General features: G+C 40.3%; 2 protein-coding genes and 1 long non-coding RNA gene across 24 annotated transcripts; 1 reads left to right on the top strand and 2 right to left on the bottom strand.

Moving 5' to 3' along the window:
- Positions 1-34,205: 34,205 nt before the first annotated feature.
- Positions 34,206-51,940, bottom strand: LOC105064367 (uncharacterized). Of its 6 annotated transcripts, none has more exons than XR_012504891.1 (5): positions 51,829-51,940; positions 51,299-51,386; positions 39,331-40,143; positions 38,193-38,508; positions 34,206-38,087 (listed from the first exon to the last, which is right to left on the bottom strand). It is a non-coding gene; the product is annotated as an uncharacterized LOC105064367 (long non-coding RNA). The 6 variants fall into 6 exon arrangements; XR_012504888.1 differs by having other exon boundaries at positions 34,206-38,508; positions 39,331-39,475; positions 40,050-40,143; XR_012504886.1 differs by having other exon boundaries at positions 34,206-38,508.
- Positions 51,941-52,097: 157 nt separating this feature from the next.
- On the top strand, positions 52,098-84,326 carry POC5 (POC5 centriolar protein). 6 transcript variants are annotated; one of them, XM_074359991.1, is made up of 13 exons: positions 52,098-52,230; positions 55,587-55,679; positions 62,281-62,422; positions 64,327-64,413; positions 67,005-67,210; positions 68,861-69,037; positions 70,695-70,799; positions 72,330-72,509; positions 73,713-73,866; positions 77,528-77,802; positions 81,206-81,382; positions 82,712-82,769; positions 83,947-84,061. In XM_074359991.1, exons 2-12 carry the CDS (start codon positions 55,599-55,601, stop codon positions 82,724-82,726), a joined length of 1,599 nt encoding a protein of 532 aa, XP_074216092.1. In that variant the 5' UTR covers positions 52,098-52,230; positions 55,587-55,598; the 3' UTR covers positions 82,727-82,769; positions 83,947-84,061. The 6 variants fall into 6 exon arrangements, with proteins under 6 accessions (XP_074216092.1, XP_010947582.1, XP_045368304.1 ...); XM_010949280.3 differs by lacking the exon at positions 82,712-82,769 and having other exon boundaries at positions 64,330-64,413; positions 83,947-84,326; XM_045512348.2 differs by lacking the exon at positions 82,712-82,769 and having other exon boundaries at positions 83,947-84,326.
- ANKDD1B (ankyrin repeat and death domain containing 1B) lies at positions 77,754-142,767 on the bottom strand. 12 transcript variants are annotated; one of them, XR_012504866.1, is made up of 17 exons: positions 142,448-142,767; positions 132,615-132,718; positions 129,918-130,016; positions 124,868-124,966; positions 124,671-124,775; positions 113,392-113,490; positions 112,530-112,628; positions 108,060-108,158; positions 102,379-102,477; positions 99,673-99,771; positions 97,066-97,164; positions 94,197-94,292; positions 90,578-90,779; positions 88,228-88,359; positions 84,748-84,869; positions 78,165-78,338; positions 77,754-77,891 (listed from the first exon to the last, which is right to left on the bottom strand). XR_012504866.1 is itself a non-coding variant. In XM_074359923.1 (16 exons), exons 1-16 carry the CDS (start codon positions 142,617-142,619, stop codon positions 77,877-77,879), a joined length of 1,740 nt encoding a protein of 579 aa, XP_074216024.1. In that variant the 5' UTR covers positions 142,620-142,767; the 3' UTR covers positions 77,755-77,876. The 12 variants fall into 12 exon arrangements, 4 of the variants coding, with proteins under 4 accessions (XP_074216024.1, XP_074216029.1, XP_074216052.1 ...); XR_012504868.1 differs by lacking the exon at positions 88,228-88,359; XR_012504867.1 differs by lacking the exon at positions 94,197-94,292.
- Between the last annotated feature and the right edge of the window lie 1,412 nt (positions 142,768-144,179).

The following is a 144,179-nucleotide window of genomic DNA, read 5'->3' as shown; positions in this document are numbered from 1 at the left end:
CAAAGAGAGAAGGGTGTTATAATTATGGCCCTTTACCTGAGCCCTGGGTTCAAAATTTGCCTTTGTTATATACTAGCCAGGTGCCACTAGGCAAGTTTCTTAATTTCACTGGATCCTGATTTCCCAACTGCAAAATGGGAAAAGTAATACTCTCCTTATATGGTAGTTGTAATATAGCAGTATATAATGACTATCAATGCCCAGTCCCCTTTCTCAATTCAAGACAATTCAAGACAACCCTGAAGGGTCATCCCAGCTCCAGAGCTCTAAATAGAATCAGCAGGATCTTCTGTTGCAATTGCATCTTATTCCAACTTTTCCCTCTGCCCAATCCTGCCACCCTCAATCCCTTACAAGTGTTATTTCCAAGAGCTCTTCCTAATGAACTTATGCACACAAATCTCCATCTAGGGAAATCTGACCTAAGCAGCTGGCATCACCATCATGACCACTATTACTGTTGCTGTTGTTTATTCCAAGCCCCATGTCCCTGGCTGTATGTGCGCTGCAGCAATACAGCCCTCAGGCCTTCATCTGAAGGACGACTTCTTCCCTGTGGACAGAGTGGTCCTCACCCTCCCCAGAGTGATGACCCACCTGAATTGTTCAACCTATTCTTAAGTGTTGGTCACCTCCTGAGCCTAGCTAGTAATGGTGGAGGATGAGGGGCAAGGATGAGCAAAAAGAGCAGAAAAAAACTTTCAGCTGATGAAAGTTCCCCAGTACAACCTAGACAAAATCAACAGAATAAAATAAAATGTGAGATTTCAAGAAAGTTTTAATGCAGAAGGCAATTTATCAGAAATAAGTCCCTCACCATGAAAGCTGAGATGACTGGAAGTTAGTTATACAAAGAGAGATTTAATAATAGGCTCCAGAATGATGGAATTTTCAAAGCTGTGTTGATTTGTACACAGCCAAAGGCCTACAAAAGAATCCCAGAGTATAGAACCCATGCCTTGGAATGGCAGCAACCTTGAGCAGGGAAATAAAATGATACCTAATGGCACTGGGGTCCAAATGGGCCATACAGAGAAGAAATTGTGTTATTAAATATCAAAGTTCAGTGGTTCCCTTTGCTTCCATTTAGCAATTAGAATATACACAGAATATACACATATTTGTATATATAAATATGCAGAACAGGTATGTATTTTTTGAAAACATTCAGAGATATTTATAGTAAACATACCCATGGCTATCCTGTTTTGCATGTTTCCCCAAAAACTATGTGTTCACTCTTCCTGCCAACTTAAAACTTGGCTCTTTAAACGCAATAATAAAAGGGGCCTCAACACTAATAGTCAACCTGTCAAGAAATTCTTCTTATTAAAACTGGGATGTCAGTGTCTCCTTTCCTGCAGACAGCTTTAATTATCTGATGTCTGCAGTTTTCAGAATTATTCTAAACAGCTTTCTGGAATAGTGGCTATGAGGGCACTAACAGTGGGCACCAGGAAAAGTTGTCCAACAAAATGAACATATTTGGTGACCTCTAGGAATATACCACTTGCAGTGAATCAATTCCAAATGTATAAAACATGCACTCATTTCAAATTTCCATCTCATAGCTCATTACAAAATACACTTAATGTTTAAACTACTTATGAACAAAGGAATTACAAGAAAGTGTAGAGACAGATAAGAGATTCAATTAAGCCAGCTCTGCTGCTGTTGAATTCACCAAGACACGAAAATTATCCCTTCTCAGTTAGCCCATGTGCTAAAAGCCCAGCTCATAAACTGGGCCATCTCTACTAATGAACTAAACCTACTCTGGCCAAGTTCAAATCTCTCTGTAGAGACCATGGGGAGGGTCATGGCTAAGAGCAACCAGATACATAAAGGTTTTGTTCACTGGCTCCTAGGGACCTAGCAGAGGTGGTGAATGTTCCATTACCTTGAATGCCAATGGGGATTGTGAGACAAATGGATAAGGAGATGTGATCCTGAGCTTGAGACCATCCAGAGATTCAGGCAGAATACTGGGTACCTTAAGTGGAAACCAAATTAAGTTTGATGTGACTTAAATTTGAGAGGGAAGGTGCTAAAGACAGAGTGACACACGATAATATTTGGTATCCACCACACAAAAGCCAACTGAGAGAGAATAAATATTAAAGAATTTGTTTGTGACTTTAAAAGAAAATTAGCTAGAAATCTTTAATTCTATGACACCTCTTCCACTGATGAGGTCAGAGCAATTAACACGCACATCTAATGCGTTCTCACAGTTTGAGTTTCCTAATAATTGAGATTTTTCCAGGGATACGACTCATGATTCATGTAAGAGATTTTGAAGGAGTATTTTTAAAAAGGAAAGAAACACTGATAAATCTAATCAGGTCATTTCTGTCCACTGTCTAGTGGGAGAAATACAGCCAGTCTGGAGTCATTGTGACTGCTCTCTGGCCCAACACACCATTAGGACTGGAGTTGAAAAACCTCTTGCTAGAGCCATGTCCCTCATTTGGCAGTAGCCACTGGGAGGTCTGTATCGAGAAGCATTCAGAGATCCAGTGCCAGGTGAGTGTGGAAGGATGCTATGATAGATTTATGTCTCACATAAATAAAGGAACGTAACAAATATCTGACAACAAACTTTCCCTAAGAGGTATTCCTAGAGAAGGCTGTCAGCCCAGAGCTGGGCTGACAGCCTCTCCATGTTGCCAAGCTGCCGACTAGAGCAGATTAGATGGTTATATCACATTAGCCTTACCTGGCTCTCAGAGACTGGGCTAGGACCAACATTAATGTATAGAAAAGAGACATGGGATGATTGGTGCTCAGCTCACCTTGATGCAGGGTGGAGTCTTCAGGCCCCTTCACCTGTCTCATTCCTTCCCAGGGAGCTGGAAGTCTTAGTAAAACTGTTAAGCTGTGAAGATTAATCCTTGTTAACAAAAGAAAAGTTTGCTTGCATTTGGGTACTCCTATTGCAATGAAGGACTTGAGGAAGCTGCTGACACCAAGAGCCCACTACTGCCCGTTCAGGATATGACCAGTGGATTCACTTCCTGTGGCTGTAACAATCACCACAAATTGGTGGCTCAAAGCAACACACATTTATTCTCTTAGAGCTTACAGTTCCAGAGGTCGGAAGTCCAAAATCAGTTTCACTGGGCTGATATTAAGGTGTCACAGGGTTGCTCTCCCTTCATTGGCTCTAAGGAAGAACCCATTTCCCTGCCTTTTCTGGCCTCTAGAGCTGCATTCCCTGCCTCATGGCCCTTTCCTTCATCTTCAAAGCCAGCAGAGTAGTGTCTTGCTTTAGTCTTCACACTGCCTTCTTCTGTACTCAAATCTCTCCCTGCCTCCCTCTTAGAAGAACACTAGTGATTACATATACACCAGATAATCCAGGATAATCACCCCAACTCAACACCCTTAATTTAATCAAATCTGCAAAATCCTTTCTGCCCTATAAAGGCAAAAAAGGGGAAGAAAAGGAATAGAATATGAGTATGATTTTATATGGTTAGAACATCTCTGGACTACACACACAAGTGCAACATAAGTTAACCCTAGAGAAGGTACCTGGGGGCTGAGGGTCAAGGGTATGAGAATCAATTTCCTCTGGATACTCTTCAAATATTTTGAATTTTCTACCATATGACTATTTTACTTCTTTAAAAAATAATGAAAATCACAAACTGGATGACTTGGAAAGGCCAGTCTAGCTCCATAGTTCTTTGTGAAGTCAGCAGACACAGCTCAGCTTCTCTTTCTGCTCAATCTTGCTTTCTTTCATTTTCATCCAGAAGTACTGACCTCAAGGGTGCTCGCTAATAAACACGCTGCCTGCTAAACTTCTTCTCAGGGTGTGCTTCCCAGGGAAGGAATCTTACAGCTAGTCTTGCAGCAAATTTATAAAATTTGCAAAAGTAAGATATTTTAGCTGTAATTGGTTAAGATTACTGACTCCACCTCAACTCCTGCTCCTTCCTGCTTCCCATCCCATTGTGTAGTGCTGGAGTGGCAACGGCATTTGGGGTGTGGTTAAGTTTAGTTGGGAGTATAAGCAATGAGGTTTAAGTCCATTGTTCTTGTCTAAATTACATACATTAACTTGCCCTAATTATAACATCAATACCTATTCATAGCAGAATTTTGCAGAAAATAAAAATCATCTCTGAAACCTCCACTGTTAATAGTTCGGTATATTCCCATACCATCTGACTCCGTTGTCCTTGAACTAAGTCCTTGGGACATTCCCAGTTCAGTCCTGTCAAGAAATCTTTACTCAGAAAGTCAGAGACAATCTTTAAATACCTGTTTTTTGGATGAAAAGACCAAGATAACAAAAAATCAAAGTGCTGCATCTGCAATCATTCATTAGAGTCAATGATAAACAGTGAGACTTTGGCCTCTTCCTTCTCATCACTGTCTTCCAGTTATCATCGAAGACTTCTTGGTAGTCCACACCCAATTAGACACACACAAATTCCTGGTCGGGATCTCAATGATTCATTTGTTACATATGTTGATGGCATATCAATATCTGACCATTTTTCCAAGTCATAAATCAACATCTTCCTTTCCCTAGTCAAAAGCTCCAATGCTATTATACATCATAAATTGGAATACAAATTGATCAATTATTTAGTCTGCCAAATCCCTAAGAGAAAGAGCAAGAATAAGCCTAATGCAATTATTTTTTTATTACCAAGCATGCTTTTGATGGTGAGAAAACTAACAGGTGTTTTTCCTCACTGTTGGTCAATTTGAATCTCACCCACAAAGTAAAATCAACTTTAGTTATTACACAACGAATCAATAACCACAGTGCTGTTACACTTCAGGGTGGGTTTTTTTTCTTTATTGACCTAACGGAGACTCATGACCAAGTGCAAGAGTGTTTAATGAGCTTGAAAATGAAGCCATTCATTTGAACTGAAGAGAACAACACATTCTCCCGTCACCTCGTATTAACCCACTGTTCCTGTTATGGAGAAAACTAGAGGTACTAATAATGTCGAGGGCCCAGGCACAAACACTCCAAGTGCAGTACCTTTCAGGTCTTCAGCACTTTTGATAAACACTGAGCAAATTTTTCCTCACTGACTCCTCAGTTTCTAGCCTCTTCACAGATTTCAGTACTGCTGGACCTCCTGAATTACAGTCTTACTCCATCCTATTTCACTGAGCATAATTCTGATCCAGCTGTTAGGATTCGGATATTCCCAGAACTGGATTCAGACATGAGACAGCAAGCAGTAGCCAGCTATATTAAGCATTAAGACAGTTCTGGAGTAAACCAGAAATATAATGCCACAAACTCGGGTTTCCAGAATCGATCCTTTATATAACTGGCAAAATGTAATTTTGCTAATGTAGAAAAAAGTCTTGAGTGATGGAAAAAATACTCCTTGCCAGAGTCAACCCATACCCTTTGAGTGTTTTTTTGTGACACACAAGTTACATGGCCCAACAGTCTATCTCAGCAACACTGAGACCAGTCATCTCACAGAAGCACAGCAGTTGATGAAATTACTGAGCTAAAGAATGCACAGCATAGTGCATTTATTGAGAAGAAAGAAAATCTGAGTTATGTGATGTACCTGCCGAGAATTTGTCTGAGTTCTTGTTTATCCAAGAAAACAAGAGAACAAAACGCACAGACAAGTGGGAAAAAATAGCTTTTAAACAGAACAAGACTTTCTCACCAAATTTCTATTACATCTATCATTAGGGAATTGGTTATAAGGCTCAATAGGAAAAAAATGGTAGATGAAAGATAACTTCAAGCTAGTAAGAATTTTTCTGAACAGTCAATATTTGTTTAGAACATTAAAAATATTGTAAGATTATTATTAATAGAAAAATCAGTTCCTTTCTAACCTCAAAAAAAGCTTAAATATTTAAATACTATTGACTTGAAGAGGGCCCAGAAGTATCAGGTTGCCTGGGATACCGATACGTCTCACTCCAGGGTAGCTATATATCTCTGGATCTTTCCTCTGCCCCATATTTAAACATCCTCTCTCAGTTTTCATCTATAAATGACTAATTCTACAAGCACAATTTCTACAGCCGCATCATTGGGCTCAGATCCTGACTCTGCCACTTTTTTACATGATCTTGGTTAAATCTCCTAACCTCTGTATGCTTCAGTCTCTTCAGCTGTAAAATCTGATAATCACAGTACTACCTCACATGGTTAGTGTGGTGACTAAATGTTCAAAAACATGTAAAGTGCTTAGAATTCCTGGGGGGTAGTAACCACTCAATGAATTACAATGTTGATCATTATCATAACTTTGGTGATGATACATGGATTTAATTCAGTATTATTTTACTTGATTTAGGTGTTGCTATTTTAAAATAGCTTTACTGGGGTATAATTGACATAAAACACACTATACACATTTTAAGCATACAATTTGAGCTCTGACATATATACACATCTCAGAATCATGACCACAATCAAGATAGTGAACATATTTATCATCTCAAATTTTCCATGTGTTCTTTGGAATCTCCCTCCTGCATCCAAACTGCCCCACCCTAGGCCCCTCCACCACAAGGCAATCACTATTCTGCTCTCTGTCACTATAGATTAGTTTGCATTTTCCTCAAATTTTATGTAAATGTAATCATATCATATGTGCTCTTTTTTGTCTGGTTTATTTCAGTCAGCATTATTAATTTGCAATTAATCCATGTCACCACATGATTCAATAGTTTATTCCTTTCTAATTGCCCGGTAGTATTTCACTGCATGGATGTATCACAATTTGTTTATCCATCCACATATTGATGAACATTTAGGATGTTTGTAGTTTTCAACTATTACAAATAAAACTGCTATGAACATTTGTATTCAAGTCTTTGTACAGAAATAAACTTTTATTTTACCTGAATAAATATCTAGGGATAGAATGGCTAGATCACATGCTGGGTAAATATTTAACTTTTTCAGAAACTGCCAAATGGTTTTCAAAGTGGTTGTTCTATTTTACATTCCCACCAGTACTGTATGAGAGTTCTAATTCCTTCATATCTTTGCCAACACTTGGTATGTTCAGTCTTTTTTATTTTAGCCATTCTACAAGGTATCTAGTTTTATCTCATTGTAATTTAATTTCCATTTCCTAATGATGGCGACCATTTTTTCAGGTACTTACTTGCTATCTGTATGCAGTCACTGGTAAAGTGTCTATTCAACTCTTTTGTCCACTTTTTTAATTGGAAAGTTTTTTCTCTGATTGATTTAGTGTTCTTTATGTATTCTATATACAAGTCCTTTATCAGAAACATAATTTGTTAAATTTTTCTTACTATGTGTGGTTTATTTTTTCATTCTCTCAACAGTGTTCCTCAAAAAAGCAATTTGATGAATTTCAACTCATCAATATTTCATTTTGTGAATCATGCTTTTAGTGTCATATCTAAGAATATGACCAAAACCTCCAAAGATCTTCCTTTTTATCCAGCAGTTTTACAGTATACATTTTACATTTAGGTCTATGATCCCCGATTTTGAGTTAATTTTTGGACATGGTGTGAGGTATGGATTAAAGTTCTTTTTTTACATATGAACATATAATTACTCCAGCACTATTTTTTTCTTAAAGATTATACTTTCTCCACTGAATTGCCTGCATACCTTTTTCAAAATTCAGTTGTCATTATATGTGTATCCATTTCTGAACTCACTCTTTGGTTCCACTGATCTATTTACTTATCTGTATGCCAATACCATACTGTCTTGATTAGTGTATATTTATAAAATTTTGAAATCAAGTAGGGTTAGTCCTCCACATTTGTTCTTCTTTATCAAAGATTTTTGGGCTATTCTAAGTATTTTACATTTTCATATAAATTTTAATAGCTTTACTGAACTGTATGTAACTTGAATACTGCAAAGTTTATCCATTTTAAGTGTATAGTTCTATGGTGATTACCATGTTTACAGAGTGGTAACACCACAACCTAATTTTAGAACATTTTTCTCACCTGAAAACCAAACCTTATGCCTATTAGTAGTCACTCCATCCTCCCACACCAACCACTGGTCAGTTTGCTTTTGCTTTCTCTATATATTTTCCTACTCCAGACATTTCATATGAATGGAATCATATAACATGTGGCCTTTTAAGTCGGGATTATTTAATTTAGCATAATATTTTTGAAGTATTTGTTAAAAACGATTAACTTGTATTAATAGCTCATTCCTTTTAATAGTCAAATAATACTCCATCATATGGAAATATCACATTTTGTTTATCCATTCATCAGTTGGTGGATATTTGGGTTGAGCTATTTCCACCTTATGGCTAACGTCAATAATGGGAATGTAAAACGGTATACTCACTTTGGAAAAACAGCTTGGCAGTTTCTTATAATGTTAAACATACACTTAACTTACAACCCAGCAATCATATTCCTAGAATTTATCTAGGGAAAATTAAAAATTAAGTTCACACAAAAATCTGTACATGAATGTTTAAAGTAGCTTTATTTGTAATATTCAAAACCTGGAAACAATTCAAATGTTCTACATGGAGTGAGTTGATAAACAAACTGCGGCATATCCATACAATGGAATATTACTCAGCATAGGAATGAACTTTTGATACATTCAAAATTTGGATGGATCTCAAGGACATTATGCCAAGTGAAAAAAAGGCAATCTCAAAGAGCTACATAATCTGTTATTTCCTTTATATGTAACATTCTCAAAGTGAAAAAAATTTTAGTGATAAGAGAAGAAAGAAGTAGTTCTTAAGGAGTTGAGGAACAGTGTGACTATTCAGGGATAACATGAGGGAGTTTGTGGTGATGGAACATTCCTATCCCTATTGTGGTAATGGTTACTTAAATCTAAACATGCAACAAAATATCACAGAATTATACACCAAAAGGCAAGGAAGACTACACACAAAACTGGTGAAATTCAAATATGGTCTGTACCTGAGTTAATGGAATTGTACCAACATCAATTTCCTGGTTATGACAATATGCTACTCTTATGTAACATATTATCATTGGGGGAAGCTGAATAAAGGGTATGCAGGACCTGTGTCTCCATTTTTGCAACTCCTTGTGAATTTTAAACTATTTCAAAATAAGAGAGTTATTTTTTAAAAGTTAAGCCTAATCTCTACTATACTTTGGGGAATTTAGGAGAAGGAACTGTCCTATTAATGGGATGAAGTAAACAAGAAGTTAAGAATTCAGTACAGGTTGGCTAAACCAACTACTGCTTTACTGAGGCTATTAAAAATACATACATATAGTGTAAGCACATTTGACTGCCCTTTATGATTGGATTACTGCAGTCTGTTGATTATTTTCAAAATTTTGTAAAAAAAGAAAACCCACCTAATTACTATTCTCCTCACTGGAACCATGTCTAGATCACCTGATTCTTACAATCCTTCATTATTCTTCTTTGAGCATTCCCCCTTTCTGCCAAGGTGTGGTCAGTAGGAAGTTAAGTGTACTGACCATCCCTGGCCAATTAAACCAGTAAAGCCTCAAAAAAAAAAAAAAAGATACACACTTAAAATATATATATATATATTATATATATTATATATTATATATATATATAATATATATACATTTAAAATTTCTCAGGTGTTACAGCAACTAAATATGGCCATTTGACAGAGTTCTGGCCAAAAATATGTAAGTAGAAGTCTGCTCGTGCCTGCACTTTTTGCCTTGTTCCTGCCTGGTCTGTGGATATGATATGGAGGTACAAGCAACCAATTTGCAACCATTAGGATAAAAACCATGGACTAAGCATGGTGGCACAAAAGGAGTCTGGACTATACACCTCCAAACTTGTTTTATGACAAAAATAGGTCTGTATCCATTTAAGTCACTACAGTTTAGTCAAAGCTGAATGCCATCTCTACGAGGAGGAAAATATACCCATTCTCCTAGAGCAGTGGGGCTCACCAGCACCAGCAGAGGGACAACTGTGCCATGCAAAGCATTAGGGGACTCAGCCAGAGAGGCACCGCTGTGCAGATGTGACAGGGAGGGTGGAGGACAAGAGGGTGGGGACGTGGGGTTTACCATATGAGGCAGCACTGCAGGACCTCTCCAACATTTCTGAGCACACCTTTGGGACGGTAAATAAAGCCAGTAGGTCTTGGGTCATGATAATTTGGGTTACATATGGGCAACCTAGTTTCTGTGCTGGCCCCCAGGATCACCACTGTGGGAAGGGCAGGATGAGACCAACTAGAAACCACTCACTACACACCAAGCTAAGTTTATCTTAGTAGTCATCCCCTCCCTAGGTACCTAAGGAAGTAAGGTCCTTTCTCCTGGGGGTTCTGACATTGAGACGAGTCTGCAATCCAAGCTTCAGGAAACATACCTAGTCCCCACTCACCCTCTGAATTCTTTTCCCTCTTGCCTTGAGGGGGCAGAGGCTGCTCTGTTATAATCTAACTTGGTCTCTTTTCACCTCTTTCTACCAGCTTTGAAAACTTTTATGACATTATTTCAGATTCTCTCTATCTACATTGGGTTTCTTGGGGTTTGTTTTTGTTTTTGTTTTTGTTTTTTGCCATTTTTAAGGTGTGGTTTCCATGCTTTTGTAACATGCTTTTTATAAATCTTCATATATCTCCTTGCAGTTATGCCTTGGACTCTGAGGTTCTGGTGCAACACTTCCTATGGCTGTCCTATGTATCATATAGGCCATGGGTCAGCAAATTGGTAAACAGTTTTATTGGTTCACTGCCAAACCCACTGTTTACTCATTGCCTATGGCTGCTTTTGCACTAAAATGGCAGAGTTGAATAGTTGCAACAGAGACCCAGTGGTCCCACAAAAACCAAAATATGTCCTATTGGTCCTTTCCAGAAAAAGTCTTGTCAATCCCTGACATAGGCACTCAAATATTCTGAATCAATATAAAACATCTGCATATCCAAACTCCAATTTGTATTGTTCACATACTGGCCAGTGAAAGAAAACTCTTAATCTACCTGTTTGGTGATTGGTTTTTGCCATATTTTCTCTAAAAAGAACACTTATTCTCTTAATGACTCCCCTCAACTGCTATATGATATAGTGAATTAAGAACCTGATATTAAAATATAGTTTATTATTTGCAATATATGGTATGGCTTTCACACATAAAGCATAAGATACATGTGAAGTATCATTTGTGGATTTGTTATACTAGTTTTTCTGAATTGTTACTGTTAATACTGGCTTCTTTTTAGAGCCACTTTTTGTTTTGAAAGGAGAAATTCTCCTAAATTATTTATATAAAATGTATTATCACCCTTTTGTTAGATCAGTGAACTAGATGACAGCTTAATTTAAGGCATTACAAAAGGGGAATCATTTGTGGGTTTGGGGGAAAAAATGCCTTTCAGTATAGAGATCATGTGATACTGAATAAGAAAACTGTAAGCAAATAAATAATTGTGTGACAGTAACATGTCTACTCACCGAAATGAGATTAAAAAAAAAAAAAAAAAACAAGCAGTCAACAGAAGAAATAAAAAGGGAATGCAAACACATTTTCAATCGATTCAAAATAAAGTTGCAGAATTCAGGAAGCCAGAAAACAACGCTCCCCAAAGTTAATTGTTTCCTCGTCAGGATGCAGAAAGACCACACTAATGGTATGAGTAGAAACTGGAACAATTGCTAGAAAGCAATTTTGCAATGTATATATTTACAGTCTTGAAAATATTCATACCTTTAAACCCAATCCGTTTCCTGAGGAAATAGCCTGAAATATGGATGGAGATATGTGCACAACGATGTTAATTGTAACATTACTCATCAGCAAAAATAGAAATAATATAAATTAATTAAATGTCTATTATAGCTCAGGCATTGGGCTGAATGCTGGTGATTGAATAAAAGAGGCTTTGGCGAGGGAGTAAAATTTCATCTGAGACCCAAAATAACTGAAAATTAACCACCCAAGAGAGCTAGAGAGAAAAATGTGTGTCTCTGTGCAGCATGGGAGGGGAAGGAGAGAGAGAAGGGAGAGGCTGGGGGCCAGTGATAGTTCTGATGATGCGGGCAGGGGAGTGTCTTGTAAGAACATTCCAGACACAGGGACCAGGAATATTTGGAATATAAATACCAAACTAACAAGTTAAAGTGCAGGCATCCAATATAGCAGACAACTGTTTATGGGTCTAATCTTTTTTTAAAAAAAATACTTGATTTTTATCACACTTACAACTGGTAAAAATGTAGTATATGGGGATCTGTCCACCCTAGATATATCCCTGGGAAGAGGGATGGGCTGTTGTATTTTCTAAAACTATTTAACTGGAGCCCCAAAGTATTTTCTGAACTAAATCTATTCCTAGAGTTATTTTATGAGCTAAAATTCAGAAGCAAAGTGTTTCACTTTCAGAATGAGCAGCAATGCAAGAATCAGGAAAAAATATGCCTCATATTCAAGTCTATAGTTGCTCACATAAAAACCAACCATCAGTAATGTTAATCCTGGCTCTATTTTTTTTAAACAGATTTGATGGAATGGGAACATCTGGGGATATAAGACATCTTTCTCTAGATGCTTTACTTAATTATTCCCTCCCTACTCCCCAAGGCTTGCTGTTTCTCTTCAGTACTGATAGGTCTGGTTAGTGTATTCAGGATTGACAGATGTTAACATAAGGGGAAGCTGAGTGAAAGGTATATGGGAACTCTCTGTACTATTTCTGAAACTCTTCTGTAAGTCTGAGATTAACTCAAAATAAGTATTTTTAAAAACAACAATGAAGAACCTATGTATATACTATGCTGCCATTTGTATAAAAGGGAGAGAAATGAAATAAAGAAACAGACATATGAACATGATTTTACGTGGTTAGAATATCCCTGGAAGTACAGAACTGGTAATGTAGGTTAACTCGGGAGAAGGCACCTGGGGGCTGAGGGTCTAGGGTAAGAGAATCAATTTCCTCTGGATACTCTTTTCGAATATTTTGAATTTTCTACCATTTGATTATTTTACTTCTTTAAAAAATAATGAAAATCAAAAACCAGACAACGTGGAAAGGCCAGTCTAGCTCCAGAGTTCTTCGCCAAGTCAACTGCTCTTTCTGCCCAATCCTGCTTTCTCCCATTTTCATCCAAAGGTATTGACCCCAAGGGCACTCACTAATAAACACGCTGCCTGCTCAAATTCTCAGCGTGCTTCCCAGGGAAGGAGTCTTACAGCTATTCTTTCAGCAAATTTGTGAAATTTGCGAAAGTAAGATATTTTAGCTGTAACTGGTTAAGATTACTGTCTCTATCTCAACTTTTGCTCCCTCTTGCTCCCCATCACATTGTGTGGTGCTGGAGTGGCTATGACATTTGGGAATAAATTTCATCTGAGTTGATGGGATACACTTATGTAGTTTACAGACACTTCCTGTATAGTCAACAGTTATGGATCGCTGTCCTATTGTGGGAATGGTTTCCAGGAATACTACTCGCACCCACTGTGCCAATTCATCAGGACACAATGGTGCAAGGCGAGGTGTCGTACTGAGAAGTGAATGTGTCCTATAGCACCAGATACTGGGATTTTGTGGGGAGTGGTGAGAAAACAGTATGAAAATGTAAGGAGTCAGATGCTAATCTCTGGAAAATCCTTTCACCATCAGACGTATAAAATGATAGGTAAAAGGTATGGTTCTCAACAATGCCTAGTCAAAATGGAATTTCTCCTGTCAGATAACATAAAACTCATAATATGCCATGATAATGAGGATAACCCATGAGGCCTGGTAAATGACTGTCATCAGTTCAAAAAGTACTTAAGACTAGTTACTGCACAAGAAAACTTGAAATGCCCAGAGATCTTATAGCTCACATATAAAAGAAATTTAACAGGAATTTTCCAAAATTTGACAAGAACCCTAACTATTACATGGCATTACCAATAATGAGTAGTCAAACTGAAAGACAGTTATTATAAAATAAATTCTGATACACTCTGATAGAAGAAAGAGCAAGTTATCTTTCTATTTACTCTATAGAAAAGATGACAAAATCATTGTCATATGAAGAACATGATCAAGTATGAAGCCAAAAAAAAAAAAACAAAAGCAAGGGATAAAAAGTACTACAGAGGTAAATAAAGCAATTAGTATTTTAATTGTTATGTTTTCTGGATTTCTGTGATGCTTGTGTTGTTACCAGCTTTTTAAATGTTATCATTTGTTTTGATTCTCTTCTCTCATTCTAAATACATTTTCACATTTGTATCTATTTTGTATTCTCTTCTTAAAGAAGGCCTAAACATTTGATTAAGTTTCAGGCCCTACAAAACCTAGATCTATCCATGAGAGACATACTTTGAAAATACCTCCTCTAAAATGCATAAAATGACATTATTACTACATTAGAATTCCATAATGGCTCTCTGCTAGAGTGTCTTTCAAAACAGAAATCCTGGTAGTGAGAAAATATGCTCCCAGGGGAAGGCTCTGGAGGAAAATACAGCACTTCCCTGAGTATTAGTGCACATCACTGCAGTCAGTACTGGCAACACAATGCTCACTAGAGAAATTGTTAACATCTCTATTTTAACATAATTTATAAATTTGTTTTTTTTTCAACCATATCCCATGGTCAAAGCACTGGGCAGAAAAATGCCAACCAGTGCTATTTAACAACTCAATGCTGGTGTGCACCCTTGCTAAACCTGCCTTACTGTTCCCATTTCCTTTGCCCCATTCTCATTTCTATCAAATTGACAATCTCTAACTCATGTACATTAAATAGAATGACAGACATACGGCACAAATACCCCCTTGGTAAAATGTGAAAAGTTCAGTGTTCCCCAGTGACTCTTCACACCAAAAGTCAATAGACACTATTCTTCTTATTGGGAGGGGTCATGTGTTTCAGCTCACGTGTTTGCATATGATTTGGTCCCTACCAAAATGGATGGTGATGTGAATTGAAGAGTGTGAACATACATTGATATTACACTGAACAAGAAGAAAACAAGACGTTTCTGGTCCTATCATTGCAAAAACATCGCAGAGCAGGGTGGCAGGTGCTGCTGGGTGTCTGCCGATACCCCTTCCCACTCCTTCCCAACTGTATCCTGATTTTTAATGGAGTGGCAATGTACCCAGCTGATAAAATACATTTCCCAGCCATCCTGAAACCAGAAGTATCTATGTGACAGAGTTCCGGCCAATGAGGCAAAAGTGAGGCTCCCGGGAATGCTCTGTAAAGGGAGGCTAGCCAAATAACAACAGCTTCTGCCCTTTCTCTTACTTCTACCTGGGATTCAGAGGTGATACTGTAGTACAGGCAGCCATCTTACAACCAGAGGCATCAAAAATGGAGTTTAAAAGTTGCATGACCTGCAGCTCTGCAGGCATGGAGGAAGTATTACTTACCTTTTCCAACTGCCTACTTCTAGACTTCCTGCTAGGTTTAAATGTAAATCCTTATTTGTTTAAGCCAATTATAGTCCACTTCTGTTAGCTGCAACTACAGTCAGCCCTCCCTGTATACAGATTTCACATTCACATTCAGCCAACCGTGAATCAAAAATATATTTTTTTAAAATTCCAGAAAGTTCAAAAAAGCTAAATTTGAATTTGATACAGGCTGACATCTATTTACATAGCATCTGCATTGTATATTAGGTAGTAATGTAGAGATGATTTAAAGCATACAGGAGGATGTGCATAGGTTACATGCAAATACTACTTCATTTAATATAAAGGACTTGAGCATCTGCAGATTTTGGTATGTACGGGGGTCCTGGAATCAATCCTCATGGATATTGAGGTACAACTGTATACACAGATTCTTACCTGATTCAAGGAATACTTGAGATCTTTTTTTTTTATTTTCCTCACACAATTTATGAATACTTACTATTCTTTAAAAGTTTGGAAGAGCTAAGACATTTATAGGGAGAGTGAGAGTAAGTGGAGAGAGGAGGAAATGGGAAGTTGGGTAGCAAGCTGTAAAATGTGGAGGTGTTTTAGTAGTAAAGAATAGTGTATCTGGAGCAAGATTAACTTGGTTAAGATCCAAGTCATGCTACCCAGATTCAGTTCATTTATTCATTCAACAATATTAACTGAGCACATACTATGTGCCAAGCATAGTGACTGAAAGTACTTGGAGGTAAAACTAACCTTTTGGTGCCTCAATTTCCTCATTGGTTAAGTGGAGACACTGACAATATCTACCTCATGGGGTCATTATGAGGATTAAGTGGGTTACTATTTGTAAATAACTAGAAGTGTAAGTGGCATCTGGGAAGTGTTCAGTAAGTATCAGATATTTTAGTATTAAAATAATTTTATAAAAATAACAACATATAAAAACAAGTTTGCTTGTATTATTAAGTGAAAAATATTAAGCCATGAAAACATTTTATCTCATTTTTATCTTAGAAAAGACATATATATATTTAATAAGACTGAAATGATACACAAGATATAAACAAGTTACCTCTAAATGGTGAGATTATAATGCCTTTAATATACTTCTTTTTACCTTTTTATATTGTCTAAATTTTCACAGCAAAGATGTACACTTCTTTCAATAAGACTAATAAGGTTGTGCCTATTATGTGCACAACTCCTTTAGGAAATAATCGTTTTTAGGGTCAAGGAGCCTGACCCCAGTCAGGTAGCTCGGGCTTCCTCCTAAAGGGAGTGTGCATCCCCATCGCCAGTCGTACTAGGAAAATTCACCCATGTGCTCTACTCAGATTCAGGGTTTCTATCACTAAAGGAGCAGGGGAATTGAATACTGAGGGACAACACATTCTCTGCTACAAGTGGGAAGTAAATCAATAAGAATTCCCCCATATGATTGTTGGGCCAATTGAAGATCTATGTGGTGTTAATTGCCAAAAAATTTGAGAGAGCTGAAAGAAAGAGCATGAAAAGTAAGACAATTTATAAAACGAGGAAAAAAAGAGAAAGAAGAATGAAACTACATACAGCTTAAAAAACAGATATATAATCCACTCTGAGAGACGATATATCCCAAGAAACAGAACAAATTTCAGGAAAACAAATTTTTCTTGCCCTTAAAGAAATTCTCCACACTTGAAAAACTTAAAGAAAATAAAGACAGAAGAATGTAATTTTTTTAACTGAAGTTTCAGGACTGGAGGGAAAAATTATGAGTAAAAACAACACCATTAAGGACCTAGCAATAAGCTAAATGCAGGAAGAAACACAATCAAAACAGGGGAAAACTAAGTGAGTGACCTATAATCACACAATGAAGAGATAAAGACAAAAAAAAAAAAACCAAACAAAAGCAACCTAAAGACAATAATAAATGTGAGGGACAAACAACGGAGAGCCAACTTTTGGTTGGACGTCACTGAAGCAGAGGATAAAATAATGGAACTGCCACTCTCCAAAAGGACGAACCAACAGATTCCACAGAAGATTTTTCTAAAAGGACGAACAGAACTATATTCCTGGACATTTTAAAGAGAAAAGTTAGCTTTTCATAAAGTTCAACATTTCTTCCTGATTAACAAAAAAATAAAAACACTTCGTGAAACAGATACTAATATAAACCACAAAAATCCAGCTTTGTGCCTAATAAAGACCAGAAAGGTTCCCAGTAAATTCAAGAATAAGATAGATTCCCACTAGAACGAGTGAAATTATTACTTAAAGAGCATATCACTATATATTTGAAACCCCAAAAGAATCAACTAAAAAAAGTACTAGAAACACTTAGAGGATCAGTAGGATAGCTAAGTATAAATAATATTTTATTTATTTTTAATAACCATAAATAATTTATAAATACTAATTTCAACATTAATAAAACAAATACCTTAACAAAGGAGTAAACTTAACAAAAACCATGTAAACTGAACAAAAATCTGAATGGAGATAATTTTTCAATTCAACTGAGAGACAATAAGATCGCTTTAATTTTTCAAAATATCTGGTTCTTGGATAGGAAGCTGCACTTGTCAAGTGTTCAGTTCTCCTTATTGAATTTATAAATCAACGTGATATCAACACAAAATGTCAGAAAACTGTATTTTGTGGGGAAATGGGAAAATCTGACAAAATAGCCTAAAAATAGACATACACGATATTTGGGGGAAATCTGAAAAAGGAGACACTAATTGAAAGTTAGCACCTCCACAATTAAAACATCATAATGTTCCACAAATTTATAATATGATCATTCCAGATTAATAAACACCAGTTAATGGAACAGATTAGAATATAGACCTAAACGCATCTGTATACAAGAATCTAGTTCATGATAAAAGGTAGCATTTGAACTCTGTGAAGCAGAGATACTGAGGCAACAGGCTAGCCATTCAGGAAAAAAATAGAACTAGATTCCTAACCCACTCCTTCCACCCAAATAAATTTCAGATATATCAAAAATCATAGTAACTGCAGATGGCACAAGGAATGTTTTGGAGGTGATGGAAACATTCTAAAACCAGATTATGCTGATGATTACCTAACTATGAATTTATTGAAAGTTATTGAATTGTACATTTAAAATGAGTGAACTTGGTGATACGTAAATTATATCTCAATAAAGCTGCCAAAAATTTTAACTATTATAAAAGATGAAACCATAGAGGTGCTAGAAGAAAATATGACTAAATGGGTTTATGGTCCTGGATTAAAAATCTTTCCAAAGATGATACAGAGCCCAGAAGGCAATACAAATTTAAAATGTATGTGTGTATCTCAGCATAATAAAAGCTATTTATGACAAACCCACAGCCAACATAATAGTCAACACTGAAAAGTTGAAAGTCTTCCCACTAAAATCTGGAACAAAACAAAGATGCCCACACTTATCATTTCTATTCAACAGTTTTGGGAGTCCTAGTCACAGCAATCAGACAACAAAAAGAATTAAAAGGTATCCAGATTGGAAGGAAAGAGGTAAAATTGTCATTATATACAGGTAACATGTACTATATAGAGAAAACCCTAAAGACTCCACACGAAAGCTACCAGAACTGATTAACAAATTCAGCAAGACAGCAGGATACAAGATTAACGTACAGAAATCTGTTGCACTCCTTCACACTAACAAAGAAATATCAGAAAAGGAAAGTTTAAAAAAATCCCTTTTAAAATTGCATCAAAAATAAAATAAAATACTTGGGAATAAACCTGATCGAGGGGGTGAAAGACTTTCACGCTAAGAACTATAAAACATTGACAAAGGAAGCTGAAGATGACTCAAAGAAATGGAAAGCTATCCCCATGCTCTTGGATTGAAAGAATTAATATTGTCAAAATGGCTTGGGAGGGCTGGGATCCTACGAGACTTTCTGAGACAGATGGAATCCTTCACATACTAGGGGTTAGTCAATATCCAACTCAGAAATAAATGCTCACATGGATTTTATAAGTTTCAAATATTACAGTAAGTTCTAGTTCTTTCCCAGTTCTACTCTCCTCCTATCACCATGGCAACCCATGAGACAAAAGAGAAATAGAGGTTTCTGATCCTATCTTGATCAGAGGCCCTTATATTCATTACTTTGATAATGAAAATAAGTGGTCAGTACACATGAAAAATGTATATTCTTTGCATTTCCTAATCCATACTCTACTTCAAAAAGGCCTCGAAATAGTCTAGTGCAAAGAATCAGGAGAGAAGAAAAAATAAAGAACATCCAGCAAAAGCATCATGCAATTATACAGCCACTCAAAAACAGGCTGCCCTGGGGAGGGAATGTCAAATAATAAGAGAGGGCGCAAATTTGAAAGTTTTTTACTCCTCAATGCTATTTTAATATCAGACCTCTGTACGATGAGTATTAGTGCTCTACATGATTGATTCATAATTACATACCTCCTAAAGAGAGTCCAGAGCTGGCCTAAATCAAGGTCTGCGAAGTCTGGGTCATGCAAGAGTGAAGTGCAAATTGACTCATGTGGCATCACCATGGTGACCACACTTGAAACTGTTTCTCCAAGGGTGACTTGACAAAGGATAGTAGCAGAACCATTAACAAAACTCCTTTAGAAGCAAATATAACAACTGACAGTTCAGTTATAAGTACTGAGGACAGATAAAGCCCCAAGGAGAAGACAGGAGCTGGTCTACCCTGGCCTTTACAAGGGATAAATATTATCCCCAGGGTCTTTGAACTTCTCCAAAGTGGAACTCACTGCCAGGTAACGGTGATCAGATGTGGGAATTGGAGGTGTTTTAACAATTAAATGTTTCTGAATTTTTGTCCCTTTGAATTCCTATTTGTTACAATATTTTGGAAGTGGTTTTGCCAGAGAACTTTAACAACAATGAAAACTGTTTGTTAATGTCCCACCTTTGTTCCTCATTTGCTTTCTACTGTTCTTTAACACAACATTGGAATAACCAAGAACCAACCTGTCAGTTGCAGGTGGTAAATGGGCTGATGGTCATCAAGAAGTGAGATATGGTCTGGAATATGCAATAAACTGATGGCAAACAGCAGTTATGCCAAGAAGCTTGGTGGCACTGATCAAACGAGTTCAGTCAAATTCATGGGGGAAAACACACCTCATTAATTACAAACTGAAAATCAGAGAATATAAGCCCTGCCCCCAGCCCTGTGCATAGTGACCCAGTAGACAAATGAGAATACGGCTGCCCAGATGACATACTTGTAGATTTCTGGGTGTGAATGCCACGAGAATGCACCACTCAGCTCTCCTGTTGGCAGGAGCAGAACGGATCAACAGGTCCAGCCGCGTCCCTTGAGACCTACCACCACGTCTGCACCAGGGCCATGCTTTCCTTCCCCTAGTCCTCCCCGAGTCTTGCCTCTACATGGCAGGGGTACGAGTGCAGGTCTATCTTGTAGGATGCGAGGCTCCTCTAATGGGTGACCTAGGCTGGAGAACTCCTCACTGCTGGCTGACACATTCTTAGAACTGCACTGCAGTCTCAGACTCTTCCTTTCAAATCCTCCTTCCCTTTCCCTCTCCTTCTAAAGTGTCTTAACTGCATCACAGTCTGAAGCTCTCCCTGCTGCCACTCCTGCTATGTCTCCTGTATCTTCTACATACATTTTCCTCAAAAAAATCTCCCGCAGATCTGAGCCCATCTTGATGACTGCTTCTCAGAGAATTCAAAGTCATGCAGAGTTTACATGAAATAGTCAACATTTGAATAATAATATTAACCCCTTCAAAGTCTCTTTTTGTACATAATCTTATTGGATCCATATAACTATTTGAAATATTTTCTTGAGATCTCTCATGAATATAGAAGTCCTTCTTCCTTAAATGACTAATACTCTACAAGTATCTGTGACCACACATGGCTGTTAGGAATAAGCTGCATTGTTCATTCATCCATTCAACAAATACCGAGTGACTTCACTTCTATGCATCCATTGACAAAGATTTTTTTTGCTTGACTAAATTTTAGTCAGGCTCCTGAAACTTCTCATAGGCCCATCTGTGTACTTCCTTATAAAATCCACTTTTAATAAGAACTCTGCTCAGTCAATTTAGCAAGAACACCCCACCCTCTCTGATCAGGTTCCTTATCCTCCACCAACCCCCAGGTGATATCTGATCACTCTAGACTATCTCCAGTATGAGTTCTGTTATATAGGTTTAGCCAGAATTCCACCTTACTCCTGACATTTACCTTAGTAATTTTTTATCCCCCCATCCCAAATTCCCACTTCCCCATCCTGTTTTTGGAGTTAAATTCAATCTCTCTCGCCACTGCAAAATTCTATCAAAGTGGTCCCTGTACTTATCATGACAGTACTGAATAAAGTCTGCCTCACCATCTTAAACAAAGGCCATGAATAATTTCTTGTCACAATCTTTAACATCATCTCCATGGTACTCTTTTGGGGATATACAGCAGTGGCAAGAAAGAGTTGGTACCTGCCCTTATGGGACTCATAGTAAAAAAAAAAATATGATCAACTTTTTAGCTCATAATTGGGATAAGAGATACAAAGGAAAAGATCAAGGTGTTATGGGGTTAGGGAGGAGTCTAGGGAACCTACTTTTGGTAAATGGCTTTGAGAAGGCTTCTCTAAGACCTAACCCTGAAGCCTGGTTCAGAAGGATGAGTGGATACCAGCTGGCTAAGGGTGATTGAGTTAGTACTGGGGGCAGAGTGGTGCCTCTGAGTAGACAGGGAACTGGGAAAAGTCCTTAGGCAGGAAGCAACTAGAAGCAACCGGAGAACTAAAAAAGGATGAGTGTTGTGGGTGGGGTGGGTATAACTCGGTGGTAGAGTGAATGCTTAGCATGCATGAGGTCATGAGTTCAATCCCCAGTACATCCATTAATATAAATAAAATTAATTTATTATAAAATTTAAACATAAAAAGAAAAAATTTGGAAATTCTTTTATTAATAGGTTAGATGAAGATTTTTTATTTCATTTCATGTTTTGGTGGATGAATATTACTTATTACTACAATGAATGAGTTCAGTATCAATTCTAAAGTACTTTCGTGAGCTCTGAGAATCTTTGTTCACATATGTAAATCCATAGAATTAGAGCAAAATTTGCTGTAGAAATGTTATTCAACTCTTTGAATTTCTTACACTTTACATTCCAAAACCACACAGTGGCGCATCTTCAAATATTATTTTTGTAACCCATCAGCTGACAACTCAATTAGATTTTCCTCAATTTCATAGAAAGCAAAGAAACAGAAATCATCCTGAATTGTGAAGAGATTTGTTACCCATCATTAGAGACATTAATTTCTCAATTTCTAGGAAATATATAAAAAAGTTTTTTCCAAGGTTGATCAAATAACAATTAACTATACCTCCTACTCTTCTATTTAGAGGCATATTCTTTAGCCTGATATATTCAGAACAAGTTGGTAAAACTAAGATATTGTTAATTATATTCAATATTGATAATATGCTTTCAATAAATTGAGTTAAATCTTCAGCTTGCATTTTTTTAAAAAGGTATTAACAATGGTACATCAAAAATACTTATCAATTAACCTAATTAGCAAAGTTATTCCTCATTCTGAAACCAATAACCAATCAGAATTCTGATTCTATTTTTCATTTCAAATAACCCTGCCTTCTGAATTCTAATTGTTGATATATAGGTAGATAAGAAATGAAGTCCTGCCTGAGTCTGTCACCTGGTTATGAGAGAGGCATGGACAGCCTCTGTTCTAGGAGCAAATACGGCTTTTGGTGTGAATCTTAATTTTTGTAAAGGAATTATATTCATTGGACTATGCAAGAATAAAGACATTTATTGAAAACATAGAAATAGGTATTTGCAATAAAACATTTAAATAATAATTATTATTATTGATATCTGTTTATATTCAATTAGAGTTATTTAATGATTAGGCTGGTGGCATAGTTATAGAACATGATCAAATAGAAAGTCTTCTTAGATCCAATTTTTTATGGTGGGAAAGGAAAATGGATGAAATGGATGGCATACCCATTATCTGATACATGAAAAGTGTTGCAAGGGATCCTTGCATGGTGACCAAGAGCAGGGACAGTTTTTCATCACCTCAGTCCAATTTAACTCACTCACAAAACACAGTTTGTCATCACACAGCATCATGTCAATATTACATACAAGATAAGCTACGGTCCATGTCCTAGCAGAACTTTTATTTTTTAAATTTTGTTTGTGGCTTTTTTTTTTACAGGGAGGGGGAATTAGGTTTATTTAGTTAGTTAGTTATTTTAATGGAGGCACCAGGGATTGAAGCCAGGACCTTGTACGACTAAGCATGTACTCTAATCACTGAGCTATACCCTCCTCCCAGAACTTATATTTTTACTGATGAGACAATACATATCCTTACCCATGTGAAATTTAAAAGACAAAAAAGTGGTACAGAATAAATAGGGGTAACTGAAAAAGATAAAAGGGGTAACTGTAAAATTATATAGTTAGAACAGGCATCAGGGATCTTGATCTGAGCCTTGAAGGACATGTTCCATGGAAAGTCAGCATTCCAAGTAGAAGGAAAAGCATAAGGAAAGAGTTAGAGATGATTCAAGGATCAGTGAAGAAATCAAACAGGCTGCACAGTGGTTTTGAACTGGGGAACAATGTCAAGAAAAATCTCAGATTATGAAGTCTAAAATGAGCCCATAAAGACTGGGGTTTGATTGTATAGACAATGGAAAGCCATAGGAGCCTGATGTACACAGCAGAGATATAAAGGACACAAAATACCTTAGGTTCTGTAAATGAGGATGTATGAGAGGAGAGATAAGGGATTGACAAGAATGTACTGCAATAAGCCAGGTCACAGGGGGTGACAGTGATGGTATGAGTGATGAACCCAAAAGGGACTAAACTTTAACTTGACTTCTAGTCCCAGCTCTGCACTATCTGGCTTAATGATCCTGGACAAGACAATCTCTGCGCCTTTGGACTTTTGTTTCCTCCACTCCCAGGATCTCTTTGGATTAAACAAAGTGTCTTTGAAAATGACAGCAAGCCAACAAAAAAGGACCAAATAGATAAGAGGCCTCTGACTCTCCTGTTTACCCTTGCTTCAACCAAATCCCATTCAGCAGCAGCAGCAGTGGTGGTGACAGCAGTAGCAGCAGCAGTAACAGTAGTAACTTGCAGGCTTCTAGGTATCATCTAGAGAAAGTTCTGCTACCTTAAAAGTTTTGAAAAAACTGGACTACAGGAGCTTCCTTCAAAGACATAAGAAATCTGAGGTTCTACTGAGGAGACAGCAGTTTTAAAAGAGAAGACTTGGTAGGACTTGGTAACTGATTATATAGAGAAGGAAAGAAAGTGAAAGATTTCAAAGAAGATCGAATGACTGGGAAGACATGAAGCTATAATGATCATAAGGAGCAAGAGTTGATTCCTGGGAGAAAACACTGAGTTTTCCCCTAGAGTTTGAGAGGATAACCTGGTATAAAAATATGTGTTTTCCCTTCATTGTTTTCTAATCCTCTGAAAGTAGATCTTTCTCCATAATCTGCAACATCCAAAAACAGAGTACTTATATTCCAAACATAAACTAAAGTATTAGATATGATGCCTTTTATTATTAATTAAAAATTAATACACTCTCCAATTAGGGATAAACTTTTTAATGCGTACTTAGGTAATATGCTTTTGCCTCAGTGACACAGGTATTTGCAGTAAATCCTTTGGGCTTTAAATTATTGGCTTCTGTTTCCCACATTTAAACCAATCCACAACTCAAAGTATTTTTCTCCTATGATATTTCTTTTAACAAAAAGAGAATATTAATTTGATATATCCTCTTTTGAAATGTTACCTTTGCCCTGGATTTCATACTAGATTCAAGAATGTTCTGAACAAGCAAAACTATAATTCTTCCATATGTAAAGTCAGCATATATTTTAGATTTTCTTTCCCAATCACAGTATCACATGCAAAAGGGAACAAAAGCTACAGGGAACAAAGTGTAATGGATCGTGATGACTGTTTCAGAACAGCTGGAACCTCCTTACAGCCTACTGTAGGCTATGTGAGCTGAATTCAGAAATGCTGAAAATGGATTTCACTGCAAGCTACACAGTTTTGGGGGCAAACATACTTTTTTTTGGTAACTTACAACTACAGAAGGACTCTCGAGTAAAAGGATCATGCCAATGAAATGTGTGTTACATCCTTCTACCTTGTGTATTTTTTCCATAATACAAAGTACACACAGAATCACACACAGAATGGTTTCTAAACTAACACATTTTGTTCCAATTGCCTGCCACTAATGTAACAAATTGCATTTTTCTATCTATTTACTGGTGTTATTGTTCTTTTCTCTTGTGAGTGGAATTATTACTATTAGAGCAAATCAATTGGATCTTAATGTTTTGAGGCAAAAGAGAGGTCAAAGAGTGATTTTTGATCCACTGTCTCCATCTTCTAAATGTATCGTACTTATGTTTGAAATAATTGTATTACGCACAGAAAGACGGAGGAAAGGAGAGAAATGTACCACACTTCCATTCTATTCCAGCTTTTAATATCCTCAAGGTATACTGCCCTTGTTCTATCTCCTTGAAAGTAACTTTCACTGAGTTCAGGGCCATTTTGTTCAGATTAAGTTCTTCAAGCTACGCTCAGCTTCAGCTTAATGAACAGAAGCCTCCCACATCCTGAAAAATCACGTCCTTTCAGTGTGACTGGGATGACATCCTTCAATTTCCTGCTGAGGGATTACAAGTAAATGGATACGGGGAAGACTAATGACCAAGAAAATCTGACATTTGGTAAAGCTGTTCTGCTACTAAGGTGATCCTTCCCACACCCCATACGCCCTGCCTGGGAACCTGGCTTGCTCAAATGGAACCTGTAATCAGGAGAGAATGCCAGTGTTAAACAGCTCTTTGATTGCTTGAGAATCATGACACACAGAGAGATTTAGCTGCCCATCAAGCACATTCGCTCATTATTTTTTTCCTCAGAAAACTCTCTTCACTAATCCCATTTCTACTAATCCAAGTCCTCCTAGGCAGAATCCTCCTACTCCCATTCTTTTTCTCCCTGCATTGTGACTCTCCAAGCTATTTCTGATAGGAAGACTCAAGCAAACATTTAATGGTGCAGAACAAGCAAGGCAGCTCTCTCTGCTGTGCACCCCATCGCAATAAGCGTGTGATCCCCATGACTCAGAATGAATCAGATGGAGAGGAAAAAATAACAGCACAAAACCGCAGCTTAAGAAATAAATGGCAACCTGTGATCTTGAGAAAGAAGACTGCACTGCTGATTGCAGTTACCCAAGAGCTAGTTGCCTTGTCTGCTGCATTCTTCAAAGAACAGGTAAAACAGAGAGCAGGTTTTTCTTCCAGAGGAAATCAAAACCTTCTATTGTTTAAACATACTCTGGAAAAATAAATCATTTCTCTCTGTTCTCCCAAGCTATGTTGTATAAAAATCAGAGGTGCATGTCAAAAACCTGTTCTTTGCATTTTCATTTTGCACTGCCCTGATGCTCTGCCCTGTATGTTGGAAATTTCATAGATACACACATACTCAAAATACAAAATGCAAAATTGGATAACGCATGTGTGAGTGTGTATTTCTATTTCAAAATACTGAAGTGGGTAAATTCTTGGGTTATGCCTACTTCTTTTTTCACTATTTCTAACTGACACACAGGAAGTTCTTCACTGGGATTAGCCAGCAAATTTGCTTGTGTGTAAGAGCAGCTCCCCCAACCTTACTCAGACCCACACTCTTTCTACCTGCTACTGGAATTCTCCTCCTTCCATCCTCTCTTAGTGGCTTTAATTTGCATTTCCTTAACGGTTAGTGTGTTCAGCATCTTTCCATGCGCTTATTTGCTATCTTTTGTCCAAGTATCTGTTCAAATTCCTTTCTCATTTTTAAACTGGATTGTTTGTTTTCTTACTGTTGAATTCAAAGGGTTTTTAAAAAATATATTCTGGATAGAAATTTTTTGTGGGATTTGTGATTTCCAAGTAATTTTTTCCATGGTATGACTTTATTTTCATTCTCTTAATGATGTAATTCACAGAGCAAATATTTTTAACTTTGATGAAGTTCAATATACTGATTTTTTTAATGAGTCATGCTTTTTGTGTTATGTTTAGAAACTCTTTGCCTACCCATAAGTCATGAAGATTTTCTTCTGTCTTTTCCTCTAAAAGTTTATAATCTTACACATAGACCTATGGTAAATTTTGAGTTAATTTTTGTATAATAGACACACTCTCTTTTCAGTTACTCGGGCCAAAAATTTTGAAGTTACCTCTGCCTCTTATCTCTTACACCCACACCAAAACCATTAAGGAGTTCTGCTGATTCTCCCTTCTCACCAGTTTCACATGTACAACTCTGGCCTGACCCACTATTATCTCATCTAGATCACTATATATGCCTCTCAATTAATCTCTGTTTTCTTACCTTGTCCTGTACAGCCTATCCTCAACACAGCAACAAAAATGACCTTTTTAAAGCATGAGAGAGATCAGATTACACTTCTGCCAAAAACCCTCTAGTAGCTCCCGTTTCTACACCGTGTGCTCCCTCCTTCCCTTTTTTTGACCATTTTATCTTAGGCTTTTACCATTCAATCCCTCCACTCAGGCTTCCTCACAGGCTTCCTGACGCTTCTTGACCACGCCAGACATACTCCCACTTAGTCATTATATGGCTGCTCCCATGACGGAAACACTCCTCCATTAGGCGGCCACAGGACTAACTCCCTCACCTCCTGTAAGACTACTCACATATCAGCTTTTTGGTGAAGTCTAAAATTTCCACCTACTTGTCACCTACCAGCACTCCCAATCATCCTTACCTTCCTCTGCTTTTTATTTTTTGAGAGCATTTATCATCTCCTGATACATCTCCTACTATACCTATTGATTATAACTATAACCTTATTATGTGTCAGAAAACAGAAAGCTGCTAGAAAATAACCCCCACAGAGGCAGAGCTCCTTGTTTTGTCCACTGACACACCCCATGCACTCAGAAGTGCCTGGCAGTAATAGGTACTCAGTAAGTCTTTTTTCGAATGATAGAATGATAGCATTTCTTAAATCAGTGATTCTCAAAGTATGGTCTGCCAACCCTTGGCAGTTTCCACATCCTTTCAAGGGATCCACAAGGTCAAAACTACTTTCAAAATGATCCTAAGATGATACTTGCTTTTTTCACTGTACTGTCGTTTACACTGATGGTGCAAAAGCAATAGTGGGTAAAGCTGCTGTTGCCTTAGCACCAATTAAGGCAGTAATACCAAACTGTTCCTGCAATTGTGTGTAACTCATTGCCATGCACTCACAATTGCTTCACTTAAGAATGCCCTTGATAAAGCGCTAAAAATTGTTCTCAAGCCTAGAGTATATTTCTATCTAATATTCTAAGTCACAAAATGGAAAGTACTCAGAGCACTTCTGCTGTGTAACAAGTACAATGGTTGGCTCGAGAACAACTTGAGTATTTATGTTGCAAGTTGAACTAGACACGTTTTTCATGGAACTCCATGTTGCCTTAAAAAACACTGACAAAGTTATTGTTATTCGGATTGGGGTACTGGTGGACATTTTCACTTCACATTCTAGTCACTTTAAGGAAAAGAGCACAGTATTTGTTGCCAAAGATAAACTCTAATCTTCCAAAATAAATCAGAATATTGGAAACTCGTATCTTTCACTATGAGCTTGTAAGCTTCCCAATACTTACAAGTTTTCCTTATTTAACTTCTAATATGGTAAATATAAATAGATGTAATCCACATAAACAAAAGCTCTCTGGATTCTTCAATAATTTTTTTAAGAGTTAAGAGGTTTTGAAAACAAAAAGGTTGAGGACAAATGATTTGTGACCCTCCCTGTTCTTTACAACCCTAGCTATTTCCACGAGTATGTGACATGGCAGGGCACACCCGGTTCTGCACCTTCACACGGGGTCCCAGCCCATCGATGCGCTACAAGTCATTCATTTCTGTTGCACAACTAAGGGTCACTTTCAAGGTAGGGCAGCTATAGCTAAGACCATTGCTTGGTGGGAGAGGTCCTGGGGATCAGCAGAGACCAGGGATTTGCTGTTAAGACTCACCATCCCAAAATGAACTTTTGAGGTTTCCAAGGCCAGACATCAGGTGAGAGCCCATGGTTTTCTGACGAACTCTTGAAGGAATTACAAGTACCCTCTGATTCACTGCGTAGCGTAAACACTGCACATCAAGTGCTTTTCATGCTTGGGATTCACCTAACACCCTAATTTCCTAGCTCTGGAAATAAAGTTGCACATACTAATTAGATTATGAAAGAATATACACATTTACTCACTCGCCAACTTTCACAAACTTACTTGGAATTGGAGACTAAGAGACGAAAGTATCTGTCTTGGGTAAAACCCACTAGGTGTTCGGGGGAAAAATAAGATGGAATCTAGGTGATAAGGCCAAATCGCTCCTTTGGGGCTTAGCCTAGTTTCACGTACCTATAGGGGGCTGTGTGCGGAGGCCTTGCACCTAAGTCGTCAGAGGAGAGTTCCCCGCGCAGAACCGCTGCGCCGACGCCCCAGCTGGGCCCATCCGCCGCAGAGGCGGCGCTGGACACCTCAGCTCAAGATGGCGGCGGCCGGCACCTCAGTCTGAAGAGCCCCCGAGCCTCACGCCTGCGCCCCACAGGCAAGGGCTCCGCCCCTCCCTCCCCAGAGGAGGGCCCCATAGAGCAGCCCCGCCCACAGCCCGCAGAGAGCATGCGCTCTAGGGCACAAGCTCCGGCCTCCATTCTTTTTGATCAAATAAAACTTTCTTTTGCCTCTGAACCAAACTTGGTCTCCTTCTATTGGCATGAGCAACACTGGACAGGAGGACCATTACTGGGACCCAAAAGCTCGGGTAACATATCCAGAAGTTATTTTCTCTTCTGCAAATTGACATAAATATTAGCCATCATTTCCTCTCAGCGGTACTGTAATGCAAGAGCCATTGAAAACTGTTAAAGAAAGATACTGGCCAACAAAAAGAGCTTCCCATTACAACATGCGACAGAATCCCTGCTTATTTGTACTCCCTGCTCCCACCGCTGAGCATCTTATAAGAACAGTATAAAGTTTTTGTAAATCAGCAGACTTTGACTTACATATTTAAGAACTGTCTGATTTGAGGGAGTGGAGTAAACTGACACTAGAAAATCAATCGCCTCTCACTCATCCTACCCCATCTGACTACTCAAGAGAGAAGAAATTCAAACTGGCAGTAGTTAAATTATTATAAAAGCGGAGACAGAGTTGAGTTAGACGATTCACTGGGTAACTTATTTTGGAAATAAACCAGAAAAGGCTACATAGATAGGTAGAATGTGGACCTACTAAATAGCGGCTGAGTTTTCTTCCAGAAACAACGTTTCTAGACACTAGTACGGTTAAAGGAAAGTCATAATTGTCTCAATTCTGTAAAAAGATTTCAATCCAAAATGGAACCCAAGTACATGAGATGGAGAATCTCACACATGGGCTCTCACGAAAATGCAACTTACGAACTGAGAGAATGACTTCTCCTAAATACCTGATTTATCGAACACTGGAAACTCATCTCCTGACCAATAAATATCCACTAAGAATCTCTCCCCATCCTCAAGCCAGTGAGCTTACAGCTAGACTCTGGGTGGACCCTATTTTTGTACATTTTCCCATAAATACAGCCCACTCCAAACCCTCAAGGGACTCGCCTGTAGCTTGCTACAGTTTGCATTTCCTAAATTACCATTCCTCTGCTATTCCACAATAAACTTAACTTCTGGTCATTGAAATTTGCTTCAGTTCACCTCTTTATTTAGGCTGACAATTTGTTTTCAAAATGTGAGTCTACAAATCACTGGGCTGTGAGTAGCGGCCATGTCTGTGTCAGGTCTCCAGCTGCAGTGGACACTTTGGTGGTCACCTCACCAGGGTCACTTTGGTGCATGCAGCCTGTTAAATTGATTAAACAAGGAGGCCGTTAGACTGAGGTGACCTTAATGCCATAATGACTGGCATAGGCAAACCAAAATCTAAGCCTATAAATGCTTCAAAGTTACAAAATCAAAACCTAAGGACAACCAATCACAAACAGCCAACTAAGACTTTAAGCCATAGTCAATCAATAACATCCTGACTTTGTTTCCATCTTTCCTCCATAAAGGGCTCTCCTGCAGCTCCTGCGGGTGCACAGCACTTCTGACCACTTTCAGTTGTCCCTGCCCGATTCATATCGATTTTTGCTCAAATAAACTCTTAAAAACTTTTATATGCTTCCCTTTCTCTTTTAACATGCCTTACTTCCACCTTACCAGAACCTATGATTCTTTACCTGAGGGCTTTCTCTGGCCACCCAAGCACACAATGCCCCATGCAAGCAAATGGAAAGTGGGGAAATGCCTACACTCCATCAACTTCACCACTGACACTCGGATGGTGGGGACTCTACAGGTGTGGCTCTGCTGTGGGCCAGCAAGCAGTGGACTCGAGCTCAGCTGACCAGGACGGGGGTGGGGGCGGGGTTCTGGCCTGATTAATACACGCTTTTTTGGCTGCCTTCACTTCCTTATCTGAAGCCCTCATTGCCCTGCCTTCATCTACCAAATAAACTACAGTCCTCCCTCGGAACGGGAGGGGATGGGTTCCAGGACCCCTGCGGACACCAAAATCTGCTGATGCTCAAGTCCTTTATACAAAAATAACATATTTGCATATAACCCATTCACACCCTCCTGTGTATTTTAAATCATCTTTCAATTACTTATAATACCTAATACGTTGTAAATGCTACATAAATATAGTTGTCAGCCTGGAGCAGATTTAAGTTTTGCTTTTCGGAACTTTCTGGAGTATTTTTTCAAACATTTCTGACCCAAGCTTAGTTGAATCTGAGGATGCAGATCCTGTGAATACAGAGGGCTGACTGTACTTTCATTTGAATCTTTGAGGATCTGTTTTAAGAAAAGGGACAAACAGAAAAGAATAACAAAGCTATGTCTTGAGTGTGCCAACCATGCTTTTCCTACACTTTGAAGTACACAGAAGATCCCTCCCAATCTTTTTTGAAGTATAATTGAGAAATAAGAGTTGTATATATTTAAGATGTACAACATGATGATTTAATATTTGTATATTTTGTGAAATGATTACCACAATCAAGTTAGTTACCCATATCCATCACCTCAGTTGCCATCTGTGTGTATGTGGTGAGAACACAAGATCTATGCACTCATCAAATTTCAAGTATATAACACAGTATTATTAACTATAGTCACCACATTGTACATGAGATCCCCAGAACTTATTCATCTTAGAACTGAAAGTTTGTGAAATACATAGACCTTAGTCCAGCAATGTGCTTCATATCCAGCAGTCACTCTTTTGCTAACTTTAATAAACGGGGAGACTTATAGGAACAAAAATGAGAGAAGAAGGCCTACGAATATAAGCACTTTACTCCCACATGAAAGCATTTAGAGTCCCCCTTGGGCCACTCTTCAAAACCAAAATGTAATAGAATATAAAATGAAGTTAGTGAGAGAATAACCAAGGTTATCTGGTTCCTTGTATCAACACTCAATCTTCCTGAGTTGAAATGAATAGGTGAGACACAAATGGGTGTGGGAGGGAGGAGATGGGAAGGAGAGAGGAGGTAGACTCGCCCTTGACTGTACAGCCCCAAACTGCTATGCTGCTCCATCCCTTGACCTCCTTTGTGTCCATGAACTTCAATCAACCCCAAGGGCAACACCCCTTGGTGAATTGACATGCATGCTTATTCCCTATAGGACACATAGATTATATTCTGTATGTTCTGCTAAGATGGCAGGAAATCAAACATTACTTTTTTTTATTGAAGTATAGTTGATTTATAATATTATGTTAGTTTCAGGAGTACAACATAGTGATTCAATATTTTTATAGATTTTACACCATTTAAAATAAATGTAATATATTGGCTACATCCCCTGTGCTGTAAAACATATTCCTGTAGCTTACTTATTTTGCATATAGAGTTTGTGCTTCTTAATCCCCTATCCCTATCTTGCCCCGCCCCTCCATGCATTACATTCTGAAAGAATATTACCTAATTGATTAAAAGAAAAAAGGCAGCTCTTGAAGAAGTTAGCTTTAAGTGTTTAGAAAACTTAGTCTAATAGATCTTTCTCCTGCCAAAGTCATCTAAGCTATTTATATTGTGCCCTAAGATCCTATACCTTCATTTTTAATTTCTTCACCTCAATTAAATATTTTAAAAGCAAATCAATATAGCACTTGTATTTCATATACGTAAGTATTCATTTAAGTAATGTTTGGGAAGTACTGTACTAAATGAGCCATTTTAAAACAGAAGATATTCTACAAGTGGCCAATAGGCATGTGAAAAAATGCTCAGTACTGCTAATTATCAGAGAAATACAAATCAGAACTACAATAAGCTATTGCCTCACACCTGTCAGAATGCCATCATTAAAAAGTCCACAAATCATATATGCTGGAGACAGTGTGGAGAAAAAGGAACCCACTTACACATTGGTGGGAATGTAGTTTGGTCCAGCCATTATGGAAAACAGTATGAAGATTCCTTAAAAAACTAAAAACAGACTTACCATATGATCCAGCAATCTCACCCCTGCACATATATCCACAAGGAACTCTAATTTGAAAAGATACATGCACTCCAATATTATATATATATAATGGAACACTACTCAGCCATAAAAAAGAATAAAATAATGCCATTTGCTGCAACACAGATAGACCTGGAGATCATCATTCTAAGTGAAGTACACCAGAAAGAGAAAGAAAAAATATGATTATCACTTATATTTGGAATCTAAAAAAAGATACAAATGAAATTACTTACAAAACAGAAGCAGACTCACAGACATAGGAAACAAACATGGTTACCAGCAGGGAGAGGGGGTTGGAAGGGATAAATTGGGTGCTCAAGATTTTCAGATGCTAACTACTATATATAAAATAGATAAACAACAAGTTTATGGCAAATAGCACAGTGAACTATATTCAATATCTTGTAGTAACCTGTAATGAAAATGAATATATATGTATATGTATGACTGAAACATTATGCTGTACACCAGGAATTGACAACATTGTAAACTGACTATACTTCAATTTTAAAAAGTAATTAAAAATAAAAGAAGGTATTTTACTCACAGTTGCTCATAATCAGTATAAATATAAATATACAAACAAAGGCTTACAAATATTGTACACCTGTCACAAATAATCATAACCTTAAAATATCAATTTACCTTAATAGTCCAAGCAGCTCATGAAAATTTATTGCCAGGGGAGAACTGAAATGAGTCAAGAGAACAATGTGTTCTTTGTCTTTTACTTCAGTTATCTTTACATAATTCCTAATTTTGTGATGAGACATTTTGGAATCTTGATTACTTTCTTAAAAATCTACTGATTGCCTCAGTACACAGCAGAGATTCAGTCAAGTATTTAAGAAGTATGCAGGAAAGAGAGGTTCCAGTAAATTACTTGTACATCTTAACTTGCAAATAGAACTGTTTGCTATGGAATAAACAATTGTTACTTTTTGGGAACCTGACAGTCTTTAAAGCAATAACACTCCGGAGACATTTCACACATAAGCAAGGGGACATTTGACCCGGGTGTCAATAGCTGTAAGTCCATGGATCCAGGGTGATTGTGCTCCTCTCTGGACCCACCTTGGGATATAGTGGTTTAGTGCTTGCACTGCTACACCTGAAAACAGTCTGCCTCATAATGACATTCTAAATTCTACTGTTAGTCCCCCCAAATACACGACGTCCCTTTGGGGGCTCTTTGTGTTGCCATCAGAAGACCATCAACTTAAGAGCTGGTTGCCTAAGAATATGGGTACATGTGGCCCAAAAAACACAAAGACTGGAAGACATGTAGGGCACGTTTACCTAGTTAGAAGGATGGAGTGTTGTGGCCTCTGAATTTCTGCATTATTCTTCATTGCCATGGCCCCATATTCACTTCTTATGCCTGCCCTGCTGTGGTAGTAGATGATGCCATCTGGCTCCCATGTGTTCTGGTTCCATTTGCCATTGTTTAGGATCAAGGGACTGCTGCTGTGATGGCTCCAACCCAGGGGAAAGAGCCAAAGGGTTAGTTTCGCCTCAACTTTCCAACAAAGGACTAAATTCTTCCCTCTCTGATGGTTATTGTGACTTCCCTTGGCCCCTGTGAATACAGACATGAAAATTCTAAATAAAAAATTAGCAAATCATATCCAACAATATGTAAAATCAGATAATACATAGCTGTAACTAGTCTGAGGTATTTACCTAAGAGAATGAAAACATATGCCTATAAAAAGACTTGTATATAAACATTAGTAACAGCCCAAACTAAAAACAATCCAAATGCCTACCCATAGGTGAATAGATCAACAAGTTATTGTATATTTATACAATGGAATAACACTCAGCAACAAAAAGGAATAAATCATTGATAAACACAATAACATGGATGAATTTCACAAACATTACACTAGGTAAAAGTGGCCAGGCATAAAAAGAGTGCATACTAAATGATTCCACTTATATGAAATTCTAGAGTAAGTTAAAACTCACAGCAGTTTTAAAAAATGACACCAGTGTTTTATTAAAGTGAGGATAGGGGGAGTGTTTAGTCCACTGGGGCTGCTACACCAGAAGTACCATAAGCTAGGATGGCTTAAACAGCAAACATTCATTTCTCACAGTTCTGGAGACTGGGAAGTCCAAGTTCAAAGTGCCAGCAGATTCAGTGTCTGGTGAGAGCTTGCCTCCTGCTTCATGGATGGCTGTCTTCTTGCTGTGTCTCACATGGTGGGAGGTGGGCTAGCTAGCTCTCTGGACTCTTTTTGTAAGTGCCCTAATGCCATTCATGAGGGCTCCATCTTAATGACCTGATTACCTCCCCAAGACCCCACCCCCTAACACCATCACATTGGAAGTTAGGATTCCAACATAGGGATTTGGAGAGCTGGTGTCAAACATTCAGTCCATTGCAGACAGACTGACTATAAAGTGGCACAAGTGAACTTTGGGAAGACGGCAATGTTCTATATTTTGATTTTGATTGCAATTACATAGGTGTATATATTTGTCAAGTCATCAACTCATATCATTGAAATATGTGAATTTTATTATAAATTATACATTAACTTTTTCATTAAAAGAAAGAATATTATTGAAAAGTGATAAACGATATCCTTTTCACACACAAAAAAATTGTTTTAATCTCAATGCTGATAATTCCATTCTGACCCTCACTTTCTTCCTCTCCCACTCACTCTGTATATTACCAGTGCTGTGACCCCAGTGGGCTCTCCATCTTTTCACTCTCCCTCACTAACTCCTGTCCTTCTTTTATTCCTTATCCCACTAAGATCCCATGGTCTATCGTTAGAATCACTCCCTTACATCCCTCACCTTTCTTGCCCTGCACTTCAACTGGCTAAACAGTATCCCAGACTAAATTACTCTGCCTACTCCACACCCATGCCTAATCAGCTGGATGTGGTTGGAGAAAAATGACCCAAGTAGGACGACTAGCCTCATTTGGAATTCATGACCACTATAGTGGTTGATAGTGTTACCAGCATTGCCCTAGTTAATCCTCTGCCCCACTTATCTCGACAATTATTTCTTACCTTCTCATGGATAGTCCCATGCCAAGGGTTCCCCATGATAAAGAGGGATTCTGTAATTACAAGGGAAGTGGGGTACTGGTCGAACAAAAACAAGTCTATTCTGCTTTTCTAAAAGACTGGTACTTTGCTAAATTACCCTTTGATACCAAATGTAAGTGTTTCTTAGTATGAACATTTAAATCCCTAGTTGTAAATATTAAAATTATTTCTTCCTTATTTACAAAAATTATTTTACTTATAAATATAAATATTAAAATGACTTTTTAAAAACTCAGTTGTGGTTACTTTATCTCATTTATTGGATCTTCAATCAGTTCCAGATTACAATTATATTATATTCTTTCTTTCTTCCTTTCATATAAAATTTTCCCTTGATTGGTAACATGATAAAGTTTTTACAAGTTATTCTAAAATTTACGTCTAGAAAAAAAAAGAGAGTATGTCCTCTTATTCCTTGTTTCTATCAGGGTTTTAAGTGGCAAACAACAGAATCTACCTTGGCTGTCTTAAGTGGGAAAATAATTAATTAAAGGCTAGTAGGGAGCTCACAGAAGCTCCAAGAAGGTTTGAGAACCAGGCTTGGATGCTAAGCAGTCAGGAACAATGTCCAATTACTCTGCAGGAGCCACTATAGTTCAACACTCCTGCTGCCACCAGTTGGCACCTCCACCATGACCTGCACAGATGCTGCCCAGTTCATGCTGGTAACACTCAGGAATGGATGCCAGAAACTGATAGTGATGCTCCCAAAGAACCCAACGCTACTGTTGCCGTGCTTGCCAGACGAGAAGTTCTACAAGCCTCCTTTCTCCCATTGCTTGCTGCTGAAACAAAGTCACATTCAAGTGCATCCGATTGGTGGAGTTCAGGCCATACACACCTGTGGGACCTGGGAAAGCTAGTTTTTCGCTTCAGCCTGGGGAAGTGGAACTCATAAGACAGGACATTTTCCAAATACTAGAAGAATGTTCAGACAGTGCTGGGCAACCAGAAATGCCCTAAATGAAAAATGTCCACAATAACCCCTAAAAGAGAGATTTCTTTCTGTTAATGTGCACTTCCACTTCCTCTATTTCACAGTTGCAACAATATTCAAAAAACCAACTGACTGCAGAAGTGATGATACCTACCAAGTATTGCAGAGTGTGCTACTTCTTGGAGGACTATGATACTGATGTTACCAAGTCCAAACTCATTCTGCTTGCTGCATGACAGGCCAATAAATCAGGAGACGAGGTGTTGGGGCTAGGAATAATGACTTTATTTGGAAAGCCAGCCAACCAAGAAGATGGAGAACAAATGTCCTAGAGACCCATCTTCCCCAAGTTAGAATTTAAGCTCTTTTTATACTAAAAAGGGGAGGAGGTTTGGTTGGTTGTTGCAAGCTTCTTGGTGTCAGAATCCTTTGCTCTTGCAGCTGTCCACATAGGTCAGGTCATGGCATTCCTGCAACCCTCCAATAAGACAAAAGTTATTTTCTATTCTGCAATTTTTTAATTTTTATATGAATGGGAAAGTGTTATACCCTTAAAGATCAGAACCTTGAGAATGGGCTATCCTATATATTTCAGGCTATCGGCAACATTCTTTTAGAAAAGGTGCAGAGCCAGCATGACTAAGCACCAAAAACAGAGCACAGGGTTAGAGACAAAGGAACAGATCTGATATGGAGTCAGATCTGTTCTTCCCTACTACACTGATACCAGAATAATGCAGTTACCCCTTATTTTACCATATCCCAAATTCAGAGGGACTTCAGCTGTAATCCTAACTTTAACACAATAATGGTATAAATGTGCATGGAAAATATTTTGCAGAAATCATTCACCTGCACCAAAACGCAACCATTTTATAACTTCAAAAATATTGTTTCTTGAGAATCAGAATAATCTCAGTTTTTGATAGGTAGGGTAGTCTGAGCATCTGAATTCTGAAGAATAATTGTGCCTTTTACAGCTATTCTCATATTTACAAAATAGTATAATAACATTCACTTTCAATATGATTACTTCTATTCCTTTATATAATGCAAAGATTTCCTCTTGTCTGCCACGATACATATTTATTTCTCTCTGTATACATGTTGACAGTGCAAATAATGACTTTTTTTTTTCACTTTTTCCTGTCAGCGGCTGTCCTATAAATCATGCAAATCTTGGAATCTCTGATTAAATACAGAAAATTGAGTTCATTTAACCCTTTTATGGGATATCATTTTCAAATGTTTTCTTCGTAGAATCACTGCATTGTTTTTCCTCACACACTTGCCTTGGTGGCGAGGCAGGCGTGGGTCACACTGCCACCTGGTGTGGCTGGGACAAACTTCCTTCCATTCCGTAGAAGCTACCAGGGAAGGGACGCCATTGCTGAGTCACGCCTCAGGCTGAACTTGGCTCTGGAGGACTTTGCAGGCCTACATAATATGAGGGGAGAGGTTTGCATCAAGAGCAAACACAAATCATTTTATAGAGGAGGGGAAAACCATAAGTATTGAGCATTTTAATTCAGCAAATGTTTCTTAGGGCTCACTGCAGGTAAGGTCTGTGCTTGGTCCCACACGTGGCACAAACATGAGGAAGGCACAAACCCCGTCCCAGAGGATTTAGCAATTTACAACAGCATGCAATACACGCTGAGTACACAAAGTGCACAGGCTAAAGGGATCACAAGAAATGATACAAAACAAAAACAGACTTTTAGGGGCACAGTATTTGGAACAGGCATTGAAGAAGACTTGGGAGTTTATAGGCTGAGACAGGAAATCGAGGAGGAAGAGGAGAAACACACACTAAAAACAGTAAAATGATAAATTGAAACCTCTTTTAATTTACTCTTTTTTAAAAAAAGAGTCTTATTTTTATCTTGCCACTTGTAGAAGAGAAACCTCTACAAAATTTTATTTGCCAAAGTGTAGAACAGAAAATTTATAGTTTTCATAGTCACTTGTGATTAGAGTTTTATTATTAGAAGGGTGAAAGATACTTAACTAGAAACACTGACAAAGTTTGCTTTCTCTGAAAAGTAATTCCTAAATGATAGTGTTGGATAATACTTCCATTGTTTTCTTCAAATCTCTTTTGCCTAAAAATGAATAAATGAATAAGTAAAAGGTAAAAATTCTTCCATATAGATCAAAGACAAGCTTATTTATATATTCACTGACCATAAATTAATTAACAGTTGTTAAAGCTTTTTAAAAAGTGCTTGGTAACCTATGTGACAACGTAGGAATTCATATCAACTTCATCCTCTCATTTAGTCTGATGGTAAAATTAATACTTTTATACTGCACGTGTTTCTTTCAACATCTTCAACTGTAATTTCATGTATCTGAACTATAGTCTAGACAGAGCTACCATGGTATTTTGCAGTTTTGAATTTAAATTTTGATTTCATAGAAAAGCATGTTCTTAGCATTTTTTCAAGAATTTTGTAAGTGTTCAGTGTCAGAAAAACAAATCAGTAACTTTTGAATTTTTATTAGAATAGTCTTCAAATACATGTCCACTAATCTTGAGAAAATAATGATTTATGTAGGTTGAATAATAACCACAACAAAATGCTTTTTAAATATAAAATTCTATGAATCCAAAACTTTGGAAAAAAACTTTCCGTTTTTTATATGAACAGAATCATACATATATACATATATTAAAGGTATATGATAGAGCTTGCTTTATGTGATACTAGGATTATATATCTTACGTATGTTCGATAAAAATGAGGAGGATTGCAAAATCTTTTTTTTTTTTTTACTTTTTTTTTGTTATTGATTTCTTTTTCTTAATGGAGGACCTGGGAATTGAAACCAGGCATACACTCCACCACTCCCCACAAAATCTCATTTTTTAAATGTTGTTTTTCTTAAGTGTGTTTCTAAAATATAAATAATCTTTGATTGATTTGGTTTTATCTCTCTTCTTTTTTCCTATTAAAAAAAATCCTAAAGAATAAATAACATTCTAAAAACTAATTCTGTACTTTAGAGATAAATATTCAATACAGTGTTGTAATATGTAATAACAGTTAATATTGCATCACAATTCCCCACATACTATCAAACCAAATTTTTATTGTGAATGTATTCTTCTTGTCTCATGGTTTAATTATACAGAATTTTGTAACAACTAATAGAAAAATATATGTGAAATGGCCTAACACATAGTTTGATACATAAAAAGTACTCAAGTACTTTTTGGGTTGAGTACCCCAAAATGCAAAGATCTGTCCTCTCTCCCTGAGTGATCTGTTATTAATATGGCCTTTTACTATTTTGTAGGAAGAAGCTTGGCTCAAACTTATTTACCTGAGATTCACACATGTGGGAGTCTGATTGGAGGGGCTGTGAGGTACATTAGCAATAGTAGCAGAGTTAAAATTTAGCAGGAATATGTACTCCAGTCAAGTATGTGTATTCTACCTCTCTGGACTCATAGAATCCTCACAAGAACGTTTGAAGGTAAGTGATGCCATTGCCCCATTTTGCACCTTAGACAACTGAGACACACAGAGGTTAAGTAACTTGCCCAAGGTCACACAGCTAGTTAGGGAAGAGCTTGGGTTCAAACCCAGGCAAATTGTCCCTGGGGTCTGTGAGTTTAACAACCATTCTATAATAACAAGAGTCTGCTTCTAGAAAAGTCTTTAAAGGAGTGCGAAGGGAGTCCTGGCACAGATAGACTTGCCAAGGACAAAGGGCCAGAGTGAAAAGAGAGGAGGCGTTTGGAGTGTTTCTCCTACTGCACTCTGTGAGTGACTTGCATCAGGGTTCTGGGAAATGGAGCCTAAAATAGAACAGATTTAGGGAGCTGAGAATTAATTAGGGTAATGTTAGCTGCTGTACAAATAAGTCTCAAATTTTCAGTAACTTATCACAATAGAAATGCATTCCTTTAATTGTGGTAAACTATACATAACATGCAATTTACTGTTTTAATCACTTTAAAGTATACAGAAAATGTATTTCTCACTTATAGAAGAGTCCAAGGTGCATGTCCTGGTTCCTTCCATCCTATATTCTGACATTCCCTGAGGTCTTAGAGCCAGTGGGAGGGGGAAGAAAGCACAGATAGGAGGCACACCTACTTCTTAAACTCCTTGGCCTGGAAATGATACACATCAGGTCTGTTCGCATTGCAGGGAACTAGTTCCGTAACTCCAGTGAATGCAAAGGTGGAGTGAGGGCCTTGGAAAGGTTTTTAAACGCCTGCACAACTACTTCCTGGCATTAATTCTACATAACAGAATTCTGGGAGGCAGCTAGCCATCTCTGCCAAAGGCTCCTTCACTAAATTCTCTCCAGTCTCTGGCAACTCCAAGAAGCACTGTGTTAGAACCCAGGTAAAAAGCATAAGACAGAAGACATAAAGGAATCCTTCCCAGTTTAGCAGGAAATCTATTGTGCCATGAAGTCTTTATCACATCAGTGCCACCACCAATGTCTGCATCAACAGGCAGGACACTAGCAACGCTGCCAGCAATAGGGGCCAAGGTCCCGCAGAGACATCAGCATCTTTGACTTGGGTGGTCTCACCCCTGACGGAGCAGGACAGCCAGCAGCAGTGCCTTTGGCAGGGGACCGAGAGAGCAGAGCCCTGGAGAGCTCTGGGCGTGGAAGGTGAAGTTTCGCTGGGCACCAGCAGTGTCTCTGGGGGAATCTGAGGTGTCAGCAGTGGGTCATGTGAGGATGGAGGTTGGGGGCTGTGGGAAAAATCCAGAGCAAGAAAGGAAGAAATCAGCAAGCCCTTCGTGGTACCTGAGAGGATGCTCTTTGTGACTGTATGTGAGCTAGCTCCTATGATTCACAGAAACCAGTTAAGATTAAGGCTTTGTTGTGAAGTTGGTGGGGGCCAAACAAAAGAATATTATAGCGATCTGGGCTTCACTCCAAGGCTGGGGTGGGCTTGAAACTGAAATTCTGAAAAACCATTTCCCTGAGAGAAAGATCAACATGGGAGTGATGAGATAGGACTTGGGAGATACCTGAACTTATCTGGGAGCCAAAGCTGTGGAACTCCGTTCCCGGGAGCCACCTCACAACTTCAATTACGGCAGCTTTGAGTCAGGGAACAGAGGTCTCCTAAAAGCTACTAGAAGGAAAAGGTGTGACACAAACTGGCTTTCAGGATCGTACACTCGCCATGAAGAGGATGAGCTAAGACCTGGTGCTGCTTAGAAGAGGAGGTAAGACGCTGAGCTTCAGCATGGGGGGGGGGGGATCTGCTGGGGGCGGGACCTGCTGCAGGCAACTGGAAAGAGCAGGGGGAGCTGGGATGAAGAGAGAAAGAGACTTCCAAGACCCAGAGCCACAGAGCTTTCCAGGGTGGACAGTTGTCAGAACAAAGCTCCACGGTCTTCACTCTGGAAAAGTATCTTTGGGGCTTAGGAAGGAAATGGACTTCAGCCTCCAGAGGACCAGATATGAACCTGGAGTGCCTAGGGCAAAGCCAGAGAACTGTCTGTGACAGAGTGGAGAAGGCAGAAGCTTACAGCCAGAGAATACAGTGCTCACAACCAGGGGTCAGACCGGACTGATCAAGGACAGAATGTGGCCCCAAGACCAGCAGCACCAGTACCACCTGGAAACCTGTTTGAAATGCAAATTCTTGGGCCCCAACCCTAGACTACTTAATCAGAAAATCTGAGAGCGGAGCTTAGCAACCTGTGTTTTAATAATCCATTCAGGTGATTTTGATGCAGACTAGGGGATCTAAGGGACCCAAAAGATGGGAGGGAAGGGGGCTATATAGTGGAGATTAACACCACAGGTAAGATAGACTCCAAATAATAAGCTATATGATGTAACCTATGATCTGGGAAGCCTTGTTTCCTTTTACTTGTCCTCCCACAGATTCTGAAATGAGAGACATATTAAGACATATACACAAGCTGTATATAGTGAGACTAGTATTTCAACTCACAAAGCATCTTGTGCGAGATTGATAGGCAAAGATGCTTACAAAGGCTAGGAGCATGGCAGCCTCAGGTAGTATCTTAGAGCAGAAAACACAGATCTGCTTGACACTAATCCTGCCATGGCATCTCCTCTCCTGCCATCCCCCATCAATTCCCTAGACACTCAATACATTTTCATGTAGCCTCCTCTGAATAACAGTGCATTCTCACTCCCACCGTATCATCCATTATCTTTTTTATCAGCATTTGGTATAAACACACAATAAAATCTTTCTTATTCAGTGTTATTTCTTCTCTTTATTAAATCTACCAGCATGGCAACAGTATTGCTTTCTACTTTTTTTTTTTTTTTTTTTGCTTGTGAACATTTCAGCCTTACTATGGACTCATAATGGAGCTGACCTTGGAGCTACAACATCTTCATTTTTCGGTAGAAAAATGCATTTCAATTTCTAAACAATAAATTTACAATTGAACTTTGGATCATAATCACAGATAGGGGGTAGCATGACCCTCACACACCAGCTGGAACAAAAAATGTCTATTCAAAGGGTACCATCAAGGAGATGAAACAAAGTCTACCACAACAGGGCTCAAATTTGTTTTGAAATGCTGGATCTAACTTCTCTTCTCTTCCCTCCATTAAAAAACAAATAAATAAAGAGGGAGGGAAAAAAGGAAGGAAGGCAGGAGAGACGTAGGGAAGAAGGAAACAGTCGTAATTTAGAATTGCATAGATTCTCATCACTGAGCTGAATTACCCTCATCTGCAAACCTACCCTTAGAAGCCCTAACAACCCAAGAATACAACATCTGTATGGTACTCAAAACGTCAGTGGGATTCAGTAATACTGTTCTCTGAAAAACTAATTAATCTGCCTCTCACAGCAAGGCATACATTGTTTTATCAAGAGAAAGAAATGCTAAGGCCAAGGCAGCTTTTATATAGCTAGAGGATGCTAACGGAGAGGTTCAAGGGCATGTCTTTTATAATTAGGAAGAACAGACGGCCGATGATGAGGGCTAGGAAATGAACTCCCTTCTGCCATAAAAGGACCAGGGAATGCTGTGTTGCAAAATGCAACTGTGGATTCCAGGGAATCAAAATATTCTGAACAAGCCCTTATTGCACTACAAATACCCACCCCCTGCATAGCGCTGCCAGGATACCTCGTCTGCAGACAACTGTGCCCACGATGGGCACACCCCCACCCCCACCCCTGTCTTTGCCTTACACAGTCTTTCTCCCTCTGTTCTCCCTCAGTTAAATGTGTTCAGTGAATCCATCTTTTTGACTCTCAGTGTATGGAGGGATGTAGAGACAACGTGTAGCCCAGCTAGAGAAGTTCTGTGTGGGAACATGCATTGTGAGCTACTGGTCCCAAAGTAATCTACCATGTTCTCTGCACACCTTCCTGCTGAAACTCAGATTCCACCACCAAGTCATTTTTCTGATTTAGAAAAACCGGAGCATTGTTTCCAGAAGGCCAGTAGTCATAGTTCACAGAGAATAGAGCTCCCTGGAGGCTCGTACCTCTCTCATCTGTGGAGGTTAAATTACTACGTCAGCCACTTGTAATTTGGAGAAACAAAGTCCAGCCTGAGAGGCTGTGACAAAGGCAGGTGCATTTAAATTGAGCGGTAGGTAGATGAAAAAGAAGGCAGGGAAAACCTGTGAGTCCAGCAGTCTCATGGAAAAACATCCATGGGGTCAGCTGTAATGTATCAAGACTTTAGGGCACATCACAGCAGCCTCACCCAGATACAGCCCTGGAAAGGGCTCTAATCTTGGAATCTCTCCCCATCTCCACTTCTATTCCTTCTATTCACAACTCGAAAGAAAGCAAACACAGTTCTCTCTGGATCTAATTTACTCCTCCGTGAAATAAAAGTAATAGACCAGACTACAGTTGCCACCCTAGGACAAGAAGCCATTCAAGATTTCCAGGTGGAGGAATGCTCCCTTTTAGTCCTAGCTAAACAAATAACAGGGTGAGGAGACAGGAGGATTTTCAGATGAGTCAAAGATGTCCTGAAAATAAATAGGTTTCAAATAAGTCCCCTAACCCAGGCATAGCAAAAATAATGTGGGTTCCAGCTCTTTCCACCAATAATAACCCAGAGATTCTCCCAACAGATACCTAGAGTCATCTTAGCTTCTTGCCTTCATCTCAGAGAAGGTTAAACATCAGATCTTATGAACCTGAACCCAGGGTACTTGTAAAAATTTGCAAAGTGCTTTCACATACATTGCTTCCCAACAAATTCATATGTCCATCTGCATAGATCTAGCTATTATATTAGCTGAAGTGATGGCTATAACAGATTGCCCCCCAAAAAAGTGACTTAAAGGAGAAAAAAAGAACAATTGGTTTGTTTTCTTATATTACAGAATTCACAGAATGCCACTCCACATGATCATTCAGCCCAGCACAGTGGGGAAGGAGAAGGCTTAGGGAAAGTATAACTAATGTCTTAAATCCCAGGAATCGGTACATTTCGCTTCCACTCATATTCCATCACCTCACTTTCCTGCAAGGTAGCCTGGGAAATGTGGTCTAACTAGGCAGCCATGTGCCCAGCTTCAGTGATTTTACTATGGAAGAAGGGAATAGATTTTGATAGACAGACAGACAGACAGACATAGGTTCAGGGTCAGATTTAGACTTAAATTTAGATTTGGTAGTTTATTTTCTCAGCTTTAAAGAGATGAGGCTTATAAAGGATACAAAGCTTCCCCAAAGTTGTACACTTAGTACATGGTAAACCTGAAAACTCTAGCATAGGCCTTCTGAATTTAGGAGAGCTTTGAATACCATGCAATACCACAGAAGGTTCTGAGGAAGAAGTGATGTGATCCAACTTTTAAGAAGATGATTTATCAGCAGTGTGAAGAGCGAATCATAGAAAGAAGAAACGAAGACAGGCAACTAGAGAAACAGCCCAACTTTAGCAATGGCTTAACCCAAAACAGTGGGGATTTAAAGAAAACAGATACCGGAGCAGAGGTTTAGAATTTAGGGCCCATGGAAAGGCATCCATATTGCTAAACTTACAGTCACTTCACTAGCATTTTACTGAAGACTCTCCTGTTTCCCTCCCATTTCTCCAGCCCCTCCTTCTCAGGCTCATTTGCTGGCTCCTCCATTGCTACCCAACCTCTGAACATTAGAGGACTCCAGGGTTCAGTTCTGAACCTTCTTCTCTACTCACTTTACTCTCTCTCCCCTGGGTGTCTCATCTAGTTCCTGAACTTTCAATTGCATCTTAACAGTTATTTATTATCGCAATAAATCTATGTAACAAACCACCCCAAAGCACAATGGCTTTAAGCAATCAACTTTATTTAGCTTGTGACTACGCAGGTTGGCTGGGTGGTCCTACCATCTTTTACTGGACTTGAAAGGGAGTAGGACCCTGTGCCCCCCTCCCAACACTTCTTGTCTGTGGAGAATCTGAAGTCTCCCAGGCTTCCCTAAGTCTTACAAGAGCAGGCTCAAGCAGTTGATTAGGACAAGCCTGCAGGGACTGGGGGATGGTGACGACTCTCACCACCTATCTCAACGATTAACTGAGATTACTCCTCCATTCCTTTGAGAACTTCCAGGGCTGAAGAGAATCTTTGGAGATTTTTGGGGGGGTTAAAGCAACTTTCCTTTTTGTTACCAAGGCTGTTGCCCCCAGGATCATACCCCTGCCCCTCCCTCGACTAGAAACCAATTACTCTCTCTTACCTAAGTCTCAGGAGGCAGATGCAGAGAAGAAACAAAAACTGGTTAGAATAGAGTACCCCTGTTCTGCTCTGGATGACCCAAAAATCATACCATGGCCTCCTGGTTCATAAGAAAACTGGAAATTCCAACAAGTGTTACTTGTCAGGAATCTCAACCCCTCCCAATCTTACCCTGTGGTGGGAAGATTTCCAGCACTCTCTACCTGGAATATTGAATTCTCAAGGCCATACAGCATTTAAATCCATGTCTTTCTCCCTTGCCTGCCCTAAACCTGGCCACACAGGGGATTACAATCAATCAGGCCAGGTAGAGATCAGAAGTCTATTAGAACAGACTGAAAGCATCAGAAAAAGGGAATGAAGAACTCGGCCGGCAAATGTCCAGCGTCTTGCCTTGGCTATTGCCCTCCTTAGGCCCTGCCATAATTATCCTGGCTTCTTGGGCCATTTTTAATTCAAGTACTTTTCCACTTCATTTCAAATTGTCTCCAGTAGTTTCAAAATAAGATTCTGCTGCTACACAGATGAAAGCCTATCCCAGGAACAGATTACCGAGATTTAGAGTAGATAGAGACTTCTACTCTGGTACAGCAGGAAGAAGCCACAGAAGGGAGAGACCTCCATGCATTCTTCCCAAGAAGACTCTTGATATGAAGTCTCTCGGTGGGGAGCTGACGCAGGTGGTTAGGCAGGCTTACTGACCCCTGCCGATTAACAAGGGAAAGGAAGTACCCAGCTGATGAAAAGGGAGGACATTCCTCTTCTCCACAGCTGGCTCCTTAAAATCCAAGGATACGCTCCAGTATCTCTTGCTTTGTTCCAGCTGAAGTTTCTGCTAATTGCTTTTTGTTTCAAGGCTGAGCTCTGAGGGAGGAAGAAGCCTATAGCAGAAAATAATTAACACAACGACCAGAGTGAAGATAATGATGGCTGAGCCTTCTAACAAAAGATCCCTCAGCCCTACCTGGGCAGGAGCTGTCTCTACCAGCCATCTTGGCTGATGGCTCCCCGCTTGAGGGCTTCCCTTCCCACTAGAACACCTTTCTTTCCTTCTCCCTGCTTGAGTACTTTCCTTCCATTTTCCCTTCTGAGCAATAAAGTGGCCGTTCACTTTGTCCCTATGCCTCTGTTGCATGGATTCTTGCACAGCCAGGGCAAAGACCACTTTGGTGGGCTTTCTAATTTAGGGGACTCTCCATCCGCTAACAGACTTATCTACCTTTCTGGGTGTCAGGTGGCTGTAGGCTGATCTAGGATGGCCCCAGCAGGATGATCAGGCAACTCAGGTCTACTACACTGTCATCTTCCATCAGGCTAGTTGAGGCATGTTCTCATGATGGTAACAGGGCAAAAGCAGGCCAAGCCAAACAACAAGCATCCTTAAAGCCTCTGCCTCCATCAGGCTTGTTAACATCCCATCTGCCATTAATGAGAAAGCATGGCAAAGGACACTGATACAGGGAGAGATGAATAACTGGAGCCATTTTTGAACTCCTCCACAATACCTATATACAAAGCCTCCTGGACTGATCTGGGTCCTGATCTCTTTTCTGAGTTCTAGAAATGTTTGTCCAATGGCCTAGTAGACAGTCACTTGGGTATCTCCAGGCATTCTAAAAAGCATATTTAAATTGAACTTTTGATCTTCTCCTTTTAAAACCTGTTCTCATCCAGTGTTCTCTTTCTTAGTAAATGATGCTGCCATTCACCAAGTTGCTCGAGTCACAAACCTGAAACTGGAGACTTCTTGACACGTCTCTCCTTCATCTCAAATACAATCCATCAGTCCCATCAATTCTACCTCCAAAATATATCTCAAACTTGTCATTTTCTGTCCACCTCCCTTGCCACCCTTCCATTCCAAATTGTTTTCATCTCTCTAATGGACATCAAAAAATATCCCATTGGACTCTAAATAAAATCTCAAACCCTTAACATAGTCAGAGCCTCACCTCCATCTGCAGCCTCATCCCATGTCACTCTGCCCCTCCTTCACTAAGATTCCTAGCTTGTATTCATTATCCAGATACAGTAAGTGTTTTCTTACCTCAAGGCCTTGGCCATTGTATTGGCTTCTGAGGGATGCCATGATAAATTACTACAAGTTCTAGAGGCCAAAAATCCAAAAACAAAGTGTCAGCTGGGCCATGCTCTCTCTGAAAGCTCTAGAGGAAGATCTTTCCTTTGCCTTTTGTTGGTTGCTGGCAAGCCATAGCTTATAGTCATATCACTCCAATCTCTGACCCCTTTCTGCTGTATCTCCTTCTGTGTCTAAATTTCCCTCTCTTATAAGGACACTAGTTACTGGATTAGGGCCCACCTTAATTCAATATGACCTCATTTTAACTTGATTATATTTGCAAAGACCCCATTTCCAAATAAGGTCACATTCACAGGTACTAGTGTTTAGGACTTGAACCTTTTTTTTGGAGGACACCATTCAACCCATAACAGCCATGCTAATCCCACAGAACATACTGAGTGATAAGAACAAGGACTCTGGAGCCCAGACTGCCTCAGTGTGAATACCAGTTTTGCTCTTATTAGCTGTGTGTGCCTAGGCAAGCCACTTAACCTCTCTGGGTTTCAGTTTTCATATCTATAAAATCAAGATGGAAGTAGAGTCCACATCACAGAGATAATCTGAAAATTAAATGAGTTAATTTGTACACTGCCCAGAATATAGAAAGCATTATATGTATGTTTATTAGATAAAGTGAGTTCTTTATATGCTCATCCTTCAGGTCTCAACTTAAATGCGCTTTATCACACAGGCATTTCCTGATTTCTCCTCACTTCAAGCAAAATTCATAATTATTTATTCATTTGTGTGGAGTTTTTGTTGTTGTTAATGAGATGTCTGTTTTCTCCTATTAGACTAAGTTCCATGAGAGCAAAGTGTGTCTGTTTTGTTCACCACTCTATTCCTAGCACCAATAAAATGCTTTGAATATGATAACTGTTAGATAAATATTTGTTGAATGAATAAATAATTATGCAGGGCTCAAGCTAGTAATTTCAATTTTCATGGGTTTCTGGGGCCTTTAGTCTCCTTCTCTCTCCTCCCAGTCTCTCTCTCTCTCTTTCACTCTCTCTCTAGGAATCTTGGAAAAAGAATCCTTTCTAAATTCATGACATCCAGAAACTTTTGTTCTCTTTCTCGATGTAGCTTCACAGAAGAATGGAGATGGCTTACCCAACAGTTTTCTATGAAAATCTGTCCCTCAAAGGGACAGAGAAGAGAAATATGGACCCAAGTACAGGAGTGTACAGGGGTAGTGAATCAGAAACAATTACAGTGTAAGGGGGCACCACCACATGGCAATTCAATTAAAAAACAGGTTTTTGAATCAGGTATAAATTTGTTATCTATCAGTAGGAATTATAATAAGCATGGAAAAGATTGGGGAGGGGGACAAGCATAGCTTATGCCAAAGAAACTGCTGGTGCTCTTGTTACTACGTTGCTTGTATAAATAGAAGTCTGCCAACAGGGAACTAGATGAGACCCAGGTTATGCTATTTCTAGCTACAGAAAAAGAAACGGACACTTCATTTGCCAGGTAACATAGGGAGCCTGAAAACTCACCCGAAACTTGTTCTCCAGATTGGGGCGCTCCTTTTGCCAGCCGGATCCTAGCATACCTCTCGCCATTTTGCCAGTATCAGCTGAAAGACTAGTTTTTTGATGTTTATGTGATAGGTATTGCAGGTAGAGCAAGTCATTTAACCTCCCTACAACCCTTTATGTGGTAGCATTCCACATAATGCTACCAGTGACAATGAGTAGGTGGTAGGGCCAGGATAGACTTATGATATTTCTAAGGTCTATATTCACTTAGCCAGAAGGGCTTGCCTTGCAGTCTGACATGTTTGAAGTCATTATTAAAACCCAGTCCAGCCTCTTCTTGAAGCGCGGTCCGCAGAACCCTGCAGCAGAACCACTGTTGGTCTCTGTTAAAAATTCAGATTCCCTGGCCCTGCCCAAGACCGAAGCGCGGGTGTGGGGTGGGTGACGGGGTAGTGATTCTGTTGCAGGGCACCTGTGGATGCAGGTAATTCATATACATGAGGACCACACGCACAGGCTATGAGTATCATCGAAAGACAACAGCATACCGCCCTGGCAGACATCAGCGCTCCTGGGAAGTCTCCAACCAGGTTCGTTCGCAGAGGCGCCTCATACCCCGCAGCAGCAGAACGGAACTAGGCAAGCGCTCCGGAACGCTGGGCGGGGTTCCCTAAGACTCCGCCCTTCCTTCAGGGGGCGGGGCTCTCCCTAAGTAACTTAATTCCGGCTTCTCCCCGCCGCGGTCCAGAGCCCCGCCCCCGGCTCGCGGACCAATCAGGCGGCAGGTTGCTGAAGCTCGGGGCCAATGCTCGGAGCGGTCCTTATTTCCTCCCTGCAGTTTGAAACTGTCAGGTTGCTGCTAAGGAAGCCGCCGGACTCGCTGTTGTTTCAGCGGCAAAGCGGCGAGAAGACGCGGAGGGAGGAATCCGGGTTTGCGGAGAACCGAGGCGGTGGGTAGCGGCGCCCCGGGCGAGCTTGCGCCGAGGCGCTGGAGTGGGGTTAAAGTGCCTCGGCCTGGATTGCCACTCCCGGGGATCGTAGAGGCCGGGCTAGGGGCCTCTTCCCGAGACGCGAGCCCTTCTGCTGGGATGCGGGACGGCAGGGGCGAGAGGTTTTCCCCTCCAGGGCGTCGGGAAAGAGGGCAGAGTGAGGGGTGTCTGAGTATAGCGGTGTCGTTGCCATAGGTTCGAGTCATTTAAAACTTAGTGGGTAAAATAACCGTATCTGACACCTTATTGTTTTTAAGTGAGAATTTAACAGAGGTGAGTAAGAGAAAGTGATTGAAGAGAACTTACAGTCCTTTGCTGGCACGCAGCTGCTTCCCCTTCTGCCTGTAGTCCCTGACGTGGGGAGGGGCTGGTGCACCCCCTCTCCTTGCCTCCAGCTAGGACTGGTCAAGGGCGCAGGGACGTCACCCTCCTGCTAGCTCGCATGTTAATTCACTCTTCCTCTGCCCCTTGGGGGTTAATTTGAATTCCCGCACCGCGCTTTCCCTATCAGCGAGGTGTGATTTGATTTCTCTGGCACTAGAGGAGCACTCAGAAGTTTTTATCTCGTGGTTTCTGATATCTTGGATTAGGGAATACTGAAAATTTAGTGATCTGATGTACAATCTACCACCCATTAAAGTAAACTTCATTTATCTCCTTTGTTTTTGAACTAGAAACAATCAGAAAAAATACTGCTATTGGTAGAATTTCAGATAAACTGTCATACCTTGGCATCAAAGCAGGGCAGATGGAAAATTGATAGCATATTTTCCAAAAGTACAATAGTTGTTTTGTGTCTGCAGTATCTACATTCAGAAAGTCTTTCTGAGGACTGACCATACTTTACAGCTCATTTGTTTTTTAAATAATCAGCACACCACCGTCACCACCCCCAACCCCTTACTACCGGTCCACAAACACATCCTAAAGGAAGAAGTGATTGGAAATAGAAAGGACTATGTTACCACAGTGGTGGACTTGAAGTCCATGAAGCAGCCATTCCTAGCTGCAGACTTATGTGCTTATTTTATCCTCCCTAATTGGCTTAACTAAAGTCAGCCATGCTGAGATTTAGTTTACTTACCATGTCTCCGCACGGTAACATTCACTGAATAAACTTGAAATTTCTTTTCCACAATGGAGCCCCAACCTGTGTTTCCATTCTAATATTTCCCTTTTCCCTGGATCTGCACTTGCTTCAATTTCCTCATCTCATTTTTCAGCCCACTGTGATTGGGATTTATTCCACTTTACACTAAAATTCTTCAGGCACATGCCCCAGCAGCTTTCTGGTTGCCAAATTCAAGGGCCTCTATCAGATTCTCATCTTTCTTTGGCATCTGACTGACCACTCCCGCCTGGAAGCTTTTGTGATGCTGTTCCTGTTGTTCTGCTGTTCTCACTTCCTTTTCACTCTTTGCTGGCTCCTCTTCACTTCCCCTTTAAATATTAGCAGTTCTGATTTTAACCCTCTTCTTGTTACAGTAGTGGTGCTTAATTTTATTAGGGTTATGGTACCCTCTGGACACATTGGAAGCTGACAATCCTCTTCCTAGAAAAATACACATTTGCTAAAAATATTGGCTACAGTTTGGGTGTAAGGACCTCAGAATAAGAACTCTTTCTCCTGCTCCTTTTCGTAGATGATCTTATCCTCTGCCCTTTTTCAGCAGTTCCCATTATGCTGAGGATTCCTCAAAATGAATCTCCAACCTAAACCTCCAATGCAACGCACGTTGCTTAACTCCAGGAAGCACTGTTCACGTTGTAGCCATTGTGAATGACAGTTCTTGGAGTTGTGCATTGCATAACTGGTGTGGCCAGATACTGCATACCTGCAGCTTCACTTCAGTGCCCCAGAGGCACCTCACACCTAACAAGTCTGATATTGAGCCTAATTACCCTTCCTCCCAACCTACTCATCTTCCTGTATTCCTTGCCTTGGAGAGCAGCAGTCCCATCCATCTAATGGCAAGCCAGAAATCTGTAAGCAATCAATAGTTCCACCCTTTAACCCCTTAACCAATTATTGATCCTGAACTTCCACTGCCAAAATGCAACTGTCTCATAGTCACACCTCCATCCACTTTCCACTGCTGCCTCCTGGATTACTGCCAGAGGGAACATTTCTCTCTTGACTCTTAATCGCTCTCTTCTTCAGTATCCCACCTCTCCAATCCATCCTGAAAGCTGCCAAAGTGATCTTTCTAAAGGACAAGCCTGATCATGTTCCCACTCGTTTAAGACATTTAAGTAACTTCTCTTAGAAGAAAGACTAAACTTTTTAACACGACACAACTGTGATCTTCCATGACCTGGCTGCCCTTACCTTGCCTGTTTCATCCTTAGCCCAGCCTTGCTTTGTACCCTTTGCTTCAGCCTCACAAACTACTTGCAGTTCCTGGGGTACGTGTCCACGCCTCTGTGTCTTTGCTTATGCTGCTCTGCTGCCTCACATAGCCTGAAATGTTTTATCTGTCTTTCAGGTCTCAACACCCCTGCCATCTATTCCCACTTCCTCATGCCCTCACCATTCCACCCCATGAAAAAGGCTGCTCCTGTCTCCCTGTTTTATGCCCTTGTTTTAGGGTCTAACTGCACTTTTTTCATCAGTCATCTTATGTACATGTCTGGCCCTCTCTAAAGATTGCAAAATCCTTGAAGACAAAGACTTCTTCATCTTAACATTTCTCACCAATGTCTTCCATGTAACAGGCATTCAGATAGTTTGAGTAGTCACTATTTATCTTTTAAATAAGTTATGTACTTGTTATTAAAAGTACTTTTATTATTATTTATTTTTGTGGTTAAATCCTTAAACAATTTTTCTGTGTATGGTATTAGAATTTGTTATTTTGTGGAGGCTTGCTTTTCTTAAAATAATATTCCCAGAAGGTCCGTTCCCCAAGCAGAGAATTTGCATACATTGTTCATTCTCTCTTGGTTCAGGATCGCATAGGAAAGGACACAGCACCCAGCTTAACACATACTATTGAACAGTGATCACACTCTCTTAACAGCCCCCACTGTGACTTTTTACAAGGATCTTCTATTTTTCTTTAACCTTTCGTGTATTTGTCTCATCTCCTTGACTGCATCATAGACTCATTAATGTTGGGAACTGAGTCTTGAACTGTTTTTTCTTGCCCATTGATTCTGTCTATGGGTGTTCAGTATATGGAATGATTTTAACATATTGAATGATCGTTGTTTCCAGGTTAGGATGTTATTACACACACATATATATTTAAAAAACATTTTGTTTTAGTTTAAATATTGAGGGAAGCAAACTAAAGTTAACCTCTACTGTTTTATAGCATCTGTACAGAATGTCATCAGATGGGAAATGCTCACCTCCAGTTTTGCAAAGTGGCTCCGACCGAGGCAGCTCTGTCTCTTCAGATCTTCAGGTAGGAAGACACAGCGAAATTTGTCATGACTTATTTATTTCAACCAAGTGATAACACAAGGAAAAACTAGGAATGCGTTTTTCATTCATTCATACTATACATTTATAATTATACTGTGTATATAATGTGTATCAAATTATAATAATATCAAACTTTGGGAATGATTTTACAAATTCTGGGAAATACCTTGCATTGTTTTCATTAACCTTTCAGAAAATAATCATGAACTCTTCCCATCATTCTTTGTACGAAGGCTTCAAACCATTCAATGATAGAAGAAGCTGAAAATCTCAAGAGACATTTTTTTCTTGCAGTTTTCCCATTGTAGCTCTCTCTTATGAATGATCCTTTCACTTTAATGCAAATTAATGGAGTATCATGGCATCCAGAGTTCTGGGCCCCTGGACTCCCCAGTGTTCCACTCTCGGTTCCAGTCCCTGTTGCCACAGCATTCAGCACCCACTGCTGCCCGGGACCCGGACGGTGACAGATGCATTGACTAAGGAAGGTGTGGCTTTTATATGAAATGTTTTAAATGTCTTTAATTCTAAATCTTTTATTATCAAAAATATGGTTCAGATTTCTGGAGAAGATTTTAAGTGAGAGAATACTGACATGGTCTGTCTTGGGTTTTAGGGTTAGATCACTTAAGAGGGGGAATGCTGGATGGCGTGTTTATGCCTAAGTAGAGCGAGTTGTTATTGGCCCTGTGTAATATGACAGAAGCTTTAGGAAAAGATTTTATAAAACAAATAAGTTCCTTTAATGGAAGTTACAGATTGAGGAATTGGGAAGCTTTTGGCAAAGTATGTGTGAATATTTACTAGGATCAAAGTGGCCCGGGCTGTGACACACGCTTCATCCTTGCCTTCCCTTTAAATGGTACCTCTTCCACTTCATGCTGTCTTTTTAGGCCACAGCACTTTTCCGCACCCTTCATCTTTGCCATATCCAGACTTTCTTCAAGAGAGAATGGATTAACTTACTTATACCTGTGATACTGTGATTTGCAATAAGAAACATATATTTGGTCTTCATCCCATTTCTGGCACAGAGCTCATAAAACTATTGGAATTTCCTAACTGGTGAGAATGATGAAAGTGTCTTTTGTTATGGTGATGAGGTGACTTTTGGACCACACCTAAGGGTGGGGACTGGTTGCCAGGAGAGCCAACCACGTGATAATGAAACTTTCATTCACACCCCACTGACTTCGGGGAAGGGGAGAGGGTCTGGAGTTTGAATCAGTCACCAGTGGTCATAGGTTGAATCAGCCATGGCTGTGTAATGAAGCCTCTGTAAAAACCCAAAGGGAGAGGGTTCAGAGAGCTTCCGGGTTGGTGATCACACGGAGATGCTGGGTGACTGGCCTGCTAGGAGAAGGCATGTTAACTCTGTGCCCCTTCCCCTATGTATCTCCTCTATCTCTGGCTGTTCCTGGGTTATATCCTTTTATAATAAACTGGTCATCTAGTAAGTAAAATGTTTCTCTGAGTTCTGTAACCATCTAGCAAACCAATCAAACTCAAGGAGGGGGGTCTTTGGAAACTCCAGTCCATAGCTGGTTGGTCGGAAGCACCACCTGGGCTTGGGAATGGCATCTGAAGTTGGGGGTAGGGGGGCAGTCTTGTGGGACTGATTCCTTAACCTGTGGAATCCGATGCTGTCTCTGGTGGATGGTGTTAGAATTGGGTTGAATTGTAGGACCCCCAACTGGTGTCTGAGAATTGTTTGGTGGTGGTGGGGAAAAACCCACACACTGTAATTGTTGGGTCCAGAACTCTTTAATACTAAAATGTAAACACCTTATAAGATCCCAAGTTGTCATTTTTTCAAGAAACAAAGCTTTACATCAAAAGGATAAATCTCTAAAGTAGAATTTTAAGAGAGAGATGGATGATAGTTTTCTAGACATGCCAGAAATAATTTTGTGTTACTAGTTGCCTGCTTAGAATGTCGCCCCAGCTGAGATTCTGTTTTTAGTAACCCTCAACTTAAGACCTTACTTGTTCTTGACTACAGTTGAAAACCTGCCCATATTCCATTACGGGAAACGTTTCCAAATATAATACCAAAAACTATGTTAAAAATAAAATAACATAAAATAAGTATATACCTCTACATATATTAAATATATAAACCAAATAATTAATACAAAAGCCCCTCATAAATCACTATGCCCCTTAAGGGCATTTTAATTACTGTCTTGGTTTTGGGAATGCTTCATAAAACTGTCAGTAATAAATGCTGAAGGATGGGCAACATGCATAGTGCTCATTCACTGATAACTTCCTCTAGGCACAACTCCAATATACCAGCCAGTTGCCCTGACTTCACCTGGTATGCATGGGTTCAGCTATATTTTATGGTCACATCATTGGTGTAGGGTGGAGAGGAGGGCAGGGGGAGGCAAAATTACAAGTTTTGATTGTTACTCTAGGATTCTTGTTTACCTTAAGGCAGGTTTTCTTTGACTGTTAAGAAAGACGATAATATTTATTTTGATCCTTAACTAAAAAATGACTCACCTGTATCTACATATATGAAACTAAAGTCATTGTTTAAATAACTAATTTTAAATTTTTTTCCTGAAAATAAGTTAAAATATATATGTACATTAAACACTGTTAATGTATACCTATTTACATCCCCTATCACTCATACTGATTGTTGTGGAAACTTGGAAATAAATGTTTGGGTCTTTCTCCTTTTCATAGGTCAAACTAGGGAGGCCACAAGTTAGAGTTGTTTCCCCTTCACTTCCATTCCAAGAGGCACACTTTACTCCTGTGCGAATAAACTAGCTGAGCAGAGCTGATTTGGCTAAAAGTAGCTGTAATTGCCTCCAGAGGAAGGAGATGCTAAAAAGTTATTGACATCAAAATGTAAATAGAATACAGTCACTGTGTTAATCTTCTCCTCCTGTCATAACAAAATGCCACAGACAGAGTGGTTTAAATAACAGAAACTTACCTTCTCACAGTTCTGAGTTCTAGGAGTGCCAGCTGAAGATCTGGCAGGGTTAATTTCTGATGAGGTCTCTCTTCCTGGCTTGCAGATGGCCACCTTCTCGTGCCTTTCCTCAGTACACTGGTGCAGGGGGAGACAGAGCCCTTTGTTTTCTCTTCTTAAACGGACACTAATCCTTTCAGATCAGCACCCCACCCTTATGGCTTCATTGAATCTTAATTATGTAATTACTTTCTTAAAGGCCCCATCTGTAAATACAGTCATACTTTGGGGTGGGATGGGTAGGGGTGGGGTTGGGGCTTCAACGTGTGGATTTGGGGGAAACAAACGTTCAGTCTGTGACAGCCACACTTTTATACCTTCTTTGCCAAAATCGGAAGTTTGCTTTGGCTGTTTGCCAAGTGTAATAGGATGTTGTTTTTGGCTGCTTTAACAAGAACCAAGCAAGAATGGTTTACGTGAGTGGCTTAAAGTTTGATTCTCTCTCTTGTAAAAATCTGAGCTGGTCCATAGTCCTGTGGTCATCTGAGGACCCAGTCTTTTCTCTCCTGTTGCTCTGCCCTGCCCTAGGGTGTTGACTGCATTTGCATCATTAGGTACTGGCTCCCCACAACCTCTGGCCCCTGGGAAGAGCTGAACAGGGGGCAGGCAGCTTCATTTTTAAAAACTTGCTCTGAAGTCGTGCACATCATTTCTATTTTAATTCCATAGACCAGGTCTCTTGGCCAAACCTGCTTGCAAGGGAGGCTGAGAAATGTCACCGGGTGGCCATTGGCCCAGGTCAGACACTGCAATTTTATTAACTTAAAGAAATAAAGGGGGAATGGATGCTTCTGGACTGTTAGCCTCTCTAGGATAGGAAGTTATTGCACTTGAAATTTTATATAATTTGATAATTAGTTCATTAGGACTGACTCATGCACTCAAGGTTATAGAGAGTTTCCTTTTATTGTAATAACTGAAAGCTAATATGGTTCAGGAAGTGTGAACTTAGGCTATTTAAATCTATTTAAAGACTTGCAGTTATTTTTGTTAACATAGAAATTAAACGTTGTATCTCTGATATTCCAAATGACTTTTTTTTCTAATAAGAGCCTTCTGCCTTGGTGATAACTATTAAGTGAAATACTGACTTTATTTTCTATCAGGGAGTGTCAGTTTAAAACTCAGACATGTGTTTATTGCCATGAAGAGGACATCACTGACAAAGGAGTTGCATTTGACATTGAGGGATAATAGAAGGCTGGGGTAGTTTTATAAGCCTAAGTATCTAATTTACTTCTCTATTTTGTTAGGATTACATAATATCAAAAAAGTTCTGGGGCGTGGAGTTATAACTCAGTGGAAGAGTGCATGCTTAGCATGCATGAGGTCCTGGATTCAATCCCCAGTGCCTCCATTAAAAAAGAAGAAAATTCTGATTCTCAACTTAGGTAGTTGAAAATGGTAGCGCTTTTTTTTTAATTGAGTTATAGTCCGTTTACAATGTTGTGTCAGTTTCCAGTGTAGAGCACAATTTTTCAGTTATACATGAACATACGTATATTCATTGTCCCATACTTTTTCACCGTGAGCTACCTTTTTAATAGCGCATCTCATCTTCAGTTAAACTGATATGAAGCATAAAAAAGAATTGATGAGAAATTTTTGCTTCAGTGGTGAATCACCAACTAAATCTATCACTTCTTCAAACTTTTTATCATTAATGCAAAAATCACACAAGCAGCACTCAGAAGACTCACACTTAGAGTTAAGTGCTAATGATAAGCGTGTGACGTGGTCGGAAGTCATTTGCTACCGCACAGCTCATCACTCTCATGTTGTAAGGAGGGACTGATCCCGTCAGATGTGCTTGAGTTTGGTTGGTAATTGACGCGGCCCACATGGGTCATAGTTGTGTGCTCACTTACACAGTTTACTTGAGGAGGTGTGGACAAGTGTAAATTTAAAACAAAAAATAAACTTGGGCAGAGCTGCCACCTTTCTAACTTGTGACACATTTATAGGAATTTGACCTCAAAGGCAGAAGCAGCTTTATTCCAACCAACAAATGTAAGAATTTATAGTTTCTGGCCTGTTAAAATTTAGTATATAGGGGACCTTTGAGCGTGAATGCTCCTTTAATAGTTTTTTTTTAAGAGAGAAAGAGCCTAAAAATGAAATTTGACTAAAATATTATGGATTCCCAGAAATACCTTCTTAGAAACTAGTTTGAAATACATTGATATTGACTACTTACACAGTGTGCAAGGTAGTTCTGACTTCAGAACTTGGGCTGCAGTTACATCTATCCTTTTGGGAAGCACCAAGACACTTATTTCAGCTAACTATGGCATATTCATGGCCAGAAGCTTGGGTGTGTTTAGATGGTTAAATATTCTTACTCATAGACAACCATAGGGAAAAAATAAGGGTTGCTAAAGACACCTATACCATGTCATAATGGTCTTATTAAAGATAAGTTTCTTTCTTTGATTTAGACAGAATCTCTGTTAATTCAGTTCAGCAGATATTTACTGTGACACTCAGGGAAGTAATTTTGAGCATCAGTTATCTTCATCCTGAAGAGAATCAAATAAGACAGTGATAACTAATGAAATGATGATAGAGGGATTTTCTGTATCTGAACTAAACTTTTTATAGAGAAAAATTAATATTAAAAGTCCTTTAGAGTAATGGCATTTCATATTCTTAACAGTCTTCTCCCAATTTTTTATGCAAAGACATTTTCTGGGTCCATGCCATAAGACTTAGAAATTACTCCTTTTTAATAGGAATGTTTGTTGCATCAGTGACCGACACTTTTTGAACAGAGACTAGGCTCTAGTATACTTTTACTTCACTGATAGTATTTTTTTTTTAATTTGGCTAAACAAATATCTAAGCATCTATATTAGGAAATTCAGTTTTTTAAATTTTATTCCTGTAAGATCTACACTTTGTGACTTGCCTTTTTAAAATCCTCCTTTCTCACGTGTATGATGTTGTCAGCAGGTAGAACTGAAGAGGTTGGCATTCGTGTTCTCTGTTTACCTTCAATATTGTTCCTCTCCTGATATTTCTTTTACATTCTTTCCACGCTTATGTAGGAAAGAGACTCAGGGTCGCTGTAGAACTGGGCAAGGGCAGGGTAGGTCGGAGCCAAAACTACTTTTCATCCCTGGACCTTCCTGTTGTGGCGACTTCAGCAGCAGCATCTCCGAACTAAATTTCAAAAAAGCAGAGAAACGGCTGTGTCTTTTTCCACCTGCAAGCAGCTGCCAGTTGAAAGAGGGCTCTTCTGTGTTGTAGTTGATGACTGGCTTCAGGGGAACTGCCCTGAGTAATCTTCGTGCCACCATTCTAATGCCGAGGGAATCTGGATACTAAGGCACTGTAACTCGAAGCAATTTGGGTGGGTATATTTGTTGGATTTTTTGGTTTGCTTTTAAGAAATTTTACTATGATAGAGTAGATAAATGATGATGGATGAATGGAAAACATAAATCAAAGGTACACATCCCTGACTACTGTTTGGGAGTACCATTTTGGGAACTGAAGCAGAGAACATCTTGGTGTCTTTACCACTCTTTTGCCTGAGTTTCCACTGTGACAGGGCTATAATGTATCATTTACTGTTGTCTTCTCATAGGAAGAGTATGAAGAACTGCTTCGTTATGCTGTAGTGACTCCAAATATTGACTCAGGTGCTTCACAGCCGCCTCATTCCAAGGGAGAAGTGGTGCCAGAGACTAGAATTCCTCCTATAATGGATGATATTCTTCAGAATCAAGGTTGTGTATATTTTTCAAGGTATCTCTGAAGGTTTTACTGAGCTTATTGATGCGATTGACTTATGACTGTGAAAATGCTTCTCCAGTGATTCTTCTCAGTCGTTGGTGTGTATCATTATCATCTGGGGGAGATTTGACATTTTAATGTTTTTCTTGGCTCTTATATGACAGCTGGATTTTTATTTGAAATTCGTTTGACTATTTTATGAAAAGTAACAAACTAGCACTGTAGCAATTACCTGTCTGTCAGTGGAGTACGTGGCATGTCTGTACTTGCTGCAATGGTTGTATGCCAGGATTATCTTGGAAACTAGTGCCCAAGCCTGCAGATTAAAGATGGTCCACAGACAGCCCTCAGAATCCCTTAAGTTCATGAACCGTGTGCCAGGAGTCTTTATATGGGCATGGAGGACTGTTTGGATTGTCACCACAAAGGTGAACATGCCTTTGGACTGTGTCACCGACAGAGTTGAGAACTAATACAAACCAGGACGTGGGCTGATGGATAAGTGAGTGAAAGGTGGAGAAGGGAGGGTAAAGCTTCTTTCATTTATCTGTTCTCTATTCTATAAAGTACAAGATCCCAAACAGCTCACTCAAAATAAGTGTTCTTTCAAGGGGATGGACAGCCCACCTAAAACAGCCCTGCTAATGGGCAGTTGTCAACAATAGGCGTCACTCCAAGGATCTCCCCCAAAGCACATGACACAGCCCACTCAGAGTCAGCAGGCCCTTGGGTGTCTGTAAGTCACAGCCCTAGTGTCTGTTGTTCCTCTCCGTCTGTAGACGTGAAGTTTTTGTTGCTCCACAGGCTACTGCACCAGATCAACAGACAGGACCAAAACCTTAAAACACGTGTATTTATTCTAACACTGAAACATACTAACTGGACATTTTCCACCTAAGTTTTATTGATCTTCAAGAGATAGGACCCTTGGATTTATTCATTCTGCGTTAGTGATCTTGACCGTGTTTTGATTACAACGTGCAATTTCTACTGAGTAAACCCAAAGTGTTGAATAGTCTCTTACCAATGTGAATAGGCAATCAGTGTGTCAGCCCTCCACACCACCACCCTTAGGCTTGTTTCCTTTTCCATTGCCTGTAGTTGTGTTGTTCCTGGGACACACACAGAAGTCTTATCCTTGCCCCCACTCTCCAGCCTTTCAAGGCTGTTGTTTGGTATCTAAGACCCCCTGCTTTTTGCTAGCATGGAAGATAGTATTTATTTGTTTATGTTCTGCCTTTTCCAAAAAGGATTTGAGATCTAAGCATGGAACTTGCAGTGAATTTAGATATCTTAATTCACACATGGACTTAGTTAGAATGGACTGTGTAAATTTATCATCCCATCCCCTTTACTCTTGGCATTGCCGGTGCTTAGTGTAAATCGGCTGCGTTGAAGTTGGCAAAGTAGGTATAAGCCTCTGACACACCCATTCTTGTGAGGTTTGCCCCAGTTTCCTTTTCACATTGTATTGACTAAAGGTTCCTGAGATGGAAGGAAGGAAGTCCCCATTTGAGGGGAACCAGTGTCACTTCAGTTTGGCAAGCCCTAGAAGTATCCAGTGTTGTAGAGAAGGCCATCTTTTCTAAGTCCTAATCTCATTCATCCACGTATTCTCGTAGGGCGAATTGAATGCCATTAGTGGACTGCATTCTCTTTCATCCATATTTGTTGGGTGAAATTAATCTTATTAATGTACAGTAAGAATTTTTCTGGTCTCAGATTTTTTTTTTTCTGATTTTTCTTTGCCTTAGTGTTTCTATATCCCAGCATATTGTATTTTCCCTGTTAAAATCTTACTTGTGTACTGCCACCTTCTTAAATTAGGTATGTGTGATTAGGCATTTTATGTAAGACTAGTTAGATTTAACTAAAAGAAAAACTTCTTTCTTCTCAGCAGAAAATAGCTCTGCAGTAAGAGAAACAAGGATGGAAGTTGGAAAAGGATGTAATTTAAATATTTCAAGTCATTCAAAGACAGATGGTATGACTTTTCCTTAGCTTGTTTTTATTAATATATATCATTTTGTGCTTTGGTGAATATTATCCATATAGTAAAGGAATAGTTTCAGCATATTACTTATTGACAGGATTTTTAAATGCTATTATTGCTAATTTATTAAGTAACACTATTTAAAATAATTTTGTGAGATGCTAACATTGTACAATTAAGATGGGTTAATGCATTATAATGTGTGGCATTTTTTCTCAAAACTAGGTTAGAGGGCAGGTATTTTAAAAGATTTAATAGGATTTCAGATAGCTTCTCCAATTTAAATTTTTTTGTAAACCAATGCATTATTTCCTAATTCTCAGGCGTTCTTATACCAACTTCATGATTTTCTTCCTATCTTTATACCACCTGTTCTATCATTTATGTATTTTTCTTTAGTTACATTCACTTTTAGCCTAAGTTCATTTTTAAAGGGATATATACATCTTTCATTATTGTTTATAGCATGAAACTAATAAACACTTGTTATAAATAGAAAGCAGTAAAAATAAATCCAGCTAAAACAAAATTGTTGAATTTTGGTTGAATACTGTTAGTGGTGGTGTGTTCAGCCTGATGTTTGCTTTTTCTTTGTTGAAGGGAGAGATTAGCAAATGTTAGAGGTTTTAAAAGCATACAAACACCAGACTGAAACTTTTTCTTTGCCATAAAATAATTAAAATAATAAAAATAGACTTTTCTTACTATGTGATTCAGTGTTATTTAATTTAACATAGGGACCACTTAAGCCACCATGTAAGAAATGCCTCTACCCTTTAGTTTTCTCACTTATAAATAAAAGACTTAGGACCTCCAAAGTTCTTAGGTTAATTCTAGTTTTTAAAAGGTGAGTATATATTTAAAAAAAAAGCCATGCTTTTCCCATGAGGACAGATCTAATCTAGTTGGAGTAAAAGAGAATATTCAGGTACTTTGTCATTCTGCCTTTTTCTCTGGGCTCCGTAACCATCTTCAGAACATGTAGGTAGTGTTTCATCATATGACTAGCCTGAACCATTTGTTTGGTATACTTTAAAATGTATGATTCTTTTTTTATTGAAGTATAGTTGATTTACAATATTGTGTTAGTTTGTGGTGTACAACATAGTGGTTCAGTTATTCATATACATATTATTTTTTTAATAAGTCTTCAATTTGCTTTCTTTCTGAATGTATTTTAGAATTTAAAAACTAAAAAAAAGTAACAAGTTAAATCTTTTTTAAGTAATACCAAAAAAAGATAAATAATTGATTGACTACTTCATGAGTAAACACGAAGTGAGAGATTCTTAGCTGTCTACTTTTTTTTTAAATTGAAGTCTAGTTGATTTACCATGTTAGTTTCTGGTGTACAGCATAGTGATTCACTTATATGTTTACATATTCTTTTTCATTATAGGTTATTACAAGCTATTGCATACACTCCCCTGTGTTATATAGACCTTGTTGTTTATCTATTTTATATACAGTAGTTTGTATCTGCTAATCCTACACCCCGAATTTATCTCTCCCCCACCCCCTCTCCCCATTGGTAACTATAAGTTTGTTTTCTATGTCTGTGAGTCTGTTTATGTTTTGTAAATAGGTTTGTTTGTACATTTGTTGATATATTTTTATGCAAAATATATGTATTAGGGAATGATTTTTCCTTTTGCAAATGATTCTTGAAAGTTTTAGTTTTAAGTATGAAGTTCTGTAGTAGATTTATCTTTCATTCATTCAGTAAGGAAGAGAGGAGAGCCCTTTAATCTTGATTATTAGGACTCTTATAAGTGAGATACATGAGAAATTATGATGAATAGTCTGTAATTCCAATATATGTGTGTGATAAAAGCTACTTTTCTATTTTTGTTCTTTTTAAAAATGAATACCAGTTCTCTTTCTGGCTCTGGCTCTCAGCCCCACCCCCATGTACATGGGCAGGGGATGGGAGTTAGGTATATATGTACATACATACATATAGACGCATGTATTTCTCACCTATATATTGAAAGCTAACAGGGTGCCTTACAACTATCTGACAAACTAAATTGCTAGTCTCTTATAATGTTGAATTTTAATAGTGTTAAAACCCACCCCACTGTTTTGCATAAAGTAATAATGACTTATATACAACCACTCTGATCTTGGTCAATTACTGAACCCTTTCTAAACCTCGGTTTCCTCATCAGTAAAATGGAGATAATACCTTTTTCTTAGAGTAGTATGTATTATGAGAGCCAAACCTTATAATGTTTTTATTACAGGAACATAGAAAGCGCTTAGTAAATGTTGATATGAAAATATGGATGATAATACTTTCAGCTCAGATTGCACCTGGGTATATATGAAACATCCTCATTTGTGATAGGGGTCATTTTTGGGTGGGGAGGGAGGTGTGGGAAGCATCTCATAACAGTCAGTTTTAAGTCAGTGACAATAGTGACATTTAAAATAGCCAGATTAAATACACTGAAAGGCCATTTCTCTGTATTTTCCTCGGCCTCCACAGATGACTGACATCTAGCCTTCTAACAGAACTCCTTACCAATTTGGGTTATTTTCAATTTGGCTTGACCACTCCAACTTTTGTTTTATTCTAGGGTCATCACCAGTGTCATCCCCAAGGAAGCCACCTCACCCGGTCATGGATTTTTTTAGTTCGAATCTTTTAGGTGACTCTTCGTCACCAGGGTCTAATTCTAGTCATATAGATGCCCATGAAATAGTTGTGAGTGATTTTCTTATTTCTGATGAAAACCTTCAGAAGATGGAAAATGTACTTGATCTTTGGAGTTCAGGTCTTAAGGTATTCGTTGTTCAGTTACAGTTGTTTAATATGTATTGTCACAGCTTTGCTCTTGATTCCACTGTTTATTCTTCTGTTCTTTGAATTAAGGAGTTTTGTGTTTTGTTTTGTTTTGTTTAAATTTTATAGTTGCCTGAGATCAGTCCAGTGTCTTAATCTGTGCTTCTATGATCTGGGCTGCTCAGTCTTTAATGTCCATATGAATCACCTGGGGATTCTGTGAAGCTGCACTTCTTATTCAGTAGGTCTTGGCCACAGCCCAAGATGATGCGTTTCTAACAAGCTCCCAAGTGATGGTTCAGAAACCGGACTTTTAAAGAGCAAGGTTTTAAGTAGTTGCTAGGACAGCTCTGCATGTTCCACTGAACTGTCAGATGTTTTGAAAGGCTTAGCCTATGTGTGACTGGGAGAGATGCCTACTGAACCTTTCCCACTTCACAGCTATGACTAATAGAGATGGCTCCTTTTATATGAATCACGAGATGCAATTTTAGCAATGTATATTCATTTTATAGCCATCCTTATAGTAACCACAGTTATATAACTGATAAATCGATAAAAATTGATTTTTATTTTGTTGATGTTAGTAGACTCTAAGTAAAACAAAGTATTATAGACATGGAAGTTTTTTTGCTATTTAAAAGAAAATGTGGGGAGGGTAAGTCCAGTGGTAGAGTACATGCTTAGCCTGCACAAGGTCCTTGGTTCAATCCCGAGTACCTCCATTAAAAAATAATAATAAATAAATAAATAAGCAAGCAAGCAAGCTTAATTACTCCTCCTCAAATAAGTAAATAAAAAGAAATTGCCACTTAAAAAAATAAAATATAATATAATGGAGAAAATGATAGTTTCTTTGAAACAAGTTTGAGGAAACTGAGTATTCACATGAATGGAGAAATTATGGTCATTAGAGTTTTGTGGCATTTATATTTCTCTGTTATTTGGAAGCTTAAATTCTAAAAGTAATCATTTAGTATAATTTCTACCATCTTTCCCCATGGAACAAGTTTCAGATTTCTAATCGTGATGTAAGTCCATCGGAGTAGCGTACCACCAATCATTTAAAAAATTGTTCTGTGTTCAGTTAACCATACTGCTGTCCAGTTTTTTGATAACATGATTTTTCTTTTTACTTGGATCGGTCAGTGGGATGAAAACGGAGCAGACTTAGCATTTGGTTGTAAGGAGGCTCTTGTGATAAAGGATTTGGAGGAAGGAAGCCTCAACTCCGATAGTTTTCATTATTCATGCCTATCTCAGTAACGTCCCAGTCCTGTGGCTCAGCCTAGGCCATGGTCCTGCATTTCACTTTCCCTCTGGTCCACCTTCGTATGGACATTTCAGTCCTTGACTGAACAAAGTACCTGCTTATTAATGAATGAGACCTAAAAAAATTTTAAATGACACTAAGATTTCATGCAAAGTAACTTAAAATAGGAAAAAAACCGTTTGCTTAGTCTGGTGAACATGAGTCAAGAAGAGCCATGACTGTCAGACTCGCAAAAGTTTTCATTAGTGGATTTTTAAAAATAGCTCTTATGTTGATGGCTTGTTCTGATTTTCAAAAAATATTTCTTGATTTCAGTGTCATTTTAAGAAGCAGTGTAAGGATCAAACTACTTAATTGTCAATATATTTATTTTTCAGACAAACATCATATCTGAACTAAGTAAATGGAGGCTTAATTTTGTTGACTGGCACCGAATGGAAATGAAAAAAGAGAAAGAAAAACATGCAGCAGATTTAAAACAACTGTGCAACCAGATCAACAGCTTGAAGGAGCTACAGAAAACCTATGAGGTCTCCATTGGGAGAAAAGATGAGGTCTTTTTTTTTTTATATTACTTTTTAACTGAGATTCAGTAAATGTCTTGCTAAGTAATAAATGCCGGGAACTGATTATTGAGATCATATGAGATACAAAGTGAAGATCACTTCAGAAACTGGTGGAAAAACAGGTGCATAGAAAGATTTATTCTTCATATTATGCCAGCATCATGTCATTTTACCTTTGCCATCAACTTCAGTGTGTTTGAAATGTTAAGAGTTCATACTAAATGTGAGAACACTAGTTTTTTCCCCCAGTCTTTTCTTCCTAACTGTCCTTAAGAGAATGTCAGGGAACCAGCATTACCCACATTTTAAACCACCATTTTAGGGGGACATAAGTATCTGGCATTCTGTCTATAATGATGTCTTTATTCATTGATGAAGTCCTTTCTTCATTGTGTTGATAAGCATGAGAGCACTGTTGATCTCTGCAGCCTCTTAAGAACCTGAGAGTAACATTCGGTCTGTGTTAATCTGATGCCTCCCAACAGCACCTTGAACAAAGCAGATGGGCACCAAGTCTGTAGCTCCCCCAGGGTGGTGGTGGCTCCCCCAGGGGGTGGTGGCTTTCAGAGGAGAGGGACTCACAGCAGATACCTCAGCGACTTGTCTGCAGATGCAGCCCTCATGTTTCAGTGAACTAGATAAGATTATGAGCTTTTTTTTTAACATACTTTTTTTGGGTGTTGTGGGGTGCAATATAAAATTGAACATTTTACACAGTTTGATTTTTGAAACAATAGATACTAATGTATCATTTTCTCTATAACCCTCAAAACTCTGTCCTAAGGTTAAATATTTTTTGAGTAATTTTTTTATTTCAAAGTATCACAAAAAGAGTGTACATGCATGTCCAGTTTTTGAAAACAAATAAAGTGAACAGCCATGTGCCACCAAACAGCTTAAGAAATAGATTATTACCGACATCTTAGAATTCATGCCCTTTTACACTTTTGAAATTAAAGAACCAGAATAAATGTCTCTCAGTAAATATACCTAATTTACTAAATCTCTTTTTAATATGACCATTTTTAGATATGTATTTCAGTTATCCAGTTCTTTATAAGAGAGAATATTACCTTAGGATTTAAAAGCCTTGATAGTTTTTTTTTTTAAAAGAACAAGAATGATATTGCTGAAAAGTTACATCAAAGTGTAGCTATTAATTATTTGCTTTTTTGAGTTTTCTGAATCTCAAAAATCACTAAACAGTTATTGAGGAACTGCTAATCCAGGGTACCAAAGGTATTTAGGGACTAGAAAGATATTTTACAACTGGTCTCTGTCCTCAAGTCTAGTGAATAAAAACGTTTTATTTATGTAGCAACACTCTCAAATGTGTGGTTGTTTTTTCCTGAATTAAATGCCAGTGATCATATTAATTTTCATACACATAAACTCTTTATTGAGGATTACCAGGATACACATAATGAAGATTCTTTGCTCTTTTGTTCTCCTTCATTCATTGATATGTAGTGTATTCATGTGGGGAAGATTTTTGGTCTTTTTAAAGATGATAATGAGATTATCTGGATGAATATAGTGATAATCCATGGGTATTCTCTCTAGCAGTTTTTGATAAGTGAAAAAATCACTTTACCAGTTGCTGTTATTGTAACATCACAATGATTGGGTTAATTGCTGTTTACAGGTGATTTCTAGCTTGTCTCAAGCCTTAGGCAAGCAAAAGGAAAGGACAGAGTTGATGAGAACGTTCTGCCACTGGCGAATCGGCCTTGTCAAATCCAGACAAGACGTAAGTGCACAAAAGGAAGGATCACTGACCCTTACTAGACTTCTGAACGCAGAAGCACTTGAAGTCACATATGAGAACTCTTGTTCAAGTCAAAGGAAGATTTGTTTTCTAATAAATAAAAAAGAATTAATGTTACTCTTATTTCAGAGGAACTTGATTTCAGTAAAGTTTGGGTAAAAATACTTCTTGTATTTTGTAGACTTACTGATACATCATTTACTACTTCATATTAGGTTAGTAAGGACTGTACCTGAATTACAGATGTCCTGGTGATGGAACCCCTTTAACAAATTTGACCTCAGGTGTGATTACATTAATTTAGCATCTTTAGCATATCATATGCTTCTTGTATTGTTTCTGTTTCTAAAATGCCTGACTACATCATCTTCATAAAGAGGCAGTACTATATTTATACATCATAAAATTATGTAAATGTTTGTTTTGAAAACTTACCTTAGTAAGAGTCAAAGAAATCCATCTGTAAAGCTTTTTAAAAATTATCCTTAGTTTATATATAATTTAAACTTGAATTCTTTTATTTTAATTAGATAAGAGCTGAATCAGTATATTAGAGTAAATATAAACTGAGAATAGTAAATTATCATATCAGAAGTAGAAAACTATGAAAGCATGTATGTATCCCACAAGAAGACAGAGTACAGAGACTTACAAGTGTAGGGGATGGAGATACTTTTTTTTTTTTCATATAATGCTCATGTGAGCCGTGGAGTAACCTCTGTGCATTTAGTTCCAAGAAATTGCAGTTTAACAAAAAGGCTGTTACTATCATGGAATAGGACTTCTCCTTTAAGAATATTTCCTAGTACTTTTTCAAAAACTTAATCCCAATAGATTAAATCTACATTAATCATATTGAAAAGAGCTATTTTAAATTGAGCCATATTTTGAAAGTTATTTATCAAGTGACATAATGGGAATATATTCTGTTCAAATGTTAGTTGAAATAGTTGAAGTTGCCATTACTTTTTGAATTAAAAAAAATTTTAAGAAAATTAAAAATTGAAACTGCTTCTTCAAAAGAATTTAAGTTTATTGATAAAAGAAGAATAGCTTATGTTCCTATTGGGATCAGTCTGGTACTACATATGACAGTGTATATTAAATTAATCTGCTTATGGTGGTGGCCACGGCCACCACTCTTGCTGCCATCCAGGCCCTGGTCCTGTTAATCAGCTAAAAGGTCAGGCACATTCATACCCAAGAGGGCAAGTCGCAAGTTACTTACTGTCTTTCATTTGGTTTTTTGTTTTTCCCCTAATTTGATTAGTTGCATGAAGCAATGATGGGCAAGAGCTTTGGCTCTGGAATGAGGCAAGGCCGGCTTTTCCCTTTCTGCCTCTGTGACCTGGGCCCCTAACCTCTGTAAGCCTGTTCTCCCATCTGCAGATGAGAATAACTTGATTACACCAGATTTAATGATGTGTTTGTACCCTGCTTATCACAGGTTTATGTTTTTATTATTATTGCCAGTCCACTGTGCTTACGAGGTTGTAAATTTCTTTCCCTTAGGTCTATGAAAGTAAACTAGCTGACCAGTACTTCCAGAGAACTTTACTGAAGAAAGTCTGGAGGGGCTGGCGCTCCATAGTACAAAAACAGTGGAAAGAAGTGGTGGAACGAGCTTGCCAAGCAAGAGCCGAGGAAATTTGTGTCCAGATTTCCAATGACTATGAAGCCAAACTTGCTGTGGTAAACTTATTTTGTTTCAGTTTTCACTTTAATAAATATAAAAAAGGTGAGTAGCACCACTCACTGTTAGTTTGTAGTTAGGCAAGTGACCCACATCTCCAGTTCCAGTGAACGCAGTGCGGGTTCAGATGAGACTGTAGGGAAAGAACAGCCCTAATAAGTCACGCTTACAGACTTATTTATCCTTTTAATATTTTTTTTTCATTTTATGAAGTCACTTTTAAAAAAATTATTTTCAATAGTTACAGCTTTGCCCTCCAACCTTGTGTTGAATCTTTTGTGTGTACATTTCTCTTAGAAATGCACATCACCCACAGGCCCTTCCCCCTCTGAGGAAGCGTACTTCTTGGGCTTCGTCTGGCCTTTATTTAGCCAAAAAAATAAAGAAGAACAATGTTTATCCTCATGTTCATTTAAATAAACTATGAATTTAATATGATTGACGTAAAGCAGTTGTATATAAATTGAGGTTATCTTCCTATTGACTTGTAGTAATAAAATTAACATTGTTTCCATGGGAAAACATTTGAGACCCAAATGAAAATAAAAGCCGTACCGAAGAATGCAGTAGGCATTCTGAAAGCAAATAGTAAAAGGAAAATTTTTTTTCATCATTTTAACACTAAATTCTTAATGTTAAAAATAAGTTTTACCATGCAAATGATTTTCTGCAATTGAAAATAACATGCAAAAAATGCAGTCCCGTTAGATTTGGTCTGTGGGAAAGTGTTGTACCTAATGTCACTTTGCACTTTAAATTCTATAGCTAACATTTAGTGAAAAAAAATTCTGTCATTGTTCCAGGCATTTAGTTATTTTCTTTCTAAAGGAGTGAGAGCTGTTTAGGGGTCTTAATGTATTTTGTTTTATATCCTGATACATAAAATTTTTATGGTAAGAAATAGTATCTTTTTTGTCTAATTTAAATATATCAGTCTTCAGTGGGACTGGTACAAAATTCCCCTGTTTAAACCTTGACTTTATGGTTAGGAATGAAAATGGTTTGTTGATGGAGGCAGTAGAGCTAAGAAGCACCTTTTAAAATAAATTGAGACACAGCAGAAGAGGTATGTGGTAAAGTGATTTTAGTATTCCACATAAAAATAACTTCAGAGTGTAAGTCTATTTTTTATAAACAATAAATGATACTCTTCCTTGTGTCTCATTTTTTTTTCTGCTTTTTAAAAATTCTTCTGATTTTAGTTATCTGGAGCTTTGGAAAATGCAAAAGCTGAGATCCAAAGGATGCAGCATGAAAAAGAGCACTTTGAAGATTCCATGAAGAAAGCTTTCATGAGGGGTGTATGTGCGTTAAATCTTGAAGCCATGACTATATTTCAAAACAGAGGTGATTCAGGTTAGTATTTTAAGATTCTCTGCCTACTTTCAGAAAAAATTAGAGGAGATTTCAGTAATTCGTATGGTCTACAGTACTAATTTTCTGCAAAACCTATGTCTTAATCCAGACACTGGTATTTTTAATATCATGGTGTCATGTCCAATTTTGAATCTGCCATGAAAATTCTCTCAGTTGTGGTTATTTACAGTATCTTAGATCTGATGGAGTAAACTGTTAACTCTTAAGTATTTAGGCTCAATGTTAAAATAATGCTATGAATGTGTCACATTATTTTAAGGCTCTATTAACTGTAATGGTAACGCCTTTAAGGGTAAGATCTCATTTCTGTTCTTTTCTGATAGCCAAATTCCTTGGACTGTTTTGTTGATCGAATATTTCTTGTTTAGTCATGGTTTCCCATTTTTTAAAATTCTTGTCTTCCAGTGTAAGGGGCCTCAACTAAAACTCATTTCAACAGATACAAATATAGGCCTATCTATAGAAGTCGACTAAAATAATTTTATTTTAAGAAAAGTCGATGCATTGCTGGGATCTGAGTGGTTTTTGTCATCAGCCTGGCTTAGAACAGCAATTTACAGTGAGGCCTGTTTTTCTCACTGGGTTTTTAGTTTTCTTCTCTGAACAAAGAAGATAATATAAATCTTCCTTACCTGCGTCATAGAGGGTTCTTGTGGGAATGCAGTGATATGTAATCAAAAGCACTTTAAAAGGCAAAAAATACTTTAACTTGTAAGATGACAGTCATGATACAATTGTTGCAGTCTTACTTCAGCCTCTTAAGTTACATGTATATACATGAACATGTTTGCAGTATTTCTTCATATTAAATCCTGTTTGAGACTCACAGTTTATCAAGGAAACAATTTCATTTTGTAACATCATTAACATGATTTCAGTTCCATGAATAACCTCTTTGTGCTTGTTATGTCCTCATTTTAAAGCATTAATTATTTAAATTGTGTGCATGGTGGATGGTAGTGAGTTAAGGCAAATCGTTTTCTCCCTGAAGCAGTCGTGGCGTGTGTCCCATAGTCAAGTTAGAAACTTAGAATCATGGGATCTCCAGGAGGAATGGTTTATCTTGCTAATACCCAAATGAGTACTTACTTTCTGCAATAAATGGCCTTTTAATTGAGTATTAATGCTGAAAACAAACTCACCATCTTCAGTGATTGAATCGTCTGCTTTTGGTTGTAATTATTAGCAAGTTGTATAGATTAAATTGAAGAATTTAATTATCTGCTTGTAGCAGATACTGGGTCTCACAAGTAAAGTGAGAAAATATAATCATTAGAACTTGCTACATTCAATTGCAAGAAATCTATTTCTCATAACCTTCTTAAGAAGATATTGAGGAGGAGGGTATAGCTCAAGTGATAGAGCACATGCTTAGCATGCACGAGGTCCTGAGTTCAATCCCCAGTACCTCCTCTAAAAATAAATAAATAAACCTAATTACCTCCTCCCCCAAATTTTTTTAAAATTAAAAAAAAAGATTATGAATTGACTTAGGTCAGTGTTTTCATAAATTTACCATCTTAATAAATTTACCATCTTAAATTTTAAATTCAAATACAGGTGTGTCACCTACAGGCAAATATCCATAACAGGATTTGGCGAAAATGTATCTGATGGTCACACAACATGACTTCTTTTGCTCCTCTTGCTTTTAAGTCTACTGTCATCTGCAGCTAATGCCAGGTTCTGGGATCCCAACTGTTTTGAGTGGTCTTGTGCGTCCTTTATCATAGCTGTGGGGGATAAAGATGACAAAAATAGTAAGACACACATTAGCAAGACACGCGAGTGTCGGTGGAGCTACTGAAGGTAAAAGGTCAATGTAATCTAATCCTGGATTTGCTCTGTGATATTTAGGTTTTGTGCCATTTTTAATAACAGCTATTAAACAATTTTTTTTAATTCTCGTAAGAAAAAAGTTACTTCTGGTCCCCTTAAAACAATTGTTTTTATAATGCAGTTTTTAATAGTGCAATGTTTCTAATGTACTTTCTTGTTAGAGCAAAATAAATATTTGATTTTTTTATCTCTAATGATTCTCTGCTAGCCATAATCTGCTGTACATCTCATGTTGTACAATATCCTAATAAATCTTATAGTTTGCCTATGAAGAAGACAAAATGTGACAATACAAATGGCCTTTTTTAAAATAAACTCTAAAATTTATTTAGACTTGTTTTGTGATTCAGAATATAAGCAGTCTTGATAAATGTTCTGTGTGAACATGATAGGTGTGTATATACTGTTGTTACAGGGTAGCATATGCTGTAACTGTCAGGTCACATCGTTCCAGTCTTCTGTATCCTTGATTTTCTTTCTACTTGTTCCATCAGTTGTAGGGAGAGGGGTTTTGAAGTCTCTGGCAATAATTATGGATTTGTCTATTTCTCCTTAAAATTTTGCTACTTTTTGCTTCATGTTTTTTTAACACCTTTATTGTGGTATGATTCCTGTACAGAAAACTACATGTATTTCAGATGTACAATGTGATGAATTTTGACAGATGTATACACCCATGAAACCACCACCACAATCAAGATGGCTAACATTTCCATCACTCCCAAGGGTGCAGTTTTCAGATTTCCAATTTATCCCTTCCACCCCACTTTAACCTCTGGTTGTTCTCTGTGTCTGTGAGTTTGTTTCTGTTTTGTAGATAAGTTCATTTGTGTCCCTTTTTTTAGATTCCACATGTAAGTGATATCATATGGCATTTTTCTTTCTCTTTGTGGCTTACTTAGAATGACAATCTCCAGGTCCATCCATGTTGCTACAAATGGTATTATTTTATTCCTTTTTGTGGCTGAGTAGTATTCTGTTGTGTATATGTGAGTGTGTGTGTGTGTGTGTGTGTGTGTGTGTGTGTATACTCTGGAACATCTCAGTGACTGAATTTTGAAACTGTCACCCTGGTGTTTGGTACCATGTAGGTACTGTCTTTAGTTGAAATTTAAACCAAATTCTAATACTGGGAAGGAAAAATCTAGACTAGAACCCTTCCTCCTAACTTCTGGAAGCTGACATTATCCTATGATCTAAGGCTAAGGTTCAGTTTTGAGAGAAGGTTAATGTATGTGTGTCACTAGAATCAGTTAAATGTGCAAATATGCTCTTGATTCATGACATATTATCTACCAGCAAGAATTTATTTCTTTTACAGTGTCAAAAGTAAAGATTTTAGTGTTACTTACTGATTTATTATTGTTTGCTGAAAAAAATCAAGAATTGAAAATACATGGGTGTTGTTAGCATAGGAACAGTAGATGGTAAATGATGGTTCAGTGATACCAGAAAATTATTCTAAAGATCTAAATACCAGGCTAGTTATCAGACTAGTTGAATGAAATAATGCAAAAGAACATTAATCCTTAGGCTTACTGTGACCAGCTGAGTACGTAATTTATGTTTTTATCTTTTATATAAAAGCGAATCATTCATTAACTTTCACACGTTGAAGGAAGTGGTCTGAAGTCTTTAGTGGTTAATACTGACAAAGTGTATTAACCTTGTGTCCATTATGTGACACATTTCTACATTCTTGTTAGGATCAAATTTTAGCTGTTAACATATTTTCATTGTTGGGGAGTTAAAAGAATCTTAACTTGGAAGAATCTTAATGGAATTAATTTGTGATTTATAGGGATAGACTTCACAAAAAGGGAAGAGCATGGTCCTGGTGTTCAAGGAAAAGAACCTCCTGCTCATTTGGATCCTTCCGCTCCTCCGATGGCCTCAGCGGCTGCCCTGCCTCCGTCCCCACCGGCAGCAGCTCCGGGAGCCACCGGCGCCGCTGCCTTTCCTTCCGCTGCTTTGGTCACTTCTGCCGGGGCCGCCTCCACTTCCTCTGTTCACCTTCCCGTTTCTGCTGCTCACGGTGCTGGAGCCACAGCCACAGCAGCCGCCCCAGAAGACGTGGTTAGTACAGTGAATGCAGGGGCCCGTGCTGGGAAGAGGGCTCCGAACTTGTTTGCATGTTGGATATTTTGAACTCAGAACATACTTTCCTGTGGAGAAAAAAGCCCATAGGGTATTTAGGCCAAGCCACAGAAAACATTAGTTTGTAATGTAAATAATACCTGAAAGTTCTATTACAAAAGTGATAATTCAACAAAAATAACTTTTCATTTTATGTTTTTCAAAAACTTGTCAGGAAAAATAGATTTAATTTGAGAAAGTTTGTTTTTAAATTTTGAGTATTCAAGGGCTCAGAAGGTTAATGGCTCTTTTTTATATTTTCTATTCAACTACAGCGTCCCTTTTCCTGGATGCAGACATACCATTAACACTTGTCTGTAGTGACTCCATTTTGATTTGATTAGGTTTCAAGTTTTCATTTATCACTGGAATGAAGATAGGAATTGTCTTTCCTACAGTCACTAGCTGCTGTTAGAAGAGTGCATAGAGTGGAGACGAGTACTGGATGGCGATGGAGTATCTATGGGAGGATTTACCTGAAATGGGATTAACCAAGCTATTAATATGCATAAAGTTACAGACGAAGCCTGTGGTGATTCTGAGTTGTCCTGCGGTTAAGCCTGTGTTCCTCAGACAGTGTCTGGCAGAGGGCTACAAGCCAAACTTCCCAGACTTACCTCTGCAGGGCATTTTTTTTTTAAAAACCCTGTACCCTTCCCGACTCTGGCTTGGATCTGGCACAGAGGCACGTACAGTTAGCTCTAAAAAGGTCCTGGTATGACTCTGATTTGCTTGTCTCCCTCTCCTCCCCCACCCTCACCACTTACATGAGAGGAAGGAAGCTGGCAGAGTAGGCGTTAGGTCTTAGGTTACCTGGCAGGCCGTTAGTACCATAGCACCAGGCAGCTCTCTAGCTAAGGGAGGTGTTGAGTCAGCCAGACAGTTGGTCGTCTGTAGGATTCAGGCTGACCTGAACTTCTGCCTTTTGGAAGCTAGTCATTTTGGGGAAAAATATATTGAGATCTGCTGTTTTTGCTGATCTCAACATATTTTTGCTCTTGATTCAAAAAGGTTAAAAACAACTGCTAAGAGCAATTTCGATGTGTAGGAGAGTTTTGATTTAGAATTAAGACACTAAAATTCAACCCTGACATATTCAGCTGTGTTTATTTTTCAGGATTACACATTTTTGAAGTGTGATCCTGTACCAGTGATCTCATTTAAATAAACACAGTGAGTTTGTCATTCATGTTGCCTGTCCAGATTACATGCAGAACTAGATTTTTCAAAATTTTCTTAAAATACGACTACACCGGGTGTACATCTGTGTTTCTGTATAACTCTGAACGTGCATAGGGAGAACTGAATGAATGAGTGAGCTTAGCACCTTTTTTGTTTTGAAACAATTTGATCACCTGAGATAATTTTGAAGTCTTTGAAACCTGAAAAACACAATATTGTGTAGACAGCCCTTCTTCTCCACCCCACCCCCAACCCCAGCAACTACACCTGCTCCTTCAAGAAACAGATATACAATTTCATTCACATAAGTACAGCCTTTAGGGTTAGGGAGAAAAGAGAATCACAGCTCAGTCTGTAAGTGACATGCTGGTTTTCTTTCTTCCTTATTTAATTAAAATACTCAAGATTCACCTCAAACATGTCTTCTCATTTTTAAAAAGAACTATAATGACAAAAGCAGGAACAGATACATTAATGAGGTAACTTTCCTTACATGAAACCATCATTGCTGGGTACAAGAAAAGAAGAGAGGTTTGTGAATCAGGCCTAGTTGTCTTTCCCTTCATTTGAATCACAGAGACATCCTGTGAACAAGGAAGTCTTTTCCTGTCTTCCTCGGTATTTCCAGTAGCTAAAAGGAGGACTGTGTAGAAAAGTAAACTACAGAGCATGGGAAACAAATAACTGGAGAAGGGAGGATTACCATTCTAGAGAAAGAATGTCTTCATCTGTAAAATCCATTCCTTTCTGCAGACATCCTTAGCATGTTAAAGAAAAATATGAGACTCATGGTGGAAAATGCTTCTCAAAAAATGTACTAAGCAAATGTACTATTGTAATTGACCACATTGAACAGTAGATGGCACTTAACTTTTTCTAACTCCAGCTGAAATAATTGAGAGGTTTAAACTGGATTTTTAAGCTATTTAGTAAAGTTTCTCTTCTAAAGTTCCTCTTCATCTGAATGGAACTTGAAAGGCTGTCATTAGTCAGTTAGTGAGGTTGAGGCTTACAGGGTAACTTGCCCATGGACACAATTACTAACACAACTGGAATTCAGACTTTGACAATCTGGCTTCAGAGCCCTATACTGTCAACCAGTGATATGCACTGTTTCCATGCCAAATATTAAAATACAAATACTGGGTTCTTAAAATATGTCTTTTCCTTTTTTTCTTGCTCCTTTTGATTTTTGCCCAGCTAATATACTTAGTGGAAAAAAAAAATGAGTACGTGCATGCATTACTCCTGACCTAAATGTAATCTTTATGGAGTATTGTCCAGCAGTAAACAGCAAAAGCTGTAAAAGCTGACAGTACCTTTTGATATGATAATCCCTTTTTTGCAATACATTCTACAAATAATTCTCAAGAGAAAAGGAAAATCCTTTGTTTACAAAAATTTGCTACATATAAGGAAAAGAACTGGGACAGTTAGATGAACTATAGTTTTTGGTATAAAAACCTCTCATTAAAAATTATAGCCAGTCTCTATTCATGAAAGAAGTATACTGACATTGCAGTAAGAAAAAAGGGAAGACACAAAAGTATATGCATAATGATAGTTTATGTAGAAGGGTCAAAAGAGTTCATAAAACACTAATAGTTGCTAAGAATTAGGGTGGTTCAGGAAGGGAGGAGGGTATGACTCTAAAGGGTAGCACGAGGGAGATCTTTGTGGTGATTTCTGTATCTCAGTTGCAGTGACAGTTACAGGAATCTACACATGTGATAAAGTGGCAAAGATCGATCTCCGGGCATCATTCCAGTATCAGCTTCCTGGTCCTGATACTGTAATTATACTGTAACTATGGAAGATGTAATCACTTAGGGAAATTGGATGAAGAATACACAAGACATCTCTGTGCTATCTTTGTAACTCCCTATGAATCTATAATTATTTCAGAATAAAAAAGTTTTAAAGTTCCTAAAATCCTATAAAATAGTTGGTATACCAAGGTTAAAGGGGTGTTTGGGGATGCTTGGTGTTATGTTTTGCTTTTTAAAGTCTTAACTGTTTAAACATTTTTTTCCTTGTTAGAGTTGGTTGAATATAAAATTATTTTAAGTGCCCGTGTAGTTTCTTTGTAAGTTATAGAACCAAAAGTACCATAAGTTTTGCCATGGATTTTCTACCAACTGGGTATTTGTTCGTTTTTCAGTTTGTGCCCAGGGTTGTGACATCGGCACAACAGAAAGCGGGAAGAACAATCACAGCCCGGATCACAGGGAGATGTGATTTTGCTTCAAAAAACAGAATCAGTAGCAGTTTAGCTATAATGGGAGTTTCTCCTCCCATGAGCTCTGTTGTTGTGGAAAAACATCATCCGGTCACAGTGGTGAGTCTGCATATGATGTCTTTCTGTCAGAAAATCTCCTTCCTGAGAGCTGATAGACATATAAACACTGAAATGGCATGTTGAAGAGAAGATCAAAACCCATGATGACTGGTACTTGTTCTGCCTTCACTATTGCGGTCTTTCTATACTTACAGTTACCACATCTGCTCTAAATCTACCTTTCTTCTTTTAGGAAATTAATTTCAGAACATTGTTTCTTCTCAACAACATAAAAATTATCAGATACAAATAGTAATCCAGTGTGTTGATGGCCAAAAGGGTAAAATATACCTAATGACTTCTCACTGATTTAAAAAGAGACAAAAACTGTTTATTCATTATGTAGCAGATTTTTTATTATAAGAAATACCTACTTTTATAATTTTTAATTTTTGCTCCTTTTTTGAAGTCTTCTTCCTGTTTTTTCAATACAATTGTCAGCGTATTCTTAATTTGGAAAAAATTCAATTTGCAATAAATTCATGTGATATAAAAGAAAGTATATGGAATTTAAGCAACAACAAACAGGAAAACCTGAATTAGTGTCTCAATTTTGCTACTTATTGCCTTTGGATCATATACAATTCAAGTAAAATATTTGAGCCTCCATTTTTGGGTGTGATAAGAGCACTTAGCTCCTAGAGTTACTGCCAGGACTCAGGACTAAATGAGGTAACATGAAAATTGAATGAGATGTATAAAGGCGCTTTGTAAATTGTAAAGCTATAAGCAAATTTAACTTAATAAAAATTACTAGAGAAGGGTACATGGGACATCCCTGTGCTATTTCTTGCAACTGCATATGAATTAACTATCTCAAAAAGTTTAGTATTTAAAAGTTATATGAATGTATCCTAAAGAGAAATAAGGATTGATTTTTAAAATTTATTTATATTGAAGTATAGCTGATTTACAGTGTTGTGTTAATTTTTGGTGTACAGCATAGTGATTCAGTTATATATATTCTTTTTGATTCTTTTTTTGTTATAGGTTATTGCAAGTTATTGAATATAGTTCCCTGTGCTATACAGTAAAGGACTGATTTTAAAAGAGAATGCCCTTGTAATAACCTTTAATGAAAAAGAGTATGAAAACAAATATATGTGTGTGTGTGTGTATACACACACACATGACTGGGACATTATGATGTACACCAGAAACTGACACATTGTAACTGACTATATACTTCAATACAAAAAAAAAAGAGAGAGAAAAAGAGGGTGCCCTCTATACAGATTCTCAACGTTAAACAACATTCCTGCCTACTTAGTATGTCAAAAAAAAAAACATAAGGAATGACTTTAAATCCCTTTTCTTTCTGAATACTAGATTGTTGCTAGATGATTAAGACAAAGAAGCTGGATTGACTGCTTAAATTTAGCCTCAGGTAAAAGTATGACCACAGTGAAGTCCAGTCCAGATGGAAGACCTGGAGGGTGGAGGATTATCTTAGCCTTCATAGGTTGGACAGACTCACTCTGAAAGTCCTTAGATGACTTATCTGTGTATTTTTGAAAATGTGAAATTAGTTATCAAAAATGAGAAAAAATGAATTCATTTCTATTTTTCTCAGCATATATGATGTTTATAAAGAGATGGGAGAGAGAGACTATCTGTAAGACAAAGAAGATATAAAGAGCACATGTGTTTATTTTTAATTCAGACAACCTTTGGTTTGTACTATTGATAGGAATATTTATAGAAGAAAATCAAGGAATTAAAGACTTATCACCCCTTTTTCTGATATTTATCTCCCAAACTGCCCTTTGCTTATCTCGTATGCCCAGTGACTCTCCAGCAATCGGCCATGAATTCAATATCCATAAACTGCTTCCAATACTACTTACTTTGGACTGTGTAACAGGCACAGTGGCAGTGCTCTGTACTATTTTTCATTTTATCCCGGGAATCTAAGATCTGGAACTACCAGAAACAGTTATTATAAATGAACCATTAATCAGATTTCTGACACTTGAGCTCCATCTGCTGGATAATTGCTTTCTCCTAGTGCTGCTTCACTTTATGCTGTATTTTGTACATCACGATGCCAGTGGTACCATGAATCTGTTTCTGCAGCCCTCCTGCCCATCATCCCGAAGGAGAAATAGCTCTTTGGACAGGGTCAGATTAGGTGGTTAGCAACTAAAATTTCATACAGTCGCAAGAATCTCTCCCATTTGTAATGATTATCCAGTTATTTATGTACAAAGAAACATTTATATAAAATACTTTTATATAAAGAAAGGAGGTTATTTTTCCATTTCTGCAAAGAGGAACTCTTAGTCTTAAAGTGGAATCTGACAGGAGGTGTTCAAGAGGTTTCATTCATTTTTTTAAGCAAAAGCTGTATCATAGAGCTTTTGTAATACATGGTGAATGTTCTGATATGTATATAATTTTACTTCAAGTATTTTAAAGATAAATGGAAGACTTTAATAGGAATCTACATGTACTAGTGTTTATTATCTTTACTAGGGTTAAAGATAATGAAATGATAGTTAATGAAATGATATTTAATATGTATAATTTTATGGAGTTATTAAAGCATATTTTTGCCTTTTCAGCAAACCATCCCTCAAGCTGCTGCAGCAAAATACCCCCGGACCATTCATCCTGAAAGTAGTACTTCAGTTTCCAGATCTCTCGGAACCAGATCAACTCATAGCCAGTCTCTCACAAGCATTCATTCCATAAAAGTGGTTGACTAAAATGAATATGTTCACATTGAGGTCTTTTAATTCTTCTGGTTTTACCAAGGATTAGAAGCCTTTAGTTTTTTAAATTCCATATTCTTAGAACATCATGCATTCATCATGTTCATCTTTTCAAAATTAGAAGAGACTTTTTCATGCTATACCATCCTTTGTAACTATATGTAGGAATATTTTAATGTTATTTTTTTATTTAAGCAATTAAGTAAAACTTTTTTAAATTAAAAAAGAAACTGGACTTTCTTTTAATAGGTTCAGCCTGTCACTGATTATATCGTCAAAGTGTATAAATCCTGTTTTTGCAGTGTTATTTCTAAAAGGCCAAATCATTTCCAGTGTTATCAGGTGAGCTTTGAGAACTTTACTAAAAAAATTATTAAAACTATAATAGAAACTAAAGTATTTTTATTTAAAAATTAAAAAGATAAAGACCAGTAATAATAATAACCTTTTATCACAAAGTTTTTTGTGACTTTAGTACATCAGTCCTCATTTTTCTAGGACTCTAACAATTAAAAATAGGGGCAAATGGCAATACCTATGAATAGTTTTTATTGTTAAAAGGGAGAAAAATTACTAGTACAAAAACAGTAACAGAAACATCAAAAAGAAATTTTCTGTTAGAATGACGCTGTTACTGATGTTCTTTCTTACCTTTTTGAAATTCCACAGCGTTGAACCCTTTTTTGCTGTGAACATCCAGACATCATCCTGTGGTGGTACATCCCCGGGCAATTCAGCAAGGCTTCCAGGCCTGGGCAGGGACTTTGCAATGGCTGGCAATAGGAAGAAACCATCTGGGCAAAACTGTTTTAGGAGAGTAAGACTGGGCCTCTAATGGTTTTATTGCTGGCTGACTGGGTTATCTTGGGCCAGACAGTTTAATCTCGGGATCCTCATCTGTGAAATAATGCAATCTGCCTACCTCACCTACTTTACAAGGCACTAATGGCTTACCTAAAGATGAGTGGACGCTGAAAAACTTGTGTACAGCCTCAGTTTCCGTATCTTTAACAGAAGTAGATGGACTTAATAATCTGAAGCCTCTTTCAATCTGAATATGATCTAGCTCTGTGCTCTAATTTTACTACTGGAAGTAGTTTTTCTTATTAACTCATGTTGTAACAGGACATGAGAGAATAAATGTAAGACAGATAAATATCCCATTTTCTAAAGGACACACCAAGGCTTTTTTGAACTATAAAAGTATCTGGCTATGTGTTAGAGAGTATTAGATCCTTCTTATGCAACACTTGTTCTGGGTTCTGGCCAGCCACTGCTGCAGCAGACAGCTCCTCCTGGGTCTCAGTAAGCACAAACCAACAGCACCTCGTCTCCTGCTGCACTTACCAGGGGCATGCTCCTGCCCAGGGCTTCCCTGTGCACTCAGAGACACTGGCACTTTCCACCTGGAGCCAACTCACACGCAGCCCGGAATTAACACGCCATTGGTGTAAACAGATAGTTCTTCCTTTCTCCCCCTTGTATGAGTTGTTCTGAGAGGTACTGGTCCATCCTTGAGGTCAAATAATCAGTTGTGCTTGATACCAAGCGTTGACCAATTTAATAAGTCACCCTGGTCTTGGCTCTCGCTCCTCCCACCCCACTCCCCTTTTCCTTCACTCCCGCTTCCTTGGATTTGCACTCCTTAAAAAAAGCATTTCTCATTAACTTTGGCCTCGGGCTCTGCTTTTTGAGGAACCAACATGACAACTAGGAATGGCAGCCACGCCATAACCACATGAATAAAGAGTGTTGTGGACACTGTGATTAAGAAGATTGTTAAGAATCTCTTTAAGCTTTATCTCAACTCTAGAAATTGTATACTGTCTAACGCACCAAGTAATTAGTGTTAGCCTAATTCAACTTACATTCAATTAAACTGCTTAAACAGTAAGAGTATGTATTCATATTTGTTTTTTTTTGCATAAAGAGGTTACCCAGATTTGGGGAGGGAGGAGCAGCAAGGTCTGAAAACTGGCGATCTCTGAAGAAGAGGTGGGGACAACACTTTTCACTACCTTTCTAAAAACTTTTTGGAGTCATGTGAACATATTATGTGTTTTAAACATACATGGTATTAAGTGTACTATTTATAATCAACATGAGATGAAGATGTAAAACTATAAATTCATGATATAATTGGACTGAAATTGCTCATGATTTTATTTTTGGCCTTTAGACTTAAGAGTCAATTTGAAAATGGAGAGCCTTAAATTATAATGAATAGGTGCACATAAGCTGATATAAATTGATACTTGATTTCATAGTTATTTCAGAACTTTCTCAGACTAAAAAATAATGCATGTTCAATATGAAAGATTGGAACATACCAAAAGTACAAAGAAAATTAAAATCATCTGTACTTAGATCACAAAGAGTTTAAAAAACATCAGTGTACCTCTGGTCTCTTCTAAGTAATATATTTACACATAGGTGTTATTAAAGCCAAAAGTGACTAAATTCCCAAAGCAAATTTCTCTTATGGAACAGAAATCACTAACAGTTAAATGATTTCAATACTCTGGATGAAGTTAGGCACTTCACAAGTGTTCTCCCTTCATCTTCACCTCAGCATTACAGAAGAGACAGACCTTTTCCCCAACTTACAGAGAAGGAAGCTGAAGATCTGAGAACTTGGACCATTAGCACGCCCAAAGCCTTGCAGCTAGTGAGTGGCGAAACCACGACTGTCTATTCTAAGACCCTTGGTTCACACACCATGATGCTCCCACCATTATTTTTTAAAACATGATGTACAAAATCCTAGGTTATGCCATCACTAGACATGCGATCACATATTATGTTGCATCAAATGACAGAAATGGGAAGATCATACCCAACTTGCCCCAATTAGGCAAAACCCAAAAAATGTTTCACTTTTCAGTGGTTAGAGAGTAGTACCATTTTTCCCTCTTTCAGAGAGTCCTGTCACCACCATCTTCATAGCTGAAAGGAAAATCAGTACTACTGCTGTAAGACCTTTATGGCATTTAAAGAACTGAATTTAAGAGGACTGAATACAGGGTGCAAAATCATTTAAATAAAATTGCTTCACGCATTTATGAAACTGCACACTTCTTGGGCCTTGAGTCAGTTTCACTTTTGAACTGACAAATCTTTTCTGGAAAAAATTAGATAATATTATTAATAGCTAACATTTCTTAAGCACTCGCTACCTGTCAGGCACTATTACTCACTTAATCCCACAGCAGCCCACTGACAACAGACGCTTTTCCTTTCTCGTTAATAACTGAGAACACTGGCAGAGTGAGGTTCCAGAACTTGCTCAAAGTCACACAGCCCATTACTGTTGGGGATCAGCCCACACAGTCTGACTCCAGAGCATATGCCCTTCCCCCTGCCGTGGGCTGCCTCTTTGTCTTCCCTGAGAGTTCTCGTGAACACTCTTTCATAGAAACAAGTTAAGTTCAAAGTTAAGGGAGCAACCCCAGGGCTGTAAGGATAATGTCACAGAAAGTAGGCGTCATTCACACACTGTTCCTTGTACCCACCACTGCTTGAAACTGAACACTGGATCCGTGATCTGACGTGCATTTAAGGTTTCAGTTTCAGGTAAAACTGAAAATAATGGCAGATGTTCCTATATTTCATTTGAATGGTTATTACATGAGAGTTATACTACCACCTAATTTATCAGTAAGTTTCCAAAGCATCTTCCCTGACAATGTGGTTTTTGGCAGAGCAACTTTAGCAGTAATCTCAGCTCGCAAAATAATGGCTTGCCTGCTGTCTTCTCACAACCTAGAGGTAACACTTTCAAATACACCAGCTTGCAGAGTTGAGCTCCCAGCAGGAGCAGGCGTTTTGAGCACTGTCCTGTAACCTTAGTAGATGGGTTAGCATTCCTGATCCCCTGCTCCTTCCACCCCACCCACACATACACACACATGAAAATCCTCCTTCATTATCAAATGCCCAGCAGGGGAATGACACTGAGAACCAGCAGGCTGAAAAACGGGCCCAGTCCTGATGAAGTCACTCACCGAAGGAGAAGCTGCAGGTCCTGTATGAGCCACAGCTGACACCAGGCTGGGACTGCAGCGGCTCAGGGGAGTATTTCTGCCCACTGCCACGGTAGGGAGCAGGAGTTTGCTGAAAGCTGTAACTCACCAGCTAGTTCTGGGAAGCCCGCGTGCACCAGCTCTTCGTACAGGTGCTTGACCGGCGTGGCCTGTGTCACCAGGGCCCCGTGCAGCCAGATGAACAGAGCCCTGTGGCCGTGCTCACGGAAGCTCTCCTCCCCTGCGTCAAGCGCAGAAGGACCAATGCTGACATCTCCTCATTGTAAACTCAGTGCTAACTGAATTTCTGTGTGACTGTGGTTCCACGCTCATTCCTCCACCGGCAGCTGTTAGGTGAGAAGCCCAGTGGATGAAAGCCCCTTCCAGTCCCCTCACTGGTACTTCTAGGGACACCAGAGATTGCAGTCACGTGCCTGCCGTGCCTGACAGACCAGTTACGGATGAGAGATTTAATAGCTGTGTCCCTGGCTCAGTAGGGAAGGACAGTCTTAGAGAGATACGGAGCTTTTTTTCCTTCAGTGTTCAGATGGCACTGCTTAAGTCCAGCACTCTCACACTTAAAGTGCACATTTCCCCTGAGCGTCTTGTCAGAATGGAGATTCTGATTCGGTCAGTCTGGGGTGAGGATCTGCATGTCTAGTAAACTCCCGTGTCCTGCTGCTACTGCTGGGGCCCGTTAACCACACCCTGCACAGCCAGCTCGTACCATCCTGCTGCTCCAGCTTCAAGGAAACTCCTCCCGTGGAAGCCTGCAGTCCCCGGGCCAGGCCAGGACTTCTCACCCCTGAGAAGAGCTGGGGGAAGTGCTGGGGTACGGAGATGGGAAGCCATTGCCACTCCCTGCTGGAGTTCACAGTTACAGACCCCGGACGGGCTCTGACAGGCTCTGAGCTCTACCAGATGCCGCGATGAGGAGGGCCTGCACTCTGGGGAGGACGCCTGCTGCACGGACTGCTAGAGGGGCAGGCGTTTGTTGGGTCAGCGAACTGCATGCATTAAAAACATACTCGTAGGTGAATCCAGTTCCTTTGTCTTGCCTTGACCAGACTAATTTTTCTTAAATACCATCATCAATGTGCCACTCCTTTGCTCAGAGGCCCACCAAACTCGTTGGTGCCAAAAGCTTAACCCTGGGTTACAAGGGAATTCATTGGACTATGAATGTTACTGTTACCACACCAGCTAGGTTACCAGCTCCATCAAACATGCACCATGGCTTACAGAGCCGATGTGTCCCTCACCGGGCACAGCTCAACACCCCTAGGCACTCCCTCATTCGTGAATGAGACACTTCCAACTCCCCTTCTCCTGATGACAAGTCCTCTGAAGGCACACTGTATTTCCAAATCATTGTTTTTGGTCAAGAGAGATTTCCAGAAAGCAACTCCATCTTTCTAAAAACTTCACAGGACACTATATGCCTGGTTAGCAACAAGGAGAAATCGTAATACAAAAGAAATCTTTTTTAGAAACTTTTTAGTCAATATTCAACATTTTCAATGTACTATCTTCCATTTTTTCACATGGAAATGTATCCTTAGAATGAGCCATAAAAAGTGCCATAGTCTACTTGTGTGTGTGGTGTAAGGAGCATGTGCCCATGGGCAGTGGCTCTGCTCTCTCCAATCCCCGGCCACCAGTAATGTGAATCACCCACCCCATCCCCCCCAGGCATGGGACTCGTTCACATTTCATGACAGACGTGTAAGGACAGCCCTCTGAGCAGAAAGTTTTGCCAATAAAAGTGTTTGTTTCTTTGTCTTTAATGCTAATTAATTGATAATACAAACAAACTTTCTATATTTCCTAGGTTTGGATTAAATCATAAAAAAGCAAAGCTAAGGACTCCAGTTGACCCAGCCTCACTAACAGCTGGAGTCTGGCTGAAACAATTCCATGACTTGGAATCCTCCAACCAAGACAGTCATCAATTTGCGTCCTCCACATCTCTCATGGCACAGCAGGTCTCACCAAGGCCAGGTCCCACAAGAACCTCTTGCCCCAGGCGTGGTTTAAGGGATTCCTCTCTGGAGTGGAAGCCCTAACCAGTGAGCCTTTTGTTAGGGAATGGACCCATTCACCCCAGGACAATCTCAAGGAACTCGAGAAGCCAGGAGTGAGAAGCCGACTGTTAAATCCTGGCTTCCTTGGTGCCCAATTCACTTAATTTCCTGTTAGGCTAAAATGCCACCTTTTAACATGGCTCAGTAAAAGTAATCACCCTTTGCAAACCTCAGTCTCCTGCAAATTCCTGTGAGTACTGGCAGTCTCAAGGTCCTCAGTCACCTTTGTGGTCCTAAACTAACTGTCCCCACTCCTGGGCCCCTGCCATCTGCCCCTTATTGTAAGCCCAGGGCACCCACGTGGAAGACATGCGTCGGGAAGGAGGGCTCTTTTAACACCGATGCCGCCTGCCCACCTCGCCGGGCCGTGCTCACCTGCCCACTGCTCCTCGATGGCTCTGATCTGGGCGTCTGTAAAGTGCCACGAACGGGCCTGCCTCTGCCACTCACTGGCCTTCAGCTGATGGTAAGCCAGGTCCCAGAGGAGACTGCGAATGTGCCTGGTCTCCGGACTGTGGTCTTGCTTGAATGTCAGAGTAAAGCTGGTGGGTGGGTCCCTGACGTTCTCCCCACGCTCCTAGGTTGAAGGTAACAGTAACAGATGATGTCAGACATTTTCTACCTGTTGCCTTATTTCAGAGGATATTCGTATGTATTTTTTCAGATAGAACCCCTACAGTGGTAACCGCAACTATGTTTTCAATATTGTAGCTGGATCCTTTTTGTCATCTAAGACAGAGGCAGATGTCTGAAATGAGAAGCCGGAGTACTGTCTGTCTGACACAGGAGATGTGAGGGATTTTGCCGTGCTGCATCCCGTGCCTCTATCTCAGCCTGCTGGCCACCCCAACAGAAAACGGAGGGGGTGCCTTGGCTAAGGAAATGTCACAGGAACAAATGCATCTTTAAAGCCCTTACTTTCTTCCGATATCCCTTTCCCTTCCTTTGGGTGTTTGGTTTTCTTGTATCAAAGTTTCAGGGAGCCGAGACTGAATGTACTCTTTTTTAGACCCCATAGCTGGTCCTTCACTTCGTCCTGCTCTCTGGTGAGTGTGAGGAGAGCAAATGAGGAGCCTAACTCTGGGGCCAAGGACTGGAGAGGACAGGGGTCCATGTCACTTTGTATGAACAGCAGTGCAGCCAGGCTCAGCCCAACACCACCATGCCTTAACTGATTCTTGTTTTCTGATTTTTTAAAGGTTCCTTTTGAACTTTTTTTAAGAATCCACCAGAGTCCTACAGAATCCAACCCAAAAAACTGGAGAAAATCTCAAAGTGAAGGTGGGTGTCATGCCTTCCTAGTGCTGCACCTGTCAGGCACATGTCAAGCTCCAGACAAGCCTCCCTCCGGAGGTGCCAATCAGTTAGGGACACGCAGCTCACACAGCCCACCTAGAGGCCTGGTGCTTCCCATCTATTCTCATCTTTCATTTACATAAAAGTGGATCTTAATGAAAGATAAGATCCTGCTGGGGCAGGAAGTGCACTAAAGGGTATGGGGACCTGGTTTTCAAGACCCGTGAGGAGAACGTGGTGGGGCTTGTGCCTCAGCCCCCATCACGGATCAGCCCGCACCCTTCACAGCATCAGCAATCTCCTCCAGAAGGTCTACCAACTCCTGCGAAACTTGGTCAAGGGCAAGGGGAAGGCCTTTCTCTAGCATCTGGACTTTGTGCACAGAAGTTGGGAAAGGAATGAGAGGTGTGAATTTCCCATAATTGTTTCAAGGCCTAGAATGCAGGGTCGTGTCCACCCCAAGCTCGCACTACTCCCCCAGCGCCCGGCTCCCGGGAAATCCTAAGAGAGGTCAAGCTGAGAGTAGGGGCGCCCAACAAGCTTGGGAGCTGCAGGCACTGTACTTTCCCTTTTCTCCTCATTCCATCTCCTGGAAGTGTTCCATCCAGGAATATCAAAGCCCCAGACACCACCAACTAAAGGGAGGAGTACAAAATGCCTCTGCTTTCGGCTCTGCATCATAGCATTTTTATTTCTTTGAGAATCATGCAAGGTTTGTACATTCTAGGATTGGGCTAGGCAGTCCCTTCAGGCTTCCATAGTGAAGGGCCAGGGACTTTGAAAGCCCAGGTTTTTTTCAACAGTCAGAAGAAGAATTAATAGCTTGCCCACAAAGCACTGAACAATTTGCAGGAATAATATAAGCCTGGACTAGTTGACATTAAAATACCATAAGCCAGTGATTCCTTTCATAACTATGTAAGTTTAAAAAGCTAAAGCTCTAAACATTCTTAGAAACAATGAACAGTACATATATATATAAATTTAAAAAAATATGTGCAGTATGTTGTATATATGTATTTACATGCAACATATTGTCTATGTGCAGTCAAATTGTAACAATTCTACCTAACAAAACTGAAAAATGAAAAAAAATAGCATAAGCTGGATTTTAGGAAGCTCCCATTTGCCTCTGAACCGCTGAATTTAATGACAGATGATGGGGTGGCTAGGCAGATAGATAAACGGATATGAGAGAGGAAATTTCAATCACCTCTTCAGTCTTTTCATTAGGAACCATTTTATATTAGGCCAGAATATAAACTTATTTAATAACAAAGAGAATTTTAAATAACAACAATAAATGCATTTTTTGCATTGTTGAAAACATACCCTTTAAGAAGCTTTTTAACAATATATATTAAAAAACAAATCTTCCTCCCATTCCAGACCGCAGGTTCCCAGCTGTCACCAGGGTTAACAACTCTGCACATTTCTGGGAGTCTACTTCAGCTATATTTATGCATTATTTATGATTTTCAAAGTTCATCTAACTCTCACATCTTAAAGATTTGTTAGGAAAGAAGGCTTATTCATCTCTTAAAATGCTAACAGGCATTAAAAATAGAACCAATGAATATTCCAACTTTTTAGAGAAAATGTGAAAACTACAATATAAAGAGCTAGAGAAAAGATGGAACTTGGGTAAGTCATCCTCAGTAAAATACAATGATGATCTTAGAAAATGAGAATGAGGCTAAGACAAGGACAAAGAGGCAAAAGGAGAAGGAGTAGAAATCAGAGGAGAAGGAAGGAGGAGATGAAACAGAACTCTAGGCGTCAAATGTTATTTGGTTTAATTTTGTTTTACAGGCAAGTAAGAAAAGTTTGCAGAGATCAGTGTGACCTTTCAAATGATCCACATATACCAGGACTACTGAGCCAATTAAATAGGACTGCGAGCAAGGAGGCAAATCGAGCATTTTGCCTCAAGGATTTAAGGGAAATTTCCCAGGACTGGCGAATTAGACAGTCATCTGGGCTCGGGGCTCCTCAGGGGTAGACAGGTGAGGGACTAGGACCTAGATTCTGGCTCGAGCCTATTGGACCAGGGCGGACATCAGCCTAGGATGACAACGCCTACTAGAAATGGAGGGTGGTATCTGGTAAAGAAACTGAGCCTTGGAGGGGAGGGCGGTCTACTGAGAAGCTGCGTGAGAGGCAGCTGTCACAGGGAGTATTAATGAAGGCAGGCAAGGAATGTCTTGGAGGCAGGTTTTGTATTCTCAGGATGAATAGGGTTTTGGTGGCTGTCACAGAATGCCTGAGTGCTGAGGAGCCAGCACAGGGCTGTGTGGAAAACCGCAGAACTGTAAATATGAACTTCCTTACCACTCAGCAGAATGTGGGTCTGGGAGCTTCCAGAAGGGACCGCAGCCAGAGGCTGTGTGACAGCGGGCACAGCCGGGAGCCAACCCCCGGGGCACGCACGCCCGGCTGTTCAGAGCCGACGTGGACTGGCCTGCTTGGCCCAGACACATGCAGTTCTGACCACTGGTGCTGACAAAGGAAGGGGAGGATGAGAGGCAGCTGTTCACACCATGAATGGGACAGCACAGGACAGAAGGGACAGTTATAACTGCTCTGACCAGGGCCGTGCCCACTAGAGCAGAAGAAAGAACTACACGGACCTCACACTGCTCGGGAGAAAAGGGGGTGCAGAAGAGGACCCTGCTGAGCTGCAGTCGTCCTTCCTCACCTCTCTCCAGGCGCAGTAGCGCTCGGCTTTAATGAGCATGTCCACAACGAGGCTGTGGTTGCTCCTGGCGGCCAGGGCCAGGGCAGTCTTCCCGTGCTAAAAGTCAAAAGTGACAGCGTCAGGCAATGGGGCCTACCAGTTAGGAGCTCTCGCTTTGGAGCAAGGGGGCCTGGGTTCAAATCCTTACCCTCCTGCTTCCTTGCAGGGCGAAACTGGGCCCGTCCCCAGCTTCACTGAGTCTCAAGAACTACCCCTGTGTAGTGGTGAGGGGTAAGTGATAATGCACACAGGGCCCTTGGGACTGTGTGTGGCACGTGGTAATTGCCCAAGAGACACTAGATATTGATGGTGTCTGGTGCTGTGTCAGCCGGGCAGGAGGAAGGATTTGGGCTTAGGGACCCACCATCAACAGGTGATGTTTTACACACATGCTATCAATGAGAACCCAAGCATTTCTCCAAGACTGGTGGGGGTCTCCCTGGCTCACTGCACTGGGAAGTCCTCAGCAAGTAAATAACAGCATCACACATTTTTCTCCTCCAAAGGCTGACTCCACCTATGCCGGCAGAGGCTTTAGTCAAGGTCGTATGTCCCCTTACCCTCTCCCAATTGCCTTTTCTTCCACAGGAAGAGACCTCCTGATTTTAGCTGGCCACTGGACACCCCGAACATTTCCTAGCCTCCCTTAACCTTGGCTATGTGAACTAACTTATGGCCAATGGTATGTAAATGGAAGCAGCACATGCAACTTCTGGGAAGTATCTTTAAAGAGAGGAGGGATGTCATTCCCCTTCTTTCTCTCCTCCTCCTTGAGTGGAATGCTGCATGATGGCAGGAGCCTCAACAGCAACTTTAGACCAGGAAGTGACACCATGTGCTGAGGAGGGTGCAGTAATGAGACAGAAAAGAGCTGGATCTTATTCGGAATAGTATCAATAATGGTAAAACTACACAGTACAGAATTCAGCTCACTGGACTCTGATCCAGAATTTTTTCCTATGATTTCATACCACCTCTAAACAAAGATGAGGGGTTGGAATCCTAACCAAATGGAATTACCAGTAAGGGCTATTCTGGATATAATCTGGGGCATGAGTGGTCTGGAGCCCATGTAATACTTTGTACAAATTACAAAAACTGTACCTTTGGCAAGGTGGATACAGCTCAAAGCTACAGCACACAGCTTTGCAAGCAGTGTCTCCCAGATTTCATGCAGTGCACAAGCTATACATCTATACATTTTTTTCCCAAGCAAAAGATGATGGTTTTCATTTGTTTTTCAAATGACCCATGAAGAATCTACTCAAGAATCCTGAAGATAATTAATGAATGCTCAGAGATAACCCCAGGAGAAGTTCCAATCTTTGAAGCCCATGTTTCCATGCGAAGGGATCTAGAAATTTATCCCAGTAACTGTCACATGGCTGAGTATCTGTGAGGTTAAACTCCCACCAATTCAAATGATTTGACTGTTAGTCCAGTCACTAGGACCCAGGTGATCTTGAAAATTAGGGCTGAAAGTAATCAGATTCCAATCAAAAGAGACAGTAATGAAATTAGGAAGAACTGCACTTTTCAGGCATTTAGCAAGCCTCTAATTGTATGTTATCTAAATTCTGGCTTGTAAAGCCATTTGAATCACCATAATTAGCCTATTTTGGGAAGGCAGCTTTCTGAGAGCCAGAGGTTTCAAGCTCCTAGAGAAACCTTCCCAGGCAGTGTAGCTGGAACAGAAACCTAAATACTTGTGCTGGTGAGGGTGGGTGGCCCTCGGGGGGCTTTGTGACGCCTCAGGCCCAGAGGACAGGGGGAGTCAACTTTACACCAAACCTTCCTTTTTCCCCATCCAGATCTTAATTCAGTCTTAGAAATAATCACTTATCTTTGGTAAAAACTGTGGCAGGAGGTAGAAAGGGTAGTTTTTATTCAATAATTACATATGTCCTGGGTGCCAACCAGGTGCCAAACCTGGAGAAGAACGAGGGAGGGGGAGAAGGAAGGTCTGGGGAATCAGACTGTGGAAACTGCGGCTTCTGTTTTGAAAACGGAGTCAAGTTGTAGCCCTGACATGTTCCCTGGAACATCCAGCCCCCTCACGCTGAGGACCCAACATGAGTTCTCTGCCCAGTGCTCTAGATTCTCCACTCACAAGACTGCCCTGGAGGTGCTAAGTGTTACTGAGAGAGCAGAATAAAGGACAAAAGAAAGCATGAGAAGAAACTACTCACGCTAAGTGTTAATACTAACGCTGACTGCTAAGGGACGTTACCGCTGGTGGGATTCCACCTGCGTGATGGGGTTACGGGTGGCTGGGTTTCCCCTCCCCATGCTTTGCTATGTTTTCCAAGTTGTGTTACTTTCATGATCAGAAAAAAGAAAAGAGCTCATTTAAAAAGCTGACATACAGAGAAAAGTAAAACGTGAAATGTGTGGTTCTGAATAGACCAGGAGGACGCAGGTTTGCCCTGAGAGCTAGGGGTTCGTGGAGCTGATGAACAGTGTGGGCCAACACCAGGAAGGGGAAGCTGCACCTTCTCTCTGCACGTGCTTGTCCACCTCACAGAGGAGGCGCGAGGACTGAAGTGAGATGTGCGTCTGAACGCCTGGCCACTAAGACACGGTGGGCGTCTTTCACACCTTTCAGTAAAGCTGCAACCTAACCCTCCCACGGCTGAGCCTGTGGAACTGCATCTTCTTATCAACACAACTCAGTCAAAATTGGGATGTTTCACTGACTGTCAAGAGCAAGGTTTCCCTAGTTTGTGCCCATTTCACAAAGGACACACTGACGCTGCCCCTCAAGGCTCATAGCCAGCAGGGAGGACTCAGCACCCAGCTGGGCTGAGCAGAGCGAAGGTCATGCACTCACCTTATCAACAACCTTCAGGTCACAGCCCGCCTTCAGCAGGGTCTCCACCAGTTCCACATTTCCAAGATCAGCAGCTATGTGCAAAGGGGTTTGCTGCCTCTGCCATGAGAAATTTCAAAAAGAGAATCCAAGCATGTTAAAGAGAAAAAAAAAAAAAAAAAAGCTTGCATAGTGAAAAGGTCAAGTGAAAGCAGAAGTGTTCTACGCAGGCAGAAGGGAAAACAGATAAGGTCACATATTTTTAAATAGGTACATCTTTTGCGAGATGCAGTTCCTATGGGGACATTCATTGTAGTGTTATTTATAACAGTGAAAAATTGGAAGTTGTATGTTTAATAAGGAAACTTATGAGATAAATTAAAGTATATCCACACACTGAAATAGTTGATAACCATTCCAAATGATTTTTTTTTTAGATGATTTCAATAGAAAGTACCTAGAGTAGTCAGGTTCATAGACACAAAGTAAAACAGTGGTTTCTGGGCAGGAGGAGTAGGAATGAGGAGTTGTTTAAGGAGTACGAAGTTTCAGGTTGGGAAGACAAAGTTCTGGAGATGGATGTGATGGTTATACACACTGTGAATGTACTTAATGCCACTAAACTGTACACATAAAAATGGTAAATTTTGTGTTATGTGTATTTCATCACAATAAAAAGTGATTTTAAAGATTTTTTTAAAATTAAAAAATGCTTAAGATGCAATATTAAAAACCTTAGGAAACAACATTATATCTAGCTGAGCTCAATTTATATATAAAAATAGAGAAAGGGAAGGAAATGTATTACTGATGTGAAGAATGATAATGTCTAGATGGAGGCGTTGGAGGTTATTTTTACTGCCTTCTTGATGCTTTTCTTTATTTTGTAAATTTCCTACATCATTTTATGTAAAGGAGTGCAAGACTTCTAACTTTTCTGGAATTATTCTTTCTGGAATAATCATTTTCCTATCAAGAGGATAAGAGTGTTTCAGAGAATTATATGAAATCACAAAAAAAATCACTCATCTTCACCTCCCACCAAAAGGAATACTGATGTGAAGACATCTCTAAAATATCAGGGCAGAAAGGAACAGTGGTTATGATTTAGCCCAAGCCCTGAATCAGAGAGAGGAAGCAACTTCCCCAGGGTAACACAGCTGGGCAATGGCATCCAGCCCACGGCTCTTCCTACTACAGCACAGGGCCAACCTGCCTGGGATGTTAACACAATTAATGTCAAAAAGCATTTATTAAAGACCCACTTTTAGATGGTGATGTGCCCCTCTGGGGGCTCATTATCTGAGATGTCGAACTTACACTGAGTGACAAACCTAACAAGGACCTATACCAATATGGATCAGAGACACAAGTGTCATACATCAAACACCCATAAAATCTCACTGCCCACACTGCTAGAAGTCTAGAAGGCAGGAAATGCACCAAAACGTTAACAAGAGTTCTCTTTCTTTGAGGGATTACAAGCAAATTGTAAGTTTTTAGCTTATTTATGTCTTCTTATTTTTACACATTCTGCGTATTCCTAATCCAACAAAAAACATACATAATAAAGTCTAGTTCTGTAACTGAGTGGCAGCCTAGTGAGCCCTCCTTCACTCAAGTGGATTAGCCGGTTCCGGTGAAATCGGAATCACACAGAGTGCTGTCCACGTGTCGAGCAAAGATTCTGCCCAGGAGGCAAGATTTGCGGCATTAACATAGTTGAATACATACATGTATTTAGTAACAAGAATTTCTTCCCCCAAACTTTTGGGATAGTAGAAGACAGGAGAGGAGGAAGGTCCCCAGGGAAGGAAGGGACGGAAGAGGAGTGAAGTCCCCATTCAGATGCGGCCCCAGTGACATCACAGGCTGGAGGTGGAGCAGACTGCAGACATCTGAGTCAGTGGCCTGGGTACAGATGAGGAAACCTGGGGGGCACAGCTGAAGCTTCTCTGGGAAGAGGCAGCCAAGAAGGAGGGAGGAGTCTCCCAAGGGTTTTTCTTCCCACTCCCAACCTCTGGAGGAGGGCAGCCCATCCCAGAGCAGGCCCTGGCTCAGACAGCGCCCACCCCCATCCTCTTTACTCCTTCACCTCAGTATTTCCATTTCCAGCCAGTGCTGGATGCCTTTGATGGGGCATTTAGTTCTGCTCCAGTGGATTGAATTCATAGTGATTTTTCTTTTAAATTCCAAGAGGTCTCTTTTGCCTTTGGGCAAAAAGATGACACATTTACTGTCTATAATATAAAAACAAAGCTTCCTTCTTGTGGAGAAGGACTCCCTGTTAATTACAACATTTCACACTGGGGGAGTATCTTTTGATTTAATTTAGAGCCTCTGGCAATTTACCTCTGAGCTACTGTTTATCTGTCAGAAATACTGGGCCTGTTAAATGTGAACAGTTTAATAATGCAGGGGCTGAATCCCAGTTGTGTGTTTGAAAAAGACAAAATAGTGTATGCAAGTGGGAGTGGGGGTTACAGAAGAAAAATGATTAAAAAAAGAATGGGCCTATTACTCCCAGCAATCTTTAGAGCACCTTGAACCTGATTAAAACGCTCCCTAAACACATACTGCATTGAAACAAAAAAATGGACTCTCCAGGTTCTGATTTGCCCAGCTTACCTGATTTAAGACATCAATATCATGCTGTGCACTTATTAAGCTGTTCACCACTGTAATATGGTTGTTGATAACAGCTAAATGAAGAGGGGACTCCTTAGGCTGCAGAAAGAAATGAAAATTTCAAATTTAATCGATTCTTGTTTCATCATTCAGATCAAAAGGCAACTCATTCAGCAGGTGTTTCCTGATCATCTCCTGTATTCCAGCACTGCCAGGCACAGTGGCGGGCCCTTAGTTAAGTCTTTGCCATCATTTCCATCCCAAGGCTCTACAGCAAACCTGCTCACCAGCAATCAGCTTTCCCACTTTATTCATTCTGGAACTTGACAATGAGCACCTACTATGGGCCAGGCTCTTTTCAGGATGTTAGGGATCCAGTGGTGAACCTGACTGACTCTCAGGAATCTTTCCATCTAGTAAGGTAAGCAAATACTGATTTTTTTTTAAGTCACAAAATAAATATACAGTTTGTCGGGGGAGGGTAGAGCTCAGTGGTAGAGTGCATGCTTAGCAGGCACGAGGTCCTGGGTTCAATCCCCAGTACCTCCATTAAAAAAATTAATCAAGGATACCCCCCCAAAATAAATATACATTTACAAATGGTGATAAGTGCTTGGAGGAAAAGCGGAGAGTAGTATGAGAGTGTATGTGGGGTGGGCAAAGGGCCAACCTTTCTGGAGGTCAGAAAAAGCCTTCCTGAAGAACTGACATTTGAGCTTAAATATGAAGGCTAAGAAAGTATTAAACAGGCTTCACCGCAGGACTTCTCAGAGCCTTCAAAGAGCTAAAGCGCAGTGGGAATAGCCACAAGCAAGGAGCAACATTCGCGTTCAGCATTTCCCAAGTTGCTCTGATCTAAGGCCCTTTCTCCCTAGAGGCAGTTGTGGGACTAAGGCCCCCCTCACCCAGGGGCACTGCTCGTGCTCAGGCCTCCCACAGTGTGTTCACCAAGCCCTGCAGCCTGCTCCCCTTTCCTCCTTTTTTGTGGCTAAAACACCCATCTTCCAGCCACACACTCAGCCACCTCCGCTGTGGGCTTCCTACCCTGCCCAGCCCTGCCAGGCTCAGTGCCCACCGCCAGGGTCACACACACAGCCCCCTGCTGCCTCATTCCCACTGCTGCCACTGGCCCGGGGAGGCTCTAGAGAAAACGTGTCTCTGGGGGAAGAAAAGGCAGCTACGAGGGGGAGAAAGGTGAGAACACAGTTAAGGTATAAGAGGGAGCGAGGTGCCAGGCATCCGGTGGGGAGGAGGGGGCAAGGGCACAGGTAGGAAAGAGCAGGAGCGGCAGATCCAGTGAGACTATGGGGGAGCGGGAGGTGAGCTGAGAAGCAGAGCAAGTGGAGAGGGGGAGGGCAGACGCCGTGAGGACGGGTGGTGAGGACCGGGCGCAGCACTGCTCAATCGCAATAGAGGACACTACTCAGCATCAGTTACGCACATCCAGCACATTCTCCTGATGGCACTTACCACGTGCTCACATCCCCAACAGTTCACACTCTTTCAAACACTGGGCTAATAGCTTTTCATTCACAACTACCTCACAGCAGTTAGGTCTTCCATTCCCCACTTGATACAGGAGGCACAGAGGTTAAATCAGTTCCATGAGGCATCAAAACTAGGAAGTGGCAGAGATAGGATCTGAACCCAGATCTTCCTGCCTCCAACATCAGCACCAGGCTCCTTCCCAGGAAACAGGGGTAGATGGATGGAAGAGAGATGCAGTGAGTTGGCAAGGGATTCACCAGCGCCCAGAGGAGAAGGAGAAGGGCAGATGGGATGCCATGGCTGCAGACTGTCCAAGAGTGAACAAGGGAAATCAGAGAGGGGTGGGGGAGAGGGCAGTGGCAGGGGAAGCCTTTCTGTGCGGGCTGCTTCTGCTCGGGGAGACCTTTCTTTCTAGAGGTACTAAGCATGAAAGAAGAGAACATATCCCTGGTCCCAGGGACACCGACAGTGCCCTTCCCGCTGGGACCACCAGCCTTGCTGGGGCCCAGTCCCTCCTGAGAAACAGGAAGCATGCTTGGACGGACCAGGCAAGTTCAGAGCCAATTCCCCTCACGCTATTCTCCGAGAACTACCAATCATGGTTTAATCACATCCCTCCTCTCAAGTTGATACAATAAATAGTAATGGCTAAGCAGGATGAAAGAAAAAACTATTTTCTCAGGAGAACTGAAAGTAGAGTTAAAAACAGAGGAGTGCTTCTCCATTTAATTCCACCACAAAGGGCCTCTGTTAACTCTACCAAAGCCAATTAAAACTTCAAAAAACCTAAATCAGTATAAAGGACTGACTTTCCAAAGAAAAACAAGACCACTCGGTGATGGGGGAGAAAAAATAATCATTCTCCTTCTCATTTACAACAGCTTCATCATTTCCCCAGACTGATAACTTTAATACACGAATGGCATCTCTAGACACATGAGAAAGTTTAATGGCAGCAAATATAAACATTTAAAACACAAAGATTTCATTTTGTTCAGGAACTTCAATGACTTTCTAAAATTCATCCCTCAGATCTTATTTCTCAAGAGTAAAGGTCAGTCTCCAAAAGAAGTCGGTCAGCCCTCCCCGAAAGAATCCCTCCTTGGTGAAAACCTCCTCCCCCCACCCTGCCCCCCACGTATCCGCCAAGGAGCATCTCCCGGCACAGCCAGCCTCACAGAGCCGGGACCAAAGCCCGTGTTACCGTAATAGACTCACTTCCACCTTATGGTGCAGATCAACGTTCTCACTGAGAAGAAAGCTGACAAGGGATGCGTGGCCATTCCGGGCTGCTGTCTGCAAAGCACTGATACTGAGCTGCAGGAGACAGGTGGAGAGAGAAGGCAGGGAGGGACCCCCATTAGAATCCAGCCTGCTTTCTGAAGTTCCTCACTAGTAATCAATTGATACAGTGTAATAGTACGACTTCTTAGAAAAGAAAATCCACATGTTTCTGATTATTTGGGTGGAGGGGTGGGGCTCTCTGTTGCTTCTAGGTGTCTCCCATAAAAGAGTCAAAGTCCTAGAGAAAACACATGCCTCAGGCAAGTATGAATTAAACCTGTCACCTTCTCCAGGAAGTACAAAAAGGACTAGGGCCAGTCTCCTTTCTATACACCCTACAAACCCCCTTCTTGAGCTGAAACAGCTGAATTTGGTATTGGCCTGAGGAAATGCCCCAATACTCTCCTGCCCTGACCATTTACTAGCAACCCTCCCCTTTGCAGAGACGGCCTCAAAGCAGATTTCCTCACAGTCCTTCTACTCAACCCCTTTAGTACCTCTCCTTCACTCTGCTACCAGCTGTCTCCCCGGCTCCTGCTCAAATATCCTCACTTAGTGCCCACACTAGATGGCAAAGTGCTCAGGTCAGGGTCTACTCTTCATTATCCTGCCGCCCTCCAACAGGCCTAGCATGGTGCCCTGCAATAAGACAAAGTCCAATGAATAGTTAGTGATTGATTACAGCTGGCCCCCTGTATCCACGGACTCCGCATCTGTGAATTCAATCAACCATGGATCAAAAATATTTGGAAAAAAAATTCCAGGAAGTGCCAAAAAGCAAAACTTGAATTTGCTCATGTGCTGGCAACTATTTACACAGCATTTACACAGGAGGCTGTGCCCTGTTACATGCCAATACTGTGCATTTTGTATAAGGGACTTGATTTTGGTATGTGAGCCGGGTCCTGGAACCAATCCCCCGTGGATATTGAGGGACAGCTGTAATTGCAAGATTGCTACAAGGTATTTTCAGATCCTCAGTATAAGGATGCCACAGGATATTATTTTTTTCTGAAACGGCTGCATAAGTATGTGCCATCCAATCCGCTCCTCCGCAGTGTGACCCTGCCACTCCCTATCAAGCAGTGGGGTTTATCTCTTCATCCCCTTGAATTGGGGTGGACCCTGTAACTGCTCTGACTAATAGAACATGGCAGAAGTGATAGTATGCTGGTTCCAGTGTGGCCCCTAGCTGGCCCGGCGGCTTCTGCTCCCTACAACACGGAAGCCAGCTGCCACGCTGCGAGAAGGCCAAGGCACATGCAGACGCCACATGCTGGTGCTCCGGTCAAGAGCCCCAGCTGATGGCCAACCTCAACTGCCCGGCCTGTGAGTGGGCCACTGTGGACATCCACGTAGGTAAGCCTGCAAATAACTGAAATCCTGGCCAATATCTGACTGCAACCACACAGCTGACCCAATGTTAAGAATTCCCCAGCTGAGCTCAGTCAACCCTCAGAGCCATGGAAGACAGTAATGCCACTGTGCTTTGGTTTGGTTTGTTATGAACCAACAGATAAATGGTACAAATGTTCACAGGAATGATACGCGCTCTGGCCAACTGGAGTCTAGCTTGAGCTGATACTAAATGCCTATATGACATTGAATAAGTGGCCTCTCAGGGACGGGCCTCTAAGTCTTCCTCTGTAAAAATGACACAACCACCTATATTACTAGTTTTCTATTGCTGCTAATAACAAATTACCACAAATTTAGTGCCTTAAACAATACCAATGTATTATCTCACAGGTCTGGAGGTCAGAAGTCTGAAAAAGGTCTCGCTGGGCTAAAACAAAGGCTTTTCTGCAGGCTTTAAGGAGAATCCATTTCGTTGCTTCTTTCAGTTTGTAGCAGCCACCCATATCCTCTGGCTCATGGTCCCCATCCTCCAACCTCAAAGTCAGCGATGGTATACTGAGTCCTTCTCACATCGCATCACTCTGACCTCCCTGACGGCCTCCTCCTTCTGCTTTAAAGGACCCTTGTGATTACAGTAGGCTCACCTGGATAATCCAGGCTGCTCTCACTGTAAGGTCAGATAATGAGCAATCTTAGCTTCCCCTTGCCGTGGGAACTCACATACTCACAGGTTCCGAGGACGATTATGCAAACATCTTTGGGGGCCATTATTCCACCTGCCACACCATCCTACTTCTTTCTCTCAAACAACAATACTGGGAAAATAAATGAGCGAGTAAACGTATACAGTAATCATAACGATCATTACATTCATTCCACAAAAAATTATCGAGTACTTATTATGTGTCAGGCCCTCTGTTAGATAGTTGGGGGTGGGATATGCCTAGACCGACAAGATCTCTGATGTTATACTCCAGTCGGGGTGGACGGTCAACTAATCTATAGATGGTAGACTGGTAGATCAGTAACTCAGCAGATTTAGAACAAACCCATTTATTAGATTCTAGGCGTTATTAGAAGAACAGTATCTGCTAGTGGTATGTGCTACAGTGAGAAGTAAAACAGCATGACTTTGCACTGAGTGATCAGAAAGGCTGCGTGGATAGGGTGGCATTTAGACTGAGCTTAGAATGATGGGCAGTGCTCCACAGTGGGAAGATGTGAAGCGGAAATAAGTCTGTGAGATGCCAAAGCCAGGAACCCTACAGCAGAAAGAGCTGTAGGAGTCTGTGCCATTTCACCCATGAAGCATTCCAGGTACAGTGTGTAGGGCATATAGAGTTTTTAAAAGCAAAGAAATACCTGAAATCTTAAAAAAAAAAAAATCTGTTTTAAGATACCAAAAGAAAATCATGAAATTGAAGTCAATAAATATTTAATAGACATATTCATACTTCATTGATTGTTAAATGTAATATTCATAAGATATTCATTACATTTGTAAACAATATGTAGGGTCAATTTTTTCACCTCCCTCAAATTCTCAAGTGTGCACGGAGTTCTAAGAAACCAGAGTCAATCATACATTAGGGGAGTTTATCATATGCAAATAATTGTAAAAGCACAGATAAAAATGCCTTTAAAAATAATTTACAGCAAAAAAAGATATATTTAATAGGGAATCTGGGGGCATTTACAAATATTTGGTAAGATGTCAGGGTAGGGCCTCCGGAAATACAGAGTTCTTAGGGTCTCCAGACGTCTTCACTAGACCTGGGGCGGCTGGTAAGGCCCTGAAGACATCCCGCTGCCCACACTCTGGGCAGCCACTCCCCTTAGCACAAAGAGGGGAAGCCTCCAGAGGCAGCTAATGCCATAATCTCTCTCCAGGCACTTCCGCAGAAATGACTCAGCCTTGATGCCCTCCCTTAGTCGGGGTGGGGGCACAGGCTCCGGGAGCCCAGGGCTAATCAGTGTCAGTGCGTGAAGCATTTTCAAGACCAAACACAGTAATCGCCCACAGATGTGGAAGCAAAATGAGTCTCACACGCCCTGGGTGTGTGTCCAGGCTGCTGGCTTCTTGCTTCAAGCTGCCCGTTTCCCTGGGGTCTTCACTGAGTGGGACGGAGACAGGTGTGGACAGCAGTCGGGGTTCTGAGGCTGCTGATCCAGGAAGTGTGCTAATGAGACTCAAGATAATACAAAAGCTGAAAAATGAACTCAAGACAATTTCCAGGCTGCCTGGATGAGGTCGAGGCCATAAGGATGTGGACAACGTGGAGCCTGCCGTCCTAGCAGGGTGGGGAGAACGTGAGCATGTGAAAGCCATTAGAAAGCAAATCCCCTCTGAGGGCCAAATAATTAAAGGGAGTGACGGAGGGAGGGCACAGAGCAACGCAGTGAGCTGACAGGAGTGAGCCCAGGAGGATCCTGCTAATGAGGGAGGCCTTTCCAGGGACTCCTTCCAGGGTGGCTGCAGACCCGGGGCTGAGAGGCACCCAGGCAATGACAGAAAAACAGCACCGCTCTCCATATCCTGAATATTTCCTGGGCCCCATGAATTCTTAACGTTGCTTTCACTTATTGCCTGAATAACCTTGCAGCATCAGTGGAATCACCTCACACTAGCTTCATTTTCTATTTTCTCTTGCAAACTTGTCCATTTTTTTACAAATTTTATACAGTGACAAACACATGTACAAACACATACTGTCTTTTCAATTAGTGTTCTATCATGAATGAATATTTTTCTATATGGCGGTATATTTAGTATTTATCATAATAGAAATAGGTTCACCAAACTTTTTTTAGCCTTCCCTGACCTTTTGTTGCCCTTATAGGTTATAGGTTATATCTAATTCTTGGCTATCGGTGGTAACTTTAACATCTATCCTAAAACACAGAGCTTCCCCCGCTTTTAGATTATCACCTTAACATAATTTCCCAAACATGGATGAATAGGAAGAGACAAATTGCTTTTCAAACGGGTTAAATAAGCGTACACTCCTGCGAGCAGAATACAAGGATATAAAAAATTCCCGGTTTGGGACTTCATTCTTAATTCTAGTGTTTAACTTCACACTTTTTGAAAAGGAACTGTGTATACACACTGTGCTAATATGGTGAGATCTCCAAGATAGATAGATGCATAGATACTGGCAAGTAAAAAAACCAACGTGCAGAGCAGTATATACATATGTGAACAGGTGTGTATTTAAATGTACGTATATGTATGCATACATAGAGATGGTGAGCTACCTACCATTTATGTGGGGTCAGTAAGTATATGTGCATGTGTTTAACCACATTTTCCAAGTGACTGCACGGAAAATTCCTGCAAGATTAAATCAACTATTAATAATATTAGTTCTGAGGAAATGAAATTGAGATGCGGAGTTGGAATAAAATATTTTTCATCATATACCCTTTGGTACTATTCAGATTTTTTGTTATTTTCCTTCTAATTTAAAATTAATTAGAAAAATAGAAAAAGAAAGTAAAACCATTTGAAGACAAGGCTATTCAGCACTTAGAATCTCAGGCTCTGAGCTCGAATCCTTGCACTTTCATTGAATGGCTGTATGATCCTGGATGAGTTCCTTGCCTTTTCTAAATTCTAGTTTTCTCATCTGAAAAATGAAAATAAGTGTCAAAGGATCTTAGCACCAAACTATTTTGTATTTAAAAGAAGGCACCATCCTGTCTTCTTCAGGCTCCAGACTGACCACTTGGGTTTTCACACAGTACATTAATATTTTTTCCACACCTACCATGTATAAGGTAGAAAAAGTAGGGTAGGAGTGTCTCTGTATTTGAGAATTGACAACTACCTGCTACTTTGGCCCTGTTTTCAATTATTCCTGCCCCAAATAATTAAGAATGGCATTGTTTTTGAGGAAAAGTTAATACGGGAATATCAGAGGTAAATCATTAATTCTTGTCCCAAAGTAAGCAAAAGTCAGCCCTCCAAACCCCTGACCCAGGTTCTGCACTGGCAGATTCAACCAATCACAGGTTGAATATGGTTGGTTGAAGCCTCAGATCCAGAACCACAGACAACGACTCTATTATGCCATTTTATAGAAGGGACTTGAGCATCCCAAGATTTTGGTATCCCCGGGCGGGTCCTTGAACCAAACCCCTACGATTACTGAGGGACTGGCTTCATTTTACAAAAGCCCAGCCCAGGACCAGATTACCCAAAGAACATTTCAAGTCCCCCTCCCTGTGTGAGTGAGCAGGCATGGAGCACATACTTTATTTGGAATGTTGATATCACTTCCAGCTGCCAAGAGCACTTTGCTGCATTCTTCATGACCTCCTTCAACAGCTAGGAAGAATGGTGTTTCGCCATTCTAACAAAAGGGAAAAAATAGTTAAAATTAATTGCCCCTTGGCATGGAATGAAATTACCTGAGAAACAGCATGCTTTTTCTATGTCTTTGGCGCATTACTCTTAATGGATTGCATTTATTGAGCATCTATGTGCCAACTTATACTGCCAAGATTGTATGCTTTGGCACAGTTAAACTGCACAATAGCCCTATGAGGTCAGGGTTATTATATCCATTTTATAGATAAAGAAACTAAGCCTCAGCTGAAAAGTGGCAAAGCTAATATGCAAGTCCAGCTGCTTGGCTCCAAAGCCTGCATTCTTAACTACTTTGTCATGCTGCCTCCTTTCAGGCTTTCCCTGCACCACTCATACTTTTAAGCTTTATTAATTAATCTGACAAACATTTATGAGACTCCTAGTGTTCAGCAGGCACTAGCAGGCATTGGGACTGGAAAGATGACTAGGATACAGACCCTGCCCACAAGAAGGTAACAGCCTGTTAGGAAAGATAATCACAGGAATGAGGAATTATAATGCAGTATGAAATATACAGAAATAGAAGCACATATGTACCAAGTACAGCTTTAACCTTTAAAACTGATTTAAAATATTGTATGTCACATACAAAAAAATGTAATACCTACCTCTGTAATCAACTTTTCTGAAACTCACCATGATAAACACTAGTAGTATAAGGTGAGTTTAGGCCAAAACATAGAAAAGAAGGAACTGGTCTCACGTAATAACTTAGAAATTTCCCCCTCCTCATGCGGATTCTTTCCTAAAAATAGTAGGAAGAAATGCAAAATTCCTTCCCCATGTCCTAACCACTTCCCGCCTTGGACACTATTCTGCATTAGGGTAAGTTCAGAAAGCTTTACTCACAGCCAATTAGGTACGAACAATCATGTCAAAAGGAACAAAAGAACCCAGGACCAATGATCCTATCCTACCAAGATGGAAAAGTCGTATTGTGGCTGCTTCACCTGGGTGCCTGGGACAGCCCTCTGCTACAAAGTCATCTGACTTCTTGATTTCCAGGAAAAGAGATGCCAAAAGGCAAACCCCAGTGGAAAAATTTTTGCAAAAATTGTGAAGGAAAGAATCCATGTCTTTAATCTATATCAGGAGCCTAATAAACATTCATATCGTTGACCCAGCAATCCTACCTCGAAGAATATACTCAAAGGAAACAGTGAAGAATACAGACTAAAGTTTACATACAAGGAAGCCCGTGACAGCATCACTTTAATAATAAAAACTGAACAAAACCTAAACGTCCAAGTGCTAAAGAACAGTTCAATGAATTCTGGGCAGCCACTAAAAGTACACATGAATAGGAACACAAAGAAAACTGGAAGGAAAATACATCCGATGTTTCAATGTAGAGAAAATATGAGAATTGCCATTTATGTTTATTTTTATCTCAATCTTTAAAATTTACTTTCCTGGCATGTTTTATAATATATTAATTTAATTATAAATGTACATGTGATTAGGTCCATGTGAGTTTCTTTACTGGTATGAGTTTGCTACCAAGAATGTTTGGAGACCACTGCTGCAGAGCATAGTCCCGTGAGTCACTCCAACTGGTCTGGCAAGAACCTATGTAAAGAAACGGAGGCAGCCCAACGCTGTGTGAACACTGTGGACCTTATCCAAAAGGCTAATATTATCACTAGATACTTGACTTTGTGCAAATGAGACCTATCATAATCTGCAGTTACACTTTGTTGGACTTTATGGCTTTTCCCCAGTGTGCCCTGACTCAAAAATAGCTAAAGGGTGGATGAAATCCAAGCGCACACATTCCAGTGGTAAAGCATGAAAACAGCAGGGCAAGAACGACTAGAGCTTTAAGTTAAATCCTGTGACTATCGGACTGGATCTCTGTATCGATTTGCGAAGGGCAATCACGCTGAAGATTTACCCTAGGTGATTCATGGTCTTTTTGAGTTTCCCACACATCATTCATAACTTTTATTCAAGAAGACCAAACTCCGAGAATCTTCCTTAAGTTAAACCAATTCAACCTGATCATCACAATGCCAGATGGTCACACACATAAAAATAAACAAATGAAGGCTCTATTTTTGTCCCTGATCCTCAGCTGAAAGTCTGGCTTACATTCTCCCAGGAACTGGAAGAGAAAAAAGGAGGATGACAACGCTATATACCACTGATTCCGATGACAACCATGATCCCACTTACTGCACAACATGACACCAGTGATAACAACGGATACGACTTGTTACACACTTAGCCCATGCCAGGCACTCTTCCCTGTACTAAGGGTGCAGCGCAGCCTTTCATTTTAAACCTCATCATGGCCTTATGAGGCTATTTGACAGATGAGGAAACTGAGGCTCCGGGGGACCAAGTAACATGCCCACGATCATCCAGCCGGAGTGATGGAGCCAGGATCAGACCCAAGTAGTCGGAGCCCTGCTTTTCATCTGTGTGTGCCCCAGTCCAGGGATGCATGGGACCAGGCTAATGGGCCTCTGTGGTCCAAAGGGAATACTGACTTTTCCCAGGCATCACACATGTCCACTTTGAGAGCCTTCAGTCTTCATTATGTTGCCCTATGGCTACATTGTGGCTATTCTGATGGTCATAATTCACCAACTCTAGGTCAGATACTGCTTCTCTTGCTAACATATCTGAGATCAGGATGTAGCTCACAATCTCAGCCCAGCAGGTAGCAGACATGACACAGTTGTCATCGTTTGTGATGTGCATTAAACCAGAATCCGTGTCAGTGGCTTAGAAGAAAATCTCAGGAACTACAGCGAGGCAGCCTTTGAAGAAACACTGCCTCACAAGCGCCCTTGAAGGCACAGAAGGGAAAATGTTGTTGGGAAAGGCAAGGACATCAAGACTCTGAGTAAGAAAGTGATTTAGAAGAATTGAACTCAATGTGTGAAGTACACGAATACTTAACCAGCTTGCCTCGCTTATCTGTTCCTCTACATGGGTGTGATAAAAAAAAAAAAATTCTAAGATGAAAATCTAAAAACTCTTTCAATAGGTATAAAATATTCTAACTGAAAAGAAAGCTTTTTTGTGTGTCATAGTTTAATTGGCAGCATTATTTTTTCTTAGTGTTACATAAAACAATGATGTGCCCTACAAGCAATGGTGTCTTACATTAAGTGATTATGATATTACTTCTAGAAGTATCTCTCAGGAGAGGTGTCAGGTTAGAATTTATCAGAACGTTGAACTATGAGGTCCAAGAGGACTCCCTTGCCTGAGTTTCCAAAGAGCCAGCCCCACAGGCACTGACCCAGAGGTTAAAAGGTGACTCACAAGTCTGCCTCCACAGACACAGCTTCTCCACTGAACCCCAGGCCCAGTTTCTATCTCCCTGCTGCCCCCCACCTGAATATACCCCCTCATCCCGGATGCCTCAGAGTGAGCCCATCCAAACCCGCATTACCGACCTCGTTCACCCTCTCCTCCCCTGTGCTGCACAGCTCAGGGATGGTACCCGACCCTCCCACAGTCCAAGCCAGAGAGCTGGGGGTCAGAAAGTCTTCCCTCTCCCTCATCCCTGGACACAAGCCTCTGCCCTGTTTGCTGCCTGTGACAGGCTCTCCGGAGCTCGGGCTTCAGCCACATCCGTGGTCACCTGACTGAGACTCCCCACCTCCAGCCCCTCCAAGCACCAATCCCCCCTTCAAACCACTCTGACAGCTACCTGCCTGCACCCAAGATGGATCCCACCCCTGTTTGCTGCTTAAAACCCTTCAAGTTCTCTACTGCCAACAAGCTAGAGCCAAACCCTCCTCCTGGTAAGCACCACCTTTCATCATCTCTCTCCCATGGTCCACTGAGCAGCCACCTTTCCTGGCCCACCCACCCTTCATTCCTGCCACCCCACAGCTCGTCTTTCCCAGGACAACATCGTGCTCTTTCTCGCCTTGGTTCCTTTACACGGGCTCTTCCCTTGTCTGGAATACTCTACCCTTGTGCCCGTTCCAATGCCCAGACCCAGACAATATACCACCCCCTCTGTGAAGCCTGGGTATTTTCCTCTGTGTTCCCACAGCACAGTGTACATACATCTATAATGGCATTTAGCCCAATACATGAATTTTTTTTATGACCTTCTTGCCCTGTAGGCTTCTAGAATAAGAATACACAGTCTACCTAGCATAGAGCACATATTAAATAGCTCCTGGAGGTATGGGTGAATAAATGAATGGGTTAACAAATGAACTTCTGTGGGTTACTTTAAAGAAAAAATAGGAATCTTTTAGCATCACATTGTACACCCTGTGGCACTAACATTTTTGTTTGCTTCCTTTTCCTTTCTTGAAAGCTGTTCCTCCCACCTTTCCACTTTTGAGCCTCATGTCCTCCTGTAATGAGCACCTCCACATACCTCATTGGTCTCATTTACTTCTTGCCACTGGGTGAGCAGCACCCAGACTGCAGGGCTGTGACCATTCTTTGCTGCGAGGTGCAGGGCAGCGTTCCCCTCCTGCAACACAGACACACCCACGGTAGATTCCACTGCAGCAAGGAACACCCCCTCCCATAGTCTGGGCTGCTGCAGGGCTTCTGGGGAGGTATTATTTTGATTAAAGCTGTGGCCAGAGTGTGGGCCATGTTATCCACAGCTGTAAGTGAAATTCATAATTTTTAAAAAGTTTTAAATGAAAATACATAGCTGTTTGAAGCAGTAGAGAAAAAATCATCCATGCTCCTTGCCCTACCTTTGCTGCTCATTTGCTAGCAAAAAGTGGGACAAAAACTTTTTCCCATATAATCTTTGGGAAGGCAAACTGGTGAAAGATTTCTGGGAGGGAGTTTTAACAATAAATACCAAAAGACTTTAAAATGTGCAGAACTCTGTGACCTATACAATTCCACACCTAGGAACTTCTCCTAAGAAAATCATCAAAGATATGCACATAGACACGGATGTGCAGCCAATGTGTCTCTCCCCAGACTCAGGGGCTGAGTCTCCAGCAGACCTCAGGGGAAGAAAAGAGTAGACTGGAGCTGACAGTAGAAATTCCATGTAGTCCACTGATTTCACAAGCATTTATGGAGAGAAATTGGAAATCTGGACAACCCACTGCAAAAGTGGGTTGATTTCATCTGGATATTCCATGATTCTCTCTGACTGTAGTAACAACTGAACAACTCTACTGCTTACCACACCACCACCACCTAACCTGCACATCAGCTGTCACTCCCCTTTCTCCAGCACTCAGCAAAGACACCAGAGTCCATCTCACCTTGTCCCTTTCTGAAGTATGCAGGTTAAGGGCCATGAGTTTTTCTATCATTTCAACATGTCCCCTCTCCGCTGCCAAAAGAAATGGTTTTCTTCCTTTCTGAAAATCAATCACAACGCCCCAGTGTTAATTACCCACTGACCCAACAGGCGAGGCAAATGACAGTGGGCAGCACTGTGCGGGGGACGAGAAGGACAAGATAGTGACTCTGGTCATAGAATTCTGGGCCCTTCTTGGGGGAGGGTGATAACAATCTCTCTGATTCCAAACCAGATCCAGTTCCGAGTTGTTGCCCCAAACCGTGGGAACTCCGCATCAGCACAGAATCGTTTTTATGCGGGCAGAGAAGTACTGCTCAGAAATGGCCTTCTCACCACAAGCTCACCTCTCCTTACCATTACAACAAAACCACAACTGACTGCTAAACAACCATCAGAAAAAAAGACTGAAAACTGCGGGGACAACTGATGCCCTTGAAAGTCCAACAACCCCCACTCCTGGGCTGTCAGATGTCTGCCTGTGATCCCCCAACAGATAAAGTACACTCTTTACTGGGTGTGTTTGCCCTAACAGACTAATAGCCCTAGGTAATGCCTAATCTCACAATAGCTCAGCCTGGCTAGTTTCAACCCACCTGATCAGAGTCATAAATCCCACCACCTTTCACGGACCCTAAACCTCTTACCTCATCTACAATCAATCAGAGCCTTATGCACAAGCTGATCAGGCACCTTGTGACCCTACCTTATAAAACACCCCAACAACTAACCCATAGGGCTCACACAGGCACCTCTCATTCACGTGACTTGCTGTTGTCTATGGCAGCGTACCCCAATAAATTCCTTCACTACTCTCATACTTTATCTCATGCTTTATCTCTGGTAAATTCTTTTACCAACCTGCATCACCAGCTTGCACCACCCTGACGTAGCACACAACAGAACCTAGCAAAAAAGATCTTCAATTGGAAACATAAAGAGGGAACCACAGCAGAATGATAGGAGGGGTGTGCTCATGATAAAATCGGGTCCCATAACCCTGGGTGGGTGACCCACAAACTGAAGAATAATTAAGTCGCAGAGGCCGTCCCATAGGAGTGAGAGTTCTGAGCCCATGTCAGGCTCCCTAGCCTGGGGTTCCAACATTGGGAAGAGGAAACCCCAGAACATCTGGTTTTGAAGGCCAGCGGAGCTGAACTTCAGGAGCTCCATGGGACTGAGGGAAACAGAGACTTCATTCTCTTGGGAAGTGCACACAGAATCTCGGACATGCTGGGTCCAAGGGCAGAGGCAGTGATTTCATAGGAACCTGGGCCAGACCTGCCTGCTGGTTTTGGAGGGTCTCCTGGGGAGGTAAGGGACTGCTGTCACCCAGGGGACATAAAATCTGGTGGCAGACATTTGGGGAATGTTCATTTACATGAGCTTTCCTGGAGGCTGACATCTTGCTTGGGTCATTAGCACCAAGACCTAGCGCTACCACCTAGCGCTACTGCTACCAAGCAGCCTGTAGGCTTAAGTGCTGGGAAGCCTCAGGACAAATAACATACTGGGTAGGAACAGAGCCCCACCCATCAGCAGACTTCCTGAGCCACAACCGCCTCTAGGCGTGCCCCTAGACACAGCCCTACCCACCAGAGATCCAGGACCTAGTTTCACCCAGCAATGGGCAGGCACCAGCAACTCCTGCCAGGAAACCTGCATAAGCCTCTAGTCCAGCCTCATCCACCAGGGGCAGGTACCAGAAGTAAGAAAACGATAATCCCAAAGCCTGTGGAAGGAGTCCACAAATGCAGGCCACACTCTACCCTGGGACCAGCTGGACCTTGGCCCTTAGGTGACAAGAGAGAAGTGGCTCCCACAGAGGGCCACTCCTCCAAGGTCTAGAAACATAATTAAGCTACCTAAAAATACAAATAGAAATCAAGACAATATGAGGCAGCAGAGGAATATCTTCTAGGCCAAGACACAAGATAAAATTCCAGAAGAAGAAATAAGTCAAGCGGAGACAGGCAACTTATCTGAGAAAGTTTAGAGTAATTATGGTGAAGATGGACAGAGAACTCAGAAGAAGTACAGATGCACAGGGGGAAGCTTTCAGCAAAGAGAAAACATAAAGAAAACTCAGAGTTGAAGAATATAATTACTGAAATTTAATAACACACTAGAAGGAACCAAGAATAGACCAAATGAGGCAGAAGAATGAATTAGTGAGCCAGAAGACAGATTAATGAAAATCACTATGGCAGAACAGAAAAAAGAATGAAAAGAAATGAGGCCAGTTTAAGAGAACTCTGGGACAACAGGAAGCACACTAATATTCACATTATAGGGGTCCCAGAAAGTGAAGAGAGAGAGAAAGGACCTGAGAAAATATTCAAAGAGATAATAACTGAAAACTTCCCTAACAAAAGGAAATAGTCACCCAAGTCCAGGAAGTGCAGAGAGTTCCACATAGGATCCACCCAAAGAGGAACACACTGAGGCACACAGTAATCAAATTGACAAAAATTAAAAATATTAAAATTATCAAGAGAAAAGCAACAAATAACATACAAGGGAACTCCCATAAGGTTATCAGCTGATTTTTCAGTGGAAACTCTACAGGCCAGAAGGGAGTGGCACGATATATTTGAAGTGATGAAATGGTAAAACCTACAACCAAGAACACTCTGTCCAGCAAGGCTCTCATTCAGATTTGATAGAGAAATCAAAAGCTTCACAGGTAAACAAAAGCTAAAAGGATTCACCACCACCAAACCAGCTTTACAACAAATGTTAAAGGAACTTCTCTAGTCATCAAACCACAAGGAAAGAGGTACACGCATCCCCATATTCATTGCAGCACTATTTACAATAGCCAGGACATGGAAGTGATCTAAATGTCCATTGACAGGTGACTGGATAAAGAAGTTGTCGTACATGTATACAATGGAATACTACTCAACCATAAAAAAGAATAAAATAATACCATCTGCAGCCACATGGATGGACCTGGAGATCATCATACTAAGTGAAGTAAGCCAGAAAGAGAAAGAAAAATACAATATGATATCACTTATATGTGGAATCTCAAAAAAAAAGGAGCCAAATGAACTTATTTACAAAACAGAGACAGATTCACAAACATAGAAAGCAAACTTATGGTTACCATAGAGGAAAAAGGTGGTAGAGGATAAATTGGGACTTCAAGATCTGCAGATACTAACTACTATATATGAAATAGATAAACAACGAGTTGTTTCTGTATAGCACAGGGAACTATATTCAGTACCTAGTAGTAATCTCTAATGAGAAAGAATATGAAAAGGAATGTGTATATATGTATATGTATGTGTGTGTATATATATATATATATATATATGTATAAGTGAATCACTCTGCTGAAACCAGAAACTAACACAACATTGTAAATTGACTATACTTCAATTTAATTCATTAATTAAAAAAAAAATGGTCCTCCCAAGGTGTCTGGGGAGGTGCCACCTCAGTCAGACAATGAGACTCCCTTTCAAATGCAGCAATTTTACCAACTTTCTGCATTTACTGAATAGTTCTTTCACTCAACTATCTTCTGAGAAGCTAATTTTATGCCAGATTCTGTTTGAGTCACCCACACACCACTCAGTGAACTTCACCCTACAGATAAAATTGTTTGAAGCAGAAATTCTCCAGGGTTTAATATTTACATGACTCACTCAGAAATGACATTGTATCAACTGCTTCTTTTTAGGCCTTCCTAGCTTGCTCACATGTTTCTCTCCAATGTTCATAAATAATCAACAGGAAAACTCTTGAGAACAGGTCTATATGAAATGGAAAGGAGAAATTAGGAATTATTCAGAGAATACAGCTTAAGAGGGATTTTAGGTGTGATTTGTTGAGGAGGAAAGTTCAAATGGAGAATCTTCTGATTACGGTAATTTCTCCAACTTTTCACATTGCCGAGGGAGACTCCATTTTCAAAAGCCAAAATGTCATCAAGAATAGTGAAAGACCCATAGAAAACTCAATTCTGGAATCTTTAAAAGCAGGAAAGGAAGTTGGGGTGACAAAATAGAGGCAGAAGTATTTTTTCAACTAAAGAAAACATTCACAAATTGGCTAAAGAAAAAATTCACAATACTGTTATTAACTAAAAGCTGAGCAAGATGCTTGAAATGTGAAAAACAAGATACAAGACTCTTTACAAGAAGGTTCCTGAATCTGAGATTCGTCATCGGATTGCCTGCTAATGCAAGATAATAAAAAGTTAACGGTCACTGTTAACTTGAGATAATAGCTTATGATTCTGCAATAACTTAGAGAAAAATTGAAGGAAAAGTGCCAAAATAATAAATGCCCCCCCCCACCACCAAAAATGTGTATAGGGTTCAGCCCTACAGGGCTCTGTATTCATGCATGAACAGAGGCTGGAGGAAAAAAAAAAAACTGGTACCAAAAATTTCCCTTCATTTATATTCTTGAGCCAGATATGTTGCCAATTAGACTTATGTCCCCAACCCTTCAAAGTTTGAAGTCCTGACCCATCATCGTTCTCGCTGAGTCACTAAGGAAAAGCAAACGGAAAAGACAGAGATTGCTCGTGGCCCCTGTGTGCTGCCTGTGAGACAGACGCCTAAGTGAAGAGCAAGATCTAGTCCTGACCATGCACAGCTCTTGGGGAATGACAGACCCCACATGACTGTGTCTGGCTTATACAAACACCTGCAAATAATGACAACAGATAAAGGTCCATATAAACAAATCACAAAAGGGGGACGAGAAACACTGATTATATACTAGATGAAAACATTTAGGCACACATCCTTATAAATCATTTATTTAGTTAACATTGATATGTTAATTATTCAGTTATTAATATTATTATATATGTCAGATATTGTGCTAAGCAAGAGTGGCCAAGATAAAAACTATAGAGCCCCATCCCCAATAAGCTCACAGTCCCGTAGGGAAGACGGACACATATGCAAGCGATTATAATGAAATGCAACGACTGAGTGCTGGTGATATGTGGGGGCAGGTAACTCAGTGTGAGTGTGTGTGTGGTTGCGGAGGCAGGGGACAACAAAGGGTGGATGATGACCTTTAAATAAGGTTACAAATGCACTGGAACAGGAGAAAGGAGCACTGGTGACCAGCTTCCTGCCCCCATCTTTGCCACAGAGAACAGCCCCTGCACCCCATTTTTGTGGAGCTGTGCATTCCAGCTCCTGCCTCTTCCACCACACAGCCCTCGGTCACAGTGTTTGGTTCATGGATGGTCACGTGCCAAGCCAGGGCAATCAAAGTCCCCCGTGGCTTTTTTTCTGGCACATCCTATTTTCACTCTAGTGTCATCAGCTAAGCTATCAGGAGCCCTCTTTAAGGAGAAGGAGCCTTCCAAAAGGGAGACACCACCTAAGAGTGAAGCTGGCAGAGCGGAGAGCAGAGCTGAAAAATGGGAGAAGCGACAAAGAGCCCCGCTGACATCATCTGAGCTCCTGGATTCAGACAAGCCTGAAGCTACCCCTGCCTGAAATTTTTCACTGAATGAGTTAATAAATTCCCCCCTTTTTTCTTTCCCTTAAAGTAGTTTGAGTTGAGCTTCTGTCACCCTTCCTACCTCACAGAACTATGAGTGACCTCAAAGTCCATCAGGAGGTCTTCTCAGGGTCAACTAAACATTTCAGACTCACATAGTTATCACAGGCCACACTTGACACCCGTCTACTCAGAAGACAGGGGCCACAAACCACAGCTTGTCCGTGTCAGCTGTTCCTCTTCATACCATCCTCCACACAGCTGCCCGGGGGCTGCTGTCTTTGTCCCCTCAGGCGATGGCTCAGTTGCCAGGGGGCAAGTCGCACACTGGGCAAGTGTGGGAGCCATCCTGGCTTTGAAGACATGTGCCCCACAGAAATAACATCTCTTGTAACGACTTCTTCAGTATAGCTTCCAGGACCTGCAAGGGACGTGCCCGGTCAGTTAAAAGAGTCACTGCACTCAGAGACGCCCATTCCCCTCTTAATTCACAGTTCATCCAAGTTCCTCCATGCCCAGGTGCAGTTTACCCATCGGGGTTGTTTTTATCATAAGCAACGCTGCTAAGTAACAGTTAATACTGGATCTTTGTCTTGTTTGCAGGGAAACAGAGCCAGAAAGTCAACCAAAGTTTAAATTCTCATGCAGAAGGAAAAGGGGTTTTGTTAGCCCTTTACCCACCAAGCCCATAAATATCACATGAGAGTGTTGTGTCCCAGAGTGAACATCTGTTGTTTTGTCTCTCTATTTCTTTCTTGTAACAGCACTTTGATTTTCTTTGGGAGAATCCCTCACATACACACACAAATCAGGTCATTTAGTCCACTTCATGCTGTCAGTTGCCAGACTTTACCTGCCACATGAAATGATCATGTAACCCATGCTGGTCAGTGATGGGTTCAGAATTGGACATATGATTCAGACAGGGCTAAACAGCTGTTTCTGAGATTTACAATATGAACATCTGATGGGACAGAAACTTTCTTACTTATAAATCAGTATCTCTAACAATGTATGTAAGAATATAAAATTGAGGCTACTAGTAGCCATCTTTCTCACTGTATGGAGAGTATATCTATCAATAATGTCAACACAGAGATAGCCAAGAGTTGGGGGGAAAAAATAGCTGGATCCAGCCATGCCTGAAGCAAGCTAGCTACATCCTCAAACTCTTTAGTTAGGAGTTAATAAATTACCTTTAATGTTTAATCTAGATTAAACTGGATCTTTGTCACTCATAACAGAAAAAATTCTAACTAACACATATTTAGCAGTCTGCAGACAACACTACTAGAAATGTCACGAGTCTGTTCAACTTTCAAATGGCCTTACTCTTTTATCCTTGGTTGCTACAAAGTCCTGCATTTCTGCATGGCTAAACAAAACGACAGAGGATCTACCCACAAAGAAGGCCTAGTCCTGTAAGAAATGGGAGGTTATCAAAGACAAAACATTTTTCCATGCCAAGAAAACAATTACTAAACTTTGGATGCCCTTTGAAAAATGTTATCATCAAGAAAAAAAAAAAAGTGAAAGCCAAATTACACAAAATAAAGACATTTAAAGCAATCTATACCTTATAAACATATCAAAAGGCAGCATAACAAAAGGTGAGGAGACATTAAAATGAGATCTAAATCTTTTCTCGCATCTCTAGTACATGTTATCAGACAAAATAACAACAGGAATTTTTTAAATGTGGTTTTTTAAAAAAATACAGTTTCTTATCTTTTATTTAATTTTTTAACCATCCAACCCTTTTAAACTATGTTCAAGTCGGCCTCTATCCAGTGCAGCCTCATAGGATTGCCCCTACTTGGAAGGAAGGGAGATTTTCCAGCCAGGAGGACAGTGGAACCTGGTGTCAGAGTCTCAGACTGTAGTAGAGAATAACCTTCATTTTGCTGGAGGTTTACAGGGACATCATGACCTAGCCCACGGGGATGGCTGCAAGAACAAAGAATGCCTGCAGCAAGAAGATTACATCAACCACACCCCCTCCCTTATTTTTTGTGTAAAAGGAGCCTGACTAGAACAGGATGGTTCTCCAAGACAGTAGTCTGCCATCCTCTCTGTCTGCCAGCTTTCTGAATAAAGTCGCTATTCCTTGCTCCAACACCTCTTCTCCCTACTTACTGGCCTGTTGTGTGGTGAGCAGAACAAGTTTGGACTCAGCGACAAGGCTTCAGGCTCCAGACAAATCATAACACCTTCCTGGCTCAGGAATCTCTTTATCAACTTAAATAAGGAGAGTCGAGAAATCCTGTTCTCTTTTTCCTTTACTAACTTCATGTGTATTTAACTTAATATGTCTTAATGCATTTAAATTTTTTGCAAGTGAGTAAGTCTGAGAAGTTGTAATTACTCATTAGAAATTATTTTTCATTTTTAAGTTTACTGCCAGAGCTATTTGACAAATTACCAAGGTCAGTAAAAGTTTCACAAACAGCCATTGAATGAGCACCCAAAGGCCAACCTGCCCACCCCTCCCCACAGGGATCCCAGAGACGGCGCCCTGGGGAGCCTCAGACAAGAGGAGGCGGGCAGAACCCAGCACAAAGCCCCCCAGTGCCTCCTAGGCACACAACACCCCACGACATTTCCCTTCCCCCTGCGTTCAGGACCTCACAGCAGAACCCCAGCAAAAGGGGAAAACCAGCAGGTCCCTGAGTAACTAGAGATTGGAGAGAGGAATCTAACATTGCCGCGGATAAAAAGTGCCAGAAGAGCAGTGCGGTGAGTATGAGGAAGGATGCAACTGGGGTGAGCAGGGCCGCTGGGTCCATTATCCCCAGATGGGAGCTGACAGGTCTGATTAAACCCAAGGCTGTCAGAGGTCGGCCTCAGGTCCGTATAGGAAACTATGTCTTCTCAAATTCCCTCATGCTCATTATTCCCAGCCCTCCAAAAAAAAAGAAAGGTGCTTCTCTGCATTTTGGCCTCTAGAGACTTCCTTTAAACCAGTGGAAGTCCCCTACACGTGCGGCTGAAACCAGCCTAACGCTGTACCACCACACTCTCGGGAATACTGAACAAATACAGGCATGGCCTCTGAGAGCATTCCTTTCTGTGTCCCTCCTTCTCCAAACATTTTAGCCCGAGTACTTATTTTCGATGGCTAGGTAAGTGTTTACAAGTAGATTCAAAATATCTAGACGACTTTACCCATAGCCTCTCCTGCTCTAATCCCTCTCCCCTGGAGAGGCCACCTGTTTCTAGAGCCATGGAGTCACGAGAAACCTCAACATGTTTCCCTGTGTCCTCCATCTCTCCCATCCCACCAATCCCTTCTGGGCCTAGTTAAATCCATTTTACTAATAAAGACCTACTCCCAGTAAGGCTCTCCTTATTAGCTTTCGGAGCTCCCTCCAGGCTAATGAGAAGGATTACTAACTCTGGGCAGGTATACAGGCTGTCAGTCACTTACTGTTGATAAGAAACTAGGCAAGAGGGCTAGCTGTGAAGGTGGAGCAATCTTTTCTATCAACTGTATTTCACGAGATCCACAATACCTTTAAGCAAATACAGATGGAAAATCCAATAATGAATTAACTGACTCTGAACTCCCGATCCCAGTTCCTACTGGCTTTTGCCAATATCCTTGACCCCAGATCTCAGCTCTCAGGAAAAGGAAAGATTTTTGTCTTTTCCAATGATCAATCCAGGTTTCTTCAGGACTAAAATTGGACTTCTTTCCAAGATTCTTCTCTTCCTAGATGACCCAGTGGACTCATTATTTGCTCATTCCTCATATGTCTCTCAACCCATCTTAATTTTAGAATCTCTCAGCTGCACATCTGGCCCTGCACAGTCTGCTGTCAGGGCTCCTCAGCCTTTTCCCCAGCAAAGAGAGTTGGAGGAAGAGGAGTGTAACAGGACAAGGCCAGAGCCAGCTGAAGAGACGCTGGACAGGGAGGCTGCTGGCCGGCAGGGGTTCCAGAAGTGGGGAAGGCTCCCCGCAAACCTTTGGTCTTTGAGCCTCTTCAGCCTGCCTGATCCTCCCCACACACCGCTGTCTCCCAGCAATGCATACAGAACCCCGTGAAAAGGAAGACAGTCCTCTGTCTCATACAGAACAGGTGCTAAACACATATCTGCTGAATTGAACTGAATGGAATTCATTCACAGGCCACACCCCTAGTTACCATGCATCAAACCATAATATCTGATTTCCTCATCCTGACATTAAATGCTGTTTGATTATGGCTATCAGTTTGAAGAAATCAGATAGTATTTTACCCTACAATACTTGTTATAGTAACTACCATTTAGTGGGCGCTTACCACACATCGGGCTCTTTGCTAAGTGCTTTATAGTTGTTAACTCAGTTAAGCGTTCCAACGGTGGTTGCTCTAATATTACTGCAAAGGAATGGCTTAAGGGTGGTGTCTGATTGGAAAGGGGTGGTGGAATGGCTTACCATTTAGCTCCCTGGCATAGGTATTTTTATATAAGATTGAAGAAGTATCAAAATCATTTAAATCAAAGAATGGAGGTATTGCTGATTAAAAAAATGCCATGGAGGTCAAGACATCTCCCTCACCATGCCTTGGTGCTACCACGAAGTTGGTTTTATTATTCCCACTGTACAGATGGAGATGAGGCTTTCAGCAGTTGGAGAACTTGCTAAAGCCACATAGGTAATTTATGTCCAGACCTTAGCCGAAGTCTGTCTACCTCTAAGGTATAAATACATAGTTGCTCAGTCCTACTCAGAAGAAGTAAAAGAAATTTACAGACTTCATTTGAAGAACTAGTCTTTGTTGTTACTACTTTTAAGATTGAGGTCAGAAAAACATGTGAAAGTTTTTTTAAAAGAGGTGAAATAAAGTGAATATTACTGATTAACTTCTAGAGAGAACTTTAACGGAGAATCAAGTTCTAGAGGCACAGTGAAAAGGAGGTGCCATTCGAAATCAAAATATCAATCCCACAGAGGATATCAACCTCTGAAAAAAGCCTGAAAGGAGATATTCTAAAGAAAAGACAGTCCGTAGCACATGGGCAATGCCTAGTGCCCTCTGAGAAGGGAGGCGGCACAGCGATGGTGACTGGAGTCAGCCAGACCTGAATTCAACCCTGCATCTGCCGCTTTCCAGTACGGGGGCTTCACACAAGGTACGTAGCCTCTCTGAGCCTTGACTTCCTCAGATATACATAAAAATAAGTATAATGTTCCTTCTTTATAGGATTATTGCAGGGCTTAACAGTATAATTCATTCATTCATCAATGATTTGTTAAGCATCTGTACGTGCCAGGCCCTAGATCTCTCACAGAAATAACGTGTGTATGTAGCTTTCCTCTGTACCCAGCGCACTAATAAGTGCTCAGTAAGTGGTAGCTGTTATTATTATATCGCTTCTTATGAAAAGAAAAACATATAGATGAATCTGGTAAAACCGCACTGTATTCCATGTTCATTATGGCAGAGCCTCGGGTCAAATACATCCCCAAAAGCCAGGAATAACAGAGTACAATGCAGGCACCCAAAGAGGGTGGAGACTGTCTATACCCTGGCCAGGATGAGGAAGTAGAGCCTGCTTCCTCAGTACTCCCATCCTCCCACATGCAGGTGCCAGGGCCACCACCAGCACCAACACTTCCCTTCTGCTCCGTGTTCTGCCAGAATGATGGAGGAGCTGGCTACAGGGCCGGGTCCGTCTGTGTTGGCTGCTTCAGCAGTTCCAGCAGGAGCAGGAAGAAAGCGGAATCTGGTGGGGGTATATGTGAGACCTGGCCCACTACAGCGAGCACACCTCATCCGGCTGGTTCAGGTCCTTCAGGTGCAGGTCTTGAATGAGGTACTCCACAATGCGCACACCATTGCTCTGAGCTGCAAAGTGCAGGGCATTCATTCCATCCTAAAGACAGTCAGGGAAGGGGAGGTAATTACACAGCAATCTAAGGACTTCCCCCTCCTGTACTTACGTCCAGGTATGACCCACATACTGACCTGATTCCTGGCTCTCTGGTCTGCTCCAGCTCTAACCAGCATGAGCATGATCTCAAGGCTTCCAGACCAGGCTGCAAGGTGAATTACTGTCAAGCCATGCTTCCTCAAGAAGAGAAAGGAAAAGAACTCATCACTTGAGTGAGTCACAATACACTATCTCAGTCAACGAAAGCCAAGTTAACACCTAACTGTTGAAAATTAAGAAATAAGAAGAGAGTATAATATACAGTAAAGGTGCTATTTCGATTCCATGGGGAAAGTGAATATATTTAGTAAGTGGTTACATGCACAAGTGGCTCTCCATCTAGAAGAAAATAAAATTAAATCCTATATCATATCACACACACAGAAAAGCATACAAACAATACATTAGAAGAAAATCTAGACTATAATGTGTTTATTCAGAAGTTATAAAAGAGATGATAAGCAAAGTCAATAAACAAGCAATAGATTTTGAAAATATATCTCAAAGATAAATGGTTACTTTCTCTAATATATGAAGCACTCTAACAAATCAACAAGAAAAAGGCAATTAAACCAACTGAAAAATGGACCAAACAAGGTATTCTCTTAAGGTTATTAGTGAAAATGAAACCATTACAGTTTATGAAACCTGGCAATATCTATTAAAATTTTAAATACAACCAGCAGTCCCACTCCTGGGACTTACTCCGTGAAAATAAGTTTTAAGACCTAATGTTATATAAACAAGGATATTAACTGCAATCCTTAAACCTAGGTGCAACATTGGAACACTGAACAAATTAGTGAACAGCCATTAAAAATAGTGAATTAGGGCTGTAACAATTGACTTGGAGAGATTTCCGTGAGGTAGCTGTTAAATGTGGAAAATAAGATGCAGAGAAAATAGAAATTAATCCCATTGTTTATAAAACAAGCAACGACCAAAAAGCTCATACATGTATACGTATATATCTATCTATAAATGGGTAAGTAGGTGGATGGATTCTGATAGATAACAATATAGAAATGATTATATAAGCATGAGGAAAAGCACAAAATTAAACACACAGATCCTACATTGTTAAACGTAGTTACTGGAGAAGAGGAAGTTATGCAAAAAAGAAAAGACAGAAAAAACTGACGTTATAAAAATAATTCTATCTGTATATAAATTATTTAAGATATTCTCTCTATAAAATCATATAGGTGTGTGAGCACATGTGCATAACTTAGGCTGAAAGAGAGATTCCACTCAGGACCTAGAGTTGCAGTGATTCTGGGAGCACATAGATTTGTTACCAAATGAGCAGGGAGAAAAGCGTGAAAGGAGACAGCTGGCCATGAACACTGGCTGTCCCAGGAAGGAGGGACTGGAGGGCTGTAAACTGGGAAAAGCTGGGACCTGCGTCCTGGGCCCCTCGTTAAAGAAGTAGCTAGAGCAGACACTATGAGCGTGATCTGCAGACTGAAGGAAGCTGACCTCAAATTCTGGCCCTACCACTTTCAAGTGTTGTAATCTTAGTCAACTCAGTTAACTCTCAGGCTTAGGACCCTTATCTGTAAGTTCATGTGTCTGCTTTTCGGTTTCCTAGCAGCCCCATCAAAAAGTTGTCCGTTCCCTCTGTACAAGTGCCTTACAAAAAGTCAGCCTTCTCAGCACATCTTATTTGCCTCTCCTAATCAACTATGTTTGTAATCCTGGAGACCAGTTTGCTAAATGTACACAGTATAAACAAATAAACAAGGAGGGGGGTCTGCAGGGGACTTCCATGCGTTAAGTATATAAGCCTTTTGGCAGTAAATTTGGCTGCCCCAGAAGCTGCATTTTCTCCTATTCTTAGTAAAGTTCAGGTATGGGGAAGTGAGAAAGCAAGTCCCAGATTACTGAGGTGTAACTCTAAATCAGTGGTTCTCAACTAGGGACGATTTTGCCCCCAGGGGACATTTGGAGATGTGTGGAGACACTTTTGATTGATGTGCCCCAGGGGAGATAACTGGCCTTTAATGGGTAGAGACCAGAAAGACTGCAAAACATCCTATAGTCCCAGACATCCCCCCACAACAAAAATTATCTGACCAAAATGTCACAGTGCCACTGCTGAGAAACCCTGCTCTAAATGTTCACACCCTAAAAAATGCACACTTCAGCTGTCACGCTGCACAGTGAGTCAGTCTATTTAAGTCTATTTATACACTTACAACTCCGGTATGAAGAAAATGCTTACCAATTTCTGCACTTTTTCCCAAGGAACAATGATGTACAATGACTAGCTGAAGTTCTTCAAGAAATGTTGCCCCTTAATTTAGCCTTCCCTATAAATTAATGTTCTACATCCAGTATCACTTAATCTAGTTTCACATATGGTCAAAAGAAGAGGCCAGAAATATTTGGGACAGATGATAAATCATGTTTTGACAGGAGCTCTATTTTTCCCTAAGAGGTCATTCCTAATTTTAAAGCAAGCCAACACTTAAGGATTTTAAACACTCATCACAAAATCCAAAAGCCAGAAATTCAAGCTGCAAACAACTTGAGTCTCTGAAACCATAAATTCCAAATGGAGCTATCATTCCTCAGAGGCAAAGAATCATTCCTCACAGATGTAAGTTCCTCCACAAGACCTTTGGAAAGCTAAGTCTTCTGATAGGAAACTGACATGCCTGAGAAGCTTATGAGCATAGTCATGGACTGCACTCACAGACAGCACGTGGTGCTCTGTAACGTGTAAAATGCTCACAAGTCACTGACATCCTGTCCTCATTACCAGTCTAGTAACATCCTCTGGGGAACACCTGCACCCGAGAAGCTTCCCAGAGGTAAGCAGCTCTGAGAGCAGATGCTTGTCATCATCCTCTGAACACCACCTGCATCCCACCTGGGGTCTTTTCTTTGTTCACTTCTGGGGTAAGAGCCTTCACTGATCTCGTCTGCCTCGTCCCCAGATTGGAGGATGCTGCCCGTTTTGAACCTGGAGTCCTCAGCCTCTGGGCAATGCATCTGATCCTCAGCAAGCAATTTCTCAAATGATGCATCTGTGACAGTCTCAGCCCTTGCTCCCCAAAAGACTGTAGGTTCCTCAAAGCAGGGACTATATCTCACACCAGCGCTTCCCGACACAACCACCTGGGGATCTCGTTAAACTGCAGATTCTAGTTCAGGAGGTCTGGGGTGGGACCCGAGATTCTGCACTTCTAACAAGCTCCCACGTGATGCCAGTGCATCTGGTCCCAGGACCTACTTTGAGTAGCAAGGACTTATATCAAGTTGAAACACCAGTAATTGGCATTGATACCCACCACAGGCGCTAAATAAATATTGATGGTGAAGGGGTACAACTGTTGGCTCTTTGCAAACAGACATTAGAACTTAGAAGACAGATCTGCCAAATCAAGCTCAGGGCTCAGAACCCAGATAGAGAAGGTGCCAAAACAGGGCACTGCTTGAACTATAAAAACCATTTTATTAGTTATGTTCTAATGCCACTGTGAATAACTGAATTAGACATGAAAATATTTAACTTAGTGAAACTTTCAAGGCAAAGTATAAAGATATATCAGGCATGACAGTATTTCCCACCTAACAGCATTTCAGTCTCACAAGGCAAAGTTACAAGAAGCAGATGCTTGCCAGAGTTATGCTTCAAATACAAGGTAAGACAAATATATGTTTGGAAAAGCCTCAGAGAGAACAAGTTGCTAAAACCTGTCTTCATCATTTTGGGTATAACTGCCTTACATTCTGACATAGACCAGTAGTGTATTTAGTATATTAGATACATGGCAATCCTCAGACATGCTGTTTTAAAGGAAAGATGCTATTGGACCTGGGCAATGGATACATCAGAATTTATTGTACAGTTCTCTCCACTTCTATAGTATGTTCAAGATTTGGGGTCCTGGTCCTGGTTAAGATGGCGTAAGTAGACTCCACTCTGTCTCTCCCAACAAAAGTGACTAAAATCTCTGGACAGAATGATTGGAACTCGGAGAAACACATGACAGCAGGTGGACTGGGGAAGAAAACCAGAACCCAAAATATAAACAATCAGGGTTTCCTGATCTTTTGGGTTTTTTTTTGTTTGTTTGTTTTTTCCTTCTATTCTTTGCAGCTCAAACTCAAGGCCGCACAAACCACAGTACTGCCCTGACCTGGACAGAAAATGCTCCAAGAGGAGCTTCTCTTTCTGTTCTAAGGAGGGGAAGGGGGCTTCTATAGGACAGAGAAGGTGGGGGAAATCCTGTTTCTTTTTTCTCTTCTGGCTCTGCCCCAGGCAAGCCTCACTCCCTAAGCTGCAACCCTAGAAGGGGTAATAGCAGCGACCAGGCAAGCACCCAAACCTGCTGAAGGGAATCCGTGGTCAGGAGAGGAGGTTGGGGAGTGAGGGGAGCATGTTGCTTTTTTCCTCTCTTAGTCCCAGAGGCAGACCTAACTGTGGGAAGTACACAGCAGAGCTGGGAGACTACACCCTTGGCTTTCTAGGCAGAGGACCAGGAAAAGGTGGAGAGGGACCTTGCAGCTGGAGAATGTGGGGGAGATGATCTTGCAGAGGTGGGAGCTCAAGTGTCTCAGTGTGTCTCGGGCTCCTCATCAATAAATTGGATATTATAGTAATACTTTTCTCACTAGGTTGTGGGGGCTAAATATCAAAGTCCTGAGACTGGTGCCCAGTACACAGTATGTGTTTAATATGCCTTATATATTTATCAGAGTTCACAGGGCCAAGTCCAGATTTCATGTCCCTGGGTCCAGTTAGCATCTATCTTCCATGTCCCCAGTTATACTCTGGGCAACCATGTTATTCTTACAAATGCATGCTACTGGCCACAAGGTCAACACGGGAAAGTAAGTAAAAGGCTAAGTCCTATAGGTAATAGGTAAACAATTTAGTCACCAAACACAGGGAGGATATATATATATGTGTGTGTGTGTGTGTGCATATATGTTCTCTAAAGAGAGCTTTCCAAAATGAACACTGCTAATAGAAATATTTTGCGTGTATGTGAAGAAAAGATAACCCAAATGACCAGATTTTCTGCATACATTGGTTATGTTCCCATCCATTCCACCAAATGCAGAGGAGCTTACCTTATCAGCAACATCCACCCTGGCCTTGTGATTAAGCAAGAAATCCACAGCAGATAAATTGTTTGCCCCCACTGCAAAATGCAGGGCTGTGCGGTTCATCTGAGGAAACATAATTTGTGTTTTCAATCATACTATTATAATTTACCTTTCTTAAGATTCTTGTTTCTCAAACAGCCATAATTTTCTATCTGGTGTTCGTATTTGAGTATCTACTCTTTGCCTTGCCTTTGAAAGCAGTGAGAATGGTGTCCAGCATAATCTTGCATGTGTCTACTACTAGATAATACCAGAGAACTTAGCAATCAACTGGAGGATATGCCTCAAGCTGAAATCCACTGCATAACCTATCATTGATTGTAACAATATAATGAATTTCTATCAAAAATCAAATACAGTAAAAGCTGTATTTCTCCCATATGTAATCATTAAAAATGGTAATTTTTTTGTGATTAGGATATAATGATAATGTAAAACAAAATTTTCCTAGAAGTGTAATCTATGTATGGTCTTTCTTCTATAATTTTTTGGACTGTAAATTTTATTGAAGCAAACAAGTCAAAAAAGAAAGAAGGAAGGGAGGGACAGAGGGAGTGAGGGAAGGGAGGGAGGGAGGAAGGAAGGAAGGAAAGAAGGAAGGCAGACAGTCACCCAGAAAGAAAGCTATGAACATCTTTTGCTTCAAAGAAAAGCCAACTTGGTGCTCCCGGGAGATCCAGAGACAGTCTGATGTGCTCAGACAATGGAAGTTTTGTTTCTAAGTAAAACATGCGTCATATTTCCCATATTCTAGACACTGTTTTGCTTCCAAAAAAGGTGCCTGGGCATGGATTTGCTATCCTTTGTTTCACATAAATAATTTATCACAAAAAATATGAAAGCTGTTTAAACATCTGATTTCCTTGGTAGCTAAATCAGTGACAAACTAAGCCTGACAAAACATGCGTTATCCTTGACCTTGCCTGCAGCCTAAAGCTTTGTTCTAGTGCGTCAGATTTGGGCTTATAAACTCCCCCTTTAACTCTATTTGTGAATAAGGATGGAAACCAAAATAGCATCCAAGATAATTCAATAAAATCACCCCCTTTTTTTTATCTCTGTCATCACAGATTTTAAGGAACTCTACAAGTAACCATGTCAACAATTTGCTGTAAACAGGACTAAAAGAGACGTCATTAGAAAGCATTATATAATTCATCAGGAGTTTATAACAACTTGCTACATTGACTGTAAGTATAAGTGTATTATCTCTCTAAGTACTTTAATATAAAAATATGGTTTAAAATATCAAAGTTGTACAGAAAAAAATTTTCAAGTGGTTATAAACTACATTAAAGAATCTATTTCCTGCTACTTGGAAAATGATTATTGCTTTCCTTATTCAACAATTAATTCAGATATTACTTTCAAAGATCCTTGCTTATTTTTCTCTTTGCTCCCTTCCTTCCTTCCTTCATTCCTTTTTTTGTTCTTATAACTGTTGTGCTGCAAAATTTTGCTATTTTTCTACTCGTTCTAGGATGTCTGTGGACAATGAATACTATGTACACCTCTAACACATCAGACCCGCACACACAACATACACATACACTCTCACATACACATAAACACAGACTCCCCCCCATGTACACACACGCACAACTGCTAAACATCCTTCCGCTGCACATGATGCGTGACTTCAGTTTCTGTGACCTCGCTGCCTGGGATAGATTCAGGTTTTGTGGAACATGAAGTTTACACTCTTTAGGAGCCCTCTTTAAAGCCAGAGTCAGAAAGCTTAACTGGTTGAAGTTAAATTTTCTTACTTTTTCAGATTTTACAAAATCATAAAGGCATGGGAACACATTGCTAGAGCGCTGCCCGCCCCTCCCAACCCCGCTACAGTGCCTTGGAAGGACTCTGCACAAACCTTAAACTTTATGCTTCATTTCGCATTAATTCCACCTCTGCCATCCCTACTTTGAACCACTCCACTAATTGTCCTAAACAACTGACCCAGCCCCCGGCCTGTTCACTTTGATAAACCCTGCCTTGCAGGGCTGTCAGGAATCTGTACAAAATCAAGCAGCTGGCTTTACACAACATTACAAAATGACTACAACTCAATTTAAAAATGTTTAAAAACAACAACAACAAAAACCAAGCAGTTGGAAATCTACATTTCTGGGAGGAGGCTTCTCTCCTAAACCCAGGCATACAAAGAACAAGTAAAACCCAGGTTGCAGAAAAGGCTCCATTGCCCAACATGCAGATGCAATGTATTTCAAAAGCAATAAAATGCAAACCCTTACTCTCCTTTGGATTTTAAATTTGGAAGAACTGAACCACAAAGGACATCACTGGCAAGAAAACAATGATGAACTGTGTAGCAAAAGATGTTCTGCCTTTCCAGAATGTATGAGGCCAAAGTGATCCCAGGCTATGATCCAGGCCCATAGCTGGCTTCACTACCCACCCACAGACTTAGCACAGCTGCACACAAAGACCCTGCACTCTTCTCTCCCGATTAGATCAGTTAAAACACCTGGAGCCTCTTCCGCTGCTTGATTTTATCTTTAGCTTAAACATTCCGGAATTGTCAGGGAAGGAGCTCTCCCACACCTCATCCAGCAGACCATTTTTATTTTTATTTCAGTTGGACTGTGTAAACCCACAACACTCCTTGAGCAGTCAGTTTTCACATTTGTGACTTCTACTCACATTGTTCACAGCATTAATGTTAACCTTCTTTTCAAACAGCTTCTCCATAAGATCCAAATTATTGCTTTTAGCAGCATTCTGGAAGCTTCTCTTATTTGGCAGCACTGAAAGCAAGCAAACAAGCATAACTGGGGGTATTTAAGGGGTTGAAGAGAAAGCAAATCTCACGTGGCAAACCTTGGAACTGAAAACCTGAAACAACAGACTTGAGCTTTTCCCATTCTGCTATTCTGGACGTGGGACCTTTGCTTCAATATTTTATAAAGCCGTATTATCAAGATTCTACTTTCTCCTCACACTGCGAGTGTTTTCACAGCCTTAAAAATCTTCCCAGTCCCCAAAAAAACATTATTCCCAGGGACCACCCTGAAGTCAGCAATGCAGTATTGCTCTGGGAGATGGGAGGGTGGCCATGGACTTTCCAGGGGCCGTTGTTTATAAAATGTTTGTACAAGATTAGACAGGGAGGAGCCAAGTGCTCCATACGAGCTTACAGACAGAAAACTGTTGTCTGCAGAACTCTGTGCAGAATGCCAGACCTGCAGAAACAAAACCTTAAAATGCAGCACTTATATAAACATGCACAAAGGCTAAAAGGGCTGAACATGTTTTATTCTCATGTATATAAAAGGAGATAAAAGTAGACTAACACTTTTAACTATAAACATTAACATTACAATACACTGTGAACATTATAGATCACACATATATATACATTCAGATGGCAGGTTTTATTAAATAGCCTAGAGAAGAGGCCAAGATTTATGGAGTTGGTCTTTGTTTGTTTATTGTAGTTGGGTTGTTGAGGGTTTGTTTGTTTTTTTGGTGGGTTTTTTTTTTTTTTTTTTTTTTTGGTAATATAAAGGAGCTGGAAAACACTCAGGGAACAGTCCCAACATTGGGGGATTAAGTCAAAATTGGAATGATCTGAAATCAGCAATAGACCATCTTCAAAAAGAAAGGACTCTAAGAGAGATTTGACAGATGTGTTGTTGAGTGGTTTCCCTAGCATCTGCCAGGGACTTTTCAGAATATTACCAAGTCCAATCAAAGACGAGGGAGTATCTTCCAGGGAGATACACATATTCATTCTATCGCTTGCACCACTCCCTTTCTACCCCTACTCTTGTACCAATCTAAGTAACTTCAACATCCATGTAGACGGTTAACCCAATAGCTTGGTCTCTCAGTTCCCTGACCCCCCTCACCTCCAATAGTCTTTTCCTCACCTGACCTTAGCCATCTGATTTCAGAGTCATGCTCTTGACATGACCACCCTCAAACACTGCACTACCCCTGACATCGTCAGGAATCCCATTCTCTGGTCATCACCTCATCCATTCAGCTCACCTGCTCTAGTTTTCCCAGCCCGGAAATTCTGTGACCTCATCAAGTCCTTCACTTCAGTCTTCTCACCATCTTTTCATATTATCCACCCCTTAGGCCCTTACTTCCCTCCGCACCCAGTTTAGATCCTATGGTCCATCTATGAACTCACTTCCATGCAAACACATTTACCTCCCTCACATTCTCTTCTCTCATCAGACTAGTTGACAGGATCCAATTCTGAGATTAAACCCAACTGCTATCTGCTCCATTTCTGCACCTGAACAGCTAAATGGTACTGGAGAAAAACACACAACCATGCAGTGGCAGACAGTGCTAGTGCTCATCAACATCGGATGCTCCCCTCCTATCTGACCTCATGGATAAGTACACACCCAAGCCTGTGTGCAGTTAGGTGAGGTAGCAGGAGTGACAGTGTGTCACCTGGGGCTGAGTCAGTGAAAAGCCCCTGTATGTCATGGTCCAGGTCTCTCTTCCCCTGTCTTGTCAGTCCTGAAAGCTATATATTTATTTTTGTTTGTTTGTTCTTTTTTCTCTCTTTTCTTTTTTTTCTTTTTGTTTTGTTTTTTAAATTAAAAAAAAACTTTAAAAAATTTTTTTTCAAAGCTGTATATTTAAATGCAGGGGTGTTCTAGCTGAATTGTATCCCCTTAAAATTCATGTTGAAATTCTAACCCCCAGTACCTCAAAATGTGACTATATTTGGTGATAAGGTCTTTAAAGAGGTAATTAAAATTAGATCAATATGGCTGGAGTCCTATAAAAGAGGAATACATGGCTACAGACATGATAGAAGGAAGACATGTGAATATACAGGGAGGATCTATAAGTCAGAGAGTGAGGCCTCAGAAGAAACCAGCTCTGCCAGCACCTTGCCCTCACACTTCATCAAGAACCATGAGGTAAATTGTTGATGTGTAAGCCCCCCAGTCTGCGGCACCCTGTCATGGCAGCCCTAGCAAACTAATACAAGAGGTAGCAAGATGGCAGAGCCTCCATCAGTTTGGTATTGGGAGACAGTTCTCCACGGGTCTCTTACACTTCTGCACATCTCACAAGCAGCGGCACTGGCTGCCTTTGCTCTGGACCATCTTTTCCAGGATGTTTATATAGCGAACTGTACTGGTAAAGAAAGCTAATGTCTTCCTCTGGAGCAAGAGGCAGGTTTGCCTACATCCTTGAAAAACAATGAGAGTAAGGCAAGCTTACTGCCCACTACAAGTGACTGGGGTTCCCCAAATGCAAGATTCTTCCTTGACACAACCCACTGCATGTGCAGGTTAGCACTTGGTGCTCTCCGCATCTCCCTGTGGGAACCGGGGTGTGGAGAACCGACACAAATGCTGACACTCTGGCTACTGCTCCTACTGTAAATAATAAAATCTTAACTACCTTTAGTACCTGATCCAGAAGTATCTTCTGCTAGCCTCTATGATACCAGGGTAGGCTAACTCATTAGCTTGCAAGTAGAGTAAAATCTTGGCCCCTCTACAGACCTTGACACATGGGTTCCTGAGAGCCTCAGTAGAGTAGAGACCCTAATACTGGACACATGGTATGAGCAAGAAGTAGTTCGTTATTATATTGAGTCACTCAGATTGAGGGGTTATTTGTTGCTGCAGGAAAAGCTAGTCTATCCTGACTGATACACATACTAACATGCTACACATAAATAACATGCTCCTAAATTCTTACCCACTAATCTCAAGTAGGATCTCAGCACAGCAATCCTACTACATTTCCCCAGTATTTCATTCTCCAAAATTTCATGCTTTTTCTTTCTCTTCAAATGTCCTCATCTACTAATTTACCTTATTTAGTGTCCACCATTACCATCATCTACTTCGCAAATAATAATATTACATAGGGAAAATAAAAACAATCAGATAGGAATTCCCACATCTTCCCACCACTAAGTCAACCAACCACCTATCGACATTTATACCCACACTCTTCGCTTGTATTACTGTTACAACTGATGAAGCATCCTTGTGCCTACCCAAGGTCAACCCCTCCACTTGGGCTCTGAATCCCATCCCTTCTCAGCCTTTAAATTGTTTCATATATCAATCTCCTGGAAATTATCCCCTTTCTCCTCTGCATCATTTACTCTCTCTCCAGCGGAACACTTTCCTCAACATATACAGAGATGCTATAATACCTCTAGTGCCTCCAGTGTAAAAACAAAAATCTCTTCACATTCCTTTCCCACTGCCACTTCATTTCTCAGTCTCCCATTACCCCCAAACTTCTTAGAAGTGTTCTATAATGATGTCTCCACGTCCTCAATCTCCCCATCTCATCTCAACCCATGCAAATCAGATATCACTCCCATCACTCCACTGAAACTGCTCTTAACAGGGTCGCTCCATCTTGCTAAAATCCAGTTATCACTTCTCTGTCCTGTGTGCAGAACTCTTGGCAGATTGGACACAGGACCACACCCTCCTTGTAGCAGTTCTTCTCTAGGCTTCTGTTAGACCATCAGTTCCTTTCCGGTTCCTTTCACTGGTTCTTCCTCCTCTGCTTGATCTCCAAATGTTGAAGCACCCTAGGATTTTTATAAAACTAACAACCTGATGGAATAGATATTACTGCCCCCATCTTACAGATGAGGAAACTGAGACTTAGAAAGCTAAATCATTTGAGCATGCCTTAAAGATAATAAATGACAGAACTCTCCTATGCAGCCTGAATTGAACCCCCAAGCTTCCAGTCACTGCATGTGTCCAGGGTGTCAGCATGAGAGTGTCGTGCTGAAGGAGAGATCCAAACTACCCACTTGCCATATGCTTTAGCGAATGCATTCTGCCAGTTAGGCTGGACTTCTCCCAGCTCCCCACCTTGGTTCCTACAGACCTGACCCTAGCTCCTTGCCCCTATGTGTGAATCTAGTGGAAGGGAAGTTCTAGTTCCAGGTCCTTGTTCCTCTTTGGTATATCCCAGGGCAAATCAAGACCTCGCTATGCCCTGAAATGTGACACAAAGATTCTATTCTGTCCCTGAAGTTGAATATCTTGCCGCTTTTCTACCATATCTATAAAGAAAATTAATTTTGAGGCTGTTTCTAAGACAATTGGGAAGCACCATAAAAGACTCTTGAACCACTAAATCAATGGTTCATAGCTCTGGCTTCACAATGAAATCAACTGGGTTGCTTTAAAATAAAAAATCCGCATTAGGTTCTTCAACCCAAGCTAATGACATCAGAATCTTTAGGGGCTCAAAATGTTCACTGACTTGCCCACAACTTACTAATCAGGTAACCCTGTAACAATTCTGAATTTTAGTATCCTAACCTGTGAAATGGAGATTATAAAACCTACCTTCAGTGGTGTGAAAAAGCCAGCTTTTACAGGCTTGTAGAACCTACTTTGTGTATCTCTTCCCAGCTTTGTGTTCAGTGACATCACACTGTAGTTTGAAATCAGTCATGGTGGAAGTATTACACAAAGGAAAGCGGAAAATACTACAAATCAGAACTTCTTCCCCGAGAGAGCTGGTAGTTAAACATTTATCAACACACCACTGACCACCTGCCTGCTAGTAACTGACAGAGTTGAGAAAATGACCCAGAAAAAAAATCGTAAACATATCAATTGACTAAATAGTATTTAGAGGAGTACTTTACTATATAAGTATTAAAAATTATAATGGATGAGATGAAGGAAGGGTTAAATGTTCAATCAAAAACAGCAGGTTACAGAGAGCTGTATCATTCACTTAAACTTTTAGGGGTCAAGCATGCTAATGCCTTCAGTAGCTAAGCCAGTATGACAAAAAGGGTCAGAACACGAGGGGACCATGCTGAGCTAGAAAAACAAATCCAGGCTCTTCTTTCATTTCATTCTGATGGTACCACTGTAACAGGGAGAACAAATCTGACTCCATACTGGATCTGTGTCTTTTACTTTAACCTTTGTATTCTATTGCTTTTGCTACAAGTTAAGAATGTTGCCTGTAGCCTGAAATATACATGATACCCCATTCTCAAGGCTTTAACCTGTAAAGGTGTAACACTTACCCATTTGAGATAAAAAGTTGTAGAACAAAGAATAACGTTTGTCTTGGGGGAGGTTTACGGGAACGTAGTGAACTGACCTATGTGGACAGCTGCAAGAACAAAGGATTCTGATACCAAGAAGTCTGCACCAACCAACCACACCTCCTCCACTTTTAGTATAAAAGAAGCCTGAATTCTGACTTGGGTAAGATGGTTCTCTGGGACACTAGCCCATCATTTTCTCTGACTGCTGGCTTTCCAAATAAAGTCGCTATTCCTTGCCCCAACAACTTGTCTCTCGATTTACTGGCCTGTTGTGCAGCAAGCAGTTCGAGGTTGGACACAGTAACACCACCTCTGAAAAAACATACCTGACCAGCCAATTCTCCTTTCCTTATCCTTCTCTACTCTTACGCCCTACTTCATTCCTTCTTCATATCATTAGTTGTTATCTAACATACAACACATATATTTGTTCACTTGTTCACTGTCTGCTTCTGTCACTTGAACACACTATCCAAGCGGAAAGAAAAAGTCCCAGGGCCCAGTGCTAGCAGGCATTCAATAAATTCTGTTAGATGGATAGAAGGGTTGGGTAGCCTCTATCCACTTCCAGAAGAATACTGCCAAGAAGGAATGTAGGCCCAATATTAGCAGAACTTCCAATTTTTGAAGAAGAAAAAAAAAAACTGGGCAATGAATCAAAGAATAAATCTCAAGAGAAATTATAAAATATTTTAACTGAATGAAAATAAAAATAAAATATATTAAAATGTGTGGGATGCGGCTAAAGCTTACAGCACTAAGTTATTAGAAAAGAAGAAAGGTCTCAAGTCAATATCTAAGCCCCTACCTTGAGAGAGTCAAAAATGAAGAGCAAGATAAACCTAAATCAAGCAGAGAGAAGAAAAATAACAAAGGTAAAAGCACTAATCAATGAAACTGAAAACACAAAAACAATAGCGAAAATCAGTAAAAATAAAAGCTGGTTCTTCGAAGACATCAATAAAATCAATAAACCTCTAGCAAGACTGAGTAAGACAAAAAAGAGAAAGGGCACAAATTACCAACATAAGGAATGAAAGAGAGCGTAGCACTATAGTCCTCACAGACATTAAAAGGGTAATAAGGGAATATTATGAACAACTCCATGCACAGAAATTCAACAACTTAGATGAAATGGAACAACCCTCAAAAAACACAAATTGCCAAAAATATATAGATAACCTGAATAATCCTGTAACTATTAAAGAAATGGACTTTGTAGTCTAAAATATTCCAAAAAATAAGTCCCCATGCCCAGATAGTTTCACTAGTGAATTCTACCATACATTTAAAGGATAACACCAAGACTATACTCTCTCTTCTAGATAACAGCAGAGGAGGAAATACATCTTATAAGCCCAGCATTTCCTTGATTCTAAAACCAGATAAAGACATTACAAGAATAGAAAACTACAAACCAATATCCCTCAACAACAAAGACTGAAAACTCCTCAAACATTGTCAAATCAAATCCAGTCTTACATAAAAAGTATAATACACCAATAACCACGTGGGGCTTATCCTGACAAAGCAAGACTACATCCATATTTGAAAGTCAATCAGTAATCTACCATATTAGTAGTCTAAAAAAGAAATCATTTAAATTGATGCAAAAAAGGCACTTTAAAAATTCAGCATCCATTCACGATCAAAAACAAAAACAAACAAAATCTTCTTAGCAAACTAGGAATGGAAGGGAATTTTCTAACCTGATAAAGAACAGCTACAAAAAACTGAGCGCTAACGTCATACTTAATCATAAAAATCTCAATGCTTTCTTTGCATATCAGGAACAGAGAGGCCAACTCTCACTCCTTTCTTAAAACATTGTGCTAGAAGTTCTAGTCAGTACAATAAAGCAGTAAAAGTAAATTAAAAGGATACGTATTGGCAAGAAATCAAACTGTCTTTAGTTTACTTGCAGATAACTTGATTGTCTCCATATAAAATCCAAAGGAATATACAAAGCAGCTTAAAATTGCAGCATACATAATCAGCACATAAAAATCAGTAATGTTTCTACATACCAACACAACAAATGAAAACTAAAATTTAAAAAATAATACTAATAGATTTTAAATTACAATAATTACAACAGATCCAAAAAATAAAAATACTTAAGTAAACTTACAAAAAGTACCGAGTCAAAGTTGTAGTTTCTCTATACCAAAAAAATACAAAATGCTGATGAAAGAAATCAAGGGATATCTAAATAAATGAAAAGATATATTATGTCTATGATTAGAAGAATTAACATAGTAAAAACATCAGTTCTCCCTTGACTGATCTATGTATCTGTATATCTATATATATAAAATGCAATTCAACCAAATGCCAGAAGAGGATATTTTGTAGCTACAGATAAGTTGATTCTAAAATGTATATAGCGAAGCAAAAAAAAAAAAAAAAAACAAAAAAAACAAAAACAACAACAACAACAACAACAAAAAAACCCCACTAGGATAGCCAAAACAATTTAAAAAAAGAATAAAGTTGAAGGAGTCACACTACATAATTTTATCATAAATCTACAATAACCAATGGTATTGGCAAAGAGATGGACACATAGATCAATGGAATAACGTAAATAATAAATAATAATAATAGATTGTGAGAAATAAACCTTCACAAATATAACCATTGATTTTTAACAAAGGTTTGACGGTCTTGACAATAGAGAAAGGATGATTATTTCAGCAAAGGGTGTTTGAACAACTGGACATCCAAATGAAAAAATAGGAACTTTGAGATAAACTTTGCACTTTACACAAAAACTCACTCAAAAATAAGTCATAGATGTAAATGTAAAACATAAAACCGTAAAACTTTTTACAAGAAAACACAGGAGAAAAGCTTCATAAACTGGGATTAGGAAAAGAGTTCTGTCTTACATAAGACACCAACAGCATGACCATAAAAGAAAACAAAGATAAATTGGACCTCATCCAAACTTAAAACTTCCTTCCATGAAAAGCACTATTAAGAGAATAAAAAGACAAGCTATAGACTGGGGGGATGTATTTGCAAATCACACATCTGACAAATGAACTATATTCAAAATATATAAGGAACTCTCATAATTCAAGAGTAAGAAAACAAAACCCAATGAAAAAAATAGGGAAAAGACTTCAAGGGAACAAAGACAAAACAAAAAGGATGTACAGATGGCAAATAAGCAATGAAAACATGTTCACCATCATTAGCCATTAGGGAAATGTAAATTAAAACCATGAGGAGATACCAATACACACCTATTAGAAAGGCTAAAGTTTAAAAATACTGACAGTATCAAATTTAAGCTTCTTTCTTAGGGCATCAAGGCTATGTGTGAACTGGTTCCATGTACACCCCTACCTCATTTGGTCTCCCTGTCACTCCTAATATCCAACTAGTCTGATCTTCCTCCTCTTTCAAGAACACATCAATTTCATTCCTGCCTTGCATTTGCTGTTACTCTTGCTTAAAATGCTCTCCCCTCTGAACTTCCCATGGTTGGTTCCTTCCTATCATTCAGATATTTGTCCATGTCCTGTCTGCCTTGACCACCAAATCTGAAGTCCTCCTGTGTCCTTGTCCCAGTCTCGTCACCCTATTCCATGACCTCCACAGCACTTAACCACTACCTTCAAATATCTTATTCATTTATTTGCTGACTGATCTCGTCATGTATCAACCCTCCACCAGAACCAGAATCTGAGCTCCACTAGAATAGGGGCTGTCATGCTCTCTCTGCATCCTCAAATCTAGACTATGTCTAGTAAGTAGTAAGCTCTTGAAAATATTTCTAGAACGATGGATGAACGGATGGATCATGGACGAAATAACTGAACATTATCTTAAGACGTTTTTGCTGCTCTGCCCTCTAGGCTGGTCTTCAGGAAATGAGGGTACTTCCCACTTGGATGGTGTACCCCTTAAGAGACTTGCCGTCATTCTCAACTTTGAGGGCTCTTCAACAGAGTGCCTCATGTTATGCTATAAATTATTCCCAAGGCATAGATGATCCACTCCGTGCTTTAAAGGCTTAAGTACAGAAAGATTAAGGGACGTATTTAAAGTCACACAATAAACCAGTGCATGAGTCAGGACACGGGATAACAGCACTTGCAACTCTTTCCTTATTTGCCAAAGGGCTTAATCATTTTTTGAAAAATCCTCTTCCTTCATCTGAGAGTTAACACTTTCCTTCCACCCACAGCGCAGAGTTCACCTGGAAAAACATCCTGAGAGTGTGTGCCAGACGTGGGTGGGGGTGGATCCTGAAGCTGAAACCCAGCCCACGGCGGGCGCAGGGCTGGAGGGGGGCACTGAGGGCCCTTCCCGCGGCGGCCCGAGCGCCGCACGGGCACCTGCTAAGCCAGTCCGTCCCCCGCCCGCCCGCCACCCCGCGCCCAGCACCGCCACCGCCGGAGTTCCCACGCCGCGTCCCGGGACTCACGGAACTCGTGTCCGGCTGCTGCCGCCTCCTCGTCCTCCCGCGGCCCCTCCTGCTTCGGAGTCCGGGACAGGCCCCTCAGGTCCTCCCGCAGCCCCTTGGCGGCCGCGGCCGCCCCGAGCAGCCGCCGCCTCCCCGCAGCCCTGCGTCCCGGGGCGCGCGGGGCGGGCTCCATGGCCAGCCCCGAGGCCCGCGCTGCGCGGGCCGGGGCCGCTTAGACCCGGGGATGGGGGCGGGCGGGCAGGCCCGGGCAGGAAGGCGGCGTCGGGCCGCTCGGCTCTCCGCTGCCCGCCCCCGGGGCTCCGGCCTCACCGGGTCCTGCCGCCCGGGCGCGGCCGCCCTGAGGTGTGGCGCGCGCCGTGGGGTGGTCACCAGAGGTGAAAGCTCGGAGAAAACGCCCGGCGCACACGTAAGCCATTCTTCAGACGATTTTGAGAAGTGTCAAGGTTAGCTTTATAACCAACACTGCTGGAACTTCAGTATTGAATCATTTCTAAGTGGGCTTATTCTAGAATTTTCTTTCGAATGAAGTTAAGACTCAGTTGCTTCTCTGAAGATGGAAAACCTTGGTATCCCATTCTAATGCAGTGGTAATCTACTGGACTCCCCGCCGGGTATTGTTTTTTTCTTAGTGGTTTATAAAATAAAGAATTCATGAAACAGTAATCTATTTTGGGCAATAGGGTGCCTAGCTCAAATTCTGATAATATGGAAGAAAAATAGAATATTGAAGGGCAACCAGGATATTTCCCCTGAATCCCTAGCACCTAAGCACAGCTAAGCACAGTGTTTAATGGATTACAAGAAAGAAACAGAGAGAGAGAAAAGGAAGGAAGGAGGAAGGAAAGAAGGAAGGAAGGAAGGAAGGAAGGAAGGAAAACCATGGCACATTTCATTCCTGGGGATGGGTTCAGAAGTTAAATTGTAAGTTTAGCATGTAATAGGAGTGGGGAAAAAAATGAGCCCTTATAAAACAGAACTAGATTTGACCCCAGAACTGACCCATCTTTTTGGTACACACACACACACACACACACACACACACACACACACACGGATATGAGTGATGATGTTAGGAAAGCACTGTCTACAAAAATGCACAAAATGATTTAGAGAAGGGAAAGAAAATGATGAAAGCTGAGAAATGGGTCGGAAGCCCAGAGAGATTAGGCACCTGATGAGGACTTGACAAAAAGGAATGGAAAAAAGTGGATGTTTTCAAGAGGCCCTCCAAGGGTAGACAGAATTCAGTAACAGATACGGGTTTGGCAGAGGTTGTGTGTGTGTGTGTGTGTGTGTGTGTGCGCGCGCGTGCGCGCGCAGTACGTATAAATGCTCATATATAATGTAGGTATATCTATGCATATGCATATGTAGGTATGTATGAGTTTGAAATCATAAATTTAAGAGACTGAGATTAGAAGGAAAGGGTGAAAACCATTTGCCTATGAATTATGTTCTGTCTCCCTGAGCCTTCTGTAGACGAGTTAGAAAATGCAACTGTTATAAATTACCTCACATTTATAAGGAGAACAGTTCGTATTATGGTTTGCTTTATAAATGGAATCATGTATTTAATACACACCTAATATCATTTGAGTTTTTCTTGAACAGCTGTTAAGCGAATTATGTATTACAGAGCAAAAGTGATTACCCCTTAGTGATACAACAAAAGTACAGTTTTTGCTACGGGGAAATAAACACCGCCTCTCTGTGAAGTTCACTAAAACCTTAC

The sequence above is a fragment of the Camelus bactrianus genome, chromosome 3 (genome assembly GCF_048773025.1).
Source record: "Camelus bactrianus isolate YW-2024 breed Bactrian camel chromosome 3, ASM4877302v1, whole genome shotgun sequence".
Taxonomy (NCBI): Eukaryota; Metazoa; Chordata; class Mammalia; order Artiodactyla; family Camelidae; genus Camelus; species Camelus bactrianus.
The sequence above is the reverse complement of the archived record's forward strand: the minus strand, read 5'-3'. Positions and strand labels throughout refer to the sequence as shown.

Coding starts and splice junctions, on each gene's coding strand:
- POC5 (XM_045512348.2), top strand. CDS start 55,599: ATGTCATCAGATGGGAAATGCTCACCTCCAGTTTTGCAAAGTGGCTCC. Junction 62,423..64,326: donor TGATATTCTTCAGAATCAAG/GTTGTGTATATT, acceptor CTTTCTTCTCAG/CAGAAAATAGCTCTGCAGTA. Junction 72,510..73,712: donor ATGAAGCCAAACTTGCTGTG/GTAAACTTATTT, acceptor TTCTGATTTTAG/TTATCTGGAGCTTTGGAAAA.
- ANKDD1B (XM_074359923.1), bottom strand. CDS start 142,619: ATGGAGCCCGCCCCGCGCGCCCCGGGACGCAGGGCTGCGGGGAGGCGG. Junction 97,165..99,672: donor ATATTGATGTCTTAAATCAG/GTAAGCTGGGCA, acceptor TTCTCATGGCAG/AGGCAGCAAACCCCTTTGCA. Junction 84,870..88,227: donor GGGCTTCCCAGAACTAGCTG/GTGAGTTACAGC, acceptor TCCTATTGCCAG/CCATTGCAAAGTCCCTGCCC.